This window comes from Brassica napus, chromosome A7, assembly GCF_020379485.1.
Source record: "Brassica napus cultivar Da-Ae chromosome A7, Da-Ae, whole genome shotgun sequence".
Lineage (NCBI taxonomy): Eukaryota > Viridiplantae > Streptophyta > Magnoliopsida > Brassicales > Brassicaceae > Brassica > Brassica napus.
In genome coordinates, this window is record NC_063440.1 from 6530653 (window position 1) to 6674060 (window position 143408).

A 143408-nucleotide genomic window follows, 5' to 3' on the forward strand; every position below is an offset into this window, starting at 1 on the left:
TTAACTTAGAGAATGGCTACCTATCTATTAAAAATCGCACGAGACTAAGAGAAAAGCTTTCATCATCCAAACATTTCAAACCACCTTCTTAAGAATCCCTCGAAATTTGTTATAATTTCATCTCTAATGAAACACGAAAGTTACATATTCCCACCAATTTGATGTAGGGGAATTTACCAAATATGACTCAAAACTTGATTTTAAATGCAAATTATACCCAAACTTGAATCAAATGCAAAACTAACCTAAAAGCTTTGTGAAATTATAGTCAGTCCCTTGTGACCAAACAAAAAAAACTCATTTTTACGAATATAGCCCCATAAAGTCTTCTGGGTGTTCTTAGATAATGTAAGCTATCTAGACAACGTCCAAGGAAGTTTTCTGGTATAGTTGATCTTAAATTTTTTATAAATTTAGTAAAAAATATTTTGATAAGTGAAATATTAAAATTATGTAATTATAAACAGTTTTAAATGATATAAATTAAGATATAATAAAATTGAATTGTTTTCAACATAGATGAGTGAAAGTAGTGAATCATGATATTCTTTGGCTTAGGGTTTGGCAACGTATGTTGTAGTATTGTATGTATTCTTAGGATTAGATTTTGGAAAGCTTAAATGTTTTTTTGAAAAATTATATTTTTACCTATATGTGTTTATTTCTGTGTATAGTAAACACTTTTTAATTTTAATTTTAATTTATGAAGTGTTTAGTTAGTTAATTTAATTTAGGGGTTATGTTTGGGGTCTAGACGACTTATAAGAAAGTCGTCTGTTTATTAGTATTATCGGTTTGAAGACTTCTTTGAAAGTCTTCTAACTCCCGCTAAAAATATTTAGTTTTCCGCTAAAACGTTTTTAGTTTCCCGCTAAAATATTGACGTCTTCTGGGCGATTTACAAGTAAGTCTTTTAGGAAGTTTTCTATTCAGATTTGTGTCTCTTCTATTAGAAAACTTACTTAAAAGTCTTCTGAATCGAAAATATTTAATCTTATTCAGATTTTTGTCTCTTCATATAAAGAAAAATTTACACATTCTCTCTCCTCCTCTCAAATGGCTGCAACAAATATGTATTGTTCCTCATTCTAACTTTCCAACCTCTCTCTAATCTCTTTGAACTTATAAACACTTAATTTTATATCAATTTATTGTTTTTGTCTCATGTTTTTCTTACTAATTTATCTTGTTTTTGTAGGTTTTTCATCACATGGTTCTCATCTTCCACTCCTTTAAAGGTAGATTTATTAATTATAGATATGTATTTTTGTGTGTTCTATAAAGGTAGATCTATCTAATCTTTCACTCATTTTCTCTGTTTTTAAGTCATTTGAATGTTTTTGGATATGCAGGTTTTTCAGATCTGGATTTGGATATGCAGGTTTTTTTAGATCTGGATCAGACTTTGGAAGACTTCTGGAAAGTTTTCTAAAATATAATGCGCTAGAAGTCTTCTGACGGAGTCTTCTACTATGTCTCCTTTTCATAACAGATCTGAGTGCTTTGGTTTTATGTCTGATTTTCTTTATTTGGTAACCTCCTGTTGCATAAAATTCTTACATTTTTTCCAAATTAAAACTTTCCAAACCCACTCTAATCTCTTTGACTTAAAAAACACCAGACTTTATATGATTTTCTCTCATTCTTGTCTCATGTATTTCTCACTAATCTAACTTTTTTTGTTGCAGGTTTTTAATCAGATGGTTCTCATCTTCTACTTGGATATGTATTTGGTGTGTTATGTAAAAGTATACCTATCTAATTTTCCACTAATTTTCTCTGTTTCTAAGCTATTTGAACGTTTTTTTGATATGCATGTTTTTCAGACCTGAGTTTAATATACATGTTTTTCAGATCTGGATCACACTTTGAAAATCTTATGGGAAGTCTTCTCGGAAGTCTTCTAAAATATAATGCTAAAAGTCTTCTGATGGAGTCTTCTTCTATACCAAGTGGAGTCCAAGCTTGTCGTAGAGGAATGATCTATGATAGTTTTGTTTGTGGTTTATTTTGTGATTTGCATGTGTACTCTTTTAGTTGTGATTTATTTTGTAAATTTAAAGAGATATTAATGAAAAAAATTGTTAAATATGTTCATTGTCCACAATATTATCTTGCCAAAATTACTTGACATAATTGAAGTTATTGATGCAACTTCAACAGCGAAACACAATAGCACAAAAATTAATCAAATTTATTACAACTAAGGGAGAAGAATTCTCAAAAAAAACTTAGTCATTCACAAAAGATAAAACATTACATAAGTTCAAAGATAGAAAACTTTCATTAGAAGTCTTCTCGGAAGACTTAAATTTAAAGCGGAAAATTGAAATATAAGCGGCAAATTTAAGCAGAAAAATAAAATTTAAGCGGGAAACTAAAAATTTTAAGTGAAAATTGAAATTTCAAATTTCTTGAAAGTTAAAAAGCATATCTTATGATCTAAGAAGATACATTAAACCATATTACTTGATATTCTTGAAGTTACTTAACACTTTTGAAAATTAAATAAACAGATCTTGAAGTTACTTAAAAAAATTACAAAAAACTAACGTAGAAGACTTCCATGAAAGTCTTCTCGAATTAGCTGGAAATAGTAATACACATGAATGTTGGTAAAATCATAATTAAAACCAATTAAGTTATGAATTTCATTCATGAGCCTAAATATCGACTAATATACATGAATTAACAAGAAACTGTTAAAAAATCTTTATAGTTTTAGAGAAAATGAAAGTTTATAAACATTAACGTAGAAGACTTACACGGAAGTCTTCTGGTAGTCTTCTAGGAAAGTCATCCATTAAGGTCATTTTTGCAATTGACCGAATTGTGTGAGAAATTTGACTTTTCCTAGACGACTTCGCGGTAAGTCGTCTAGAAATTTGACTTTTCCTAGACGACTTTCCGGTAAGTTGTCTAGGATAAACAAGTTAGTTTTTCAGTTGACCGGATTGTGTCATAAATTTGACTTTTCTAAGATGACTTACTTGTAAGTCGTCTAAAAGAAAAATAAGACTTTAATATTTTATTATAATTAGACGACTTCCATGTAAGTTGTTTCAGGTTACTTTTGCAATTGAAAAATAAAACTTAAATATTTAATTTTATCTGGACGACTTACATGGAAGTCTTCCGGTAAACGACTTACACGAAAGTCTTATGTAATAACCAAGATTTGACCAGAATCTCAGAATAAATCCTAGAAGATAATGGCATTTTCCTGAATAATCTGAACTTGTGGGGTGAATAGGGCACATGAAATTTTCAAAAAATCATAGGTTAGGTTTGTGTTTGACTTTGAGTTTTGAATCAATTTTGCAAATAGCCCTTTGATGTTTTGGTGTACCATTATTCATCTTACCAAATATTAAAATAATATATTATATTATCTTAATTTAATTATATGTTGATTAATATTAGTGATATTTGAGTTACAGTTAAAATAGATATTATTTTTATTTTCAGTTTTATTTCACATAACTTATATTATTTTTATTATAAAATTATCGAATTTTAACAAATAAACATAAAATATAACTAGTCAACTACAAATAATAAGTGTATCAAATTATTAAAACTTAAATATTAATAATATACAATATATTTTTGGTGGAAAATTTAGTGTTGTAGTTGGAAATCCCCCTATACATTAAAAGAGAAGTCACTTTAGTGATTTCTGCTGAGGTGGCACTCATATAGAGCTTCTCAGGAAAAACGTTATAATTTCATTGGCTGGTTTTTTTGAATATTTCTTTTTCATTTATTTTAATCAATCGCTTATGTAAACAAGCCCAAAACTATTGTCGATTTTGTTAAGCCCATATATAGCTAGGGGATAATAATTATCGATTTAGTTTAGCCTTGGGTACCCGTTCGGATTCGGGTCGGGTATTTCGGATTTTCGGGTATTTCGGTATAGAGGTGTAGAACCCGTTCGGGTATTTCTGTACTTAGGGTCGGATTCGGGTATTTTTAGTTCGGATTCGGTTATTTCGGATCTGGTTCGGATATTTAGATTTTGAAAAAAAAAATTAAAATTTTCATTTCTCAAGTTTCTTATATTTAAAAATATAATTTTCAGTTAACCAATTTTTTATTTTTAATAGATTTAATAGTTAATAGATTTGGACATAACATTTTAAAACTAAAAGGCATTAATTTAGTTTTTTTTTTTAATTTCGGATGTAACTTTTTGTTGATTTATTAAATAAAAAACTTGACATGCATTTTAAGTGAGTAGCAAATCATTTTTTTCGTAATTGTATGTATATCATATGAACTTAAAGTATGTGTAGTATTAATATAAATATTTTATATAAAATGAGAGATGTAAACTAAAAATATAAGGTTAATTATACATATGTTCGGTTATCTTCGGATATCCATTCGGGTTCGGGTATTATCCATTCGGGTTCGGGTATCCAATCTCTCCTTATCCAATATCTGTTCGGGTATTTTGCTACTTCGGTTCGGATTTCAGTTCGGATTTTTCGGATCGGATTCGGGTGCCACTTCGGATATCGGGTAAAGTGTCCACCCCTACTAATTAGGTTGTTTGTTTTTAATAACTTACCTTTCTAATATGGATTACTTGCGCAAGTTGAAATCATTAAATATGCAAATAACTTATTGACAAAATTTGTTTTTAATAACTTACCTTTCAAATATAGATTACTTGCGCAAGTTGAAATCATTAAATATGCAAATCACTTATTCACAATATGGATTACTTGCACAAGTTGAAATCATTCAATTTTATCGATTTAGTTTATCATTGGGAAACATTTAGAATTAAGACAAATATTAAAAACTTTCCTTATTATTCAAACGGTAAACTTGCACATGTTGATATCATATTTATTATATTGCTTACAAAATATTTTAATGTTTCTAATTAGGTTGTTTGTTTTTAATAACTTGCCTTTCTAATATGGATTACTTGCGCAAGTTAAAATCATATCATATGCAAATCATTTTTTGACAATACACATTTAATATCGATTAAGTTGAAATCATTAAATATGCAAATAACTTATTGACAAAATTTGTTTTTAATAACTTACCTTTCTAATATAGATTACTTGCGTAAGTTGAAATCATTAAATATGCAAATTACTTATTCACAACATGGATTACTTGCACAAGTTGAAATCATTAAATTTTATCGATTTAGTTTACCATTGGGCAAGATTTAGAATTAAGACAAATATTAAAAACTTTTCTTATTATTCAAACGGTAAACTTGCGCATGTTGATATCATATTTATTATATTGCTTACAAAATATTTTAATTTTTCTAATTAGGTTGTTTGTTTTTAATAACTTACCTTTCCAATATGGATTACTTGCGCAAGTTAAAATCATATCATATGCAAATCATTTTTTGACAATACACATTTAATATCGATTAAATTGAAATCATTAAATATGCAAATAACTTATTGACAAAATTTGTTTTTAATAACTTACCTTTCTAATATAGATTACTTGCACAAGTTGAAATCATTAAATATGCAAATCACTTATTCACAATATGGATTACTTGCGCAAGTTGAAATCATTAAATTTTATCGATTTAGTTTACTCTTGGGCAAGATTTAGAATTACGACAAATATTAAAAACTTTCCTTGTTATTCAAACGGTAAACTTGCGCATGTTGATATCATAATTATTATATTGCTTACAAAATATTTTAATGTTTCTAATTAGGTTGTTTATTTTTAATAACTTACCTTTCTAATATGGATTATTTGCGCAAGTTAAAATCATATCATATGCAAATCATTTTTTGACAATACACATTTAATATATTTCTTTAAACGATTTTATTATTTATTGTGCAAAATATTAAAATCATTAATATGAGAATAAATCGACTGTATATATATAGGAGACACCCAAATTCTTAAAATACAAACATTCTCTTTTCATTCTTTAAAGTATTATTCACAAATCTCTCCTCTCATACTATTAAGGTATTACGACAATGTTGTTTGTGTGCTAAGAAAAATGTGTTTAGACGCAAAAGCTCCTCATCTTTAGAACCCTGAACTCAACTCTTTGTGTCTTGTCTCCAAAAAGCATATATGTTCTATCTTTTCCATGTGTTGAGTACTGGTAACGACAATATGGTCTTCCTTTTTTATATGTAGACCAGGTCGTGAGAGTGATAGTGATACAGAAAACCTTGATTGAACATGCTGTGAATCTTCGCCAAGTTAAAGCAGTTCTAGAAGAGGTTCTTTAGTACTTTCTCTCTCTTTGTTGAATATTGTCCGGGAAAGTATTACATAGTATCATTTAGTAATACTATCTTATATCATTTTTTTGTTGAATATACTATCTTATAAGTAAGCTAGCATTATACCTTTTTTATTTAATTCATGAGATCATTTTCTCACAGCAGAGAACCTTTTGGAATGGCGCAGGGAGGAAATTTCTCAGGGATATACAGGAAGGTTCAACTGAAGCCGCTGAAGTGGGATGATGAAGGCGAAGAATAAAGACCTGTAGAGGCCCTTATGATTCTTAAATACAGCGGTGTTCTAACTCACGCTGGTAGAAAACAGGTGTTTACATACTCTACCGAATCCTCCTCTATGTCGCATGGCTGGCGAAGCGTGTTAGCAGGTAGAAACCTCCTGTTAGAGAACCTGGGCTGGGTTGTGGGAAACGGAACCTCGATAAATATTTGGAATGATCCCTGGCTGAGCCTTGCTTACCAAGAGAGACCAATGGGCCCCCCGAACAAGCCACATTCACAGGTTACTGTCTCGGACCTCATCAACCCTGCAACAAGGGACTGGGATGTTTCGAAGATTAAGCTCATTTTACCCTTCTACGAGGAGAAAATTCTGTGCTTTAAACCAAGCTTGACTGGGGCTCCGGATAAACAAGTTTGGTTAGCCACAAAGTCGGGGGACTATACAACGAAATCTGGTTACTATACTGCAGTCACTAGAGTTGAAACCAGGCAGGACATCCCCACAGATAATGGTTTCAAGTGGAGAAGTAATGTATGGAACATGCAGTGTGCGCCAAAGGTTAAGCTATTCTCGTGGAAACTTCTCAAGGGAGCTATACCGGTAGGAGAAAGACTCGTTCAAAGGCGCGTCCCGGCGGATCCGCGTTGCAAACGGTGCGGCTGTTCAGAATCTATCCTTCATCTCTTTTTCCAATGTGGTTTCGCTCAACGAGTCTGGCATCTTGCCCCTCTCAATACCGACATGGATTTCAGAGGAATAATAGATTTAATGTCTAGCTGGGAAACTCTTTGCTCTCTTAAATGCCTGCCCCCTGCAGGAATCATCTCAGGATCTCTGACCCCTTGGCTGTTTTGGTCGATCTGGAAAGCGCGTAACAAATTTGTGTTTGAAGGCCACTCGGCTTCACCAGAAGAAACGCTTTCAGGCGCCATAGTACTAGCTAGGGAATGGAACACAGAAGTCAAGAAGGAACCCCTTACCGGAATACGACAGCTCTCAGCGCCGGTCCTAACTCACCCTGAGGCGACGGTGATTCGGTCGGATGCTGCTTGGGCACCTGGTTCAAATATTGCAGGATTAGGTTGGGTTCTTCTATCCCACTCAGGTAATCAATCCTTCAAAGTGCCCCTGAAAAGCGTTGCTTCGCCTCTGTTGGCGGAGGGTCTCGCTCTCCGGGAGGCTGTGCGGTCTTGCGCAACTTTGGGTTTGAATTATGTGGCTTTTGAGTCGGATTCTCTGAACTTGATCAAGGCAGTGAAGCTTGAAGTAACCATAGCGGAACTCTATAGTGTGATAGCTGATATCACATCTTTTGCATCAGTGTTTGAGTTTGTCTCTTTTTCTTGGATCTCTCGGGAAAAGAACGTTCTAGCTGATTGTTTAGCCAAAGAGGCTTTGAATGTATCTGATACTTTGGTGGTTGGGGATGCTTTCATTGCTCCTAACTAACCTTTACTAGTTTTAATCGAATTGTGTTTCAAAAAAAAAACATACTCTACCATTTAATTTGCTATTGTTATATATATATATATATATGTTTTCCAAATATGGAAGAATTGTTTAACTTATTGACGTTTAACATCACTTGACTTATAATCTAACGAATATTACAAATAACAATTTATGGAAACTATTCTCGAAATTATTGAAAAACTAATAATGTTTTATTTATTACTTTTAATATTTATAACCTATAAAATAAAATGAATGAAATTTTAGATAAGATAATTATAATAGTTTTATCCTCTACTTGATGAACTGTGTTCGAATATAATTATATAATAACTATTTTAAATATTACAAAATCCAAAAATGTTTATTAATATTATTTTTAAATTATTTATCGTTGTTTAAAGAATAAATTTATCATAATTTTAAAATAATTTATAAAATGCTTACAAAATGCAAGGCAAAGTTGCACTTTCAAGAGTTAAGTCGAGATCTGGATTAAAAATCCTAATAACTGGTAAAGAAGGGAAGCCGAAGACAAAAACATTGAATGTTGTCTACAAACAAAATTTTCAGAATATTCCGTATTCACGGTACATAATTTTAATCTACTTTTTTCAAATACAAATTTTAAAATATATAAACTGTTACAATTATTTATTTTTTGTATTTGCCAGATGGGTTGTGATGAGTTAGAAGACCGATGACGGTATGTCAATTTAATATTATTTCATGTTCAATAAAATTTAGAAATTTATAAATTTATCAAATAATGTTAACCCGTCAAATTGCTTACAAAATTTATTTAATTTTTTGCACGTTTCTAATTGAATTTTCTTTCTTTATCGAGAAATGTACTTCATAATTTATGTTATTTATGGATAATATTTTGATTTTTATTATATTTTCTTTTAATATTTCTACATAAATGTTTGTTTATTATTTATGGAAAAATAATATTATTCACCTAAAATAAAGAATTACGAAACATATACAATACAATTCTAATTAATGATAATATAAAATCTGTTACTTCTAAAACTATACACTATTTATTCTATTTTTTGAATGAAAGTATCTTCGTAAACACACAAAATATTGTGTGACGTTGCAATTATATATACACACAATATCTGCTTCTTCATACTGACGTTACTGTGTTCCCTCTCATGAGGTACGGACCGAGAGAGAACACAGGATGCGGACCGATCATTTTCTTATGCCCGAACAGGGTGCGGACCGGTCACCTAGTGGAAATTAAAGCTCAGCATTAAAACACCAAATTTGTTGTAATTTTAACCCTCAATTTGGTGTCATGGTTGAAGTTACCATTAATTAGTATATTTATAAAGAATAAGGTTCAAGAAAATTGAATGGCTAAATTTCTTTCTAATTAATGACAGATTTGGTTTGCAATAAGCAAATAAAAAAGCACATACTTATTTTTCTTAATCCTTAGATAATTTACTTAGTGAGATATACTATTAACAAGAATGTTTCCTTAGATAATCACATGTTGTTCTTGATTTTTTTGCAACATGTTTGTTGTGTTTTACGAACAGTTTTAGGCCAGCAAAATAATTCTAACACTGAAATGAAATGGCATCACTAGATTACAAAGGTAATATTATTCATTATTGGTCTATATAAGGGAAAAGAACTCTTAATAAAGTAGAAAAGTGAGAGAATCTCCATTAGTAACCAAATAAGAAACAATGTTAACATAAATGAAAACATAATCAAATGAAGAGTGAGGTGCTTCCAGAAGACTTAGAAGAAGGCCATTCATCAAGAAATTTATAAAATCTCTTACTCCGTTGCTCTTCTTCTTCATAATCTTTATCATCTCTTTGTTTTTGCTTCGCCACAAGCATTAATGGCCTCTCAAGCGTCCCTAACTCAGTGCCAACGATAAAGCAACTTCGATCAGTCTGCTTCTCCCTTTGTTTCAGAGACTCATACTTAGAAGAGCCACCGTCCCCTTCCATTGCTAAGCCAGAGCAGCTTTTGATTGACCCGGAAGGCTCTATGGAGAAGAAATCATTCATGTATCCAGTTCTTTTACTTTTTTCCCTTCACATTAAGCGAAAGCAGGGTCAAGTTTTATGTTGCCATTAGAATGAAAAACAACTAAAACAGAGGAGTGTAAGTGTCCAAACCTGGAGGAAGAGAGAGAAAAGTCTAGAAAGATACTTGGTGTAGAGGGAACATAAAATTGAGGAGGAGGAGGCAGAGGCTTTCTTGATGAACGGTTCTTGCCTCTATGCATATGTCTTTCACAGTACTTAGAATCTGGAGAAGCGTCTTTAGAGCATCTCCATTTCTTTCCATCAGTTCTTCGGCACCTTCCTGGCTCTGCGTCTATCTTTCTTTCCTTTCCCATCTCGTACACATTCCACCCAACTACACAAACACGTTATATCTTTTACATTATGACCAAATCAACCCTAAAGATACAGCCTTTATAAAAAAATATAGAGGTCAAAGCAAAGAAGAGAAAGTTTGCTTACAGTGTGGAGAAAAGAAGTTGGGAGATGAGGAGTAAGCAGAAGAAGAGAAGAGAAAGGGTCTTCTGATGAGGAATAGGAGATGAGGTGGAACTGGAATGTTTGCCGCTATATACTTGAAGACAAGAGCTTGATTTTCAAGCTCTTCCCATTGTGACTCAGTGAAATGGATCCTAGTCGTCATGAAGAGATAGAGAAAACTGATGATGAAGGAGGTCTGATGAAGAGAAGAGAGAGAGAGAGAGAGAGAGAGAGAGAGAGAGAGAGAGAGAGAGAGAGAGAGAGAGAGAGAGAGAGAGAGAGAGAGAGAGAGAGAGAGAGGGTTGTATTGCAAAATTGAAAGTGTAGAGAGAGTAGTAGGTATGTTTTTATTAATAATGTTGTTCACACCTGCAGTCTGCAGAATCTCTGTGCTTCATGTCGTCTTCTTGTTAATTATTCCTTTTTCTTCTTTTATTTTCTTTTTACCCTGTTTGGGTTTCATCTTAAGCAAGTACCATTTATTAAAGCTAGATTTGCAAAAATACAAATGACATACAAGTTTGGACACAAATATCAAAAAGACCAAAATGGATTTTTTTTTTTTAACGACAAACGGCTATTTTATTACTCAAAATGGATTAAATAAGTAAATGACAATTGTATACTTTATATATATATATATATACTTTATGCAAACAATTAAACACTAAAATGATATGCTAAGAAGCAAGGAAGAGGTAACCAAATTTCAGGAGTCTTGAGCTCTGATACCAATGATACAGCCTGAAATTCAGACCATACTGATGGCTTGACTGAGGTTTGGATTGGTTTGATCCGGTATGGTTGGCCGGGCGGTAGCGATAGGCGATGGATGGTGCTGTTTGTACCTGAAACAAAAGTAAATATTTTTATGATTTTTTATGGTTTTAATACGATGAAACAGAGAATAAACTATATGATGAATGATGAACAAGAACAAGATATGGTTCAGATGAAACATGAACTAGATGGGTGATTGATGATGAGATGATGTGCAATATGAAATAAAAGAGAAACAAAGAGATAGAACGATGGCAGATGGGATCTATTGTTGGATGTGTATCTCTCTCAACAGATCAGTGGATGAAAGATGAATGAAGATAGGATTTGGCTTGCTGGATGTGTATCTCTCTCAAGCTAAAGTTGTGGGTGGAATGGAGTGAAGAATCGCCACAAGCTTGGTGATAAAAAGATTGATAAGAACCGAGATTTGCTTCCTGGCCGTTTCACACAAACTAAAAAGACTTAGGGTTTCTTGTTGGGGCAAACTAACTCATATATTTCATGAACTAAAAAAATACACGGTTGCCTATAGTGGGGATTAAATACCCGATAATTTTGCCCTTCTAAGGGAATGGAAGCAAAACAACATAGACTCACTTGGACTTATAAATCGACAAGGCCTAAACATAATGGGATGACTCTACTTCGACAACTAAAGCAAAGGCTAGCAAGAGACCTTGAATTATTGGACTCAAAAATAAAAGAACTTGACAATTTGCCCATGAGTTCATAAATTAAAAGAAAACCAACACATACCAAAAATAATAAACCGGTTAGAAATCAAATTGAAATCTTACCTACTTACCTTATTTCGAACAGACGGATCACTCAGCAGAACCGGACTGGATTGGAGTTGAGTTTGAACTGGGATTGCTTGGGAGATGATTAGGCCGGTTCGGTTCTGGGATAGTGATCTGAATTGGATCGGGTCGGCTTGGTCTTGAACCTCTATTGGACCGGCTTGATCTTGAATATTTAATTGGACCATCTCTTCGATCAGTAGCTGGTTCTGGCCGGTTTCTTTATCTTGATCTAGGATTTCTTGGACAGCTTTGAAGAAACCTTCTCTTATGACCTTGGCTCCGTTCCGGGTTGTCGGACCACACCTAATTATAGGAACCTCTACTTGGATGGCTTCATCACAGATGATTTTTTTAACATCTGCATGAGCGATGTTGCTTACTCTGAGCCACCAGATATTACGTTGATTACCCATTCCTATCGAGTTGTGAGGCAGGAGCAGTACCGACTAGTTGGTTATTCCCCTGATAATATTACCTCAACCAGCTCTCTCAAATAAGACGTTTGTGTAGTACTTGACGTATCCACGAAGACTCAATGTTTAACACATTAGACTTTGATTCAGATTAAGCTATTTCAAATCGTAGAAAGCGATAAACAACAGAAAGTAAATAGAAGAGTTATAGATTTATGGATATCAAACAGGTATGCAAAACTTCAATATATAGTTGCTCAAGATTTTATTAAAATCAATACTACAACTCGAATTCAAAAGTAAAATATTCAGCTCTTGATGCGAGTCTAGTCAAGTTTTTAGTTAGCTATTCTAGAAACAAGCATTGAGAAACAAGCATTGAGATCAATCATGGTGAAGGATTCAATGTAAATACCCTAGAAGTTCTATAAATCACAAGTTCTTCATGACCCTAGATAATCCATGAATCTAACATGGTGATTACTCACACATGATAGGTGCAATCATAATCATAGAATGAATAAACATAATAAATAAATCCACTGGAGTTCCAAGAAAATTGTGAAGGAGTTCTTCTCTTCTCTCCAAAACTAAAGAAAATAATTAAAGAAAGTCCAGCCGTCAACAATGGATTAGAAATATTATATAGGGTTTAAAACACGTTATGGGCTATTTTATAAATAAGAAAAACTTCAGGTGCCAAACTACAGTTCTTGAAACTTGACTAAATCCTTCGGTATGAGTGTCGATCATCACCCTTTGAGTGTCTTTCGACACCACTTTTCATCTTCGACATCTTCCTCTCACATTTCCGATAGACCACTCTTTAGTGCAATGAACATAACTTTTGAACCGTCTGACGGACCTTAAACTGTGGAACTGGAAAGCTAACTCAATTCTTTATATTGTGTCAAAATCTGAGCTTTACCTGATCTTCAGAAGGCCTCCATATGTTGATAAACTTCTGATGCATCTGTGCAGTTCTGCGCCTCAAATAGCTCCAGAATCTCCAACGTTGTCCAAAACGTACATAAACCTGTAAAAACACTACATTCACACATGAGCTTGCAAAATCATTCAGAAACTCGTGGTTCAGATTAGAGTCATATCAGAGAGACTTTGCATACCATGGATTCAACGAAGAAATACTTAGAAAAGGGTAAAAAAGTAATGACTTCACTGCAGCAAATTTGATAGATTTTTATTAAATTTGTTTTCTTGTGTTACTCAAAGCAGTGTGATTGTGATGGATGATCTTGTCACTTTGTTGATGATGGTTGAATATGCTAAATAAACATGAAGATGAACATATTTAAAATTAATTTAAAATATATGGAGTATATTTTAACAAGTAATGATGCAATCTCATGTGTTGACCCTGCTTTAGGTTCCATGCATTTTCGAGCTGATTGAAATCATTTATATTTTTATAAAATTAAGACTGTTTAAACCATTTATTTGGTTTATTTTGAACTATTCGTTAAGTGATTGATATAGTTGGTAAAGGTTTACATTTTTGCTTTCCAGATGTTTATTGCCTAAGAATCTAGATTCTCATTAAAGATAGGAAAGCAAAATTTGTTAAAAATGGTTCATGCGTTGTTTTTTAAAATATAATTCTTATGTTTCTGATATTTTCTTGGGATTCATTTTCATTTCCTCCATATTCTTATACTTTTATATTCAGTTGAATGCCATTTTGTAAGTAAATTCATTTAGGGATTGCCTTTGAATATCACCTTATTCGTTTGGTTAAGTTATAATCTTGTATGTTTAATTCAAAATTTCATGATACAGGATCTTTGATTTTGAATGAATCAGAACTCTATTCTTTTTGTTTATGATTGTAGTTGATGAATAAACCAATGAATATACAAAGAAATTGCTAATGCTCATTGTTTTCTTAAGAAAATTGGTTAACTCGGCTATTTAATTATTGAATATTCGTACAACGGGCAGTCTATGTTTTGATTCATCGTATTCGCTAAAAAAATTGGATGTATGAAAATTTTGTTTTTGTCTTAGTATATGTCGAAAACAAGCTTAGCTTTATATAGATATGTGAGATTTTGATAAACAAAATAAGAAAAAACGAAAAGAAAATGAATTAAGTGAAAAAATGGAAGTATTAAGATAGAAACAGAAAAATCTTACGTTAAAAAAGAAAGAAATGATAAAAGAGATTATAGTATTACTTTTCAATTAAAGAAACAAAATTTAACATAACATAACATTGGAACTTGATCGAACTCATGAGTATAATGCTAAAATAACTATTTTGCTATATGATCAAACACATGTGTTTGTATTTTGTATGCTCAAGTAATAATTTTTTTATAACATCTTAACTTTATTGATATAAAATCAAGTAACATATTACATGAAACATAAACTTCAACAAACCTGTTAAAAAAAATATTTAGTAGAGACAACAGTAATACGATGGTTCCTAACGCATTCGTAGGATATGATGATTCACTAGCTTTGTCCACTTCGTTCTTGGTCTTTTCAGATCTTTTTTGTGGCTCTCAATTCTTATGAGAAAGTATTTTTTTTCTCTAAAAAGATCATTGGATACGATGGATCCATCCCAAACATTCCCGCTGCCAGAAATAACATGTCTTGTTGAAACTGTCCATGGCATTGAAAACCTTTTGTTTTGAAAATAATACAGCCATACTTTCAACATATCTTCATCACATAAGCGCTTCAGAAATTCTTCACTCTTCTTGAAACGATAATTCTTCATCCTGTTCTGACTCTTTAGAAGTATTAAGAATCTTGAACAACCCGCTTTGTTATTATCTTTCACGACCTTCCATTCAAAAGTCCTCCGCTTTATATCTTCGCTATGAAACCCACCGTAGAGAATCTTCATCTAATTATGGAATTACCGAGGTCTTTCCAAAAATCCATCCCATAATGCATAAGACCAAAATCAGTTATTCCTAGATCCCAAATCCTTTGATGAAAACCCAATCTCAATTGAAACCAAAAAGTTTCAAGAGTCAAATAATGGAAGCCGCATACAGATATTGATAGCCCAAAATGCACAAACACAATAATTCAAGGTTTGGTGTTGAATCAAAGTCAAACAAAAACTCTCATATAAAGAGACAAGAAGAATGATAATTGGAATATGAATCAACATATTTGACGCTTAATATTTCTGGAAAAACTAAACTTATAACAAAGAAAAACAAACTAGGAAAGAGTACAGCCGATGTCTGAGTCGACGGCCGAAAAACACAAAGATTTTGAAAGTTTGTGTTTATCGCACTATAGATTGCTAGAAAAGACTGTTGGTTACTCATTGAACAAAAAAATAACTCTTAAGTAATAATTATATATATATATATATATATATAATATATATATATATATATATATATATATATATATATTATATCTAAAAACATTAAAACTAAATTCTTATTAATCATCGATTTATTTCTGATTTTTGGTTAATTGGTTAGAAGCCATGTTCGAAAACGCGGCTCGATTATGCGGCGCTGCAACGCTCCACGGTGGGCAAGCGTAGCGATTTAGCCATAATCGGCCAAAAATCAGGTTTCTCAATTTTTTATTTTATTTTGCATGGTTAAGATCGAACGTTAAATGATAGATCTATCATTTTAACTCAAAAACAACAAGAAAACGTGCTTGATTGATGAATTATGGCAAAAATAGCAATTGTCAGCTATGAAAGAGTTGTAGAGAAAAGTAAATACCCTAAAAGAAGATGATGAAGAAACTGTTGGTGTCAGCTTGAAGATAGCTTGAAGAAGAAGCTATCCTAATCCCATCAAGATTTGAATATCTATTAGGATTAGGAAATATTGTTTTGTGTTTATCCTATTGAGATTAGAAACAATATAGTCATATATATACTGATGCATATTGAGATGCATATGTGTGACTTTTGATATTGTGATTTGTGAGTTGTGAGTTTCATTAATAAGAGAAGGACTTCTTATTAAAGCTTTGATTGTGTGATTCTATATTTCGTATCAGAGCCTTATATAAAAACCATCCGATTGAATCATCTGACTGCATTACTAAGACAGCGACAACCATGGAAGACGTGAAGGACATACCCGGAGAGAACAACAAAGATACCGGCCCTGCCGCCATCAAATTCCCAATGCTAACCTCCTCTAACTACACAGTATGGGCCATGAGGATGAAGGTAGCTCTTAAAGTTAGTGAGGTCTGGGAAACAATAGATCCTGGAACTAAGGATGAAAAGAAAAATAATAAAGCAATCGCATACTTGTTCCAGTCTATACCGGAAGCTTTAATCTTGCAAGTTGGGGAGATTGATACAGCAAAAGAAGTATGGGATGCAATAAAATCAAGACACGTTGGAGCTGAACGAGTAAGAGAGGCTAGACTACAAACTCTTATGGCTGAATTTGATAGATTAAAGATGAAAGATGAAGATACAATTGACATGTTTGCTGGAAAGTTATCTGAGATATCGTCGAAATCTGCATCATTGGGAGAGATACTAGAAGAGCCTAAGCTTGTGAAAAAATTCCTTAAAAGCTTGCCAAGAAATAAGTATATTCAAATTGTTGCTTCTCTCGAGCAAGTTCTTGACTTGAATACAACAAGTTTCAAAGACATAGTGGGCAGATTAAAGGCATACGAAGAAAGAGTGAGCGCAGAGGAAGAAGAAAAATCTGATGATCAAGAAAAGTTAATGTATGCTGCTAACTCGGGATCAAACCAAGAAGGTTACAGCAACAACTATGGTAATAATCGCGGTAGAGGACGTGGAGGAAGATCATCGTGGAGAGGACGAGGTCGTGGCCGCTCCAGTAACTTTGAGCGCCAGAGAGAGGCGTATAGACAAGGACAGGGACAGAACAGAGATATCTCTCACATTACATGTTTTAAGTGCGATAAGCTTGGTCATTATGCATCTGATTGTCCGGACAAGGAATTGAAACTCCAAGAAACCTGTGAGAAGAAGGAAGATGATACACATGAGGCTGATGAACTGATGATGAATGAAGTAGTATATCTAAATGAAAGGAAGGTAAATCCAAAGAATTTTGAGACTAACTTGGAGAATACATGGTATCTCGACAATGGCGCAAGTAATCACATGAGCGGGAACAGGCTATTCTTCCAAGATCTTGATGAAAGCATTACTGGTCAAGTGAGATTTGGAGATGACTCGCGCATCGACATAGTAGGAAGAGGGTCCATACGTTTTACTTTCAAAGGAGGAGAGAAGAAAGTGCTTAACAACGTATATTACATACCGAACCTTAGGAGTAATATCGTGAGTTTGGGACAAGCGACTGAGGCTGGCTGTGAAGTTCGTATGCATGATAATACTCTTCTGTTGTTCGATCGATCAGGAGAACTAATGGTAAAAACCACTAGATCAAGCAACCGTCTCTATAAAGTAACCCTACAAGCTGATCAAATCCGTTGCCTGCAAGTAATGTCTAGTGACTCGTCTAAGTGGCACGCACGCCTTGGACACATCAACACAGAGTCGATGAAGCTAATGATCAACAAAGAACTGGTCTTAGGCATTCCCAAGCTTAACATTGACAAGGAGACATGTACGCCATGTCTACGCGGGAAGCATGCTCGAGCATCTTTTCCACAATCAACGACATATCGAGCTTCAAAACCACTTGAACTCGTCCATGGTGACTTATGTGGACCTATCACACCGTCTACTCCGGCTAAGAAACATTATGTGTTTGTCCTTATCGATGATTACTCTCGCTATATGTGGACAGTGTTACTAAAGGAGAAAAGTGAATCGTTTGAAAAATTTAAAAGTTTCAGGATGATTGCTACGCAAGAAACTCAGACAGAGATCAAAACTTTCAGAACGGATAGAGGTGGAGAGTTCACATCACATGAGTTTCAAACTTACTGTGACAAACACGGCATCAACAGACACTTAACAGCACCCTACTCACCTCAACAGAATGGAGTGGTTGAAAGGCGAAACCGAACTCTTTTGGAGATGACGAGAAGTATCTTGAAACACATGAATCTACCAAACTATCTATGGGGAGAAGCTGTAAGACATGCCACCTTCTTAATTAACCGAGTAGCAACGAGATCTTTGGACGGAAAAACACCATACGAAGTTCTAAGAATGCGAAAGCCAAACCTCAGCCATCTCAGAGTGTTCGGATGCGTGTGCTACGCGAAAACTGATTCTGCAGGGAGGAAGAAGCTTGATGATAGGTCAAGAGCGCTAGTACACCTCGGAACCGAGCCTGGAACAAAGGCTTATCGCCTCCTTGATACCACAAGCAAACGTATAGTAGTGAGTCAGGACGTATGTTTCTTGGAAGAGAAAGAATGGAGCTGGGATAAGAAAGAAAACGACGAGACAGAAGGGTTCTCTGTGATGATAAAGGAATCGAATGATGACCCGATCGCAGCTAGTGAAACTACGAATGAGACCTCGACTGCTAGTGATGAAGCTCGTGCTGATATAAGTGATGAAGAGAACGATGATGGAGATGTACAACCACAGTTGCGAAGATCAACACGAGAAACTTCACAGCCAGCATACCTTGACGATTATATACTACTTGCTGAAGCAGAGTGTGAGCAACTGCTAATGGTAATCAATGAGGAGCCTTGGGATTTTACAGAAGCTAAGGAACTAGATGTCTGGATCAATGCTTGTAAGGAAGAAATAGTTTCTATCGAGAAGAACCATACATGGGACCTGGTTGAATTGCCTACTGGTGTAAAACCTATAGGTCTTAAGTGGGTTTTTAAGATAAAATGTAATGCTGATGGGAGTGTTATCAAATACAAAGCACGATTGGTCGCTAAAGGGTATGTTCAGAGGCATGGCATAGACTATGACGAAGTGTTCGCACCAGTAGCACGAATTGAGACTATACGATTAGTCATTGCACTTGCGGCTTCAAAGAATTGGGAAGTTCATCACCTTGATGTAAAAACGGCCTTCCTTCATGGAGAGTTAAAAGAAGAAGTATTTGTCACACAACCCGAAGGATTTATTGTCGCAGGGAAGGAGAAGATGGTGTATAAGTTAAAGAAAGCACTTTATGGTCTAAAGCAAGCACCAAGAGCTTGGAATGCTAAACTAAATCAGATTCTCTGTGGTTTGAGCTTCCTTAAGTGCTCAAAGGAGCCTTCTCTGTACAGGAAAGAAGCAAAGCGAGGTTTGTTGATAGTTGTGGTGTATGTTGACGATTTGTTGGTCACTGGATCATCACTTGCTATGATATTAGAGTTTAAGAAAGAGATGTCGAAGAACTTTGAGATGAGTGACCTTGGAAGATTGACATACTACTTGGGAATAGAAGTACAGCAACATGAAGGATACATTGTGTTGAGTCAAGAGAAGTATGCGATGAAAATTCTCGAGGAAACAAACATGAGTTCATGTAATATGACTCACATACCGATGGATATAAATGTGAACTTGTCCAAGTCATCTAAAGAGAAGACCGTCGATGAGAAGAGTTATAGAAGGAACATTGGATGCTTGCGATATCTGCTTCATACGCGTCCTGACTTGTCTTATTCAGTAGGAGTTCTCAGCAGGTACATGGCGGAACCCAAGGAGTCTCATGCCGCGGCTCTGAAACAGGTTTTAAGGTACTTACGTGGAACCTGCTCCCTAGGACTCCGGTTTAAACGTAGCACGAACTTGAATGTGATAGGCTATAGTGATGCCTCACACAACGTCGATGCCGATGATGGGAAGAGCACCACTGGTCATGTGTTCTATCTTGGTGAAAGCCCTATAACCTGGTGCTCGCAGAAACAAGAAATCGTTGCATTATCTTCATGTGAAGCTGAATTTATGGCTGCTACGGAAGCTGCGAAGCAAGCAATTTGGCTTCAAGAGTTGTTTAGTGAAGTTGTCGGAGAAGACTGCAAACGGGTGACAATAAGAGTTGATAATAAATCTGCAATTGCCTTGACAAGAAACCCGGTGTTTCATGGGCGAAGCAAACATATACACAGAAGATTCCACTTCATAAGATAATGCGTTGAGAATGATCAAGTAGAAGTCGAACATGTTCCAGGAACTGAGCAACGAGCTGATATACTTACCAAGTCTCTTGGTAGAACTAAGTTTGACGAAATGAGGATTCTTGTTGGTGTTCATGACGTGTGCAAGAATGAGTTCAAGCTTAGGAGGGAGAATGTTGGTGTCAGCTTGAAGATAGCTTGAAGAAGAAGTTATCCTAATCCCATCAAGATTTGAATATCTATTAGGATTAGGAAATATTGTTTTGTGTTTATCCTATTGAGATTAGAAACAATATAGTCATATATATACTGATGCATATTGAGATGCATATGTGTGACTTTTGATATTGTGATTTGTGAGTTGTGAGTTTGATTAATAAGAGAAGGACTTCTTATTAAAGCTTTGATTGTGTGATTCTATAGAAACTACGATTTTGCCACTTTATTGAAAAACAAAAAAAAACATTAAATCGCGCAGTTCAAGTAGGATAGGGTAAAAAATCCAAATCCGAAAAACTGAACTGAATCCGATTCGAATAAATTAATACAGAGTCCGAACCGAAACTGATTAAATATACGAACGGGTTCAAAATTTTGGGTATCTAGAGAACCGAAATCGAAACCAACCCGAACGGAAGTATTTCAGATATTTGAATGTATCTAAAATATATTTATATACCTAGATATATTAATTATTTTTAGATTTAATGCATATTAAAAACATCCAACTTATATAAGATAGTTTTAAGTCATCCAAAATACTTAAAAATATATACAAATAGTCAAAAATAAATATTAAAATAGCTAAAATATACATAAAACATCTATTGATTCTTTATCTAAATATTCAAACCAAACCAATTTATATGTTAATTTAAAATATATACAAATGCATTTGAAATTAAGAAAACTATTCAAAACTAATCTCTGTTTAATTCCCAATTAATCTCCGGAATTTTAGTTAACTCGCGCGGAGCCCCTCTACTCAATCGGGTAAGAAAAGCGGAAAAGGGCATTGCATCGGTTGGCGCGAAAATAGAGAAGAAAGAAACCCTAATTTATGGAAGGAACCGGTTGCTCTTTCCTAAATTAAACCCATTTTTCCTTTTCCATTCTCTTCTCGATACCCCCAACCATGACGATACTCCGATCTCGCGAAATACCATCGGTCTCCGGCAAGCCACGCCCCAAACGACAATCCTCCGACATCATCCAGCCGTCGACTCCCGCTCGGAAACAAGAGCCCAGTGCTCCCTCACTCGACCGATCGAGTCCACCCACTAACACTTTCCGGAGGCGAAGAAGTCCTCGTCTTGAGTCTCTGAATGGGTTTACTGAGAAAGAGGTTAGCACCTTAGTTTGTAGCAAGAGAAAATCGAATGTTGGTGAAAGGTTGCGGTCGGGGAAGAAAGTTGCTAATGGAATCGAAACCAGTGGGAGTGAAATTGATTCTCGAAAGATGGAGGATATAGGAAGAAGTGTGGATTTGGTTGAAGAAACTAATATCGTGAGTAAGGAATTGGACAACAGTGGAGATGATGCACTTGTTAGAAGTGAGGAAAAGGGAAAGACAGTGATGGCTGAAGTGAATGATGTGGAGATGAAATGCGATGAGAAGCCAAGAAAATATACAAGAGAGGAGAAGGCTAAGGGTATTCAGGCCGAGAATCTCTCTCCTCCTATCACCACAGTTGGTGTTGAAGAAATGGATATCATCGACAACTCGATACCTGAAGAAGCCTCTCTAACAGAATCGTCAGTTAATGCACAGAATCAAAATGGAAACGCGTCAAGAAATCAGCAATTTCGTGACTTTGCGGAAAGAAATGCTTCCAGGTTTGCTCGTTTTGATGTTGAAATGGAGGAAGAAGAGGAATCGTCTGACAAAGAGGAGGTTGGGCAACAAGTCGAGGATTGGCCTGGCCCTTTCTCTACCGCCATGAAAATTATGAAGGACCGAGAAGAGAACACGATTGGTGTTCCTTTCTCCTCCGACATAGAAAGATCTTCTTCGCCAATTGTTTGGGCTCCCAGAAGAAGCGACAGTTTCACCTCTCCTCCTCCTCCACGAGCTCCATCTCTGCAAGAACTATCCATGCGAGTTCTTGTCAAGAACGCTGATGCCATCACTTCGCTTGACTATGTTCCAGACTCCCTGAGGGTTCAGCTTTGTCAATTGCTTTGTGATTCGAGGAGGATGGACGTCCACTTTCTTGATCTTCTTGTCCGTGGATCTCCGACAGGGATTTGTGTTCCCGACTGCTCATGGCTGACCGAGGAACAGTTCACCGAATGCTTTAAGAACTGTGACACCAGCAACTTGATGGTACCTCGCTCTCTTACTTGCTAAATGTCTTTTTTCCTATCCAAGACAACATTCTTCTAACTAGTTAATTGGCCTGGCCTCCGTAATAAGGAATTGATTGTAGGTTTTGCCATTGTAACTAAAGTCCAGATTCGCCTCCTTTATTTTTTTTGAAACAGGTTCTTCAACTCGACCAGTGTGGGCGTTGTATGCCAGATTATGTACTACCCTCCACCTTGGCAAGGTCACCAAAAAGCTTGCCGATGCTGTCTTCTCTATCTTTAAGTGGTGCATGCCGGCTTTCCGATGTGGGGCTGCGGGCACTTGTTTCCGTTGCCCCTGCGATTACATCTATCAATCTCAGTCAATGCTCTCTTCTAACATCATCTACCATTGACATGTTATCTGATTCATTGGGGTCAGTTTTAAGGGAACTATATCTCAATGAGTGCCAAAGCATCGACCTGAAGCTTATTCTGACTGCATTAAAAAAGTTCGAGAAGCTGGAGGTATTGTCTCTTGTGGATCTTCCTTCAGTCAGGGGTCGGTTGCTGAGGGAATTTATTACTGCTAGAGGACAAGCCCTGAAACAGCTAACTCTGTCCAACTCTGTGTGCGTTATTGAATTCTCGTTTGATTCGGTCATTCTGAATTCAGCTATTTTACATAATTTTGCTTTGTGAATATGGTGCAGGAAATTAACTGACTCTTCTATAAAAGACATCTCTGAAAACTGTCCTAATTTAAGAGTGCTTGACCTGGCTAACGTATGCAAGCTGACGGATTGTGCTCTCGGTTACCTTGCAAATGGTTGTCAATTTCTGGAAAAATTGATTTTTTGTCGCAACTCTTTCAGGCAAGTCTCATTCGAACGTTTATCTTATACATGATCCTGTGGTTTCTAAGGCTTTGAGAAACTTGGGATGTTACTCCGTTAAAGTACTCAGGCAATATGTTATTCTAGGAGACGTTACCAGTTTTCTCAATTTTCAAACAATACACATATTGTTATGGTCTTTGTGCTGTATGTCAAACTTGACCAGATGCTTCTCTCTTTGTAGCGATGAAGCTGTAGCTGCGTTTGTAGAAACCTCAGGCGGTTCACTGGTGGAACTATCACTAAACAACGTCAAGAAGGTATCTGTCTCTCTCTCTCCCATCATGCCCAACAATCCATAGAGTCATCATGCTTAAGTCGCAATAACACATCTGTGTTATGTTTTCAGGTTGGTCACAACACGGCCTTAGCCCTTGCTAAATTTTCAGAAAAGCTGCAGATTTTGGATGTTTCCTGGTGCAGAGATATGTCCGACAATGCACTAGGCTACATTGTGGATAGCTGTTCATCTCTGAAAGTGTTGAAAGTGTTTGGATGCACTCAGGTAAATAAATATAAAAACATCAAAAGATCCCACCGTCTTCTTCGTAAATGAAAGGAACAGACCTTGACTAGAAAACCGTTTTGTCTTTCTCTTTTGCAGGTTACGAACGCATTCGTTCTAGGTCACTCGAACCCTAATGTTGAGATCTTAGGTTTGAAGATGGATCCCTTCTTGAACCACCTTACAAAGAACCATGCAGATAGCTGAAAAAGCCATAATCTTATCTCTCTGCGTTGTTTGTTTTTGGAGGAGAATAGCAGAGACGGTTTTACTATTGTGTGTCTGAACATGCACCTTTTGGTCTTTATCTAGTATTTAATAAATAGCATCTGTAAGTTTTTGGTTTCGTGATATTTAATCAAATATGCAAACTCCTTTCATAATTCATTAGGTTCAAAGGAGTATGGGTTTTAACTTTCTAAAAGTTATTTTTCGATCAGTCATTTCGGTTTGTTTCGAATTAATAGTACTACGTAAAAGTATAAAGCATTTCTAGATGTTTGTGGTTTCAATCCAAAGCTTAATGTAAATTTATCTACAACAATCGTACATGAAACTTTGAGTTATCACACACATTCCACATTAGACATTACATGATATAGAACCGTATTAACAATCACTTTTCTGCGTTTTGGTTCTATTCTCCCATTCTCAAAACAAAAAGTAAAGAAAGGGAAGAGAGACAACACACATCGTTTCTTCTGAGTTATCTTGTGTACTGGAGCAAGAATGTATCATCTGATGATTCAGACTCTCCCATTTCAACGACCTGGTTCCATAACACAACATTTTTTTTTGGTGTCAAGTCCCCTACATATCAATTTTCAGAGTAATGAATTTGATGTTTTGTTTTACCTCGAAACCAGTCTTCTGGTATAGTTCCTGAGCAACTAAATTGTTTCTATGTACATGAACATATACTTGCTCAACTCCTGCATAACCAAATACATCCTCACATGGTTAAGATAATTCTCTCCAAAACGTTCTAATGGCTTAAGATACCAAATCATGACGCCGTTTTCTTATCTTTTCGGTTTTAACATTGTTATTACCATTCGATCTGGCTGATTCGACAGCGAAACGCAACATGTTGCAAGCAATACCCTGGCGGCGTGCTGATTTGGCAACACATAGATTAGCAATATAACCATACCTATTTGATCCTTCTCGGTTTATGGTGCAGAACAATTGAGACTTCACCTTTTCCTACACGTAATTGTTAACTTATTAGGAGGCGTAAAGGACGAAAAACTGAATACTAAAACGAAAGATATATATATATATACCCCAGGAAAGGTCTCTCCTTGCAAGAAAAAACGAATGTTCAAATCAAGCGTCCCAACCACACTTTTGATAACAGAACGTTTAATGTGCTTCTCTTCCTTCTTTACCTGAAGAATACAAACAACAATAGCTGCTGATAAATTAAAAGAAGTCTTGACAAAGAAAAGAAGTGGAACAATTCTTTGTAAAATGTGCGGATGAATACAAGCATAGTGTATGAGTAAAACAGAGTTATACCGCAACGATACAGGAACATTTCTGGCCTTGGAGCCCTTTACATCTTCTTTTTATTGCATTGAACTCCTGAAAAAGTAATCGATTGAAGAAACGCTCCTCCCAGTTAAGGAAAAAGAGAGAGAAAGAAAAAAAAATCAATAACCTGCTCTGCAAATTTCCTTTTGAAGTTGTCAACATACCTGAACATTTTTTAATCAGACATCAACGCAAAATCTTGTAAACTATTACTACAGTCAATAATGAGATCATATCTTGGCTTGACCTTTCATTGGCACGATCTTCCCAGTGACTCTCTGCACGTAGCCACGCTGCTGTCTAATCACAAACTGGAACCAAGTCAATCTCGAGAAGAAGATGGGTTCGGAATCAAGAATTGTGTTACTCACCCAGTATTCTTCATCAAGAATGGCTTCTCGTGCTACGAATTTACCAAAATCCAATCGATCTTGCTGGAAAAGCTCATGCTCGGGAGGCTGCAAACGGTCGAATCTCAAACCCTCAGACCTTAATTGATCAACTTGAGGAATCTTAACAGAGAGTTCATCCTTCTTAGTCGTATCAGAAGATCTCGAATTGATCATCCTGAGTTGATCAAAATTAATCGAATCACAACCTCTCAAGGAAAAATAAAAAAAAGAACAAGTGGTGGACTCACATTCGCCATGGAGGAATAGTTCTCCTATATCGCTGCCGAGAAATTCGCGAGCGATTGTGCGTGATTCTAAGCAGCTCTGTCCGATGGATTGAAATCGTCGACATCGCAGCCGCCGAGAAAAATATTCTCCGTGTCGCAAGCAATTTGACCTTAGAATTTGGAAAAAAGAAAAGAAAAATTCTCCGAGAGAAATGTTGGATGAAAGGATAAACACGATAAGGACAAAATCGTCAATTGAGACTCGCCACATTTTACCTCAAGAAGAGGGTGTAGTGCTGGGAATATGAATCATTATCCGCGGGTCCTGCTCCATTTGACTCGCTGTAGGACGGGTGCGGATCGAGTGATTTGAAAATTTTGGTTTGCAGTTGCGGATGCGGGTTGAGTGATTTTTATGCGGAGCGGGTGTGGATCAGCCAAAATTCAGTGCGGGTATCCGCCAACCCGCAAAAACTAAAAAAAAAAGATTTTTTTTTTTAAATATTATTTTTTAATGGAAAATTTTTAAAAAATAATTTAATTTTAATTATAAATAGATTAATATTTATTATTTTTAATAAAAATTATTTAAAATATTAAATTTTATTGTTATTTTTAATAAAAAAAATATTTAAATATTAAATTTTATTGTTATTTTTAATAAAAAATATTTAAATTAATAATTTTTAATATTATTAATATTATCCGCGGGTCTAGCGGATCACCCGCGGATTTAAGCGGGGCGGGTGCGGATTTCATATTTTCTTCTTGCGGGTCAAGCGGGTCAAATTTTTTGAGTAAAAAAATCAGTTTACTCGCGGGTTGGCGGGTCAGCGGGGCGGGTTTGACCCGCAACCCAGCTCTGGGTGGCGCCTAAAATCAGAACTGGTGAATCCAACGGTCAATATTGTGGAACGTGGCGAACTGGGAAGAACACATTAATTGGACTGTGCGGTTAAGAGCTTACTTATCTATCTTATTTCTGTTTTAACGTCTAAACAGTTTTTTTTTGGATAGAATGTAAAATTAATTCAAACCCAAAAAAAAAGCTTGTTATAATCATCATATATAATTTCATTCGTGTTTCGTATATATTTATTATTCAATTATCAATACAATACTAAAATGGGGATAATCTCAACTCTCAGCTATGCCACATCATCAAAAATATTCAACCAATCAATTTTTATATTTTTTGCCACATGAGTAATAGAACCTAAGTTTCTTCTTTACGAATGAATCGGTGGAGCTCTTTTAATTCCGTTGAAACTAATCGTCTGTTCACCTTTCTCTTTGTCTCATTGTCACCCCTTAATTACAAGTCTGTATATCTTCCTCTTCACTTCGGTTCACAGATTCACTAACCGAAGATAAAGCTTTGAGACTTTCTCTCACACTCTTATAATTGGATCATACATGATGGTCTGTGGAAGGGATGCTTCGAAGAAGACGGTACGCCTTGCCGGAAACACATGGCAGCACGGTGAGTTCTTGATTTCATCTTAGGTTTTAATCGAATCTTTGCAGTTTGCACTCATGTTTATATATCATTAAAAGGTTTATTCTTTGGAACTTTGACTGATCTCTCTTAGAATCGATCTTTAGTTTTGATCAGTGAGAAGTGCACCGAGTTTTTCTGATGCTGCTATGGGAAGCATTTCACATCGTACTAAGGTCCTTGCAGAAGGAGGATGCAACAAGATTTCCCGACAAGCGTTTAAGAATGTTCTCGAAGAACATCTTTAAAACTCTTTTCAATGTTACATGTCAACCTCTGTGAGTGATTAGCTATTTTCTGAACATGTTTCAGGTTTCCGTACGACGCCAGAAGTTTACCGGAGAGATTTGTCATGGCGAGACCTTTAATGACTAGATTCACAATCACCAGGGAGAGAATTGCTGGTGAAACAAAAAAAAATCAAGCTTTAACAAGTGTCTGATTTCGTTAGGGATCAAACCTGTGAGTTTCACAGATGTTAAGAGTGAAGTAATAGACTTTAGCTTCTGGGGATGAATTTTCAGTAACAGAGCTTGATATATATTCCATGACATGTAGTTGTATCTCCGAGAATTGACATGTAACATTGCATCATTGTTAAGGATTTGTCTCTACAATGTTCCTGAAAGGTAAAGCCTCTCCGGAGATGTTTACCTGAGTTTTCTGTGAGTGGAGAGCCTGACCTTCTTTATCTATATGTAGAAACATGGGATGAAGGAGTTTAGGAAAAGAAAGAAGAAAAAACAAAAATTTGTTATGTGGGTATCTTCATATGAGTCATGAGTCTCTTACACATGTTTTTTAAATGAAATTGTGAATTGGTTTACGTTTCTCTCTCAGGTTGAACATTTGGCGAGGGAAGAGAATACAATGGGTGGTTATGAGCTCTCTGGTCTATTCCTTACTTATGGTTTTACGGAGGTGCAGCTTATATATCGACAGTCATATTCAGTCCTATCATTGTTGTTAAGGTATATGTTTCAGGTTCTGCAATTCCTGTTATCTAATATATGATGAAAATGGTATTGTAACTGCAATTCCTGTTATCTAATATATGATGAAAATGGTATTGTAACTGCAATTCCTGTTAATTTTTACATGTAATTTGTTTAACCACACATGTGTTAATGCACCTTCAAGTGTATGGGCTCAAGTCGCAGCTTCTAGCTGTTAGTTCAACTTCAAGTGTTGCATTTTCTTATCCACTAGCAACGTTCTTTGGTACTGGTGAGACTTGCGAAGAGGTAATGCACCGTGTTTGGGAATATATATAAAACTCAACAATTTAGATGTGTATATTGAGATACTCTGGTTTTACTTTATTTTCTGGGATTGGATTTGACATTTTTTTTATGTTTAGAGGTTTTTGAATGGCTCTACACAAAATAACTAAACACCCTTTTTTCTACTTCTCAATATGATTACAGGACCCGGAATATCCAATGGCTATTCAGTGTGATGAGAAGCTCTGTCATCCTCTTGGATGTGAAAGCATTCAGCTGTGGGGATAAATGAGATGCTAATGCGCCAAATTTACAAGCAGTCATGTGATCAATAATGATTTTAAACTTCTTTATCCAACTGTCTCAGACTATGATGTTCGATATTATTATATCTTAACTTCTAAAGGTGAGCGACCAATTTCTTTTTGAATCCTAGACTGAGCATTCTTCAGGTTAGTAGTACTCCTTCAAATATTATATTTTATTACTATGATAGGTCTCTAAACATGATTGTACATGTTACTGATTTAGTGAAAATTCGCACTGATTCCTTTACATCCCACGTTTTCTCTTTCTGTGTGATTGCAGAGCTCGACAAAGCTTCACTAAAGTGGAAAGAGATTGAACGGTCTGAAGTAAAAAAGTACTCTCCCATTTTGGACAGTATTTAACGGCTCCACAGATCCCATGTTCTCTAACTGTGAGTGACAATGGACGCTTGGAGAAGACGACGAGCATTTGGACGGATGGACGAGTGAAATTGACGTCACCTCTGTTGTAGTCATAATTATCATCGCCATAGCCACTACTGGAGTGTAAATACAGTGGTTGGAGGAGGATAAGAAAAGGGGTTTAGGGTGTTGGAAGAGTGGCGCTGAAGATGGGTGCGATGGAGAGATATAGGGAGCGACAGAATCTGAAATTGCGGGAGAGAAGAGATGACTCTGTTGTTTTCCTGGACATAAATCTAGATATGGATAAGCTTCACAAGATTTTATGACTCCTTTGATTCGGCTCACTTCTAGAAATGGTTTTAGGGTTTGTTCCACGAAGAACCAACGTAGCAAATTTGCTTAAAACAAAAGAAATGATAAAATATGTTACATGTAAATACAACATGAGTCAGAAAAGTATCATGTAGAAAACCTATATCCTTTTCTAGATTAAGTAACAGATCCAAAACTCCACGAGTATGACCATGTTCATTGGCTTTCACCACTGTGGAGGTTTCCATATCCCCGTTTCCTACGCTGAAGATAAAAAAGAAACCATTTTAGTCAATGAAAAAGAACGCCAGATGCATAATCATAAATGTACCAGTCCATAACCAATGGTTTCTTTCAAATGTTACAAGCAAGCCCGCACCAGAAAGATCTAAACCAGAATATAGAAAGGATATTAAATATTTATTTTGTCAGTCACTCAATCAGGAGAAAAGTTACGAAGAAAAACAATAAGCAAAAAATAGACAAAAAATACAATAAATAGGGATGATGACTACAATGTGTGTATATATATGTTTGTGTAAAATTCTTTGTTGAAATAAATTTGAGATTATTTAGCAATTGCATGGGTGGTTGACATGATAAGTAACAACTAAATTTAGTTTGGTCTTCCAAACCAGCTGAATACTAATTTATGAAGTTATTTAGTTACATAACAACTGAATATGAATGTTTCTAAGGCTTCAATTGGTGACCGTCTAATTGAATAAAAATAAAAAATAAAATAATGAACAAAAATTCGGTTGAAGAAATGAGAAAATTAGAAATATAGGAATTTATGTTCAATTTATTTGTCATCGAAATTTGAAGAGGATTTTTTTCTTAATTTTTTCATCATTGAGGAATGAGAGGAATAGAGTGGAACCCATACGTGTAATTTGACAAAAAAATTTAACATGATTGGTATAGAAATTGAGAAATAAGAATTTCACTATTATTTTGTTTATAAAATGTGGTCACAAATTGAAGCCTAAGTTTATGAAAAGATTTACACAAAAAATTCTAGATTGTATACTATGATATCAAAAAACTATTTTATAAATGCATTTACAACCAAAAAGAAAAAAAAAATAAGACAATAGTAAAGAAAGAAAAGAACATTTATTTAACCAGCGATGATGAGGAGGACGATGCCAAGAAAGAAGAGCATAGGTTCCTCACTTAGTAAGCATGAGTGAGAGATCTTATTTTCTGGCAAAGAAACTTAGCTTATTTCTGAAGAAAAAAAAGTCAGGTTTTTGAGAGAAGCCTAATTTTTTCTTTGGTTTGGTTTTGTTTATGTTTTATTTTCATTTGTATTGTGTTCTAATGAACTACGCCCGGTTTGGAAGACAATACTCTTTTGTACTTTTGGTCATATTTTGACTTAAACTTATTCTCAATCATTAGATGGTTCGATTTGGTATAAAAAAATAACAGATTTAAATCATGAGTTATTTTACTCAGCCATTTCTTGGTCACTTATAAAACATTTTCAATATGTAACCAATGAACTTAATTTCTCAATTGAAATAAACCAAGTAAGAAGCCAATTAATATGTTGGTTTGTACTTCCTTTTGTGGACAGAAGACCTATAAACGTGAACTCAATAATTCTAAAACCATAACAATGGTTAAATCATCTGTAAATTTATCAATCATTTTACATAAAAATAATCGAAATAAAATAGATTTCTGAATATAAGTAAAGTTTAATAATTGTCAGTCCATTTTCCTGACCATACTATATACAACTTCCAATGTAAAGAAAAAACACAATTGTGAGTTTTAACCATTTTGAATTCATTGAAAAACAATGAATACAAAAAATAATTAAGATCTTTCTATTATTTTGTAATTTATGATAAATTCTAATATACATTTACAAATACAAATACAAATATTAAGTTATAAATTTTAAAACCATAGAAGAAAACCCGGGCGTAGCCCGGAACAGTCCCTAGTATTCAATAATGTTACGTAAATAATAGAAAGTAAAAAAAGAAAAATTGCGCTTAAACGAAAGAAGAAAAAGTATACCAGTAAGAGAGGAAGATATTATAAATGTTTAGAAGGGGGCGAAGTAAAATGATCGTATTACAATTTCTTTTATAGGCAGAAAATTCGACTAATAATATTGTAAGTATTAATGGCATGAGCTCCATCTCCATTTCCTTACAAAACCCTCTTGACTTTGAATTAAACGCTCAGGTGCTCCTGCCCGAAAAAAAAATGATCTGAGATACTCCTGCCCGAAACTGACCGGATTTTGAATTTAATATATCTTTAATTAAATCAGAAAATTTATTAAAAGACCACAGAGCCAACATAAACTTACATAATTACAATCCAACCAGGGCCATTTCGCGGACCATCCAGACCCGATCCATAAATTCGGATCTATTTCACCTTAACTTCCGAAACCTTTATATGACTTAGTGTAATTGTAAACTTTGGTATAACTGTGTAGCGTAATAAAACCTGAACAAATAAATATTATCCCAGTTACAAAGTTATGCTAAATTGAACTAAATCGCACATTGAGTACTCCACATTTAGATTGCAATTTATTATTACGTTATTGTTCGGCCACATGTGTTGTTATTGATATATTTAGTGAAGTTCAAATAAAAAGATTAGTTTATAGATATAACTAGAGTAATTACATAATGTTTATAGATAGAACTAGAGAAATAACAGAGCATAACAGCTCATCAACTTAACAACTTAGTAAAACTAGATAAAACTTCTACTAATCTTCAATTGGCCATGTGCGAGCAGTCAAGTGTATTTGGAAGCAGAAGTCAAACGCTGCACAATTCCAGAAACAACGATCGCATTTCCACCATTATCGTGATCCATCTAGGGAGACTTTAAACTCTGGAGGGTCTATGTGGGAACACCAGCAATCACGTGGCACATTAGGATCTATCCTTTCAGCCATAGATAGAAACATGCCAGGTTTATCGTAATCCCAATGGCCTGAGAGTTGCCAACTACAGATGATTTGAAACATCTTATCAACATGTTGACGAGTAAAGGCAGGGTAGTTGTGAACAATTCCCCTCCGATCAACGCTAAAGGCTAAGTTCATCATTCCATCAACATACTGGGCCAACTCGCATCCTCTCTCACCAGCAAAATGGATTTTTTCTCATCCTTCATCAACTAAATGGAGGACGAAGAACTCATACATACCTCTCAAGTATATGGCCTCTGGATTACCCGAACGGTAGCATTTAAGCCTGAATGTTCGAACAGCACTGACCTCGTCTACCCAGTCATTCAGGTAAATGAGATTGGCCGATCTGTAGAAGTGATCTTCTCTTCCAACTTCGTTGAACCCGGGAAAAGCAATCCTTGCAGAACCAAAATCCCGGATATTCATCGTTGCTACCGTAGAGAGAATCTTATGAAGCATTGAAGGAGGGAGAGAATCCATGTCTAAATCTGATAAAAGAAAAAATGTTATTGTGTGAGAGAGATGAGGGAAATTGTAGAGATTCGAAATTGTATGTAATTGTAGAGTGTAATTGTAGAAGTGATAAACCATTTATAGGTGATTTGATGGACTCCTCGAGAAGACATGACTTCTGTGACACGCCTTTTCAATAACAGTCGCGTCTGTTGGAATTGAAACTTTGTAAGACTATAATTTATTAAGATATATCTAACTATATTTAATGAAGTTGAACAGTGGCGTGTCCATTTAAGGTTGATTTGATGAGTATTATTACTTGATTGACTCAGGTTGATTTGATGAGTATTATTACTTGATTGACTCGAGACTCCCCCGAGATTAAACCATTTCTCTCCTCGAGAAAGCATAACTACTTCAACTTATCTAACACGCTTTCTGACTGCAATAGTCGCCTCTCCTGAATTTTAACATACATAAATATGTATAAGTAAGTGAAACTCGTGGAGATCACGTTATGAAACTAAGCAAAACGTAACAATTTAGATTGTATGAAAATTTGAAACTATAAAAAACTTAACGAAATTTAGATATTATATCGTTTTATTTTTTAAAATATGGTCAGTTTCCAGGTTAATTTGATGAGTATTATTACTTGATTGACTCGAGACTCCCCCGAGATTAAACCATTTCTCTCCCCGAGAAAGCATAACTACTTCAACTTATCTAACACGCTTTCTGACTGCAACAGTCGCCTCTCCTGAATTTTAGCATACATAAATATGTATAAGTAAGTGAAACTCGTGGAGATCACGGGCTAAATTTATAAAACTAAGCAAAACGTAACAATTTAGATTGTATGAAAATTTGAAACTATACAAAACTTAACGAAATTTAGATATTATATCGTTTTATTTTTTAAAATATGGTCAGTTTCCAAAATGTATAAGTTAGTGAATATATTTAGAGTTCATATATTTAATGATAGCAACTACCAGTGTAGGAGATAATCAATGAAAAGGATAATATTAATTTTGAGAAAAAACCTGTAATTTAATGAACTATTAGAATCTACTACTCCCATTTTTGCCCGAGGTTGATAGACTCGTGGAACGAACACGACATTTGATAGACTCGTCGAAAGGAAAACACGTCCCCACGACTTCTCTTGTGAAAAAGTCTCTTTTAATAATCATTACACTTCCGAGTATCATTTATACGCTACATCTCTTGCATTTAAGAGAATTCTGCATTTAAACACTCACTGTTACTCCATCTCCTCTCTCATCTCTTCTCTCATCTCTGCGAATACTCCATCTCTTCTCTCATCTCTCAAAAAACACAAGATGGCAGAGTACGATAAGCTTTCCGAGGTTACTTATAACCCGGCGGTCAGGGCTTGGCGTTTCAGAGTGAAACTACACAGGATCTACCCTTTCTATTCCTGTGTTACCAACAGTGGGCCTTACTATAACTATATCCTCGCAGATGAAGATGTAAGTGTATATCATCATCTCTCAATTGTGTAATAAACATGTAACCGTCAGAAATAAAAACTTGATCCTTGTAACATGTAATAAACATGATCTTTGTACTTTATTTTTGTAGGGATACAAGATGGAGATGAACACTTATGGGAATTATAAAAAATTTAGAGGCCTTGAGAAGGAAGAGGAAAGATGGGTGGAAATCTTTGTGGTAGATGGTGAACGGGCCTACCCATGTTTCAAGACAACTAGGTCTCCGTTCAGACTAATTGCTTCGCGCCATACGCAAGTCCGCATCATCGAACCTCTGAACAATCGTCTTTTCTTTGATTTCAAAAGCATCCATGCAATCCCTCGCATGCACTGGCGTGACCTCAAATATCTCATAGGTAAGTGAAACGAACAGATTTAGGAATGGTAATCACAACTGATTTAGGAATGGTTTAGGAATGGTAATCACAACTGATTTAGGAATGGTAATCTCAACAGTCGCATGGCTTGGTTTCAGAACTTTGTATAACTCTGTAGATGTAAGTGAAACTAAGTGAAACGAACTAATTTAGTTGAGTAACACTTATATGGTAGATACAATGGGAGTGGTCTTCAACACGGAAGCCCATCTCGATGCCCCTTCAGGACCAAGGATGGAGTTTTACATAAGGGACAACATGTGAGTATAAAGTAACATATGATCCAAGCAAAATTTATATATATATATATATATATATATATATATATATTGTAACTGACGCACTTTTTCTTTATTCTGAATAGTGACCATCAGATAAGATGTGTGGTGACCGGCACTCAGACAGTTGTCTTCCGGGATGGTCTTGATGACATGAGTGGTGGGGGTCGTAGACAGGTGATTGTGGTCCTTAAGATGTGGAGAGTCTGTGAATCTACGAGTAAGTGTTGTTTCTGTGTCTAGTTTTAAATGTGATAGTTGAGTAGAACTTTTGCTAAAATCAAGACCATGCAGATTATTTTGGTCCTGATGATATATGGCTTCAGACCGAAGGTGGATTTGCAGACTTCAGGTTCAATCCGCGTTTGCCAGAAGTCGAGGAATTCAGGCAGTCTGTACTAAACAGCGACCCTTATGTTCAGAAATATAGGGTTGAAGGTCTCGTGTAAATGTTTAATGTCGGTGAAACTTTGTTTAAATATTGGTACAACTATGTGTTAATGTTGGTGAAACTATCTGTATTGTCGGTACAACTTTGTTCACTCTATTGTTCAATTTTCCAACTTTATAGTTTCACTTAGTCAATTTTCCAACTTTTCGTGACACTTAATCTCACCTGTTTCAACTTTTGGTTTCACTTAATCTCACTTGTTTCAACTTTTGGTTTCACTTAATCCTTGTTCCAACTTCTGGCTTAACTTAATCCTCTGTTCGACTTTTTCGTATAAATATGTCAGATATTGTGTTAGTTTCACTTTCTTAATTGTCTAACATACTAAAAATAATAGAAACTTTTTCGATATATCAAACTACATGGTTGTTCAATTTCGCATAACTTAGAAAAACATAGCTTAGCAATAACAGTTAGTTATAGGAATTGGAATTCTCTTAGGAATTTCAATTACTTTTTGTACATCATAATTCCTACAACTAAAACGATGGTAAGAAGAACACAACCTCCTGAAATCTTTATCATCGGCATCTTTTTGGGACCTTCGCGGATATCTCCTTCATTCATTATTGTTGCTTTGAGACTCTGAACTTCTCCTTCGAGCATTCGAACTTGGTAGTTCAGCTGTTGTATCTCATCGGTGAAGGCTTCGTCAACCCATTTGAAGACATGATTGTCGTTCTCGAGCTACAACATGATTTTTTTTCAAAACGAGTAAGCGTGATTCATAAGCGTTCGATATATAAACAACAAACGGATGTACCCTTTGTGAAGCCGCAAAGAGACACCGATAATACCGGCGATATGGGTTTGGATTGCTTCTGGAGATGATCTCGGTGACGCCCACCCCGCACCAACACCTACTAGGTATCCCCGGAGTTCGTATCCGTCTCCGACCACCGGTCGTGGAAGATGAAGCGGCGGACATCTCGGTTTTTGGGAGGGGAGGGAGTGACGAGGAGAGAGAGGAGAAAGATTAGGGAAGAGAGAGAAAATGAAGATAGCAAATGGGGAAAACCTAAAAAAAGGGTCTTTAATACTTCGATTGAACGATTGGGAAAAGCTGGGAAATTAGAAATTCGAAAAGCTGGGCGGAAAAATTAAGAATCCCACGGTTTTTTCTGTTGTAAGTTTCACCAAGTACTCAGTTTTACAGAAAGCGTCAAAGTTTCACTTTTTAATTATTTCTATTTATCTTAGTTATACTCGACTTGAATTAATGATTTTGTGGTTATACCAATGCAATTATGTTTCCTGAGTTCATTTCTCATACGATCATGTACATATAAACTTGATTTCGTGCCATAAAGAGTTATCAAATCTAACGAGGTCAGTTTCAGCGATAAAGCTATGACAACACATTGTAATTCCTATATGATTGCTACCAAGCAATGAGATAGAATTTTAAGAATTTTAACAATTCTGATTAAATCATAATTAACATAGCACTAATAATAAACTACAATCGTATTACTTCCATGACTTATAAAATTAAATTACAAAGTTTAGAATTTACAATCATATTATTCAATTTACATAACGTAGATATACCAGTTTCACTTAGTTATACAACACACAAATAAAATTTATTTTACCTCACAACGTTCTCATACGATAAAAACACCAAAACCGAAAGTGAAAGGCAAACACCAAAACCAAAAGTGAAAGGCAAACACCAAAACCGAAAGTGAAAGGCTTACAACCTAATCCACATCAAAACTGAAACCGAAAGGTTTACAACCTACTCTTCTTATGTTTCTTGTGGGGATGTTCATCGTGCTCCAAACCTCTGCCCACATTATCTTCTTCTCCATATCCACTCTCACGCTCACAATAGTTCCTACTACAAGAGCTCTCTCCAACTCTCGACAGTTGCTCGGTTATTTGAACTATTTGCAATTCTTCGATGTCCTCCACATGCAAAATACTTCTTCTTTGCTCTCTATCAACTGATGTTAGATAAACAAACACATCTTCATCATCCAAAATATACGATTGCTTCTTAGGTTCCACTACCAATGGAATGTAACCCAAATTGAGCCTCTTCGTAAACGGATATATTCCCATCTTCCTGCATATCCTCTCTTTCAACAACGAATAAGTGATCTCCTCCAACGATGATGTCTTAAAGGATATAGCATACAAACGAGCATCGGTTGGAATCCATTCGTAATCATCTCCATCCTTAGAATAATGTCCATCATAATCAAAGTGTATGTTCGTCGAAAATGGATACATTGTCTGCAATAAAAATATTTAACCACTTAAAGTTATACTTGTTTATTTAGTTATACCATTCACGTTATACTTGGTTACACAGTTAAACCATTAAAGTTATACTTCGTTATACTTCGTTATACCATGTCACGGAGTTGTGTCAGTAACCAACCAATTAGTGATAAGCCAGAACGTCTAATCTTCGATTGAATCGTCATAATTCCCGACATTCAATCATTCCTTTCCGATCCTCGATTAGTTCATGAAACCCAAATGAATAAGAATTTTTCAATTAAAACTATAAATTTGGAGTCGAGTCTTCAATTCAAAACCAAATTGTTATCAGCTTTGATTCCCGACATTCAATTATACAGTTGTTGATTATCGAATTCCCTAACAAACAGACCATTCAAACTTTCCGATCGTCGATTAGTTCATACAAATACGAAATCTTCTATCTAATCGGAATCCCGTGAATAATGAGTTCGTCTATGGTGGATTCTATACATCGGTCTTAACGACGATTTGAGATACATACCCTGTATAACGGAGTTAATAGCTCGATGATCCAGTATCCAAGCGAAGAGATCGTATTCCAAACGAATTCACGAGAAGATGAGTACGAGGGAAGTATCGAGTGGGCTTCGAGTGAATCTTGTCGGGGGGGGGGGGGGGGAGGGAGGGAGGAGATAGGAGGAGAGGAGAGAGAGAGTGGATACTCGATTAATTTATTCATTAAATCGGTCAGGGGTATTTTAGATATTAATCACATCCTCTAAGAGTATGAAAACAGATAAGAGTATGGCAGATCACATGAGAGTATAGTAGATCACTTTTTCCCTCATTAAGAGTACCTGAGCACTTGACTCATACAGACTTTTGTAACACTCCTTGGAGACCATCGTCGTTAATATATTTCTTGTACTGCATTTTAGTTGTCTCGTTAAAAACATTTTTTTATGGAAAACTCAGTGGAAAAAACCGTAGCAAGGTAAAAAGAATACAACTCAGAATGTACATCGATCGATCATAATCTTCAATCGTCGAGGCTTCTCTTCTGTATCGATCGACATCACTGGATGTGCATTGATCGATTGTTTCTTACCTCTTATGGTCAGCTCGGATAAAATCTCTTTTAAGCTCTTAAATGCTCCATAATCATCACTTTACTCCAAGATACTTCTGAACCTGAAAACATACCTAATATGATATAATATATAGTATATAGATAGTAAAATACTTATATGCCATGGGTAAAAATGGGTCAAATCCATGGTATATCAACTCTCCCATACTTACCATTTTGTTTGTACTCAAGCAAAACAAATAGACAGTCTCTCTGAAAGAGATTTGAAAACAGCAGGGACTTAAAGATACAAAACATAGAAATCATCACCTCTACAATTTCCCAAACCACATCTAAAAAATCCTAATCACAAAAGCACATTATGCAATATCCTAACTTAGCAACCAAATTCAACTAGTCTACAACTTAGCAAATCCTGTCTGACATTCCCCTAACAAATATAACAAAAAGATATTATAATCCAAAATATTTCCCAAAGATCTTATATCCTAGAAAGATTGAAAGTTGAGAATATCGATCGTCTTGTGAGATATAAAATTGAAAGTTAAGAAAATACATTATATATTATTAAAACAAATTCTGTACAAAATTAAAATTCACTTGTGAAATATAGATTTTGTTTATATAAAATTGTAAAAATTTATAGCATATTATTATTTAATAAACAATAAACATTAACTTCAATATGATAGATAGATTATGAAAAATATATGATATATCAGTAATTTAAATTTATAAAAAAATATGGAACACTTAAAATCAAAAACATATATATATATATATATATATAAATTAATACCGCCGTAAAATTGCATTACGAAATGGAGACACATCTAAAATATATAATGTTCACACTAAGTACAAATTAGGTTTGTTTGGAAACATGGATATCATTTTTTTTTTAAAAGTTTGTTTGGAAACATGGATTGTAATTTAAAAAAAAAAAATTGTTTGGAAATATGGATTGGAGTTTAAAAAATAGGTTTGTTTGGAAACATAGATTGCAGTTTTAAAAAATATGTTTGTTTGGAAACATGGATAACAATATATCAAGAAAAAAAAAGAAATGGGCTTATATTTTTTAGAAAAATTGAAAGTCCATTATATTATGAGAAACTATCTATTTGGTACCTAATCGGATTCAGTTCAGGTCTGTTTGGGTTTTGGGTTTTCGGGGTCAAACATTTCATCCTAATTCAAATATTTCTAAATTTCAGTTTGGGGTCGCTGCGGATTTGTGGGTTCAGTTCGAGTTCGGATAACCCGTTTAAATTACTTTTAAAATTTTAAAATTCATTATATACTTTAAATTTTTCAAAAACTGTAAACAAAATAATATATTAAATATAAATTTGAATAACATATGTGAGGCTACCTAAACTTAACATATAAATTAGTTTAGTTCAAATATTTGGATAGAGAACCAATAGTTATTTTAAATATTGTTGGTGTTTTAAGTATACTTTTACTATTTTAGATATTTACTATTGACTATCTGTGTATATTTTAAAGTATTTAAACCAGCTTAAAAGTATCATATATATTCTAGGTGTTTTTATATACATTAAATCTAAAAATAATTAATATATAAGTACATAAATCTATTTCAGATACATTTGGGTACCCGAAATACTTCGGTTCAGATCGATTCGTATTCGGTTCTCCAAAAACCAAAATTTTGAATAATTCGGATATTTAATCAATTTGCTTCGGGTTTGGTACTACTTTTTCGGATGGGGATCAGTTCGATTCTTCAGATTCGGGTATTTTGCCCATCCCTAATATTATTGATATTAAAAACAAATAGAAACATATTTTTGAAAAAATACATCCGCGCGTCCGCGCGGATCAAAATCTTGTTAATATTATAAGAAAAGTTACCAAATGTTTGTAATGAGTTGGTATAATTCAACATGTGGAATATGAACAAAAAAAGTGGGGATCATTTACGTCACATATTATTTTTAAAAGATTTTGACATTTTCATATCATTGTATTCATTTATAATAAATTATTTCATTATATATAAATAAATTATTTTTATTTATATACGAAATTTAATTGTTTTTATTCTCTACAAAAAGAAATTATGCATATTTAATTTGAATAAATATTAAAATAATTGTTAGTTCGTAAAATTAGGTGGTGAATTTTATTAAACAAAATCATTGTAACAGATAAAACTGAATGTTTGTTAAATTATTAGGTAGAAGAAAAAAAAATGATGTGGAGTTTTCAAAGGTGGAAATAAGATGTTGAATCTTGAAATCATTGTGGATAGTATTAGTCTTAATTTAGTTGCCTGTATTAAAATTTAAAATTATTGTATAAAACTATTAATGATAGAGATGTTAAATAAAAAATTGAACAGTTGAATCAGTAAAATGAGCATGTCAAACAATGAAAAATGATGACGTAGATTATTAGTTGTTGAAAACATTGAGTATGTTAAATAATGATGAAGTAGAGACCACCAAAGCCACATGTAACTATCTAAAAAAAAAAATTGACATTCGTACATCATCTATTATTTACAATCAATTATATGAGTAAAAATCAAACCATTTATTTTTATTTCTTATATGAAATTTATTATTTATTATTTTCTATAATTAGAGATTAAGTTTATTTCAATTTGAACAGGGAAAATATAATTAATAATTAGTAAAATAGGTTGTTGATTTTTAATAAACAAAATTATTATAGTGCTTAAAATTTGAATGTGTGTTAAATTATTAATGGAAAAAAAAACCTTGTGGAAGGTGTAAAAGTAAAAATAGGGTGTTGAACCTTCAAACAATTGTAAAAAAATTAAAACACTACAAAAATATCAATTTACTATTGTGTAGTTAGTGGGTAAATCAAACTAACACTATCAGCTTTTGATAGAGTAAGTTATAGTCATGTTACTCTACTATAACATTTTTTGTTCTTTAAGAGATTACCCTCTTGGCCATGCTTGTTGGAATAACAAAAGTCGTTGTTTCACGGATAATTCGATACTCCATTTATGGAATTCAAAGTTTTGAAGTTTCGTTTGCTCGAGACAAATATGTTTTTTTGCTTGATAAACTAAAACAAAAATAGGTAAACTTATAGAAAATGAAACAAAAGATAATGAAATAAGAATATGGTACTACTTGCTCTGATGCCTTCTTCATTCTCTTCCAGCACCAACACAACATAGCAAATGCTAGAATAAAAATAAAATACTTAAAAGTTGTATTTCATATATTACGTTAGAACTATCAACACTAGACATGTCAGACCATACTTTCTCATCAATAAGACCATGTAAAATTGTGAATATTATTCAACACCCTATTTTACAATTTTTAACACTCCACATCACTTCCTCTTTTTTCCACATATTAATTCAATATACATTCAACTATTATATCTACATTTGTTTTCTTTAATAAAACTCAACACAATGTCTCACTATTTTATTTCATATCTCTATTTTTTACATTTGTTTATAAAGCAATAATCAATAAAAAAAATTTTAAAATCAAGATAACAAAACTTAAACAATTTAAAATAATTTGATATAGTTTGGTTGGTTTGAAAATTGTTGAGATTTGGTAGTTAAAAGAAGAAACATAAGAATTTTAGGTATTAAAGTGATTATTGTAAAGATTGTTTTTAACAAAAAGAAAATCTTTTTCTTATATCTAAATGAAATGAGAGTAATCTTTATTTAAAAAAATTATATATGAAATAACCGAGTTTAAATAAATTAGCAAAGATTAAAGTATAAAATATTAATAGCCATTAGAAATACAATACTGTATATGACAATGTTGGGTCCATTTATTGTTCTTCCAACGTTGAAAACTTTCAACCCCAAATAATTCACGTGGATTTTCACATTATTCAACTACTTTATTGTTTTGATAAAACTGTTGAATTAAAAGATTCAACATGCTCATTGCTCATGGTCTAAGAGTAGCTCAAGACCAATGAGCATCCTTGGTTTTGCATGATTTTGGAATTTTCAAAAGTAACTTGAAAATCATGTTCGTCTCTTTCATTACGGAACAAAATCATGGGAAAAAACGGCCAGAGAGATTGCGGTAGGGAATTTAGATGAATTTTAAACCATTGGTGTGGAGGAAATAAGGGTGATGGAGAGATAAATATGATGATTTGGAGGATATATATGATATAGATTATTTAGTAAATATTTCAATAAAAGTCTTTTTTGTTTACAAATTTAAGGACTTATGCCTATATAATTTTCAATAAAAAATTAAAAGGTGTAATTAAGCCAATATTTTACTTGGTTATGCCCAGGACCGGTAATGATCAGAATTAAACTATATATATAAATGCAAGAGTATGTGAGGATTTGGTTGCCATCTCGTTGTTACAGTTGTGTGGACAAAACAATTATGGATGTAGATAGTGATGAAGAAGAGAAGCGTGGGAGATTAAAAATAGATAGACATTGAAAATTGATTTAACGACAAAGGAAGATAACTGAGACGTCACACACAATAACTTAGGTGATAGGTGGGATATCAAACTTGGAGCCTAAAAATATTATTCTTTGTGTTTTATTGGGCCAAAATTATTGTTTTATTAAAAAATTCTAAAATGTAATGGACACTGACGTCAAATATTTTTTATAGGATGTGATATATTGATGTGTCGACATTTCATTGGTGAATTTTTTTCTGAGTTATAAAGATCTCAAATTTTCTCTTTTACAGTATATTTATCGACTAAAAGAAAGAAAAAATATACTATTAGTAACCAAGTACTATATTTTTTGCCAAAATATTTACACTACATGTGTATTTTTAAGTTTTAATACAATACAAAATATAAATTTTATTTTAATGAAAAGGTATATTATATATAATTAGTTTGGTATTCAGTTTATTAACTTTTTGATCGCATAATCAAAGTTGAATTGATAATGCATATATTGATAAATAGTTGTAAAATGAATATGCTCGTATGTGAATAAAACATCTAGTTATAAAATATTCATACACTTTTTCATATTTATTAATTATTATTTTATATTTTGTAAATTATTATATGATTATTTTGTTTATTAAATTTTGAAAACTTCTGTGAAATTCTACACGTGCTCTTGAATGATTTAAAAGATGCTGAATATCTTATTTTAATTCGAAACATTAACAAACGAAAACTACTTAAAACTATTTAAAAAAATAAAGTTCGATACTTCGTAAAATAATCTTGCATAATCAATGGAATCTTAGTCTCCCATAGAAACCATAATTATATATAACCGAGATATTAAGTCAAAGTCCCCTTAAACAGACACAACGATAAAACAACACAGGGATAATACATGCAAATACATTTGCATATTTTCACCCAATTATCACCTGGCTTGCAATTCGTGATAGACTGTCGACAGGCCACCGTACAAGCCAGTGGGGTCAACCGCAAAGATGTCTTTACTGTGGTGAGCCAGATGAGACGAGAGACCATCTCTTCTTTGCTTGCCCATTTACATTTACTCTCTGGCTGAAGGTTGTTGGAAATTTGTTTGGCATCGACCCCGACCCGGACTGGGACACCACGCTTGAGCGTCTGCAGAATGGAACGTATGACCGGCTCACGTTCATACTCCTGCGACTTGTCTTTCAGGTTTCCGTTTACTTCATCTGGATAGAGCGAAATGATAGGAAGCATAGTAACCGAGCAAAGTCTGTGGAGCAACTAGCAAAGCTGATTGATAAGGCAGTCCGGAACAGGTTATCATCTACCCATTATTTCCTCAAGCCGAAGCTGAAAGGAATTATGTGCAGATGGTTTGAAGCTCATCCCCACCGCGAGTGACCTACGGACTTGGAGCTCTTGCAAAGGAGTGATCTATACTTTTTTCATACGTTTTCCAAATTTGTTGATTCTTTAATAAGGTTTCAGTTAGTAAAAGCCTTATAGATGTACATAATATCTTTTTAAAAGTTGATCAATAAATTTAACATTTCATCAAAAAAAAAATTATTCGCATAATAAAACTCCAAACAAACCTTGAAAATATATTGAACTCACCGCCTAGAGGCAAGAGCTGTCACGGTTAAAGAGCTCACGGTTAGGCTCAAGTATCTTGCAAAGACCCATATACGTGAAGTAGAGCACACGATCTTTAGCTCCGGTCCTGGGACTCTTGGAGTGTTTACAGAAATTCCTGAGGTGCTCCAACGTACAGTAACCCAACGTTTTTCCCAAAAGCAAAAACAACCAATTGATCTGACTCTTCCGGTCAGCAATAACCGGCTTAGCCGCCTTATCACGGCCACAAAGCTCGCATCGAACCGGTTTTGGGTTAGTCCAAACCGGATGAGCACGTTCTCTCAAACCTTTCTTCGGCGTGACGAAAACGTTCTCGACTTCAAAGAATCTCTCTCTCACATGGTAGCTCACTTGATACACTTTCTTGCAGTGTCTGCAATGTACGTCTCCGGTGATGGTAGTGATCTGTTTCGATTCAAGGTTCTCTAGGCTTTGTATCGTACCTCATTTGTTCGTCGCCCATGGAAACGGCGGCAGTGCTAGTCGAAGCAGTGCCGTCGTCGTCGGGGAGGGATTCGATGTTTGGCCCAAGCTCAGGGAAAGAGGAAGGTGATGTTAGAAGTTTTCAAGGCTCCTAAGACAAATGTTGTAGTATAGAAGATTGTCGAACCAGTTCTGAGGGATATCAAACCACTGAGAATGCAAGTACTCACTTAATCTAAGTGGAACCAATGATTTAGATGGGTTTTAAACTACTACTAATACTAGAAAGCAATAACAGAATGATACTTTCTTGACTAAAGGAAAAGAGAACTCATGGGCATAGGAATTAGACCTTGGGTGATCAAGTATCGAACTAAAGATGGCAAATGATCAATCAAACTATCAACCTTAAGCGTAGACACAATTCTAAGCAAGCTCTATGTCTAGATGAATGCTCATTTACTAACATATCTCAAACATCAAATGTCTTTGGTTGAATAATATGAAAGCAATCATTACTAACAAGTCTATTAGTTATCTTAGCACCTTTAACAACAAATGTCTTTGGCAAAGTATACTAAAAGCCTAGGAGAGTTGTCTCGGGCATTTCATCGAACACCTTTCGGGTGAGAAATGCCTAAGGATCAACAACTGGGTGGCCAACTCAGAAGATGCATTATGATTACTCTACTAGCAAGGAAATATGAATGATCTACACTAAAACATCCTAGCTCTAACCTAATCACCCTTAATCTCCCTAACCCATGAATTCAAAAGGTGATTACTCACTAATCTCCATGATTCCTCTTAAACCCATATTGGATTTCAGATTAATCATGTAGAGAAATAGATAAGAAATCAACACAAGAACATAACAATCAAAATCCAAGAGATGAACTTCTCAAGAGAGTTTTTGTGTATTTCTCAAAATCCAAAGATAATCTGCCTGGTGGCTACCAAAGATGTTTAAAACATAGGTTTTAGAAATGTAAAACGTGCATAATAAATTGCAAAAAGGTCCTTAAAAAATCGTGATTTTCGGCAGCAAAATAACGCGGAGCGACTTGCAGGTGTCGCTCCGGGAAGTCGCTCCAGGGCCGATTTTTGGTGTCTCCGGACGAGAGGTCGCGAGCGACTTTGGTGTGTCGCTCCAACGGGTCGCTCTGGATCGGGAGCGACCTTGGTAGGTCGCTCTGAGAGGTCGCTCCAGGGTCATCTAAGACTGTTCGGAGTAATGAGAACGCGAGCGACTTCATGGCGTCGCTTTAGGAAGGTCGCTCTGAGAAGTGGGACACAGCGACTTTGTGATGTCGCTCCGGGAGGTCGCTTTCATGCTCGGTTTGTCCAATGGTCACCTTTTCACCTCTTTTGAGCTCCAAATAACCTCATGTGGTACTCCAGTACCTAATAGAGACTCATGTATGCAAAATGCAACCTAAACATGTCTAAATCCTAATCTATATGATGAAAATGCTCATGGATGAATGGATAAAACAATGTAAATATGCAAGATATCAACTCTCCCAAACTTGTTCTTTTACTTGTCCACAAGTGAACTTTCTAGAACTCATAGGGAGAGAGGTTGAAGGAGGGAGCACATAGCCAAAAGAAACACAACTAGCACACTCTCTTATTACACTCTAGCTTCTCTAGGCCTATCTTAACTCTTTTTGTTCTTACACTCATCATCAAGCATCCACACATTCAAATCAACCAACTCTCACATTCATTAAGCACAAAACATCAGGTGAATTCTTGCAAATGGTCAGTTGGTCCAAGTCATTTGGTTGGGTAAGGGAAGGCTTTTATTCAAGTGATTCAAGAGGTTCAAAACATATGATCTTTAAGGTGGTTTACTCTCAAAACAAGTAGCCTTGACATTGCACATAATATATCTAAGAAAGGGACCAACTCATGCATACAATGCTCAATCTCCATTGTTCTACCCTTTTCCCAAACATACAAATCACACAATCATTTCCCAATGTCAAACCCAACTCACATCTCTCACCAAAAGGTCCTAAGAACATCAACTCTTTCTCTTTGAAATCTACAAGGGATTTTTCACAACCTCAAAACATTTCTTAGCTCTTAACAACTTTGCTAGCCCCCTTTTTTCTTTTCTCTTTTTTTCTTTTCTTTTCTTTTTTCTTTTTTTCGTTTTTCTTTTTCCTTTATTTTATTTTTTTTTTTTTTTTTTTTAGGCTGGGGGCCAAGACTTTTCAAAACTTGAGTTAGAGGCTTCTCTACTGATCCCAATAAAACAATTCACTTAAGCACAAAGAGTCTATTCTATTCTTTTTTCATTTCTCCCAAATCATAATCACAACACTCACCCCCCCCCCCCCACCTATAGCTAGACAATAGAGTGCCCAATCTAGCAAGAATGAAGATCAAGCATTATCGTTCCCGATAGTCTCAACATTATGCACATGTAAGACTTTCCGAAAAATGCCTCACTCATCAAACAATGAAAGCTTAAAAGGAGGAAAAGGTTTTGGGAGTGGTCTACCACTAGAGTTTGTCAAAAAAAAAATTGGTATAAAAGATGTGACAACTCAAGTGTGTATAGCCATGACTCAGTACACAAGGGACCATGAGCAAGAAGCATTAAGTTCGTTCAGTTCAAATAAGGTCGTAGTTGGCTTCAAAGACTGAGTTTCAGCAATCAACAAGTTTCAGGAAGAGTTTTCAAGGCTCGAAACATACAAGTCTTTTTGAGAGGTGCAAAAGCTACTCAAGTGCAACGTAGTGTTCTTTACAAGGCATTCAAAATCATTGCTCCCAATGCAAGTGAATGCAAACTATATGCTCTAGACTCTCCTAAAAATGCAAATGATGCAAACTAAATGATTGATTTTTTTTTTTATCTATGCAAATAGGTATGCCATGCATGACTCAATGAAACAACATCAAAGCAAACATGATCAAATACTTGGTACCTCCCCCAAACTTGAGTTACACAGTCTCTGTGTTGTCAAGTAGAGAGAGAGATACCTAAAAGAAGACTAATATGCAAAAATAAAATGGTATATACAGGGGAGTGTGGTGGGTTACCTTCTATGGGGAATGAGTAGAGGGAGATGCTCCCTCCTCGTCGTCTTCAGGTGGTAACTCTTCAAGGTGCTCATCAGCAGGAGTGGCCATCTCTTCAATGTAGAAGGCTTGCCCGAACACAGTTGGTTTCCTCATTTTCCCTTTGATGTCAAAGTGGAGGATGTTCTCTTTACCCAAATGGAGATCAATCGTGCCTTTCTTCACATTAACAATAGCTCCTGCTGTAGCTAAGAATGGCCTTCCTAGAATCAATGGGTCTTGAGCCTCCTCACCCATCACAAGCACCACAAAATCTGTAGGTATCTCATACCTTCCAATCTTCACAGGGAGGTCCTCTAAGATGCCCACAGGATACTTCACTGAACGATCAGCTATCACCAGAGAGAGTCTACACTTCTTGTACTGAGTGAATCCAAGCTTCTTTGCAACAGACAAAGGCATCAAGCTGACACTAGCTCCCAAATCGCAGAGACTTTTCTCAAATACCATAGGTCCAAGAGCACAAGGTAGTGTGAAGCTTCCTGGATCCTCTAACTTCTCTGGAACATCAAGCCTCTGGATGATGGCATTGCACTCATGGGTAAGAATCATCATGCCTTCCATCTCCTTCTTCTTTGCAGGTACAGCATCTTTCAAGAACTTGCTGTATTGAGGAATCAACATAAAAGCATCGATGATGGGCATTGCAACCTGAGCTTCACTCATTTGCTTCTCAAACAGAGCCTTGTACTTCTCTAGCAGCTGCTTCTTGAATCTACCAGGGAATGGAAGTTTGGGTTCATAGGGGGGAGGAACAAAAGAACTCTCACTTGCTGGAGTACCAACTTCACCATCTTTTACTGTCTTCTTCTCTTCTCCAACCTTTCCTTTACCTTTGGCTTCCACTATCTTCTCCAAGATCTCGTCATTGATCTTCTCATCAACAATCACCACTTCATCATCTATGTTGATGGCAACCCCCTCACTTAGTTTCTCAGCATCCTTGGTGAGGGTTCTAGGAGGTAACTGCTTACTACTCCTAAGGGTGATAGCCCTTGGCCTCCTTGGGGTTTTGGTCAGACTTTCCAGGTAGAGATCCTTGCTGGCGATTCTGGTGAGTGTTTATGGAAGCAAACTGATTCTCTAAATTCCTGACTGTAGAAGCAAGGTGTGAGAATTTGTTGTTGAGCTCATTGTAGCTCCCATCAATCTTGGTATGAAGGTTCTTCAACTCATAACCAACATGCTTCTCACTTCTAGTCTGAGACTCCAAGATTTGTTTCAGTAAGGTATCAGTGCTGCTCTCTTGAGGAGCAGAGGAACCAGACGAGGGGTTTTGCTGAGGCTGATAGCTGCCTTGCTGGTTGTTTCTAGGCGGATAACCACTCTGTTGGTTGTTGAGATAGGATTTCTGTTGGTAGTTGTTGTACTGAAAGTTGGGCTCTTTTTTGTACCAGCTACCATTGTTGTTGATGAAACACAGCTCCTCCTGACCTTCCAAACCCTCAACTTCATGAACAACAGGTGGTGTCTCTTGGCTTGGGTTACCCACAAAGTGCAGCTGCTCTTGGGTGGCTTTATCAGCAATGAGGAGGTCTATCTTATCCTGTAGAGCCTTCAACTCCTTCCTCGTCTGCTTATCATCTGTTCTACTGCCTCTGTCGTGGTCTCCACTGTATACTGCGTCACTCTTTACCATGTTGTCAACCAGCTCCTCAGCATCCTTCTCAGTCCTCCCCAAGAAAAATCCATTGCTAGCTGTATCCAGTCTGGCTCTGTACTTAGGAAGAGCACCACGGTAGAATGTGCTCAGCAAGCTCTCCTTAGAGAAGCCATGGTGTGGGCATTGAGCTTGGTAGCCCTTGAATCTCTCCCAGGCTTCACTGAAACCTTCCAAGTTATTCTGTTGAAAGCTGGAAATCTCGCTTCTCAGCTTAGCAGTTCTTGAAGTAGAGAAGAACTTCTCCAAGAATGCTTTCTTGCAGTCATCCCAAGTGGTGATGGAGTCGCTGGGTAGAGACTTCTCCCACTGACGTGCCTTATCCCCCAAAGAGAAAGGGAATAGCTTGAGCTTTAAGGCATCTTCGGACACACCATTGGTTTTTGACAACCCACAGTAGCTGTCGAACCTGTCCAAGTGATCAAATGGATCCTCTAGAGCCAAGCCATGATACTTGTTGTTCTCGATCACGTTGAGGAGTCCTGATTTGATCTCAAAGTTGTTGGCTGCTACAGCTGGTGCTCGGATTCCCAATCTATGACCATGAATGTTGGGGCGGTCGTAAGTGCCAATGGGTCGAGCTGCTCGCTGTTGGTTTTGTGGAACGTTGTTAGCTCCATTGACACCCGCATCATTTTGAGGTATGTCTTCCATATCAGTGTCCAATCTCTGCAAGTGAGCCTGTTGCTCTTCTTCTCTTCTCTTTCTAGCACACTCTCTCTAAAGCTCTGATGTCTGCAGCTCTTGGAACTAGGTTTGATGGACCCCTGCTCCTCAAGTTCATAAACCTGTAGATTAAAGGGAGGTGAAGAAAGAGAATCAGTAACAAAAGAAAATAAAAATGACTTAGTCTCAAGCAAGTGACTAAATCTCAATGTTTAAATCTACTCAGAATTTGGCAACGGCGCCAATTTGATGTTAGGAGTTTTCAAGGCTCCTAAGAAAAATGTTGTAGTATAGAAGATTGTCGAACCAGTTCTGAGGGATATCAAAGCACTGAGAATGCAAGTACTCACTTAATCTAAGTGCAACCAATGATTTAGATGGGTTTTAAACTACTACTAATACTAGAAAGCAATAACAGAATGATACTTTCTTGACTAAAGGAAAAGAGAACTCATGGGCATAGGGATTAGACCTTGGGTGATCAAGTATCGAACTAAAGATGGCAAATGATCAATCAAACTATCAACCTTAAGCCTAGACACAATTCTAAGCAAGCTCTATGTCTAGATGAATGCTCATTTGCTAACATATCTCAAACATCAAATGTCTTTGGTTGAATAATATGAAAGCAATCATTACTAACAAGTCTATTAGCTATCTTAGCACCTTTAACAACAAATGTCTTTGGCAAAGTATACTAAAAGCCTAGGAGAGTTGTCTCGGGCATTTCATCGAACACCTTTCGGGTGAGAAATGCCTAAGGATCAACAACTGGGTGGCCAACTCAGAAGATGCATTATGATTACTCTACTAGCAAGGAAATATGAATGATCTACACTAAAACATCCTAGCTCTAACCTAATCACCCTAACCCATGAATTCAAAAGGTGATTACTCACTAATCTCCATGATTCCTCTTAAACCCATATTGGATTTCAGATTAATCATGTAGAGAAATAGATAAGAAATCAACACAAGAACATAACAATCAAAATCCAAGAGATGAACTTCTCAAGAGAGTTTTTGTGTATTTCTCAAAATCCAAAGATAATCTGCCTGGTGGCTACCAAAGATGTTTAAAACATAGGTTTTAGAAATGTAAAACGTGCATAATAAATTTCAAAAAGGTCCTTAAGAAATCGTGATTTTCGGCAGCAAAATAACGCGGAGCGACTTGCAGGTGTCGCTCCGGGAAGTCGCTCCAGGGCCGATTTTTGGTGTCTCCGGACGAGAGGTCGCGAGCGACTTTGGTGTGTCGCTCCAACGGGTCGCTCTGGATCGGGAGCGACCTTGGTAGGTCGCTCTGAGAGGTCGCTCCAGGGTCATCTAAGACTGTTCGGAGTAATGAGAACGCGAGCGACTTCATGGCGTCGCTTTAGGAAGGTCGCTCTGAGAAGTGGGACACAGCGACTTTGTGATGTCGCTCCGGGAGGTCGCTCTCATGCTCGGTTCGTCCAATGGTCACCTTTTCACCTCTTTTGAGCTCCAAATAACCTCATGTGGTACTCCAGTACCTAATAGAGACTCATGTATGCAAAATGCAACCTAAACATGTCTAAATCCTAATCTATATGATGAAAATGCTCATGGATGAATGGATAAAACAATGTAAATATGCAAGATATCAGAAGGCGTGCGTCATCGTCATCATCACCAGCCTGTTCGCCGTCATTTTGAGGATCGTTAGTCACCGCTTGGTTTGTTTGATCGTCTTCCCAGTCGCTTTGGTTACCTCTTTCGCTCTCGTTGTCCATGGTTAGTATCAGCAAGAAGACGAGAAAGTAGGAGAGAAAATGTTGAGGAAGGAGATAGAGAGAAGGAGAATCTTTCTGTTACGCAATCATCTTAATTTTCTCTCCATAATAGCCGTTTGGATAGTAGTAACAGAGATTCAAATATTTTTTACTTATAACTTTTGTTTAATTTCAAACTAGATTTTGACCCGCGTTGAAACGCGGTTATGTTTCTTTTTCATTTTAGTTATAAAATTGATAATCAAAATTATTGTGAATTTAAAATATTAGAATTAGATATTTGGTTGTTTGGATTTGTGTCACTATTGCGGGAACATTTATGGCTAGAAATTTTAAACGAAACCGACGGATCCTGTCCTGTTTGACTTGCGGATCTATTGATTTGAAAAATATGAGTTGCGAGTGCGGTTAAAATTATTTTAGGCAGGACATGTGCCAACCCGCAAATTTCTAAAAATATTTTCTTAGAAATATATAAAATATTACAAATAGTTATATTATTTTGATTATAAATATATTAGTTAAATAATTTTAAGCTAAATAAATAAAATAATTAAAATATATATTTTATATTTAATAATACTTGTAGATCCTGCTGGTTACCAACAATTGTTTTTGCGGGTCATGCGGTTATAAATTTGTTTCTTTGTGAATTACACGGATCGGTTTTGATCCTCAATCCAGTCCTAGCATCAGTCTTGTCCGATTTTGTAACAATTATTCTATATGTTGATAATTAAGATTTAATGTAACAAATATATAATATATTCTATTAATTTAGGTTTCATAACCTTTATAAATATCCATAAATGAATAGGCTTCACATGATTTTTTTTAATTTGAACGCTTGAGGTGTTGTTGTGAACTTGTGATTAGGAAAATGCAATCGAGCTTTGTCTATATATAGTGTTTATGGTTAGGTTTGTTGTAGCTTCCTTATTATGTGGGATAATATTTCGTAATCTTCGAGGCTATCATCGAATTCTAACTGTTTTTTAATAGATTGTTATTAATTATTAGTAAATAGATTGTTATCTTCGAGGCTATCTCTAAGTCTAACAAAGAATCAATCAACTTAGAGCCATTAACATATGGCACAAAAATGAGGTGTAAAAAGAGTTATGTATCTAATCTGTTATAGAAGCAAAGAGGAACCAAACATATACATGTTCTTTGTGTGATGATATGATGTCGATAAGAGAAAAATATAAATCACCTTAGAGCAAAGTTTCATCTATAGTATAAGAGGTCCAAGTGAGAGTTATTGTATATATAATTGTATATACTATCGGTCTACTTTAATTTTAATAGAACACTAGATGATAACTCGTGCGCATGCGCGAGGTGAATTCTTATAATAATATTTGTTTATGAAATGATTTTAACATTTTGCAACACTACAATCTCTATCGATTATAAAATGATGAATACAAATGTTGGTCTCTTAAATATATCATCGTTGTTGAAGAGTTAACGTATTATATCTCATTTAAATTATTTTTAAGACTTCATATGCATAAAAAGAAATTAAGTTTTGCGGCTGACACAAATCACAAAAACCAAATAAGCAACATCGATTGTATAATGACGAAAGAGGATTAGGTTTTCTGCTCTCGATTTGTTTACCATTGACTCTCCATAAGTGATTTCATTTTCTATCTCTATAGAATTGTACTTTCGTTCTCGTTTTTGTTTCATTGATATGAGTTAAGTTTCTTTTTTTAACTTCTTATATGAATTCAGTGAATTACATAAGTGTCAATTAAAAGATATAGACATCTGTCAAAATTAGCTTCACTCCATATACATATCTAAGAATCAAAATTTTGAAAAAAAATCACCGCAAACTATATTAACAGGTTAGTGTTCAAATCAAATATATCAAACTGTTATAGAATATAAGTGCATACTAGAAATATAAATGTTTGTCTAGTATATATTCACCAACTCGGTCTAAAAATCATCTAAATAAAACAACAAAACAAATTAATTATTTCACCAGTTCGGATAATATTTGAATCCGAACGGGTAATATCCGAACCCGAATGGATATCTAAAGATAACCAAACCTAAGTATACTTAACTCTATATTTCTAGTTTATATCTCTCATTTTATTCAAAATATTTATATTAATGATTCTTATTGCTTAAAATTAGATAATATACATATAATTATGGATAAAATCATTTGCTACTCACTTAAAATACATATCAAGTCTTGTTTCTTGCATTAACAAAAGTTGCATCTAAAATTTCCAAACAACAACTAAATTAGTGTCTTTCTATTTCTAAAGTTTTATCTCCAAACCTATTAATAGTTTAATCTTTTAATTTTTTTTTAAAAACAGTTAAGTTAAAATATATTTTAAATACAAAAAACTTAAACAATGAATAATTTATTTATTTTTTCTTCAAAATTTAAATATCCGAACCTGACCCAAAATATCCGAACCCAAACATAAAATACCCAAACCCGGCTCGAAGTGTAGAAAACCCGAACAGGTTCTATACCTTTATACTAAAATATCCGATACAAACCCGAACGTGTATCCGAACGCCCACCCCTATGATATATGATCATGTGTATCTTGCTTGAACAAAAAAAAAGTTAAACCATTGATCACAAAATTTTTAATGTGGGACTTTTACCATATTTAGTAATTTATAGTCGATTTTAAAAATTCAAAATATAATATATAAGAAAAAATCTAATTTTGTATTATATTCTTAATGTGATTGTTTTTTTAATAGTATAAAATTAAACAAAAAAAGAGAGGGTAGAAATTTTGTTTTATCAAATATGTATTATTCATAATCATTAATTGTCATATATATGTTAACCATATTAGGTAATTCCGTAGCTTTTCTTTAAGTAAATAAAAAATATTCTTTTGTACATTATTAATTAATTTGATAGTTAGTTTAATAAAAAACATAATATATGTTTATATAGACCAACTTATTTTTTTAACAATTCTAAGAATCATTCTCGTGATGACACGTGACTACGAAAACATGTTGTAATGCTCCATGATTATTGTATAGGGGATAATTCGCTTGGTTTACTTATAATACAGTAGATTGTTGGTTTAATTTAAGTTGTCTGGTTTTAATATAATAGCAGTGTCTAACATAATTACATTATAACTAACTAGATATGGTCCGAAAATTAAGTAATATACTAACAAACTTGAAACAGTCCAAAACTTAAATGACAACTTCAATGGTAAATAAATTTAGGACTTTAGTTTAATAGAGTAGATGATTCCCAATACTTTTATACAATACTAGTATTCTACCCCGTATTGCATATGGGGAAAAAATGATGAATTAATTATGTTAAAATAGGGGAACATTATGTTTTGTAGCCAAACTTATTGACGGATTCATGGTAAATATTCAGTGAATTGCAATACTTGTCGACAACGAATATATATACCTGAGATCTATTAGTATAAAAAATCAAACATCATATAATTTTCCAAGTTTAAAAATAGTTCTCATGACCAAATATACAATTTTGAAGATAAATATTTCCAACTCAAATGATAATATTCCAAATTTTACAAAAGATAAAATGATAGATGGAATTTAATTTTAGAAGATTAGATTTAAAATATAGATTTAATTATGTTTATATATAGATATATTAGTTTTGAAGTTAGTGTTTGTGATATATAAAATGTTGGAAGTACGAGGTTTAAGGTTTTGTAAAATATTTGAGACGAAATTTTGAAAATATTAAATTTGTAAAGTGTATCTTTAAGATTTGGTGTTTAACATTGAAAATATTAGATTTAGTATTTAGATTTATGATTTGGGGGATAGGGTTTATGTATAGATATTAGGGTTTGGAGTATAGTGTTTGAGGTTTAGATTCAAAACTAGTATTACTCCAGTGCTATGCACTGGTCAATTAAACGTTTAAAAATATTTAATCATTGTCATAACTTTCAATCAAATATATATTCAAAAAATCCTTTAATCTGCTTTTCATTAAAAAAGAAACTCTTTTTCTTGAATTTTTCTGTTAATTCTTTCATAAAACTTATTTGTTTTAAGTTTTAACTAAACATATTATTCTACATATTTTTAGATAATTGTACAACTATCAAATTTTTTTAAAAAACTTTTGAATTACCAAAAAATGTTTAGAATTTTTCTTTAGAGTTAACACACGATTTTACTAACACACTTTTTTCACAACTTAAATGATCACAAAATATGTTGCAGCATTAAAGATTAGTGCCCTAATTTTTTTGTAAAGACTATAAAGTAAATATTTTTTCACTTTAACTTCTAAAATATCAAGTGTTTTGTAACTTACTTAATACACGTCTTCAACCTTCGCCATGTTTACTCTAGAACAGATATATCCAAAAATTGTTGATCCCTCATAAGTTCTTCTTCAACCAACTTTGCTTTCTCATTCATGACTGTATCAAACAAAATAATTTCAAAACTAAGCAACACAAATATTTATGCTATATTTTCTTACTCCGATTTTGCAGAAAAGTTTCATATGAACTCATTACTCACCACTATGAATACCTGCAAATTCTGGAACCCCTGAAACAAAATCCTCTCTCTTCAAACTCACTGTATCAATATCAATCTCTTATGAAGCGATTCAAACTCGATCACCAAAATCCAATTAATGCATTGAAAGAGGTTCAAGGACGACTGTATTTCACGGTCTTCATCTAAAACTTGTCAATAATGAAATTTTAAGTATTAATCTTGGCCATGAATAAAAAAAGTTTTAAATTGATGCAGACAAAAAAAGAAAGAAGATACGAAGAAAATCTTTGAGATCAATTGAAAATTTAGAAGATGAAAGGATGAAATTGAGAATGAAGAAAATATTAAAAAATGAAAAAAAAAACAGAGCGTAAATTAGTAGTTAAAAATTATATAACAAAAAAAAACAGTTTGGAAACGTGAACGGTTAATTTTGTACATGGATAGAATAGTTTGAGAAAATTCAGGATGTAGCTACTGAAAATTAGAGAGATCAAACAGATTTTTTTTCAATAAATAGTTTTTTCTTTTGCAAAACATTTTCCATTTGTCAAAATTTGATTGATCTAGTGACTTGTGATTTAGTATATAAGGGATTTGAGATAAGATTTTTAAAATGATTAAATTTTGAATTTAGGTTTAAGATTTGAGCCTATAGTATGAAAATATTAGAGTTCTAATATGTATATCTAATCTATTAAAAGTGAAGTATAATTAATACTTAACCCTTAGTTTTTCCTAATATTTACTATGGAATGCCATTGGGTTTAAACTTTAAACACTATCATTTTATAACTTGGATTGCTAATCCTGCCTAATAAATTTACGTGTACTTAAACTTAAATAACAAAACTGAGTGAACCTAAAATCGTGTGATTTGTTAACGATAATGCTTCAGTTTAATTGGGTCTGCAAAAATAAAAACAAAGGCTCCTTGGTTAAATGTTGGTCTGGCACTCCTATATTAACTATAAAATCATTTTAATTATTTTAAAATCAAAATACAATACATTCGTATTATAAGGAGGTTTGTTAGATATTTCATTACGGTTTCTTTAGTCATTTACAATTAGACTAACAAATGTGGGTCATATAAAATATTATCTAAATTAGTCCCATTAAAACATTACTGAACGAATTTAAATCCTTTTATTCTAACATATTCATTTAAGGGCAAATCTCCAAAATAGCACATTTCTAAGTTTATATCACAAAAATAGCACTCAAAAACTAAAATGACCAAAATAGCATTATATCTTTTGAAAATTTTAAATTTTTTTATTTTTCAAAATTTGAAATCTTATCCCCAAAACCTCACTTCTCAACTCTAAACCCTAAAACCTAAACTCTAAACACTCTAAACCCTAAAACCTAAACTCTAAACCCTAAACCCTAAATTCTAAACCCTAAACCCCACCCCTTGAGTGCTATTTTGTGACTTTTGGTCTTGACTGCTAGTTTGGGAACAAAAACTTGATTTAATGCTATTTTGGTCTTTTTCTCTTCATTTAAAGTATGTCATTAAAATACTGAACAAGCAATTAGAAAAATATCTTACGTATGGATTTATGATACTGAACAGTATTAATTTAGATTTTTTTTTATTTTATGTATTGAAGAGTATTAGTAAGGTTTTTGCATTTGATGAAATATCTCAATACATAGTTATATTTTTTTTACATATGACTATATTAAAATAATTTTATATACTACTATGTTATAATATATACATTTGGAAAAATTTCAAAATAGTCAATGCTCCATTATGAACATTATCCTTACTCTATAAATCAATAATATAATTATTATAGAGTACTGTATACATTATAAAGAAATGTATTTTTATATATATATAACCATAAGTATAGATAAATAAACTTTTGGTTTATAAAGTTTATTTATATCTTTTAAAAAAATTAAAATAAATAGGACTAAATCTAATGTTTTGAAGATAAAATATGTCGAAATTTTTAAGAATATATTTCCAGTCCTCATTAATATTAAAATTTGAATAGATTTTAAGAGAAATTATTAAAATTGACAAATATGTCAAAATTTTAAGAATATATTTCCAGTCCTTACTATTTACTAAATATTTCAAATACCAAAATATATTTTACATCAAAATATATTAATTTATATATTATCAAAAATATCTAATAAAAATTCATAGTTATAGACATTGGAATACTCAAAATACTCTATATATATTAAGTTGGTATTTGCAACAATTTTAATATGATAGCAGTCTTAATATCGGGAATTTATAAAATATATCCTGAAAATAAATTTAAATCAGCTATTTATCAAATACAAGAGATATTGTTTAAATGGAATTTGATAAGTCGAGAACCGAGAGTCGAACCGAAACACAAATAAAAAAATAAAAACTAAAACCGAATCATTGTTCACAAATACCTGAACGGTTCCTATATCCAAACTATATTTTGGTTTTTAAACTTAAACCAAACACAAGCTATTTATAATTCGGTTCCATTTTGGATTTTATAGAAATAGAAACCCAATCTATACCAGACATTATCCGAACCGATCCAATCTTAATGAAACCATTAAATTGCTGTGTATTGAAATCTTTATGTAATTATGGAAAACAAAAACATCCACGCGGGCGCGCTGGTCAGAATCTAGTTGTTCGTTACAAATTGTATATTTGTGACATTTGCCCATTTCAGTAAACCAAATCTAGTCCATATATCTACCTAACTTGTAACATAGATCCAAAGAGATTAAAATAACTTAATATCCATTGCATAGTGATTACCAAATCCCACAACTAACACACAACTGTCTGTATTCAACACATGTTTTAAGCAAATATCTTGTGAATATGTAATATATATACGTTTGCCTTCTGATATTGTCAAGATCTTCTGAATATGTAACATAATATATTTCAGGTATACCTAACACGAAGACGATCTCAATATAAAAACCAAGAAAAAAAGAGAGTTATACTAACAGTTTATCAGATGATAGAGACTAGTTTGAAAGAAACCACACAAGTAACGGATTGGTTATAGATATTCGGAATGTGTTAAAATGGCTTCTACTCTATCCAGTGATGCCTCTAAACGCCCCGAGCTCATGTTGAATAACGGTTCTTCAGTACCAAGAGCTCTGTTCCATTCATCAAGAACACCATTAGCTAAAGCGTAGTGAAATCACATATTTTGGAAACTGATGGATATATAAAAAGATGTCAGAACTGGTGAGACTTACCCAGTAACTTCAGGGAGTACAAAATCAGCTCTCCAACCAAACCGCAGATCGACACCAGGAGTCAAACCAAGAGTGGTTTTGTTTCGGATCCGAGACACACCATCTCCACCCAAACAAGAGGTAAGCTTCCATTTCCAACCCATTGCGTTCATTTGAAAGTTATGCCCAACACCAACCTACAGATTCAGATTTACAAAATATGTAAAAGAGACCAGAGAGGGCACAATAATAAACTCAACAACAACAGAAAGAAAGAGAACCTGGAGATTGAGAAATCTGGTGAGAGGAATCTTCTTTGAAAGAACACGAACTTCTTGGTGTAAAGGCTCATAAATAAACTTCCACTTCCGTTCTGGTGATAATGGCTTCAGAACAAGCTTTGCGTGGTAATCATTCGTGGGTTCGTTATACAACTGGAACAATCAATATAAAAACAATGATGAACATGTCATGGCTCAGACAAGAACAGAGCAGGTCTCTTTCGATGCCTTAAAAACGGAATACTTATCCATAATAAATCTTTAAGAACTCTCTAACAAAGCGACTACTTAGTTTCACTTTCAGTTCAGCGAGTTGGAGAGAGAGAGAGAGAGAAAATGACCTCGAGATTGACGCCGACGCGAAGGCCTTGGAGCTCTTTTCGGAACTTGAGAAACAGCTCCGATGGCATTAGATTGATTTTGTAAAGCTCGTCCCATGACGGAGGTTCCTCCGCTCGCGAACTCGGTGGTGGCTCCATGCTTCCAAAACACACGACCCTTTTTCAAGTTTATCCCAGCATCAATCCCAAAAAGGGCATATGTGTCTTTTTCTTAAACGATTAAACCGGTTCCGGTACAACTTGATTGTTTTCAGCTCTATAAAACCATACGGCCTGAAGCCCATAAACATAAACCGAAGACAACTCTGCCACACATCATTTTAGACCATCTCCAACCCACCTCTATTTTTATCTCGAATTTGCTCTAATATATGCCTCTATAATAGAGTTCCTCTATTTATAAGAGAAAATATAGAGATTTGCTATGTTCATCTCTAAATATAAAGGTAAAAAGTAGGATTTCTCTATATTTTCCTCTAAAATAGATGAACTCTATTATAGATGCATACATTGGAGCAAATCCATCTCTATAATAGAAATCTATATTTTAGAGAAAAATATAAAGATAGATGCTTAGAACAAATCATTTCCTACAAAAAGCATGGACTCTCTCGGATTTACCTTTTTTTTTTTTTTTTCAATTTGTACCAATAGCTTCATTTTCAACAGCAAACACAAAGCTGTCGTAATTTACAAGGAAGTAAAAGATAGAAAGCATTAATACAGCTATGATTCCATGAAAAAAAACACCAACTTCTGAGACTTCCATCATCTTTAGTTACAAAAACCAACCTAGACAGAAGCTAAGCTTTGTTTGTCATTTTTTACAATGGAGGTTGCTCACATGTCTCAACCATCTGCTGCTTTCTACGCCCACCTGCCACTTCCTTCTGTAGTTCCGAGTTCGACATACGCTCCACTTCCAAAGCTCTCTCAAGCTTTAAACATTATTAAAACAAACGATTCAGTGTTTTATTACAAAAGATCAGAAAATGATGTTTCTCAAAACCAAATTACATTTGCTGCCCGCATGCTCCATTCACTCAGAATTGCCCTCAGCCTTTCGTTTTCTTCAATATACTGCACCAACCACCACAAACATCTCTCCAAGATTACTTTGAATCTAGAATAAAAATCTAAATATTTTCCTACAATACCTGACTGTTGGTATTGTTGACACGCTGCACCTCTGCATCCCTCTCTGCTATCAAAGAACGAGCAAGCCGTAGCTCAGTCTGAAGTTGATTCATCTGCAAGAGAGAGAGAGAGAGAGAGAGAGGTTGTTCACAAGAACATTCAATTCACATTTGTATAGAGTTTTGGGTTCTGCATAGAGATGGAGCTTCAGAAATAAAGTATTACCTCAGCTGAAAGTGTCCTCAACTCCTGGTCTCGAGAAGCTAAAAGATGTGCCAGATCAACCTACCAAGCATTTAACATTGAGTATTATTAAGCTATGTGATATTGGTAAAGAAAAGGAAAGCTTGCCAGAGAATATCTTCAACCTGAGGGGCGCTTCCATCATCAGATTGTTCATATTTGCTTAGTTTCTCTTGCAAAGACAGAATCTATGAGAACACACAGAAAATCAAGAAACGTTAGATGAAAAATGGGGAGCATTTTGTATCTGCTATAGGGGTAGGTACCTCCTCGCTTAGAAAATGGAGGTTTTCGCGCTGATATTGTAACAAAGCCGTTTGTTGATCAGAAAGTCGGCCTTCATAATACCTCAAGCCGTCCATAGAACTTGACGGTTGAAGAGGAGAGTATAACGACTTCAAGACGTCTGGCCTTGAATTAACGGAATTGTATTGATGCACATAACCTGAAGGAAGTTTTATAGAACTACTACATTAACATATACTTATTTATTAATTGAAGGAAGGGCCCTCTCACCTATATATAAACTCATGAAGAAGCCAGCACACACTGATTCAGCAATCATGATGATCCTGTAAGATCATATCCCAAAAAAAAAAAAAAGAGTATACGATGCAAATTACGGATTTACATTTTTAAGAGTATACGATGCAAATTACGGATAACGAGCAACGAACCGTTGCAAAGAAGAAGTAGAAAGAATGCTGATTTGGGGATCCCATACTATCACAAGAAGCATCGCAGCGGTCCCTGGACATATATGGAAGGTACTTCTTAATTCATCACGAATACAATGAATGACATGTAGTCTCAAATAAAGACACACGAGGACAAGAAGCAAGTGTGGTTAACAGGTTCAGTCATCATGTCTGCAAGTTTATTAACATGTTAAACAATCTTGTAAAACTTTCCCCACTCATTTATTAAATATATATTTTGATATGTTTCAATCCACAGGCTAGACCCAAATGATTTTCTGCATATGTTTATTTCCTGAATCAAATATAACTTATACTTTCATAACCAGTAAAATCAAGAGAAACCGACATGGTTGGACAGATACCATATGAAGCAATTGCAAATGGAAGACGAACAACATGCTTCAACTTCTGACTGAAACTGTAATAACCCTGCAGACCATTTTCATATTAATCAGCCAGTCTATTACTAAATAAAAGCCACCCTGTGCAAGAAAGTAAATGACACAAGTAAAAGAAGCATACTCTTCCTACCTAAATCTAATTCTTAAAACCAAAAAAAGAAGTAGCAAACCATGTGTAATCACTAAAGCTATCAAGTTTTTCTGTACCTGAAGACGTATTTTCTGGACTTGAAAAACAAAGTACTGTTGAAAGATACCTGAGACCGTACAAATGGGAATATTAACTTAAGGAAAGTGAACAACAAAACTGATCAATATCATATTATGGGTGAGCAAATACAAATAGACAACAGTCACTTTGAGAGAGGACAATCACTCAAGTGATATCCGTCAACAACAAAACCAAGAAAGATATTACAATAATCTAAAAGTAGGCCTAAGAAGAATGCGAGTTAAAGATTTTAATGAGATGTCTTCAACAAATGGTTGGCTTTGGAAAACATAACAAGGTAAGAAAATTAAAAGCGAGGAGAAAATGAGTGGGAAACCTGTGAGAATCAAAAGCGCAACATCGCAGCAGCAGAGCAAAGAAGGTGTCAAATGGTGGAGATGATGAAATATCCAAGGAGCTCCTGCAGCTAAAACGGCATAGCCTGCCAATAGAATCAGATAGAGGTAACTTCCAACTAGGCTTCTCGATTTCCTGTGACCGAATAAAGGTGCTTCTTGTAATATGTCAAGGAACCTGCAACAAGGCAATTCGGATCCATCCACAAGAAAAAAATTAAAACATTACTGTTCAAAAAGAATGATCCTGTCCCACAGTGACTAAAAGGTGTTCTGATTCGGACATTGGCAAAAGCAATGCATGTTTTGTCCATCAAAAGATTTTATGACAGGACAATTTTTATTAGTATTAAAAGGAAACAAGTCGATCGAGTCTGGGAATCAGGAGCCCAAAACGAAAAAAATCCATGTTAAAGAATTAACAAAAGAAAGCGTGAAGACATACATAGCGTTCTCTTCGTTGGTCATTGGACGTCTCTCCGTTGACATCTTCGACCTGAACCTCCGATCAAAGTTTCTGCCTTTCTCGGGTGTTAGATTAATTGGCTCGATGCAAAAAAAATAATAATAACAATTTGGAGACTGTTTGGTTTATATATTTTTATTGATTTAGAAATTCATATAATATTTAGAATAAATTTCTAAAATAGCACCTTTCTAAGTTTATATCATAAAAATAGCACTCAAAAATTAAAATGACCAAAATAGCATTTTATCTTTTGAAAAATTTAAATTTTTTTATTTTTTAAAATTTGAAATTTTATCCCCAAAACTTCATTTCTCAACTCTAAACCCTAAAACTTAAACTCTAAACCCTAAACCCTAAATTTTAAACCCTAAACCCCACCCCTTGAGTGCTATTTTTGTGACTTTTGGCCTTGGATGCTAGTTTGGGAACAAAAACTTGATTTAGTGTTATTTTGGTCTTTTTCTCTAATATTTAAGTCTTTGTATTTTTAACTAAAAAATCTAAACAAATACATTCAAATTCATTATAAAATCAAATATATTAGTAAATCCGTACGATTGAATAACACTTGATTTAATATATAATTTATTAATCATTAAACTAATAACACATGATTTTAATACAAATTTTAAAATCACAGAACTAATAACATTAAATTAAAAAAAAACACTAAATTAAGTTCAGATTTTCAAATCTATTAAAATACAACAAGCAACGAAGCCGACAAACAAAATATTCCGGTTTTCTATAATTTTAATTAATTAAACCAGAAAGCCGTAGGAAGCTAAGCGTGTTGGAACCCTCTACGTAAGGTAGAAGGGTTGTGTTCCAATGTTTCAGTTTCTTACACAGATGAGGGGTTTGACCAGAACAAGCCCTATTAGCTCCTCCCAAATCGCAGTCGCCGCTTCATTCACGCCGTTATGATCCGATCGTCCTTTGCCACCACCGTTGGCCTCTTCCACACACACACTCATCAAGCTCGTCCTCTAAAGACCAATACCCGAGAAGTGACCCATTGCCCCGAAGCTTGGTTAGTCAAAATCCTCTCTACTCTCTTCGTCTACAGGGTCCCCGATTCCGATCTCTGTTTCTGCTACCTCAGCAAGAACGTAAATCCCTTCATCGCATTCGAGGTCGTGAAGAAGCTTGACAATCCTCACATCGGGTTTCGGTTTTGGGAGTTTAGTAGATTCAAGCTCAACATTCGCCACTCTTTCTGGACTTATAACTTGCTCACCAGATCGCTTTGCAAAGCAGGGTTGCACGATTTGGCTGGGAAGGTGTTTGAGTGCATGAAGAGCGATGGCGTTTCCCCCAACAGTCGGTTATTAGGGTTTTTGGTGTCTTCTTTCGCTGAAAAGGGTAACCTTCGTTTCGCCACTGCTTTGCTTCTTCAGTCTTACGAGGTTCAAGGAGTTTCTACGGTGGTTAACAGTTTGTTGCACACGTTGGTGAGGCTTGGTCGTGTGGAGGATGCCATCAATCTATTCGAAAAGCATCTCAAGTTTCAGTCTTGTAATGATACCTGGACGTTTAACATTCTGATTCGAGGTTTGTGCTGTGTAGGGAGAGCTGAGAAAGCATTAGAGCTTTTTGCTGAGATGACTAGTTTTGCTTGTTCCCCTGATATCGTTACCTACAATACTCTCATTAAGGGGTTTTGCAAGAGTAATGAGCTGGACAAAGCCTACGATATGTTCAGCGAGGTTAAGTCGAGAGTGGGTTGTTCTCTGGATGTTGTTACTTATACTTCGATGATGTCAGGGTACTGCAAAGCTGGCAAGGTGAAGGAAGCGTCTCTTCTGTTAGATGAAATGGTTGATTTGGGGATTTTTCCTAATAACATAACTTTTAATGTTCTGGTCGATGGTTATGCCAAAGTGGGTGACATGTCTTGTGCGGAAGTTATTCGCGGGAAGATGGAATCTTTTGGCTGTTTCGCAGATGTTGTGACCTACACTTCTTTGATTCATGGGTACTGCAGAGTAGGACAAGTTAACAAAGGGTTTAGTCTTTGGGAAGAAATGAATGCCAAAGGAATGTTTCCTAACGCATTTACCTACTCCATTCTTATCAACGCGCTCTGTAAAGAGAATAGGCTGCTCAGGGCTCGTGATCTTTTGAGGCAGTTAGCTTGTGAAGGCGTTGTCTCTAAACCGTTTCTGTACAACCCTGTCATTGATGGGTTTTGTAAAGCTGGAAAGGTCAACGAGGCAAATGTTATTGTGGCAGAGATGGAGAAGACGAAATGCAAACCAGATAAGATCACTTTTACCATTCTTATAATTGGACATTGCATGAAAGGAAGGATGGGTGAAGCAGTCAGCATTTTCCACAAAATGGTGGCGATTGGTTGCTCACCTGATAAGATCACAGTGAGCTCTTTGTTGTCGTGTCTTCTTAAGGCTGGGATGGCAAAGGAGGCCTATCAACTAAACCAGATTGCAGTGAAATGCCAAAGTAATGATGTAGCACCTCAAGAGACGAAAGCTGTGAACGTAACTGTGGCTGCCTGCTAAGCTTTCTGTTCAATATCCCTGTACATTGGCCTTCTTCTACCATCATGCATTCTGTACACGTGTTAGGCGTAACTGGACGCCAAAACAAGAAAAGCAGAGGAAAACTCACTGTAAGCATCTGTTCACATTCCTTTTAATTCTCTGGTAGACTCACTAGATGCTTAATTCCCTTTTGAAGACTGAAGTAGAGTGCCATTGCTCTTAGTTAACCAGTTTACATTCTGTGTGTTCAAATGCTTAATGTGTCAGTTGAATATCTTTTTCAGGCTATTCTACTGCCAGAGATCACACTTTAGTGTAAACTGCTGAGAATGTACCCAACACAATTCGTCTGCAAGATTCGTGATATTCAATTCCTTGATAGATTTTAGATATCCGCATATTTGCTCCTAGGAGTTTCTTTTCCAGTTGCGTCTTCTGGATCAGGCTGTGTTGAAGTATCGAAGTAAAGGATGATCGAACTTGTGAAAAAGAATAATTTTTGGATAAATGAGAAGTTACTTGAGAACTTTGAAGTTCACATGAGTGAGATAGAAGATAGTTGCTTCATCTGATCCCACGTCGTTTTTCTTTAAATAAAGAAGTATTGATTCCTCTTCTTTAAGATTTGCAGGGTTAAGAATTTAAAAGTTGTTCAGCATTATGGCAGCCCAATGTGCTTAGACAATGGGTTAACCAGCAAAGATCCAATGTTTTTCACAGTTCCAAGTTAAAATTGTATGAGCGATTAACCTCTAATAACTTCAACGTACACAAATTAGCAGAAAGAAAGTTTTGTCTTCAGCTGTTTTCACTGAGGTCGAGAGGAACTGGGTTATCTGAGATTTTTGTGGGAGGGGGAGAACCGTTTGTTATCATGATTCTTTGACACTGGATTGTATTACTTACATGATTCTTGTAATAGGTTTGAGTAGGTGGATACAAATATATCTCTTTGCTTTTGGTTCATCTTATCACAAATCTATACTATTAATTATTAAGACACATCTTTTTAGAAAAGTCGCAGAAAAAAAAATTCTGAGCAGTGAAATGCTCAAACCAAAAACTCCTGTTGTGATCATCATCTCCAGTTTGGCTTCTTTGGCTCTTCACTCTGCCCAGACAAGACTCCTCCGCCACTATTCAGACTTCTCTTCCCTATGTTGTTGTCGTTGTTCCATGAAAACCCTTCTGTGTTTCTTCTTGTTGTTGCCAAAGGTGGAAAGTTTATGTTCTGCTTTAAGAGAACATCCACCGGTCTTGCGCTCAATCGGTTTGTTGCTGTTGTCGAGTGAAGGTGTTTCCTTGAGGAGAAGCTACTGCTGCAGGGTAAGTCCAGTCTCTGTGTGTTCATGGGAAAATGTACTGAAACTGTTGCTGCTACTGCTTCACTCCTTAGTCTTCCGGTCGGTGACAACAATGAAGAACTTGAACAGCCTGCCAACATCCTCTAAAATAATCTACCCACCCAAATGTCTAAGTGTGTGCGTGTGTTTGCACAAACAACAATTGATGAAAAATGGAATCCGATGAGAAAGGAAATATAATCAAATGGTTTTTTTTCTGCTCCTCTGTTTTCTTTATGAAATCAAAAAGAGTCCTAAATGAAGATAAATAATAAATTTTGTTAAATCAAAATGAAAAGAATTTTTCTCTGTGACTTAAAAATGCAGTGTTGAGAGAAAGAAATAGTAAAAGAGGTTTTATTATTGAGTTTAGAAATTATATATCTATATATAAGAAGATATCAACTTGTGATATCTTATGTGGGTTTTAGAAATTGTGTTTTGGGTGCTTGAGTTTTGAGTGATTTTTTCAAGTTAATAAAGAGAGATATTCTTTATTGTGATCATACAATCTTTAAAAGCTTATATTTAGTATCAGAACAAAACCTAAAATTATTTTTGTAGAGCCATGAAAGATATTACGACATTGGCAACAACAAGTAAGACATGTGGGAGCGGAATGTGTTAGAGAAGCAAGGTTATAAACCTTAATGTTTCGACTGAAGATCAAGGATACATAAACTATTGATGACTTCGTTCGCGAACGCTTTCTGAAATCCCATCCAAGACATCGACATTAGGAGAAAACATCGAAGAAGCCAAGCTTGTAAAAAATTCTTAAAGAATTTCCTGAGAAAAAAGTACATTCATAAAGTGGCATCTTTGGAACAAATCTTGGATCTCAAGATCACAAGTTTTGAAGATATAATTGGACGTCTAAAAACATATGAAGAGCGTATATGCGAAGAAGAAGAAACTCAAGAGAATCAAAACAACAAGATGATGTATGCAAATATGGAAACTTCTCAAGCTCCCCAAGGTCGTGGATACAATGGGTTCAACGGAGAAAGCAGATGTCGGGGTCGTCGAGGACAATATTACAATCGTGGTAGAAGACGTGGTAGAAACTCTTACTGGAACGAAGACTTGTCTCGAATAACCTGTTTTCGTTGCGATAAGAATGGCTACTTCGCCTTTACGTGTTCTGACAGACTACTAAAACTCCAAGAAGCTAGTGAGAACAAGGACGAGGTAACACAAACAGCGGACGCCTTAATGATGCATGAGATTGTATACTTGAACGAGAAGAACGTTAAGCCAAAATAATTCGAATCTGGTGTGGATGCAGATCGAATATGGTATTTCGATAACGGCGCGAGTAACCATATGACCAGAAACAAAGATTATTTCCGGAGTATTGATGAAACAATTACTGATAAGGTGAGGTTCGGAGATGATTCGAGAATAGATATAAAAGGGAATTTTTTGTCTTGTTCATCAGTCAACATGGTGTGTAAAAACTCTTGGCGGACGTCTACTTCATACCTTAATTGAGAAGCAACATCATAAGTTTAGGATAGGCAACCGAGTCCGTATGCGACATCAGAATGAAAGAAGATGTTCGTACCTTACACAACAAGGATGGGAACTTGATCGTGAAGGCAAAAAGATCTAAAAATTGTCTTTATAAGGTACGAATGGAGATCGTTGATTCAAAACATTTGTGAAGATAATGATTATATGACAAAACATTTGACGACAAGATCCAAACAAGAGATTCTAAGCATGAATGTAACCAAACTAAAATACTTTTGTTTATGTGTTCATAATCATTTTTTTATGTCAAAGATAGCATCAGATACTAGAATATATAACATAGATATGTAAAGTGGAAAAAACAAACAATTATGAAGTCAACAATGTAAAAGCAGGAACTTTTTTTTGTGTGTGTTTAATTTACACTCTTTAAGTTTCAAGTTTCAAAATTTATCAAGAAAGCCTAAAATGAAGCTGGAATGTTGTCTTCAGTCTAGTGTTTAATGCCATAATGGTCAATGAGACACAACACATTTGAAAAATAAAAAGAACTATACAAGAACCTTCATGTCCTGGTTACTGAGTTTTCACATCTTTAAAATTTGGCCGTTCACAAAAACAGATTTATTTTTAATGTTTATTTTTATTTCCGTCTGCAACTACTTAAAAGTTAAAAGAGTATTTATTATTACTATCCAATAACAGAAATGTGTAAGGACTTGCCTCTCCACTCTATTTAAGGACCATCATATGGTTTAGTTGACAAAACATGCCAATTAGCTTCTCTTCTTTCTCCTTTTTTTTCTACACGTTTTCATTTTTTGTCAACTTACACAAACTGACAACACATAAGAAAACCAAAAGAAAATGTAATTTCTAAAAACAAGACCCTCTTGTGTTCAATCCATCTAGATGGGAGGTAAGTTCATCATGCATATATATAATCTTCTCCATAACGTGTACTACTCCAAGTTACATGTGAACACAACTAATCGACCTAGTGAAACATTGAGATCAGAATAGACTAATGCATCCAAGAATTTCTTGTTATTTGGAGGGGGTATGAGATTCTGTGTTGGAATTGACTTCACCAAAGTTCAAATGGCAGTTTTCCTTCATAGTTAGACTCAATAAAAAAGTGATCTATGAAGTTAAGAGAAGTTCTGATAAATACAATTTTTTCTGTCTAATCACTTGGAGGAGATTACTAAAAGATTGTATGTGCGTAAAGGTAAGAACTTACTGAAGACAAACTGCTGCTCAAGGCGGATACAAATGAAGATCAAACTCAACATATTGGTAAGAAGATGAATGATATGGGCGTGTAGCCACATACAAGTAACGAGTCTCCATCCTTGATTTGTTGATCTTCATACAACATCAAAGCATGAAGAACAAGTGAAGAAGACGAACTATATTTATATCGTCTTTCTCCTTTAATCTTCCCAACTGCAAACCTTCTGAACCAAACCAAGGCTCCCCTGACTCTTCCTCATTAAACACGTCAGCCTCCTCCCTGCCACGTCAGACTCGAGCTAATAGAAGTCTATCAGTCTCCATCCTTGATGCTCATGTACTACTTTTCCTCCATTCCAATGCTCCCATTTTATCCAGTCTGAAACAAGAATCTGAGTAAAACCGAATCATGCACACAGTGTTTGAGCTAAACCAAATCAAATCCATCAGACAACGATTGCCAATGAAATTTTCAAATCCTAATACCAAAGCAGAGAAGTCATAACACAACCCTAGCAAGCTTTATTTCAGCTTCGAAAAGGTCAAAATCAATTGCAAATTAGGGAACAAAAAGATTGAAATGCTTATCAAGGATGATTAAAAATAGCATTCAAAAAAAGAAAGTTCATGAATTCAAGGCATCTAAATCAGGGCCACCCATCTCTCATCTGTTCTTGCAGATGACGCTTCAATCTTCTGCAAAGTAACAAAAGGAGAAACCCACCAACTACTATCCATCTTACAAACATATCTGGAGGCATCAGGTCAATAAATCAATTACAATAAATCCGTGATCACTTTTGCCAAAGCTACGCCTGATACTGTCCATAATCAAATCCTTAGTCAAACCGGAATAACTAAAATAGGTGGTTCTCGGAAGTACCTAGGATTACTAGAACACATTGTTAGGAAAAGAAAAGAAGTCTTTGATTATACAGCAGATAATTCAAATCAAGATGGATAGTTGGTATACTAAGTTTCTGTCTCCAGCTAGAAAAGAGAATTCTATTGAAGTCTGCTATAACTGCTTTGCCTACCAATACAATGTCTTCTTTTATGCTTCCTAAAGGAATCCTTCAGAATATAACTAAGGCAATGCGTAACTTCTGGTGGTCTGCCTCAAAAGAACGCCACAAGATCCTTTGAATAGCATGGAACAAGATCACATAACCAAAGAGTGAAGGAAAACTAGGCATTAGATGAAAGAGGATAACAACCATCAGTTATATCTTAGATAAGATAGAATATTGTGTATAAGAATATTCTGTAAAGTCAAGCATAATATCCCTGATATCTTGTAACTGAACAAGTTATATATACGTGAATAATACGATGAACATTTCAAGGGAAAATCATTTGCTTTCATGGTATCAGAGGGTTTTCATTCCTAAAACCTTCCTCTCTTCTTCTTCTTCTTCTCCTCTACGCTCTCCTCTTCCTATTATCTCCTCTCCTATTCACTCACGATGGCTAATGCCGCACTCCCTCCTCATGATCGTGCCTATGGGGTTACTAACATTAAAAACCACATCCCTCTCATCCTGGACATCGAAGATCACAACTACGATGCATGGCGTGAGCTCTTTCTCACACACTGCCAAAGCTTTGACGCCTCTGGTCATCTTGACGGCACTCTCTTACCCGCAGATGACAACGACACGGCTTGGACAAAGAAAGATGGATTAGTCATGCTATAGATCTATGGAACCCTTTCAAAGAAGCAATTCCAATACACCTTCAAAACTGGCGGTACGTCCAGAGAGATATGGCTTCGCATAGAGAATTTCTTCAGAAACAACAAGGAAGCTCGCGCAATCCAGTTAGATCACAATCTCAGAACAAAAGAGATAGGAGACTCCTCTATTCATAACTACTGTCAGGACCTAAAGACCACGGCTGATCTTCTTGCCAACGTCGAGGCTCCGGTCTCTGAACGAACCTTGGTGACTTACATGCTCAATGGCCTTAACGCTCGTTATGAAAACATCATCAACGTCATCATGCACCATCAACCATTTCCAACGTTTGAAGAAGCACGCTCTATGCTGATCCTTGAAGAGGAGAGACTCACCAAAACAAAGAAGACATCTCTGGTTAACAATGATTCTTCATCCTCTGAGAAGATCCTCATGGCTGCAGTGACAAAACCAGATCGCAAAGACCAGGATCAGCCTCAACAAACTCATCAGCGCAACAACTATAGAGGCAGAGGGAGAGGCAACAACAGAGGTCGTGGATGCAACTATAACGGTCAATGTCAACAGTATCAGCAATGGAACACTCCCATGTGGACAAACAACTATCCAATGTGGCAGCAACAATACGTCCCATGGAACCCGTACCAACAACCTTCACTCAATCAAGCTGGACTCCTCAGATCACGTCCTCTCATGGCGCAGCAACAACAACCGCAAGCTCAGATGCCACCACAACAAAAATTTGTACCAACGGTGGACTTTTCTCAAGCTTTCAACACCATGACTCTCGTTGACCCCTCCGACAATCAGTGGTACATGGACTCAGGACCACTTCTCATCTGTCCAACAGCGCAGGTAATCTTACCACCACTTTTAATTTACGCACCAACAAAGCGGTCACCGTTGGTAACGGTAGTAGGATTCCAGTGAGTAAATCCGGTTCTTTCTCATTCCAAACCAACACTCGCCCTTTATCTCTTAATTCCATACTTGTCACTCCTTCCATTATTAAAAATCTTGTTTCTGTTTGCCGTTTTACAAAAGACAACTCATGTTCAATAGAATTTGATCCTCTTGGTTTTACTGTGAATGATCTTCACACGAAGAAGCCAATGCTCCGCAGTGACAGTTCTGGAGATCTTTACCCTCTCTTCCCTTACCAGAAAACTCCGCTGCAACATCACTATGCTTTTCTTCCTTCTTCGTCTGATACATGGCATCGCCGGTTGGCTCACCCAAGCGATGAAACCTTGCATCATCTTTTTTCTTCTTCGGCTTTGATTTGTAATAAGAGAGATCCCTCTCATTTGTGTTCAGCTTGTCAATTTGGCAAATCAATAAAACACTCTTTCTCTCCTTCAAAGTCTAATGTCTCGTCTCCTTTTGAGCTTATTCATTCTGATCTCTGGGCTTCTCCAGTTCAAAGCATCAGCGGTATAAAGTATTATGTCCTCTTCTTGGATGAATACTCCCACTTTCTTTGGGTTTACCCTCTCAGACACAAAAGCGAAACATACACCAAATTCCTTCACTTCTCAAATTATATCCAAAACCATTTTCACAAAACAATTAAATCGTTGCAATGTGACAATGAAGGTGAATATAACAATACTCGCTTTCATGAACTCTTCGCGTCGAGAGGTATCACTTTTCGGTTTTCATGCCCATATACCTCTCAACAGAACGGAAAATCCGAAGGATGATTCGAACTGTCAATAACGCTGTTCGAACGCTTTTTTTCAAGCTAAACTACCTCCAACCTTCTGGGTAGAAGCTCTTCACACTGCAGTTCACATTATCAATCTCTTTTCTTCAAAAGCCATTCAAACTAAAGTGCCTTTCACTACCTTGTTCGGCAAGCCAATTTCTTACTCACACTTGAGAGTATTTGGCTGTCTCTGCTTTCCAAATATAAACACCTCTCACACTCCTAAAATATCTCCGATGGCAGCTAAATGCATCTTCTTAGGCTACCCTCCCAATCAAAGAGGTTACAGATGCTACGATATTTCAATTAAAAAGATCATAATATCACGGCACGTTAACTTCGACGAAACAGTTTTCCCTTACAAAACTTCTGATGATCAACAAACAGATCCATATACCTTTCTTGATACAGAACCATCTCCTCTGTTTCGTCAAATCCTGCAGCAACCCACCTTCGGAACTGCAGCGCCAACACCTATCCCAAATATAGCAGAGCCGCCAACTCAACCTGCACCTCCAGCGGTTGAGGCTCCAAGGCACTCCATGACTACTAGATCCAGACATGGAATATCAAAACCTAAACAGATTCTCTCTCTCACAGCTCAAACACTCACACCTTCGCCTTTGCCAAAAAGCCATCTTCAAGCCTTAAAGGACAAAAATTGGAATCCTTCTATGACTACTGAGTATGATGTTATAATTAAAAGTGGTACGTTTGATTTGGTCCCTAGACCACCTGATGCTAACATTATTCGCTCTATGTGGTTACACAAGCATAAATATGACGCAAATGGAGTGTTTCGCAGACACAAGTCGAGACTTGTTGCCAACAGCAAGTCACAACAACATGGAGTTGACTTCGATGAGACGTTTAGTCCTGTAGTGAAGCCTGCTACAATCCGGACAGTGCTGCATGTTGCTCTGGCTAACGAGTGGCCCATACATCAGCTAGACGTTCAAAATGCTTTCCTCCATGGCACTCTAGACGAAACGGTCTACATGTTCCAACCTCCGGGCTTTGTGGATGCATCAAAACCAAACCATGTATGCAAGCTCAATCGCTCTATTTACGGATTAAAGCAGGCCCCTAGAGCATGGAATGGGAGGTTTGTTTCGTTCATTACGAAACAGGGCTTTGAGCAAAGCAAATCAGACAATAGCCTGTTTGTCTACAACAACAATGGACGACTTGCTTATGTAATCTTCTATGTTGATGACATAATAGTATTGTCAAAGTCCTAAGCTTTGAATTCCCGATGTCAGACTGCGGCGTCATCAGCTCCTTCTTGGGAATCTCGGCAAAGTTCAACGCCAAGGGACTTTTTCTAAATCAAACACATTACGCTCAAGAGATCATTGAGAAAGCTGGAATGAAAGAATGTAAACCGTGCGCTACACCCGTCGATTTAAAATCAAAACTAGCAGAAGAAGCGGGTGATCCAGTCAAGAATCCAACAGAATACAAAAGTTTGGCTGGTGCTTTACAGTATTTAACATTCACAAGACCGGATATTTCTTACGCAGTACAGCAAGTGTGTCTATTTATGCATGATCCAAGGCAACAACAAAGACACAAGGCTTACAACTACTAAAGAAGCAAAAGACAAACATGACAGTGTACACCAATGCTGATTGGGGTGGATGTCCAAGCACAAGACGGTCTACTTCAGGCTTCTGCGTATTCCTTGGTGATAATCTTGTCTCCTGGAGCGCAAAGAGACAACCCACATTATCGAGGTCCAGCGCGGAGGCTGAATACAAGGGAAAAGCAAATGCGGTATCAGATGCTTGTTGGATACGCAACCTTCTTCTCGAAACGGGCAGCCCACTGGATCGCGCTACAATTGTGTATTGCGACAACATAAGTGCTGTCTACCTCTCCACCAATCCTGTTCAACATCAAAGAACAAAACATATAGAGATAGACATACACTTTGTTAGAGAGAAAGTGAAGATGGGCATAGTTCGGGTGTTACACATACCAGCGTCATTTCAGTATGCAGATATCTTCACCAAAGGTCTTCCCTCTGTCCTCTTCAACAGCTTCAAGTCCAGTTTTGGCGTGTCAGAACCCACGCTGCAACTGCGGAAGGGTGAAAGAGGATAACAACCATCAGATATCTTGTAACTGAACAAGTTATATATACGTGAATAATACAATGAACATTTCAAGGGAAAATCATTTGCTTTCATTAGAGACCCAATAGACTTCAATCTTAGTATGATTGCAAAACAGGCATGGAGACATTAAGGATCCTACTTCTCCCCTGGCTAGAGTTTACAAGAGTAAATATTTTAGAAAAACAGAAGCCTTTGAGATTGGGATTGTGATTTTGACGATGTGAAGATGCGCTGCATCATTTTATATACAGAAAAATCGTAACAATTTGAAAGTTGTATGTGGAAACGAAAAATAATCTTCATTCGTGTAAAGGGGAATAAAGATCAATTTAGAGATTGATTTGAAGATGAACTTATTTAAAGATCGAATTAACAGCATATCATGAAACATTAAAAAAAAGAATGTCGAAGAAGGATTGATTTTGAAAGAAAATTGACGAGTATAATGACATGGCATTGTACTTGTGTTGATTGGTATAATTAAATTACAAATGTGGATAGGTTCAGAAGCATCAAAAGTAATCTCTTTTATATAAATGAGATCGCTAATTATGATGTCCAACAATCATGCCTGGATTCATAATTGGCAGGAAATGCATGAGGAGGGAAACAAAAGAGTAACTCGAAGCAGAAATTGAAGATGTAAGATGTCCGCCCTGAAGTATTCGCTGACGTAGTTGCTGAAGCAGACGTCGTAGTGAGTGGTGAAGACCATGTGGAGTCAAGGTACTGAGCTGTAGTCGTGTAGACTTGGAGAGCAAGAAAGTATCTTGGAGATATGGAAAGAAGAATAAACTTGAGGAGCAAGTTTATGACTTAAAGAAAGAGGAATAAGTGCATTCCAAGAAAACGAAAGTTGCACTTATTGTTATGGAAGATGTCCATACATGTTGCCTTGGAGACTAGGGTTTCAGGAACGTGGAGAATAATATAAGATAGCTATGGGGTCGTCTGTATAGAGATAGAGACACAGAGGCTGATCTTATAGAAAGAGAGAGAAGCTCTTGGAAGTGTTCTAGGTTGTGCTGAAGCAGTGGCTGAAGTACTCGACGGAAGAGAGACACAAGCGGGTAGCTTAGGATCTTTCAGTAACGTGTGTTAGGATGTTAACACTGACGTGTAAAAGCTGAATTAAGAAGATCTTGTAATAGATTGTTTAAGGAGATTCTAATAAAGCTTTGGTGTACTTGTGTGATTTGTCTCTTGGTTTATCTTCTGCATTACTCAATTGTGTTGTCATCTTTGCACTAACAAGTGGTATCAGAGCGGGGCACCTAAGTTATCGGTGTTATCCTGAAGGTGAAGATGGACACGATTATTTATGTGCAGAAGGCGATCGTGTTGAATGCGGATCAGTATGGTCATTGGAAGGCTCGCATGAAGCAGATGATTCGAGGAATCAATGAAGATGCGTGGACAGCTGTGGAGATTGGTTGGGAGGAGCCTACCATAGTCACATGAGGTGAGAAGAAGCCTAAACCAAAATAGGATTGGTCAGAGGCAAAACGCAATGCATCAAAATTTAATGCAAAGGCGTTGTCGGTGATTTTTGGAGCTGTTGAAGCAGAGCAGTTTCAGCTGATTCAGGGGAGTACTTCAGCTAAAGAGGCGTGGGAGATCCTGCTGAATTTGTTTGAAGGAGATGAGAGTGTCAAGAGGACACGTCTAGATCATCTTGGGTTGCAGTTTGAGAATCTCAGGTGGTCTGATAATGATTCTGTAGCGAGCTTCAGTGCCAAACTCAATGCTATGGCGCATGAAGCATTTGTCCTTGGGAAGAAGTACAAGGAGAAGAAGATGGTAAAGAAGTTACTACGCTGTCTTCCAACAAAATTTGGAGCTCACAAGGCGGTCTTACAGATGACTACAAACACGGATGAGCTCAAGTTTGACAAGCTTGTGGGTATGATGAAGGCACAAGAGATGGAGACAGACAGTAGTTCAGTCTCTACATCAAGCAGTGCGCCAAGGAGTGTGGCGCTTGTAGCTGACAAAGATATTGATAGGTTTCAAAAGATTGAAGATGACATTGGTATGCTGGTCAGGAATTTTGGTAAGATGAATTCTTCAGGTGGGAGGAATCAGTATGGTCGCCGGGAGGTGATCGTGACAATGGCAGAAGGAGAGAAAATCTCAAGTGCTATGAGTGTGGAGGCGTTGGTCATATAAGGGATGACTGTCCTGTAGCCCAGCAAAGAGAACTTAAGTGTTCTGAGTGCAGAGGTGTTGGACACACACATCGTGAATGTCCAAACTCAAAGAAGGGAAAAGGAGTTCCATTGCAGTCGTCTGATGATTCAGAGTCTGAAGAAGATGGAAAGGTGATGAAGAATATGGTTGCATTTGGTGCACGTAGGGAGAAATCCTGTGAATCCTCAGATTCAGATGTCAATACAGACTCTGAGGATTATCAAGTGATGCACAACAAGTGGTTGAATCTCAAGAATGAGAATCTGAGGTTGCAACACGATCTGGTGCAGAGTCGTGAGCAGTATGAAGATCTTGCTGAAGAACTTGCTGCTGTAAGTGAAAAAAATGAATCTCTGGAGAAGGAGGTTAGCAAACTAAGGGAGGTTGCTATTGATGAACGTGAGAGAGCAATGATGCTGGACCGTGATTTAGCTGAGAATCGCAAACAGATCAGGATGCTCAACAGTGGATCCAAAGAGTTGGATAAGATACTCTCGATGGGTCAACCAGCCAAGGCGAATTGGGGACTGGGATATCGAGGAGCTGAGAGTACTAAGGAAGTACAACATAAGGGGCTATCACATTTCGTGCATGGGAGCACATCAAAAATTGGAGCCAAAGAAGCTTGTCAGGAAGTACGTCGGGATGTACGACAGGGTGTAAGGCAGGAAGTTCTACAGCGCGCAGCTGTGAGTAACAAACCGAAAGTAGTACATCAGTGCAACAACATGAAGGTCGGACAGGAGGTTTTGAACCATGGTTGTGCAGCTGGTACAAGGAAGAAGACTGATCGGTGCATCAACAACTGTGTCAGGCCAAACAAGAAGCAGCATCGGATGTGCTATTGGTTATGTGGGAAGGTTGGACACAAGAAGGTGGATTGTTTTGCTCGTGAGAAGAGCAGAAACATGGCCAAGAAGGTGAACAAGACATTCATTAAGCCTAGGAGGGTTGAAAAGGTGTCCTTAGCCAAGAGTGGCTTACTTGATGAGATCAAGGATGAGACATCAGAAGATGGATGCAGCTCTGTTAGGAGTGATCTTGAGGTGGATCAAGAAGCATCAAGTCTAGAGCCAGGACACGAGGTTGTTTGTGGCACAAAGGGGAAGGAGATCGAAGTGCATCAGGAAGTGGTGCGAGATGATCTTCAGGGGTGTGAAATCACTCCAAGACAATAGCAACGAGTGCAGATGGCACTCGGTGCGGATGGAGAAGGGCTCATGGTCAAGAAGAAGACACATGACGGAAGCCTGGTCCTCAACAAAAGCTGGTCGAAGGGTAGTTCGACAGGTGCGTCAGATCGTGATGCAGTACTTGTTATTCCGCTGCAGCAGGGGCTGTGTCATGATTATACATGAAGAAACAGACGGTGGGTCTGTAAGGCTTGACATCTAAGCATTTGTTTTAGCTTAAGATGCAATCAAGCAGGGGGAGAATGGTGATGTTCTGGTCCTTAGTATGCATATCTCATGGGGGAGAAAAATATGGTGTGGTGCACATCTCGTGGGGGAGAAAAGCACATTTGGTATGAAAGTTTCCAGGTGAGGAACGTGGTTGCAATATGGTTGCTGAACCAGAAGAGTGTTGTGCTTGATCGGTACACAAAGCTAAAAGGGGGAGATTGAAGATGTAAGATGTCCGCCCTGAAGTAGTTGCTGACGTAGTTGCTGAAGCAGACGTCGTAGTGAGTGGTGAAGACCATGTGGAGTCAAGGTGCTAAGCTGGAGTCGCGTAGACTTGGAGAGCAAGAGAGTATCTTGGAGATATAGAAAGAAGAATAAACTTGAGGAGCAAGTTTATGACTTAAAGAAAGAGGAATAAGTTCATTCTCAGAAAAGGAAAGTTGCACTTATTGTTATGGAAGATGTCCATACATGTTGCCTTGGAGACTAGGGTTTCAGGAACGTGGAGAATAATATAAGATAACTATGGGGTCGTCTGTATAGAGATAGAGACACAGAGGCTGATCTTATAGAAAGAGAGAGAGGCTCTTGGAAGTGTTCTGGGTCGTGTTGAAGCAGTGGCTGAAGTACTCGACGGAAGAGAGACACAAGCGGGTAGCTTAGGATCTTTCAGTAACGTGTGTTAGAGTGTTAACACTGACGTGTAAAAGCTGAATTAAGCAGATCTTGTAATAGATTGTTTAAGGAGATTCTAATAACGCTTTGGTGTGCTTGTGTGATTTGTCTCTTGGTTTATCTTCTGCATTTCTCAATTGTGGTGCCATCTTTGCACTAACAGAAATAGCAGCGAGGTAAATTTTTTTTGATGTCTCCAAAAGAGGTTTGCTAACCTGAAATCTTAAGTGCTATCATCAGGATAATACACTTCTTGTAAACAGTATTAAGATAATTATGATCTCTTTTATATAAATGAGATCGCTAATTATGATGTCCAACAATCTTAATTTTTCTCTTTCCATTCAAAATTATTGCTATAAAATCAAGGTTCAAGAACTTGTTAAGTACTAGTCGAGCAGTGAGGCTGGGTCTAACGCTTAACTAGTAAATCAGAAATTAAACGGAGATTAATCTGAGACTAGTTTTTGGATTATTTAATATTTCTTAATTTAATTTACATTTATAAATATAATATTACTGTATAACTTTGATTTTTATATTTTTGGACTTATTCTTAGAAAAAAATTAACTAATTTGTACAATTTTCATTATTATAATATATTTTTATTAGATTTTATAGATGAATTTTAGTGAAAAGTCTAATAGGATAAGTTAAATAGTAAAATGTTTGAAAAGTTCGGACATGGTAGGAAACTTATTGGATAACCACGACCTAGCGCATACATAAGAGTGTAATCGGTATAGGCGGGAGTTTTAGAACAATGATAAAATGATCAAGATTTTTGATAAGATTTCATTTTTCTTACAACAAATCCAATTTAAAAAATCACACATATATTATATATTATATATGGGTTTTGACTGGAATTGATTCTGATTGTTTTAAATATTTTATTTTGTTCGAGAAAACAGAGTAGTTTGAAAAACAGCATCCACTCAGTCGAAAAAATGCAACAAAAGAAAAAGTGAGTTTCTACAGTTACTTAAAAGGCTCTATTTGAGGTCTTTGAAAACTGGACTGTCGATGGCAACACCCATTGAATTCAAGCCATTGTCAACATAGATGGTTGCACCAGTTATGGCAGAGGCCAATGGAGATACCAAGAAGGCTGCTGCATTCCCAACTTCATCTGCATCGTTTCCATTTTCCATAAACCGTAGGATTCCAAGAAAACACAAACAAATCTTTAAAGCACACTACATTGATTTGTAGCAAGGAAAACGAACCTGCGGTCAATGTTTTCTGAACAGGCGCATTATTGTATGAATACTCAATCATGGTGTCTATGAAGCCAATTGCTTTCGCTGCTCGGCTTCCCAAAGGACCTAAAAACAAAAACAGTAGTACTCTTTTATCATCAGATAACTTTTGATAGAAGGGTCGTAAGAGTGATAGATGAAATAACCTGCAGAGATGGTGTTGACCCTAATGTTTTGTTTCCTTCCAGCTTCAAATGCAAGCACCCGTGTATCACTCTCTAGTGCGGCTTTGGCAGAACTCATACCTCCACCATACCTGCACAGAAAAAAAGAGATGCATATAAATCTATCGAGGAATAAAACTGTGTACACGAGATAGCCATGTGCATAAGGAGCGAAGCCAGTATGACACTTACCCAGGAATGATTCTTTCAGAAGCAATGTAAGTAAGAGATATAGAAGCACCTCCTGAATTATTATTATTATTATTATTATTATTATAGAGAAACAAATCAGGATTTATAATTGATAAGACACATGTGAAGTTTTGTTACATGCCTGGATTCATAATTGGCAGGAAATGCCTGAGAAGGGAAACAAAAGAGTAACTCGAAGCAGAAATAGCAGCGAGGTAGCCTTTTCTTGATGTCTCCAGAAGAGGTTTGCTAACCTGAAATCTCAAGTGCAATCATCAGGACAATACACTTCTTGTAAACAGTATTAAGATAAGAACACTATGAGTTCTCTACCTCGGGCCCATTTGCAAGTGAGTGGACAAGAATGTCAATGGTTCCAAAATCTTTTTTAACACATTCAGCAGCTTCCTGATTTAATCAATACCAAAGAGAAAAAAAAAGATGAGTTAAGAAAGTCGCAAGCATCAAGCAAAAACACACACATTTCTCTAGCTTTAGATGTTACCACACATTTCAAAATATAAAACATCTCTTTCATCTATAAGACTATACCTGTACTGTCCAGTTTGATGATCCAGCATATCGCTTATTCGCTTTCACCTGAAAAATGTATCATACAGTTGAGATAGCAATTTGGATATGATGATAAAGCTATACAATTAAAATTTCCTTACATCTTCAGGCACATCTTCAGGACTGTCAAACACAGCATCCAAAGGATAAACCTTTTTAATCTCCATCAATGACCCGTCAGGCAGCCTGAATATAGATAGATGGATGAAAAATTAACGTCCCATAATAAGAGACATACATGATCAGATAAAGAAACGAGACTTTACAAGTCCTTACACGCGTGACTGGTCAAATTTTCCACGTCTCAGGCTCGTCTCGAAAATGTTAAGTGCCTAGTAGACCACTCAAAGGTCAGTACATAATGAGCAATGACAAAAAAACTAGAAGAAGATAAAAGACTTTACTTACAGGAACCCATGTCCCAACCAATATTTCAGCACCAGCAGCAGCAAGAGATTTGGCTATGGCCCAACCATATCCATTATCATCAGCTATACCAGCAATGAAAGCCCTTTTCCCTGTAACCATTGAACACAGTTGATTTAACTCAAACAGCTCACGTCCCTCTAACAGCAATCTTGGTAAAGGAAGATAAAGCCAACCTCTCAAATCAATAGGAAGTCCAGAAGAAGCCTTGTTCTCGCTGGATTCAGACATGGCCTTTGTTGAAAAGGAAAAACTCTTTTTAGAAGTTGGAAGAGAACTGTTGTTTCTCAAACATCCGAGTTTCGATAGATGGCGAGTGAAGGCAAGTTTGTCCCATGATGATGCGTTCCTGGGATTGGCACCGACAATGTAGGTCCCTGCTTTAACAACTTTGCTAGAGATGTTTGGCCTTATTGTAGCAAATTGCAAGCTTGAAGCTGCTGTCGCCGCCATTCTCACGACCTTTTTAATGTTTTCAGTGCTAAAAAAATGTGCAAAAATGAGCATTATTTCTAATGTTTTTTGTTTTCGAATTCAACACAGTTTAAGAGAAACGAACATTCGATAAATCTCAATCTACAAAACGGAAAAGCGCATCTGCATTTTTCAAATGATTTGATTTATTATACACAAAACAAAATCTCACATTTTTTTTTCACATAGTTAAAAGAATCAAATGAATCCTGAGAAGACATACACGAACCAGCCATACCAAAAAAAAACCCAACAAGTTCAGATTTTTTCCCAGCCTAACGACAGAGATGACCCAATCGATAGACAGAGAACCAAAGAGAGAGAGAGAGAAAGGAAGAGATACCTGAGAGAGCCTAGAGAGAGAGAGGAAAGAGGGGAGTAGGTTTATTTGGTGTGAGCTGTGAAGTGATAGAGGAGATTCGATGAGATCGAGGTGTGTCTGCCCAAGTTCAGTGACAACTTTTCGTCCTATTTAGAAAAACCGATTCAAAACCGCATGGTTAACCGTTACCGGTTTGCAATCTTTTCAATTTTGTCAATTGCACATGGGACTTCTGGTGATTTTTTTCTTTTTTTTTCACACTAAAGAACCATTTTATTCATACTTTTGGAGAGAATTGCTGTTTCCATATCCGGTCGGTGATGTAATATTTATAAATGATGTAAAGGGGTGGAGATTTTCGTATTAATAATCAAGAATAAACAAGTTCGGTCAATTACAAGAACTAAAGGTGCTCGTCTAAACAATTCGTCTAACACAAGTATCTTTCTATTTTATGGTCTAAGGTCGTCTGGGCCGAGCTCGCCAAGTGATCGAGGTCGTCTAAGACTTTGTTTGTGATGAAGAAGCGATGCTCTCCTTTTCTGTACTTTCTGTACTTTTCTGACCGTCTTTCAATGAGTCTGGCGTCTTTTATTTATAGTGACGTACGTTTTGTCTTCTAGCTGCTTAACGGGCCGGGCCTGATTTTGGGCTTAGTTTTTAATGGGCCTGTGCTAAGCCCATCTCCAACAATTGTCCCCCCCCCCCCACAGTTCGCCATCTTGGTGAATTCGTCTGGAATCTTCTATCTGAGAAAATCAGGTCGGACTCGGGAATTGTCAGGAAATAGGGCAACACATTTTTCCTTTCCTATATATGTAATGGTTGGGTCTCTTATTTTTTTTTAGTTCTTGTCCCCCATTTGGAAGCAAAGTAAAATTTTTGCTCCTTCTTTTATTATTTTCGTGTAGTCCTTTCCCTCTTTATTTATTATTATTTTCTTTCTTGGCTCCTCCTTCCCCACATTGCTTCTCGTCTCTCTTCTTCCCTTTTTCTTTTTTCTTAACAAATCTGGTTTTGTTTGTCTTGAGCTTGGTGTTTGTCGTGAGCTTGAGCTTGTTTTGAAAAAAGGGTTGTGCTCGTCTTATTACTCTTCTCCTCTCTCTCTTTTTTATTTTTTTACGGTAGAGGAAGTGTGGGGGTCTGTGATGTGGGAGAAGAGATGCTAAGTTCGTTTTGAAAAAAGATTGAGCTCGTGTTCTGAGGTGTGGGAGGAGAGATTGAGCTCGTTTTGGAAAGGGGTTGCCCGTAGAAGGTTTGAGAAGAGTTCGTCGATGGTGGTGCCGAGCTTGCCGCCTGATGTTCCGAGCCTGTTAATGGCAGCTCCGAGCTCGTCGACGGTGGTTCCGACCTCGTCTCCTGTTGCTTTGAACCTGTTAATGGCGGCTCCAAGCATCCTCTTGATGTCCCGAGCTCGTCGAAGGCGGATCCAAGCTCGCCCCCTGATGTCCCGAGCTTGCCAACGGCGGCTCCGAGCTCGCCTCTTGATGTCCCGAGCTTGCCAACGGCGGCTCCGGGCTTGTCAACGGTGGTTCTGAGTTCGTCTCATGTCGCTCCGAACTCGTTCATGGTGGTTCCAAGCTCATCTCATGTTGTTGCTTCGGGTTCTTTGTTGGTGAAAGAGTGTGGTCCAGATGTGGAGGGCACGAGCTTACCATTGGTGGGGTCGAGCTCGGCTTTTGTTTGAAGTTTGTCAGTTCCCAGCTCGTTCCTAGGTTCGAGCTTGTCGCTTGCTGTCCCGAGCTTGCCGTTGTCGATGGAGCCGTGTCGCGGTGAGGTGGGGCTGACCTCGTCGTCTTCTGGTTCGAGATCGTCTCTCGTTCCGAACTTATCTTCTGTTGTGCCAAGCATGCCGTCAGTGATGAAAATGTCGGAGCTGAGTTCGCTGATTGGTATGCCGTCGGATGGGAAGGTTGCTTGTGAGCAGCTGTCTTTGTTAGTTCGTAAGATGGAGCTTGACGATGGCCGCTAGTCGTGGTCGGATATTGCCGAATCTGTCATTGTTGTTGGGTTAGGTATTCTTATTGGAAGTGAAGCAGAAGACAGGGTAAGCGCAAGTTTGATCGAGGAAGGGACACACTACAAGAAAAAATTGTATTTAGCTACAAATTAGCCACTAATTTTTTTTTGTGGCTATTTCAAAACCACAAATAGCTACAAAATAGCCACCATTTCTAAAAACTTATAATTTGTAGTTATTTGCTGATTTTCGTAGCTAAATAGCTACAAATTTAATGTTGTGGCTATTTGAAGAAAATTAGTTACAATTAGCCACAAACTAAATTGTAGAAAATGATGTCCACAATTAGCCACAAAATAAAATGTAGATATATATAGCAGCGACATAATTTGTGGCTATTCAAAGAAAATTTAACCCCTAGACATACTCTAACCCCTAAATATATAATTTTCAATCATAAAATATAAATTTTAAATTCGGAATTTAATAAAAACAATAAATAAATTTCAGAAAAAAATCCAACACTTGTAATAACTCAATATAATATTTTTCTTTTATCGAACTCTAAACCTTAACATATTTCAAACTCTATGTATATTCTAAAACCGAAACCTTCAATCTTTAATAACAAAACTTAAAAATTTAAATCATACAATTCATCAAAAATCAATGTCTTGAACAAAATCAAACATTTATAACAAACTTTAAAAAATTTCAAACATAGTCATTATATACCTTAAACTATTAACCCTAAATAAATATATAAATATCTATATATATATATATGTATCTAATATCAAATACTTACGTTACTTTTATAAATAAATATGATATTTAGTAAATCATAAATATTTAAGCTTATAACTTAAATCTAAACGCTAAATTATAAATTATAATATTGTTTTAACCCTGATTTCTGACCTTATACATGTCCCCCTAAACTTTATCTCCAAACCAAATCAAAACTCCAAAACATAATTCATAAAATCGATCTTTTTATTTGAAACAGTTTTAATTACTAAATAAAACTATAGATCTTTTTTTGTGTCGGTAAGAACTAAGAACTGTAGACAAAAGTAAGATATAAGCAATTATCATATATATTCAAAAGAAAATGGTTAAAATATCATCTTATTTCTGATTGGGTGGTGCATCAAAGGCGGAGATTACAGTCTGGACCGTTGATTAAATTCAATCTAATGGTCCAGATTGTTTCATCTCTTACCTCTTCTTTTTGTTCTTTCTAGATGTGTTCTCATTTTCTAATTTTTCGTTCTTTCTTACTCCTTCCTCTTGTATCAATATGGTCTTCTTCCTCCATACAAACATCATCATACTAGACACGAGTTGATGATGGTGTGCTTAATCTCTTATCTCTATTTTTACCATCATTAGTCTTCTACTTGCCCGTTAATCACTTTCTTCCTCCCCCTTTCTCATACGTCTCTCAGTTCGTACCTCCATAAACGGATTCACTGCATTAGTCACCAGTCCGGTCCGTCGAACCCACGTCTCCTCACCTCATCTCCAGATCTCCCTTGCTCAAGCCCCAAAATCTCGCCGCTCTCAGCTTCAGTCTCAAGTTGCATCTTTTTCATACCGGTCAACTCGTCACCGCAATCTCAGCTTCAGTCTCAATTAAAACCTCCTTCAACAGCTTCACTCAGTCACCGGAGTTGGTTTCGTTGGAGGAACTCACGTGCCCCTGCCTCCACCGGAATGTCTAGATCTCCTCCACTCAAGCCTCAAAATCTCGCCGCTCTTCAATCTGAAGTGGCTTCGTCATCGCCGGTTAAGCTTCAGCTCCAACCATACGTTCGGTCATGACGGCGCAAGACTATCCAAGACATAAGTCTAGGTTAATTTCATTAGGTTATATGTGTAAACCAAATGTGTAAACCAATTTTAATTTCCAAACCAGGTTATTATTTGTAAACCATAATAAAAATATTGTTTTAAATAAAAAAATTTGTTGCAATTGTATATCAACCCCATCCATATCTAATCTGTAACTAAAACACAAATTTAATTATAATTTATTTAACTATTTTATTTTATTAAATTTTATAAACTTTTTTAAAATAAATGTATAAGTTAGCCACCGTTTGAATTGTGGTTTGTTGTGGCTATTATAGCTACAAATGCAATCTCTTGCTTTTCGTGGAAACTAGCTACAAAATCATGTTGTGATTATGTCGTAGAAGAGCAGCTACAAATAACCACAACTATATGATAGCCACAAGCTCATAGTCAACGAATTTTTTGTGTGGCCATTTGTAGCTATCGGTTAAATAGCCACAAATTTTTAGTATTAGCCACAACTAATTTCGTAGCTATAATTTAAAGTAGTCAAGAACACGTTCTTAATAAAACTGTTGCTTTGTTTTATTAATCTTTAACTTTCTTATTCTTTTCTTATTAGATCCTCTTACATCATGGTCTCTTTATATAAGCAATAGAAATCCTAACTTATCCTATTACATAGTAATCTAGGAAACTTAACTTTATCCTAGACCTTTTAGTATTAGTTATCCAAGTTTCCTTTTTGAATAACTTGTTTACTAAGTAAACTCTTGAAGCTTATCCAACATTCTCGGATTCTCCCTCTTAAGCTTCAAGCCATTTTCTCTTAGATCTTGAACTCCAATCTTCTTCTTCATGTCGTTGAACTTTATCTTTGCCAACGCCTTTGTTAAGATATCTGCACATTGATCTTCTCCTCGCACAAACTCAACTTCAATTTGATTCTTTTCAACACATTCTCTGATAAAATGAAATCTCTTCTGGATGTGCTTACTTCGCCTATGAAAGACTGGATTCTTGGCAAGTGATATAGCCGATTTGTTGTCAACCAAGATCTTGGTTCTTTCTTGTTCTTTCCCCGTGACTTCACTTAGAAGATCTTGAAGCCAGATGGCTTGCTTTGCAGCCTCCGTGGCTGCCATGAACTCGGCTTCGCAAGAAGATAGAGCCACCGTTTGTTGTTTCTGAGAGCACCAGGTTATCGGCGTGTCCCCAAAGAAAAACATGTGTCCTGAAGTGCTTTTACCATCATCAGGATCAGTATTGTGACTGCTATCACTGAAACCAACAAGTTTATGTGTTCCATCTTTCTTGAACACCAAGCCATTGCCGAGAGTTCCCTTTAGATATCTTAGGACTTGCTTTAAGGCATTACCATGTGACTCTCTTGGTGACTGCATATATCTGCTCAAGATTCCGACAGAGAAGGCAAGATCTGGTCTTGTATGCATGAGATACCTTAGACAGCCTATTCTTCTTCGGTACAAAGTTGCGTCGATCTCAGCTTCATCAAGTGCCTTTGATAACTTTAAGCCGAACTCCATAGGGATTTGTGTTGAGTTGCAATCTTCCATTCTTGCTTCTTTGAGTATTCGACTAGCATAGGCTTCTTGCTTGTTTTCTATACCGTTCGAGCTCTGTTTGACTTCAATGCCTAGGTAGTAAGTGAGCTTCCCGAGATCAGACATATCAAACTTCTTAGCCATCCCTTCTTTAAACTTCATTATCAACTTCAGTGAGTTCCCTGTTACAAAAAGATCGTCAACATAGATGGCGACGATGAGAAGTTTATCTCCTTCCTTCTTTCGATACACTGAACTTTCCTTAGAACACTTGGTGAACTTCATGTCGATCAGAATTCTGTTGAGCTTTGTATTCCAAGCTCTTGGTAGAGCTTTGGAAAGTTTGAAAACGTTATGTTCTTCTCCCTTCTTTTCAAACCCTTCAGGCTCCGAGACATAAACTGCTTCGGTTAACTCACCGTGTAAGAATGCCGTCTTGACATCGAGATGGTGTATTTCCCATCCGTTCATTGCAGCCATTCCTATCAAAAACCTTATAGTTTTTAATCTCGCAACTGGAGCAAAAACTTCATCATAATCCACTCCATGTTCTTGTACGTAGCCCTTTGCGACTAATCGAGCTTTGAACTTATTGATCGAGCCGTCTGCATTTCTCTTAATCTTAAACACCCATTTGAGACCTATGATTTTAACTCCCGCTGGTCTATCAACTAGGTCCCATGTTCTGTTCTTGTTGATTGAATCAATCTCATCCTCGCATGCATATTTGTCCATGGAACGATGTCCTTTGCTTCTTGATAGTTCAGAGGTTCGTCGTCAAGAGATAGAAGAAGAATCTCACTTTCTAAATCTGCAAGAAGAATGTACTCATCGAGATGACTCGGGCTTTTTCTTTGTCGAGTTGATCTCCTAAGTTGATGATGTTCGCTTTGATCAGTACCAGACTCCGTGTTGTGATTGTGTTTCAACATATTCAGTTGACTCTTCTTCTTGTTGCGTGCTGATCAAGTAAGGACCATTCCCATTGTCCATAGCATCTCCCCATGTCATTCTAAACATGCCTGATTCTATTGTCTCCTCTGTTTCATCTCCCTTCCAGTTCCAGCATTCTCCTTCATTAAAGATTACGTCACGGCTTATAACAATCTTATTTGAAGTTGGATTGTAAAGCCGATAAGCCTTTGTCCCTGGTTCTATTCCAAGATGCACTAGCTTCACTGATCGATCATCAAGCTTTCTTAACTTCCCGGAGTCGATCTTTGCATGAGCAACGCATCCGAAGATCCTGAGATGACCAATGCTAGGTTTCCTGTTCTTTAGACACTCGTAAGGTGTCTGGTTCTTAAGTGCTCTTGTAGGAACTCGATTGATAAGATATGTGGCGTGTCGTACTGCTTCTCCCCACATATAATTTGGAACATTCATAGCTTTCAATATGCTTCTCGTCATCTTCATAAGTGTACGGTTTCTTCGTTCTACTACGCCGTTTTGCTGCGGAGTTTAAGGTGCTGTTTAAGTGACGTCTGATTCCTTTTTCTTCGCAATACTCTTGAAAGTCTCTTGAAGTAAACTCTCCACCCCTATCCGTTCTGAGAGTTACTATCTTCTTGTTGACATCCTTTTCAACGAGTGTTTTGAATATTTTGAATCTTTCGAAGACATCACTTTTTTCTTTCAAGAGTATTGACCACATATACCTTGTGTGATCATCTATTATGACGAAGATGTATCTATTTAGAGACAATGTTGCAGGTGAGATTGGTCCACAAAGATCTGCATGCAAGAGCTCTAACTCCCGAGAGGCTCTGTAACTTGTTGCTTTAAGAAAGGCTTGTCGAGTTTGTTTTTCAACTAGACATGAGTCACACATCTTCTTCTCTCCTTCGATATTTGGTAGTCCTAAAACCATATCATGCGATGACATAGATTTTATGGTTTTAAAACTCACATGCCCAAGTCTAGCATGCCACTTCCATGTGTCTTCATCATGCTTCGCAAGTAAGCAAGCTGGTTTTCCAATCTTTAGACTGATCTTGTACAGTCTATTCGTTGATCTTGGTACCTTCACAAGCAATTTCCCATTAGGATCTTGTAAAGTTAAGTAATCATCCTTCATCCTTACTTCAAAGCCCTGTTCCGTAGCTTGTCTGAGACTTAAGATATTGCTTCTTAGGTCAGGAATGAAATAGATATCAGTTAGGAGCTTTTGTTCCCCTGTTTTTGCTTCAAACAAAATTGATCCCTTTCCATTGATGCTGACACAAGATCCATCACCAAACTTCATTTTACCTTTAACCTTTTCATTCAACTCCGAGAAGTATGACCTCTCACCGGTCATATGATTACTTGTGCCGTTATCTAGGTACCAAATTCCTTCCTCCTTCTTACTTGCTTCATACGTTTTTGGTATGACCTTTTCTTCGTTTAAGAACACGACTTCGTGCATATAGAGAGCTGCATCTGCGACTTCAGTTTCAGCTTGATTGAGCTCTTGATCATCTTTCTTATCAGGGCATACAGAGGCAAAGTGACCTTTCTTATGACAGTTGAAGCATTCAATCTGTGAGTAGTCTTTCTTTTCTTTGGTTCTCTCGTTTGAGCTGCTTCTACCACGTCCTCTTCCTCTGTTGCCTCGACCACGACCGCGATTACTGCCTCTGCCTCTTCCTCTATTACTCTGATCGGAGTTTGAGTAGAGGAGAGTCCCTTGTTGTTCATGTGTGTCATCACCGAGTATGCGTTCCTCAAAAGCTTTAAGTCTCCCAACAATGTCTTCATAACTTGTTTTATTTAGGTCAAGTACTTGCTCAAGTGCCGCCGTGATGTGAATGTACTTGCTCCGAGGTAAGCTGTTCAGAAACTTTTTCACAAGCTTAGGTTCATCGAGTGTTTGACCTAGGGATGCAGTTTTGCAGCTAGTTCTGATATCTTGCCAGAGAAGGTATCAATTGTGTCTGAATCCAACATCCTTAAACGCTCAAATTCGTTCATCAGGGTTTGTAGACGAGCTTCTTTGACACGTTCGGCACCAAGGTTTCTGGATTTAATGGCTACCCATATCTCTTTAGGGGAGTCATCTTCTCCAACTTGCATAATCTGATTCTCAGGAATAGATTGAAACAAGAGTGCTGTTGCGATGTCATTCGTTTCTTCGTCAGTTGTACCAGGATCGATTGCTTCCCAAACCTTGTGAACTCTCAATAAGACCTTCATCCTTTTCGTCCATACAGTGTAATTTGTCGTGCTGAGCATAGGGCATCGCACTGAGCTGGGAACGCCTTCTTTTTTCCCTAACTCTTTCATATCCGTTAATGCTTTCGTATCAGCCATTGTTCTTGACTGTGTAATCACAAAACCTCAGGCTCTGATACCAAATAAAGTAGTCAAGAACACGTTCTTAATAAAACTGTTGCTTTGTCTTATTAATCTTTCTTATTCTTTTCTTTAGATCCTCTTACATCATGATCTCTTTATATAAGCAATAGAAATCCTAACTTATCCTATTACATAGTAATCTAGGAAACTTAACTTTATCCTAGACCTTTTAGTATTAGTTATCCAAGTTTCCTTTTTGAATAACTTGTTTACTAAGTAAACTCTTGAAGCTTATCCAACATAATCAACTTTTTTTTGTAGTGACTGGGTTTCTTTTTGATGAGCATGGGACTAATTTGGCGGTGGAGCCTGGCGTTGGGGGGTCGAGTTTGTATTTAACAACGCCTCCTATTATCCCGAGTTCGTCATCTTTGGTGAAGAAGACTATGTTAGAAACTGTCCGGGAGCATGAGCAGATGCGGCTGGCGGAATCTTCTCAAGCTAGAGAGTCGTCGTCGGAAACTACAAGTTCCTCTGATGGTAGTTCGTACTCGAGTTCTCATAGTGAGGAGTCTGTGGATGGTGCTGATGTTGCTGGTGAATATGATAACATTTCTGAAGATGATAAACGAGATGATAACGTTGAAAACGTTGATGTTGAGGATGATGGTGCTCTCGGGAGCACCGATGATAAGCGGAATGGGACCTGTGACATTAATGTTTGCGAGGAAAGTGATAAAGACGAGTTTGCTAGTGACGGTGATCATGCTGTTGTTGGAGATGATGAGATGGGTGACCGAGATGGTGTAGATGGACGTAGTGATTTTAGTGGTGAGCAGGATGACTTTAGTGATGAGCAGGATAGTTTTAGTGGTGAGCAAAGCGGTGTTAGTGGTAGTCCAGGAGTCATTGTTGTAGATGATGGGAGGGATGATGCCGATGGAGGCAGTGATCGTCGAGCCGACGTTACCGATATTTTGAGAAAAATAAAACAAGAAAGTGTGACTGCCTCCCTTGCTGGATCTCTTGATGCCTTTGGTAATCCTTGTGGCCATGTGAAGAAGAAGAAAAAGAGGGTCAGGAAGGCGAGGGAAAGGCCTAGGAGTTTCATAGGTCCTCTTGTTAATCATCCGGATCCATCGGAGTCATTTAATTCTATTGTTGATGAGGATACAATTAAGTGGATCTCAGCCAACTGTTGCCGTAATGGTGTCATAGAAGCACGTATCCCTGGCGAGGATGAACGTCCGTGGATGGTTCCGGATGGGTGGCTTTGTGTTTATGATTTTTCTTTTATATAATATCCGGTTTGAACTTAAACTGAACTAGAAGTTTATCGAGGACTAGAAGTACAATGATTTGATGTGTAATGAATGCATAGCTTTGGTGGTTGGTTGCTGTGATTTCGTTGCTTTGATGTCTTTGCTGTGATGTAGTAGCTGTGATGTAGTAGATTCATTAATTCTTTCATTAACTATAATGAATGTTTGGTAGTTAGATTTAGTTTAATTGTTCTCTGCTAAACGTAGTTTAAAACCATAGGACCTCCTCTAGAGAAAACACAGACGAACTAAAAAAGAACCAAGTAAAACTAATCTGAAAAAGAAAATGGATCCTCTCTTCGTTAACTCTTCCGGGTTTGTTAACCTCTCAGCTTCACAGAACACTCAAACAATAGACGTAGAGTCTTCTGAGTTCCCTAACTTTAGTAGTCAGAGCTCTGTAGGTCCTAAGCCACCGGAAAGGCGCAAGTGGACACCAAAAGAAGACTTGGTGCTGATCAGTGCTTGGTTGAACACCAGCAAGGATCCGATAGTCGGTAATGAGCAGAAGGCAGGGGCATTTTGGAAGAGAATAGAGGACTACGTTAACGCAAGCCCTCAGCTCAATGGCTTTCCTCCTAGAGAGTCTAGTCAGTGTAAGCAGAGGTGGAGAAGAGTGAACGACTCGGTGGGGAAGTTTGTGGGATCCTTTGAGGCCGCTTTGAAGAACCAAACTAGTGGCCAAAACGAGAATGATGTAATGAAGGTTGTGCATGACATCTTCACTAATGACCATGAGTACAAGTTCACTCTTGAACATTGTTGGAGGGAACTCAGGTTCGATCAAAAATGGAGATCACACTACCTGTCCAAAGATGGTGCAAAGGACAAAGGGAAGGAATCTGCGGACAAGAGGAAGGAACAAGCGGAGGTGGTGGTTGACGATGAAGAGGCTCGGCCTCCTGGTGTTAAGGCTAGCAAAGCAGCCAAACGGAGGAAGCACGGGAATGAAGCAGCTTTTGATCAAATAAACAACATCCTAGCTGTGAAAAATGACATATCGAAAAAGAAAATCCTTAGCCGTCTCCTAGCCAAAACAGAAAAGACACTATCTGATATTGAAGTGTCTCTTAAGAACAAACTCATATCTGAAATGCTTTTATTTGGTCAGTGGCTTTAACTATCTGATATTGAAATCTTTCGTTTATTGTTTTTACATCTATTGTGCTCTGAAATGCATTGTTTTAACTTGATTGTGGCTTTAACTGGTTTATTCATTTGTTCAGTGGCTTTAACTTGTTCTATTTGCTTGGCTAACTTGATTGTGTCCTTGTTTTTTTTTGTTTTGCAGGTCACGGGTTGCAAGTCACAAGTTGCAGGTCACGGGTTGCAAGTCACAAGTTGCAGGTCACGGGTTGCATTATGTTCTGTCTGTTTTATGTCTAGTTGCTCAGTTTGTTTCACGGGAAAGTGTAGCATTTTCCTTCTGACTACACTTCTTTTTCACTTGTTTCACGGATGTAATGTAGACACCCACGGGTGTATGTACTGTCAACTTGTTTCACGGATTTGTAAACACCCACAGGTGTATTTCTATGGATGCTCTATATATACTATGTCTTTCATTATCTGAAAAACTTCACAGAAGAAGGAAAAAAAAACTATCTTTCTATTTTCTCTATCTTTCTCTATCTTTGGAAACCAAAACAACATCAGCTCACATCAAAACATCAAAACTCTTTCTCTATTTTTCTTTATCTTTCACTATCTTTGCAAACCAAAACAATTTCTTTCTCGCTGCAAACAATTGTCTATCTTTCTCTCTGCAAACAGAAAGTGCATATCTTTCCAAAACAATTGTCTATCTTTCCAAAACACTTGACCAAATTTACAAAAAACAGAAAACAATGTCTTCCTCGTCAAGTGATGAAGTAGATGAAATTCTAAATGAAGCTTATGAAGAAATTGTGGATCAACATGTTGATAATTTCATCGACTCAATTATTAATGTTCAAGCCAAGAACCGGACAAGACAAGCTTATATCGAAAGAGATCGAGAACAAGGACATAATCAGCTTTGGGACGACTATTTTAGTGATCATCTTACATATTCAGCAGACATGTTTAGGCGGCGTTTTCGAATGAACAAGCCATTGTTCCTTCGCATTGTCGATCGCCTAAGTAATGAAGTTCCATACTTTCAGCAAAGAAGAAATGCTAACGGAAGGTACGGGCTATCTGCACTTCAAAAATGTACAGCAGCTATACGTATACTGGCATATGGTCAATCGGGAGATACGTATGACGAATATCTCCGACTTGGTGAGAGTACATCACGTTTATGTTTGGAAAATTTCACTAATGGAATAATACAATTGTTTGGAGATGAGTATCTAAGAAGACCTACACCGGAGGATCTTCAACGATTACTCGATCTTGGAGAGGCACGCGGGTTTCCAGGTATGATAGGCTCGATCGACTGTATGCATTGGGAGTGGAAAAACTGCCCAACGGCTTGGAAAGGCCAGTACACACGTGGTTCAGGGAAGCCGACAATTGTCTTAGAAGCTGTGGCATCACATGATCTTTGGATATGGCACGCATTTTTTGGATTACCAGGTACCCTCAACGATATCAATGTTCTTGATCGGTCACCAGTTTTCGATGACATTTTACAAGGTCGAGCACCAAAAGTTAAGTTCAAGGTCAACAACCACACATATCGTATGGCATACTACCTTACTGACGGAGTCTATCCAAACTGGGCAACATTTATCCAATCCATCCGACTTCCTCAAGGTCCTAAAGCAGAGCTATTTGCCGAACGTCAAGAATCCACCAGAAAAGATGTCGAACAGGCTTTTGGAGTATTGCAATCAAGGTTTGCAATAGTTAAAAACCCGGCTCTACTATGGGATAAGGAAAAAATAGGAAGGATTATGAGAACTTGTGTCATATTGCACAATATGATAGTAGAAAACGAACGAGGCAGATACACTCTAACTGATACATCTGACTTCGAGTCAGGAGAGTCAAGCAGATGTTCCAAGGTGAAAAGGAGAACAAGTTTTAATATCGGTAATATGCTAGGCATTCACAATGAAGTTCGGGATTCAGAGAAACATGATTGTTTGAAAGCTGATTTAGTTGAAAATGTATGGCAAAAGTTTGGTAACGTAGATGAATAATCTTTGTATGTTCATGAATCGTCAATGTATTGAATAAAAACTTTTTAATTTTTTTTTCATGTTATATTCAAAACTTAAAAAAAATTAATTTTTTTTTTGTTCCTATGAACTCCTTCTTCAGGTTCACTAATGCAGAATAACAATAGATAGAAGTTCATCACTATTCATGGTCCCACCATAAAATTATTAAAAATATCTTATGAACCCCAAGAAGGGGTTCACTTATGCAGATGCTCTTATATGTGTAAACCAAATGTGTAAACCAATTTTAATTTCCAAACCAGGTTATTATTTGTAAACCATAATAAAAATACTGTTTTAAATAAAATAATTTGTTGCAATTGTATATCAACCCCATCCATATCTAATCTGTAACTAAAATACAAATTTAATTATAATTTATTTAACTAATTTATTTTATTAAATTTTATAAACTTTTTTAAAATAAATGTATAAGTTAGCCACCGTTTGAATTGTGGTTTGTTGTGGCTATTATAGCTACAAATGCAATCTCTTGCTTTTCGTGGAAACTAGCTACAAAATCATGTTGTGGCTATGTCGTAGAAGAGCAGCTACAAATAACCACAACTAAATGATAGCCACAAGCTCATAGTCAACGAATTTTTTTGTGTGGCCATTTGTAGCTATCGGTTAAATAGCCACAAATTTTTAGTATTAGCCACAACTAATTTCGTAGCTATAATCAATTTTTTTTTGTAGTGACTGGGTTTCTTTTTGATGAGCATGGGACTAATTTGGCGGTAGAGCCTGGCGTTGGGGGGGGGGGGGGGGGGGGGGGTCGAGTTTGTATTTAACAACGCCTCCTATTATCCCGAGTTCGTCATCTTTGGTGAAGAAGACTATGTTAGAAACTGTCCGGGAGCATGAGCAGATGCGGCTGGCGGAATCTTCTCAAGCTAGAGAGTCGTCGTCGGAAACTACAAGTTCCTCTGATGGTAGTTCGTACTCGAGTTCTCATAGTGAGGAGTCTGTGGATGGTGATGATGTTGCTGGTGAATATGATAACATTTCTGAAGATGATAAACGAGATGATGACGTTGAAAACGTTGATGTCGAGGATGATGGTGCTCTCGAGAGCACCGATGATAAGCGGAATGGGACTTGTGACGTTAATGTTGGCGAGGAAAGTGATAAAGACGAGTTTGCTAGTGACGCTGATCATGCTGCTGTTGGAGATGAGGAGATGGGTGACCGAGATGGTGTAGATGGACGTAGTGATTTTAGTGGTGAGCGTGATGACTTTAGTGATGAGCAGGATAGTTTTAGTGGTGAGCAAAGCGGTGTTAGTGGTAGTCTAGGAGTCATTGTTGTAGATGATGGGAGGGATGATGCCGATGGAGGCAGTGATCGTCGAGCCGACGTTACCGATATTTTGAGAAAAATAAAAACAGAAAGCGTAGCTGCCTCCCTTGCTGGATCGCTTGATGCCTTTGGTAATCCTTGTGGCTATGTGAAGAAGGAGAAAAAGAGGGTCAGGAAGGCGAGGGAAAGGCCTAGGAGTTTCATAGGTCCTCTTGTTAATCATCCGGATCCATCGGAGTCATTTCCTTCTATTGTTGATGAGGATACAATTAAGTGGATCTCAGCCAACTGTTGCCGTAATGGTGTCATAGAAGCGCGTATCCTTGACGAGGATGAACGTCCGTGGATGGTTCCGGATGGGTGGCTTTGTGTTTATGACTTCTGGTTCACCGAGTATCATTTGTGGTTACCCCTCCCGAGGTTGCTGCTGGCGTATTGTGATGAACATCTTATTGCACTGGCTCAACTTACTCATGCTGCTATTCGAAACATAGTTGCAGCTTTGTTCACAGCCGCGGATATTGGTGTTCACATGAGCCTATGTTTGTTTGAACGTATTGCGCATATTACTTGGTGTGATAAGACGGACGGGGCTTTTTATGTGTCTATGAAGACTGGTTGTGGTGTTGTTGGGGAGAGGAAGAGAAAAACGTTATGTTGGATTAAGAAGTTTTTTTATGTTCGAATTGTGCCTTCGTCGGTCCCTGATGTTTCTGATATGAGTGTCCCTTTTAGGAGTAGTTGGAATCTTTACAATGGTAGTTTAACTCTTATTGGTGTGTTCTTTTTTGACATTCTTATTGATTGTTGTTTGTTTTGTTTTGCAGGTCGTCATTTAGTTGGTGTTCCTCTTGCTCCTGGTGATAGTGAGTGCGTGGAATAATTCAAGGAGACGAAGGCTCGGGATTGGACTGTGGTGAGGCGATCGAAGGTTTGGCGGTGCATCCCGTTTATTGACTCAGGTTGAAAATATGCATTTTTTTCTGCTCGGTTAAATGCTTGTTGGTTTAGATAAGTTACTGATTTTGTATGGTTTTGCTGGCTATTTTTTTTTTTTGTAGCTTGTTGAAGAAAGACGGATTTGAGCGAGATTTCGAGTTTAGTTGACTGTTTTGCTGGAGGTATTGATGATGCTTCTGTTGTTGAGTCTGGTCAGTGTACCACCGGTGTGGAGCCTTCGGCATCTGCTCGTAGTATTGTTATGGGTCTTATGAGTATGACAGTTCCTGTACCGTCCGTTGGTGTTTCTGGAAAGGAAGTAGTTGTCGCGGGCAGTGGGAGTGTTGTGGCGAAAAGGGCTGCCGCTGGTCATTCACCAAAAGATGTGCCTCCTTCGAAATCTCGCAAAATTGTGAGCTCTGATGCTGAGCTGCCTTTGGTGGTTGAGTCTCCTGCTGCGGAGAAGGCATCTATTGAGCCGTTTGAGCATTCGTTTAATGGTCGGGATGTGGTGATCTTTTCAAGTTGTTTCAATCACCTGGTGGCGTTGATGGTTTACCTTTTGATCAAGTTAGGCGCGGTGAGTGGTATCAGGAGTTCGCTCCGTCACTTGGCCATTGTAAGATAATTATTTCTCTCTTCAAAGTTTGTTTGTTTTCTCTCTTTTTTTAAGAAAAATGAGTTTGTGGTTTTGAACTAAAGGAAATTTTTGTGCTGTTCTGTGCAGGCTACAAAGTTTGCGAACAAATTGGTGGTTAATCAAGATGAAGAGCTTGAAGAGGAGAAGGCCTAGCTTGAAAAAACGAAGGCTAAGCTTGCTTCTATTAAGGATAAGGTTGACAGTTCCGAGGAAATAGCAGCTCTGCGTGGCAAGTATGAAGCTGAGAAGAAAGTGTCCTCAGATGTGTTGGAAGAAGTAGAAAAACTCACAGCAAAGATAGCTTTGGAAGCTGGGCGGGTGAAGAAACGTCAAGCGGCCGACTTGGAGCATTTTAAGAAGGAAAAGGAAGTGGCGGGAAGGAGGTATTGGAGGGCAGTAACGAGACATGATGATGTGCTTGCTACTTTCAATTCTCGTATGGAAAAGGTGCGGAGGTATGTGGAAAATCAGAAGGTTGTTCGCACAGCTATGCATGGAGTGAATCAGATCATGGGAGTGCTTGATGCTGCCAAGACTTGGAAGAAAGAGGCAATAATTATTCCTGATGGTAAGGTTAAGCATCTTGAGAATGAATTGGTCCGGAGGAAGGAGAAGGCAAACTTGGTTGTTCGTGTTGAGTTTGAACCCAAGGAACTGGCTGATATCCCTTCCTTTGATTTTACTCGTCCACTCTCTCCTGTTCTTCTATCTCTGACTGCGGGGGTTGAAGATGCTTCTAAGGCAAGAGGGAAGGAGGAAAATCGTCGTCATGAGTAAGCAAGTCGTCGTCGTGTGGCTGATCGTGCTGGTGCTGCGTCTTCGGCTGTGAGGCGTGAGGGTCAGGTTCCTTCACGCCCGTAGTTTGGTTCGTGTGATCGCCGAGGCCCTGCCTGGCTGCTGCTATCTTTTATTTTGCTGCTTTGTTTTTTTTTTTAGACTTTGGTTGTTATGATTTGATCATGTTGATCTCTTTCGGATATGGATGGTGGTCTTCTTGTTGGTTTTGTTGTTATGATCGATCATGTTGGACTTATTTTATATGATGCTTGAATTCTTCATGTTTGTTTTTATTCTTCTCTCCACGCCTTTGATCGTTGAGATGTTGTAGGGCTAGCGTTTGAGAATGGATCTCTGTATATTTTTTATTTGGCAAATTTGACTAAGTGTGAGCGCGGAGCTGCAACACTGAGAATGGATCTCGTAGTTTTATTTTGCAAATTTGATTAAGTGTGAGCGCGGAGCTGCAGCACTGAGAATGGATCTCGTATTTTTATTTTGCAAATTTGAGTAAGTGTGAGCGCGGAGCTGCAGCACTGAGAACGGATCTCGTATTTTTATTTTGCTAATTTGATTAAGTGTGAGCGTGGAGCTGCAGCACTTGAGAACAGATCTCGTAATTTTATTTTGCAAATTTGATTAAGTGTGAGCGCGGAGCTGCAGCACTGAGAACGGACCTCGTATGTTTTTTTTGTGAATGATGGTCGTATCCTGATATTTGTTTGAAAAATATATAATTTTTTTATAGAACTAGCTGAGCCTCGTGAGAGGTTGCCTACGTACCCCACAGGCGGGGATCAAGCCGACCGTAGTTCACCTTTACAAGAAAAGTAAATGCTTGAATTAAAAAGGGTGGATCCTCCTAGAGTCTTATTTTTGGTACATCAGGGGCACACCGGTCTTCTTGCTTGCGCCTTCTTAGATAGACTATATATTTTTTTTAGAACTAGCTGAGCCTCGTAAGAGGTTGCCTACGTACCCCACAGGCGGGGATCAAGCCGACCGTAGTTCACCTTTACAAGGAAAGTAAATGCTTGGGTTAAAAAAAGAAAGGGCGGATCCTCCTGGGGTCTTATTTTTAGTACATCAGGGATTCAAGGGTGCGCCGGTCTTCGTAGATTTTTTTAGTAGTAAAATCGCTTGAGATTCAAGGAGTTCCATGATCTCGGAACCTTCTCTACGCTCATTTCGGTGAGTTCATAGACACCTGGTTTGATGATTTTCGAAATCAGGTATGGGTCTTCCCAGTTTGTACCGAGTTTTCTTGCTTTCCACTCGCGAGTGTTTTCGAAGACTTTGCGAAGGACGAGGTCATTCATTTGAAAGAACCTTCCTTTGACTCTCTTGTTATAATATCGAGCGGCCAGGTTTTGATAATTTTGAACGCAGAGGAGAGCTTGGTCCCGTTTTTCTTCAACTTGGTCTAAATGGTCGATGATCATTGATTGTTGAGCTCTTCATTTTCAGTGAGTGTGAGCTGACGGAGGCGTGGAATGCTGACTTCGACTGGTGACATTGCCTCCATTCCATGGGATAGGGAAAACGGTGTCATACCCGTGGAACGACGTGGTGTTGTGCGGTGTGACCAGAGAACACCGTCGAGTTCGTCGGCCCAAACACCTTTCTTGTTTGTGGCTTCAGCTTGTCTGTTTCCCTGAGGGTTCCTTGGTGTAGATTTACTTAATCTGATTTTCCACAAAGCGCAGAAATTTTTGAAGGTCGCTGAGATGAATTGAGAGCCATTATCGGTGACAATTTCGTATGGGAGACCGTGGCGGCAGATGATGTTTTTCCAGATAAATTTCTAAACTTCGGGGGCGCGTATAGTTGCGTATGATTCAGCCTCGACCCATTTGGTAAAGTAATCCGTCATGATCAGGAGATATCGCTTCTGTTTGGATGGTGGAATTTGGCCAACAATGTCCATTGCCCATCTCATGAATGGATATGGTGACGTAGTGGTTGAGAGGAGCTCCGTTGGTAGATGAATCATAGGGGCATGGCGCTGGCACTTTTCGCACTTGGATACAAATTTTAAGCAATCTGCGACCATTGTCGGCCAGAAATGACTGTGTCGCTTGATTTTAATGGCTAAGGCTCTTCGAGGACCCATCTAACTTATTGACCATGTATGCACCGCAGTAATGCTTTGGTCGAGCCATCTGAAGAGGGCGTTGTCAGACATGACATAGTGTGCGCATCGAGCTTTTAAGCGTCGTGCGGCCCAGCGGTTGTCTGGTGTTGTTACATCGGTAAAGTAGAGTTTGATTTTGTCGCGCCAATCGATTGAATCCGCAACTTCTTCTTCGGGTGTAGGTTCGTTCATCTCATTGGTGTCATCCATCTCTTCGTCGAGGTCATCTATGATGTTGACTCCCATAGCTAATTCGATACTCGGTTTATCGATGCTTTCCACTGGAATCATTCTTCTGAGCGAAGGATCAGAGGTTGATGCTAAAGCGGAGAGAGCGTTGGCGGAGGAATTGTCGCTTCGGGGAATCTTAGTGAGGGTGAAGTTGGTGAAATCCTGGGAAATTTTTTGAACGACCTGTAAGTAAGCATTCATTCGGTCATTTCTCGTCTCGTAATCACCGCCGAATTGATTGGCGACGAGTTTAAAGTCGCAAAAAGTTTCTATCTTGTTCACACCAACCGCTTTTGCAAGACGGAGACCAGCGATGAGAGCTTCGTATTCAGCTTCGTTATTGGAAGCAGAGAAAGCGAGGTGAAAAGACTGCTCGATGATCTTATTGGTAGGAGATGTGAGTCGTATTCCAACACCTGATCTGTTTCGTGAAGATGAGCCGTCGACGTAGAGACACCAATTCTTGGTGTTGAGATCATCGTCGTATTGGGATGGAGGTAGCTCGGTCAGAAAATCTGCTAACACCTGAGATTTTGCGCATGTTCTGCTTTTGAACTCAATGTTGTATTCGCTGAGCTCGATTGCCCATTTGGCCATTCGTCCTGATTGACTTGGGCTGTGGAGGATCAATCGAAGCGGATGGTTAGTCAAAACGTGGATGGTGTGGGATTGAAAGTACGACCTGAGTTTGCGAGCTTAAACAACTACGGCATAGGCGAGTTTTTCGAGTGGTGAGTATCTTGTTTCAGCGTTGTCGAGAACCTTTCTGGTGTAGAAGATTGGACGCTTCTCCCCACAGTCTTCGCGAATCAGAACGCTGCTCACAGCGCATGCGGAGACTGATATGTATAAGTATAAAACTTCCCCGTCTTCGGGTTTGGCCAGAATCGGTGGTGTGGATAAATATTGCTTCAGCTGTTGAAAGGCTTCTTCGCATTTTGCGTCCCACTCGAAACGTTTGTTGTGTTGTAGAAGTTGGTAGAATGGGAGGCATTTGTCTGTCGAGCGCGAGATGAATCGGTTGAGTGCGGCGATGCGTCCTTTCAATCGTTGGACTTCTCTTGTGTTTTTGGAGATGGGAGTTCTGCAATGGCCGTGATTTTTCGTAGGTTTGCTTCGATTCCTCTCTTGGTGACAATATATCCGAGAAATTCTCCGGATGTGACGGCGAAAGTGCATTTGGTCGGATTGAGCTTCATATTGTACTTGTTGAGGCTTTCGAAACAAGTCGTTAAATGTTTGATGTGGTCGTTGGCAGTGAGGAATTTTACGAGCATGTCGTCGATGTAAACTTCCATGGTGTCGCCGAGCTATTCGGCAAACATTCGGTTCACTAAGCGTTGATAGGTTGCGCCAGCATTCTTGAGTCCAAAGGGCATGACTTTGTAACAATATGTTCCTTGATCGGTGATGAACGCGGTTTTTTCCCTGTCATCTGGATGCATCATAATTTGGTTGTATCCTGAAAAGGCATCCATGAAAGATAGGAGCTCGTTCCCTGCAGTTGCTTCGACTATCTGGTCAATGTGAGGGAGTGGGAAGCTATCTTTGGGACATGCTTTGTTGAGGTCGGTGAAGTCGACGCACACGCACCATTTTCCATTTTTCTTTTTGACGACAATAGGGTTAGCGAGCCACTCTGGGTACCTGACCTCTGTGATGGATCCTGCGTTTGCAGCTTTGGCGCGATCTAGGCCGAGCTTGCGCCTTTTTTGCCTGACTGGTTTGAATATGGGGTCTACGTTTAACTCATGGCAAGTGACAGATGGGTCGATCCCGGGCATGTCCTCGGTTGTCCATGCGAACGTTGAGGCGTTGGATTGAAGGAAGCTAATAAGTTGGTCTTTGAGATCGTCTTTTAGGTTTGCTCCGATTCCGACGCATTGTTCAGAGTCGCTTATGTCGATGTTGACTTGTATCACAAGTTCCCGGGTGTGGTCGTCTGCAATTTCCTGCTCGTCCTCTTGCCTAGCTATTCAACATGTCCTTGACGATTTTCTTCATTTATGCTCGGTGACAAAACATGTGCATGAAAGACGTTTATTTCCTTTGAGGGTGTAGGTTCCTGATGTAGTGGGAAACTTGATGCACTGATGGTACGTAGACGGAACTACTTTCATTGAATGTATCCATGGGGTGCCGAGTATGGCGTTGTAAATGGCAGGGCTCTCGATAACCACAAATTTGACGATTCTGGTGATTCCTGCTACGTAGACTGGGAGCTAGACTGTTCCGATTGTCATTCTTGTATCTTCGGCGAAACTTGTGAGTGGTCTTTTACAAGGCTTCAACTCGTAATCTTTGACATCCATCCGCTGAAGGGTTTTTGAAAATATTAAATCAACTGAACTTCTAGTGTCGACCAGTACGCGTGTGACTTCGCAGTCACCTATCCTAAGTTCAACGACGAGGGGGTCGTTGTGTGGCGTGTCTAGTCCCTTGGTGTCTTCTTCTGTGAAACTGATTTCATAGCCATCTTTTGGTTTATCGTCGATGTGATTGATGCTTCCCCAATTTTGCAACGTGAATGTTTCACGCTCGTATTCTTTCATTGATCGGACTGGATCTTTGCAAGTCTGGAGACCTCCCATGATCACGTTAATTACACATTGAGGAGGGGGAGTTCTTTCGCGTTTTTTCTCATTGCTTCGGTCGTCGCGTGCGCGCTTGTGAGCCTCTGTGTCTGCGTTGTTTTGCTCGTTAGGACGTTTCTGTCCGTGTTGGCGATCGCGTTCTTTCTTGATTTGTCGAAAACGTTCACCTTCATTTTTTGGTACCTTGTCGTTTTGCTGGTCTTTAGATGATGAATCCCGATCGTTGCGGTACTTGTTCAATAACCACTCCTGTAGATGGCGACATTCTTCTGTATTATGGGTCTTAGATTTATGGTAGCTGCAATATGCATGGGCATCTACTGATCCTTGACTGTTGCGAGCCTGCTTTCCTGTGGAGCGACTGGATGGTTGGTCGCTGATTTGATAATTGGATGCTTTTCTGCTCTTTCCATCTCTGTATGCTTTGTCATAATGTTGTCTAGGTTCGTTGTATTCGTCCGGCTCTTTATTCTTTAAGATGATTTTTGGCGGCTTCGTGTTTTTTGCTGAATGCAGCTTTATCTTCTTCAATTTGGATGAAAGTGATAGCCCGATGGAGTGCATCGTCCAGAGTCTGTGGTTTATACTTCATGAGCTCTTCTCGGAATGGTGATTCGTGCCAAAGACCGTTTTGGAGTGCGAGGACTGCTGCTTCGTCGAGTACGGGGATGCGAGAAACTATGGCTCTGAATTTTTCGATGTACGAGTGTAGTGTTTCCATAGGTTCTTGAGCTAGAGTCCATAAGTCGGCATTAGTTGCACTCTGTTGGATAAACAGCGAGTAGTGTTTGAGGAAAGCCGTCGAGAGTTGATTGTAGTCGTCGATAGAATGAGCTTCAAGGCGTTAGAACCAAACGAGGGCGAGTCCGCTTAAATTTTCCACAAACTATTAACACGGACCGGCATCGCGTTCTTCTGGTGAGAAATTGGCTCTCCCCGTTGCGATACTGAAAGCGGTGAGATACTCTCTTGGATCATATGTTCCATTGTAAGTCGGGAGTTTGATTTTGTTCTTTTGATGTCGGACAGGAATACTGAGGAGAATAGTTGTAAACTGTGTATTATGGGTCTCGCGGAGTACACAATCGATCTCTGGTGCTGCGCTGGTTGCCTGATGGACTTTGGAGTTCATGTTTTGCAGCTGAGGATTCGTTCACATGAGTCTGATGTTGTTGTCCAGAACTTGCGATTGGTGTATATAGATCGTTGGCTTGGATTGATTGATGCTGTCCTGAAACGGTCGCTCATGATGGTAAATCGTTGAAAAGAACACGCTAGAGTCGTGGAGTGATATCAACTTGTTTTGGTCTTGGTGCGCCAATTTCAACAGACTGGAGTTTGTTGATGCGGTTGTTGCAAATAATCTGAGAATGCGCGAGGTCGTCCAAACGAGAAGTCGTTCCTCGAGCGAGCTCGTCGATCCTATCGAGAAGGGTTTGAAAGATCAGGGAGATGTCCGGCTGAGTGGAGTACATCGTTCTTGTGTTAGACATGGTGCCGGCTGGATGATGTGAGATCGTAGCTGCTATTGGTAGGGCCGATGTCGCAACCATAGATGGTTGGGTTGAGGTGTTGGCTTGATGGTCCGAGGTTGCCACCATTGATGGTTCCTCTGAAGTCGTCACCACTAGTGTCGAGGTGTTTGCTGGATGGTCCGAGATTGTCATTGCAGCTAGTTGTGCGCTAGTCGCTCCAGGATGGTCAGTGGTTGATGAGATAGGGACGTCTGGTTGCGATGTGGGTTCTGTGACTGTCGAGATGTCTTGAGGTGAAGAAGAATCTACGGCCCCACGGTGGGCGCCAATTGTTGTTTCCATATCCGGTCGGTGATGTAATATTTATAAATGATGTAAAGGGGTGGAGATTTTCGTATTAATAGTCAAGAATAAACAAGTTCGCTCATTTACAAGAACTAAAGATGCTCGTCTAAACAGTTCGTCTAAACAAGTGTCAACTGCAAAACTTTCATGGAAACAACTGTCTGCCCAACTGCCTATGGAATAATCATCATGTCATCTCTTGCTTGGAGGTTGGAAGGCAAAATGTTGGTAACAATGATTAGCTGAAGCGAAATGGTCAACTGGGTGCATTACGTCGAGTGACATGTTGTTGCGGTCATCGGTCACCGTTGACACATTGGAATCGATCGATGAAAATGTTGGGGTGTCGATCGATTCCGAGTACTCTGTTTTGTACTCTGATTCATACTCTGCTCCACAATGGCATGCGCCAATGAAGCCGAGTTCTTTCCCATAATCCATAGAATTAATGACCTTTCTCTTAGGTCGGATGGGGTCGTAGTGGATGTTTGGGTCTATGAGCGTTAGACACAATTTGTTTTTGTTCATGTCACATACGGCTCCTACTGTAGCTAGGAAAGATCTTCCAAGCAGAAGTGAAGAGTTCCAGTTAAGCTCAATGTCTAGGACATGAAAATCTACAGGGACAAGGGCATTACCAATCTGTACCTCCAGATCTCTTATGATACCTCATGATTGTTTCTCTGAAAGATCCACGAAAGTGAAGGATTCCGTTGAGGGTTCGATGGTCAAACCAAGCTGGTCTGCCATGATCCTAGGGAGGATACTAACTGATGCTCCTGTGTCACACATTGAATGGGGAAATTCAACACCCTTGACTACGCATGGTATTGAAATCTTCCCAGGATCACTCTTCTTCGTCAATGTGATCCTGTGTTTCATCTTCTCTCTGACTTGATGAAACATTCTCCTAATGTCCTCCTCGGTTACCTTTGTTTCTCTGAAGAACATCCACAACCGGTGTGTGAAGTAAGCTTCATCAAAAGGTTTTTCTCAAAAGGTTTTTCGATTGGGATTCTGAAGACTCGTTTAGTGAAACCATCCATCTCCTTATCGTTAGCTTCCCTCTTAAGGTTTTTAGGAATCTTCTCCTTTCTTTTCCTTAACCTTCTCCCTTCAAATTCTTGTTCTTCTTGAACAGATTCTGGTGAACTATTTAAAAGGTTGGATTTTGGTTCAGGTGGGTTTGCTAATGGTTTAGGTGGTGGCTGAGTGCCTTGATGTAATCATTATCGATTGAGGGTAACCGCACTCGGTATGTCAGAGGTGCCTGTCGATCGATGGGAGGTATGTTGTGACGATCGACGTCGGACTCACTCTGTCGATCGATGGTTGGCTCAACCGATCGATCGATTTTATCATAGAAAGGGGAGGGTGGGTGAGGATGCTTAGCTGCGAATTCTTCATGAGTTAGAATTCGAACCGCATTGCATTCAGTCGATTTGGCAGACGACGTCGATCGATGACTAGAGTAATCCGTCCATCGATCTTCGTCATGGTATGTCGATCGATGCAAATTCATCGACATCGGTCGACACCATTGGGATCCGCCGAGACTCATGGAGCTTTCGATTTTGAAATCTCCTTCTTCAAGCTTTTCATTTCTCACCACTTGCCAGAAATCATCATCTATGATGGCATTTACGTGGTGTTTCCCTTTGTCGGCTCATGCCTCTCTAGCGAAAATTTCTTACCTTTTTATAGTCTCGCCCATCTGAATTACTTAGGTTTCAAATTTTCTCACCTGAGTCCCTAAGGTCTCGATTTTGGTGTTCAGATTGTTGTAGGCGGAGTCTATCTTACCGTTGAAATCCACGGTGATTTGTTGTCGCAACAGTACTCGATCAAGCATCTCTTCGATCTTGCTTTTCTGAGTCTGGGGTGGTGGATTTTGGTAGTAAGAGTTCGAGTAGCTCTTGCTGTTGTTGAAGGGTTTTTGAAATTGTGAATTTTGGTTACTTCTTTGGCCATTTCCAAAGAAGTTTATGTTTCCGCCCTTGTTTCCAAATTTCTGGAATCCAGTACCTCCGATGTAGTTCACATTTTCTTCTCCTTCCGTATCTGCTAATTCTCCTTCAGCTGAACAGACTTGCTTCCTAAGAAGCTCGTGCACCACATCTAACTTAGCTCTTACTTCGTCCATCTGTTCCTTCCCGATAGAGGCTACAGACTTCTTCCGTTTAGAGTCAGTGTTTTTGGTGTTGCTGCTGTTAGCAAGGTTTTCGATAAGTCTCACAGCTTCCAACGGATTCTGAGTAGTGAAGTTTTCTTCACTCGCCGTATCAAGGGCCATTTGATACTGTAAGGCGAGACCTCAGAAGAAAGTGCTTAGCAGCTGCACTTCGTTAAATCCGTGGTGTGGACAGTCTCGCTGGAAGAACCTAAATCTAATCCACGCATCTTTGAAGGACTCTCCAGTCTTCTGCGAGAATGTGGAAATTTTGTTCCGAAGTTCTTCAGCGCGCGCCTCATCGAAGAAGTTTCATAAGAAAGCATTCTTGATGTCGCTCCAGGATGTTAAAGATCATGTGGGTTGCTGCCTAAGCCAGTGCATCGCTTCTCCATTCAGCGTGTATCTGAAGAGTTTGCACAGCAACTAATCTTCGGGGACTCCTTCTATCCGAATAGCAGCGATTAGATCCTCGAACCGTTCTAAATGGTCCATAGGATGTTTGTGCGGTAACCCAGAATTGGGTATCTGCGACACGAGAGTGTAGTATTGAGGCTTCAGCTCAAAATTCTGCTTCTGGATCTCCGGAAGTCGAATGGCTGATCTGTTGGAATAGTACTCATCTGAGCGATTGTAGTCGGCCAGTGATTTCGATCGAGCGTCCTCATCTACATGTTGAGCAGCTCCTGTAGCATCAGCATCAGGGATTACAGTTCCCTGAGCATCTATTTTCTGACCTGTTGCATTACGCAGATGACCGGCCTGGTCATACAGGTTTCCGTTCTCGTCCTGAGTTAGAATAATAATGTTTACCATTTTTGACGACACGGTATCGATCGACGTACGCGGTGTAGTATCGATCGTTGTCGAACGATTGGGATCGATCGACGATGATGGTCTGGTGTCGGTCGACAGTTGGTTGTGCGTATCGATCGACGACGAAGTGGTTGCGTCGAGCGATGTGGAACGTTGACCTCTACGGATGATGCGTTCCAAATGAGCAGGATCGTCTGAGAACAGCAAGTCTTTCTCCTTATTGCTTCTGGTACCGTTGGGCATGCACCTGAAAAGACAAGAAAAAGATTATTAGAAAGGGGGTAAAGAAAAGAATAAGAATTAATAAAACTAAATCTAATGGCGATCAAAGCTCACCGGCAACAGCGCCAAATTTGATACCATTCAAATTACCCTAAGGAGTGTTACTCTCATCAAAAGAGGTTCAGATGTAGTACTTAGGGATCGAATCCACAAGGAGCTAGGGAACAATTAAATCTAGTGTTGTTAATTCTAAAGGTCGTAAATGTTTAAATGAAATAGCAATAATAACAAGCGAGTAAATAATAAATGTAACTTGGTTGGAAATGATATTAGATGCAGGGCCACTATTCAGGTGTTGGAGATTATAATACCTATAGATGCCTAACTGTTGCATGCATGATATATTAGATCTCATTCGCTTAACTCAGGGATCAGCTGTCGCATGTACCACTGGTTAACAGACTAGATCTCGTGTCTCAACGGTTAGTACGCAGACAACGAGAGAGTGTCGATCGATAGTCTATTAAGACGTCGACCGATACACCTTTGCCAACGTCGATCGATTGTCAGTTGAGGACATCGATCGACGGGTTCTAGCCAGGCCTATGCGCGAGTATGAAATGCCCTACTAAGATTCTAAATTGGCGGTTAGCCCTCTCTAGCAATCCTAATATGATAGATATATGTCAGGATGGGATAACAAGGGTGCTTGAGTATGCAATCCTATGATCAAGTTCTAGTTAGCAAGGCTAAAACAAGCAATGAATACAAATCTATCATGAATATCACAATAAGGCAGATCTATAGTTTGGGGCTAATCCCACAAACCTATCTGAACCCTGGATCTAACAGTTGAACTACTCAAACATAGCAAAGCAATTCATATCAATAGAGAAATATAAACTCATAGAATAGATGAAAAGAAATAGAAACAAGGAGTTCCAATCACAAGTGATCTTCTCTCCCAAATGAAACTTGTAACAAAACTAGGTCTAGAAAAAGCTCTCCTTTCTGCCGTCAAAACACTAGGCAGTATATATTCTACTAGGTTAAAAACTCGTCAGGGTATTTTGGTAATTTGGATTGGCTTTGGTTTTTAAGTCTGCTGAATCCAAAATGTCGCGTCTGGTGTCTCGACATCGATCGATGGTACTTGTGTACATCGATCGATATTAATCTTCATCTGTCGAGGTATTTTCTGATATCGATCGTCAGCATTGATGCGCATCGATCGATTATTCTTCCTCTCGTCGACCTCTAAGTGGTCAGCTTGGGTGAAATGTCCTTTAAGCTCCAAAATGCTCCAAAGTCATAGCTTTATTCCGAAATGCATCTGAACCTGAAAACATACCTAGAAGAGTAGAAAACACAGATATATATATAGTAAAATACTTATATACCATGGATAAAAATGGGTCAAATTCAAAGTATATCAACGTACACAGACCAAGCTACTCACACTAACAAAAGGTTGTTTTGGCTTAGATAATATAGGTTTTTCCTTAACATATTTCTCTGGCATTGCATAACTATATGCATACATCATTAATCTTATTATATTAGATTGTTCTTTGTAGAATAATGAAATTTACTGTCATTTTAATTCAGTCCAAAAATATTTAGAAATAACAACATGATCTCCAAATTCTATTTATTTATTTTTGTTTATAATATCGTCTTCAGTCTACAATTTCTTTTAAAAATGCTTCATAACATTAATGTAAATTTATATAAAATATTTTTTTTCTAACTTCCCGCCCGTAGGGCGGACCGACCCTAGTGATAGAATAAAGAAATGAAGAGGCAAATTGTGTGAGAATTTTAGGTAATATTAAGAAATGAAGAACATAAAAATGTACATCAGATGTTTGGAAGTTTTACATCCGAGTAGTTAAGAAGGGATCCCGATTCATTACATAGAAAATATTGAGAAGATGAACTTTCCATGAGAAGATAGATTTGATAATTTAAACATAATATTAAACTAAATTTCAAATATATTAAAAGAAAATTTGTGTCTGGCATTCCTTAAAGAAATATATTTCTTTTGTATTCTATTTTCGAAAAAGCTTTACTCATGTGATTAAATAGCAACCTATACGGTAATTTGGTCTTCAAATCTATAGATTAAACTCTAAATAAACCCTAAATTCCTGAAAATATAAACCATAAACCATAAAGCATAAAACATGTCTCTTTTTCAATGGAATCACATATTACTGGAAACAATCAAATTTTGTGTATCCGAACGACATATGTTACTTAAACCATACCATATGATTAATCATATATAAAGTATATACTGTATGATATATTAATTTGGTCTTAAAACCTATACCTAAACCCCAAACCATACCCTAAATGTCTGCAAACATAAATCATAAATCATAGAACATCTTATTTATTAAAACAGAAGTCATAACTTTTTTTATGTGTGATATTTTATTTTGGACCATCTCTTAGAAAAATTATCACATTTAATTATTCGATCATTTAGTTTTATAATAGATATAATCACAAATATATCTTATTAATATCTTAATAAAATCAACAATATACTATTTTGAGGAGAATCTCAAATTTGTTTACTCTTAATATATGCTAAATTTAGAAAACTGTATTCAAAACTAATAAAATAAATATAATTAAATATACCAACTGATTTAATAAAAAAAATTATAACCTATTAATCTAATAACTATTAACAGCATATATAATTATTTTGTAGGCCATTAACTATTTTGTAGGTCACATCATTAACAAAAAAAATCATATGTTATGCAATCATAATATATGATTATATACATATGACCGTGTATATTATTTTTAATATTATGTGATGCAACCATAACATATAATTAATGTTATTATTTTGATGATGTCAAAAAGTATCACAACATGTGATTGTTCTTTAATATTATTAACAATTTTTATCAAATTAATACCATTCTAAAAACATATAATAGAATTCTTTCATAATCATATAACTAAATTTAAATATATTTAATACCATTATCTAGAATGATGTTCAAACGTTAAATCTAAATTGAAAAATAATTTGACATATAAAATAAATTGTAATATATATAATATAAAAATGTAGCATATTTTGTCTGTGAAACAAATGTATTTACAAATATAGATGTACTAATATATATAATCAACTAAATGACACTATTTCCATTTTTCTTACTTTGAAAATTAGTTTTGTTCACACAAATTAAAGAAAAAAATTAGTTTTCTATTTTATCTAACCAAAAACATCATTAACTATTCACATAATCATAATTCAATATTAAAGCGCTAACTGGAGAATATAAAAAGTTATATCGAAGGAAAAATGAATAAACTTGCATTGAAAATTGAAAATATCCTCTAATTTGAAGTGAAAAGAATTCTCTAAAACGTCATATATAAAAATCAAAGTGAATATGTTCTACAAACAAAAACACTAGAAAGTTTTACATTTTGTATAAAATTATCAAATTACAAGTTACTTATCAAACATATCAATTTGATTGTTTTACCATGCAAAACCGAAATATTCAACCGACAAAGCTTACAATTTCCTCAATTTAATTTGAAAAAACACATGCGCGGTTGCGCGGATCAAAATCTAGTGTCATTTTTACAATGGAATCACATATTAGTGGCACAAGATAAATAAATTTTTTTGTGTCCGAACGACATATGTTACTTAAGCCATACCATATGTTTGGAATCATAGAATATGTCACTTTTGTATATACAATAATATGATTCAACACCATACCATATGATTTTAAAAAAAGAGTTAGGGAACCAAACCATAATTAAAGGGTGACAGTCTAGCGAATTTTGATTAGGATAACGAGGATAGATTAACACAAACCGAGATTGAGAAAACGCTAATTAATAACGATTTAGGGAAGATAATCCCCGCATTAGCTACGTCACCAAGTTTAGAAAGGCTTATCCTAGGTGTCATTATGTCACATATGACTCATCAATACATGTCATATTGCCAAGTGAAATTTAAAAATTGGTTAAGAAACTAATGGTAAAGGAACTCCAGTGGTAATGGAACTCTAGTTGATCAAGTGGTAAAGTAAATATGACACAGATAGTTGGTCAAGGTTAGTCGAATCCAGGACGGAAGCTCCAACTCGAGTTCATTTATCACTAGGCCAAAACAACTTAGTTTAATCAAGTTATTATGTTTTTATTTAAGCGTGTTCTCTTACACTTCCTTTTAACAAATGAAAGAAATTTATGTAATTTCTTTTTTTGAGAAAGGAATTTTTTGTAAAATTATCAATTGTTGATGTATTAAATTGGTTATAGATGTGGTTTGTTATTGAATTGTGTCGTTCCGATCACCATTAAACAAAAATAAAATATAGAAATCTCCTAAAGAAAGAAAAATTGGTCGGGAAGAATCTAACAAAAAAAGGAGGTTGTATATATGTTTGTCTTCTTGTCGATGGCGAATACACAGAAGAATCGTTGCTTCGAAATAAACTGAAAATGATATAACATTAAAAAATTAAATCGAGTAATTCAAAGATGATTAGGCGGGACCCACTCTATGGGACCATGTAAATGTCAACTCAAACAGAAACAAAGCGAATCTCTCAAAATATATAATTTTAGTTCATTGACGAATAAGTCGCCGTCTTCAGACAACGCGGTTCAGATCTTCTTCAGCTTGTTCTCATTAATTTTTCTTCATCTGATTATTATTGGAATCTAAATACGATGTGTTCTAGAAGCTTGACGCATTTGTATTAACCTCTATTATCTATAATATATTGCATTTCTACCAAACTCTCTTTATCATCGTTCCTTTTTTTGATAACCAACTCTTTTTAATCTTTGTTTTTGAGTGTTTGTTGAAATGTAGTTTCTACATTTCTCATTTGTTTTGGTAATTTTGACCAAACGATTTGTTGACTATGTTGCTAATGCTTGGAAAAGAAGGACAAGAGAGTGTTATCCTTGTAGAATCGTTTTAAATTACCAAACCATTTGGTAATTTTGACCAAATCATTAGTCTTATTGATACAAATGTCATCCTACTTGTGTCACGAAGATTGTAGTTTTTAGATTTTATTTGTTTCACAAAGATAATAATTTTGAGGTTTCAACGTAACTTTATAGTTTTTGTCCATTTTGTCCACATTAATTAAGACAACTACTACATGTAATATTTTTATTATAAATTACTATGTACTCTCTCTCTGTTCCTTAATATTACATATTTTAGAAAAAAAATTGATTTAAAAAAATCTATTTTTTACATTTTTAAGACATGTTTTATTAACTAATTGCAAATTTCAAAAACTTAATTGCACTTACTGAATTTTTATTGGCTTAAAATTATGAAACAAAGATAAACATACAAAATTATGCAAATTTAATATGTTTTATTAAAATGTGTGAAAAAGTTAGGATATGTAACCTTAAAAAACAAAAGGAGTATTAAACTAGGATTATCGCCATGCTAGAGCTTTGGAACAGAGTGCAAGGAGCTGATTGCAATGGTAAAGAAATCCCAGAAGTGGCCAAGCTTCACGACAGAATTGGAGAAGATAGAGACGCTACAAACTTGTTTCCCGGACTTCAAGATCTCCATGTCACACGAGTGCGCAATCAGTTTTCTGACTTTTTAGCTAAGACTGCTAGGACTTTTCGTAGGGAGTTATTTTTCATTGGTTGTTCTATTTTTATCTGGTTATCTAGACCATTTCAAGTTTGAGTAATAAAATGGCCGTTCGATGTTAAAAAAAAAAAAAAAACTAGAATTATCGTTGATATTGCAACTTTATTTTTAAAGTGCGTGAAATCTCTAAAACTACAATTTTAGTGGAATGGAGGAAGTGATTTTTCTCTAAAATGTTGAATTTGCTCATAAGTTCATAAATGATCGCATCTTTCTAGAAATTATTTCTTTTATCGCAACATCTATTTACTAAATAAGGCTAGTTCTGGTAAAATTTTAAATTAATTTATCATAAAAATAAAAGTCAAATTGAATATTATTCATAAAGATGGGATCAGTTGGCATGACCTCATAGAATAGAGATGGGCAAATGTTTTGTTATTTGTTTGTAACTCAACTTTCGAGTGATTTGATGAAATTGTATTTAACCACTGATTATGACTTCATTAAAAATTAAAGCCATATATGAGAACACTATAGTCATGCCTACTTTAAAAACTGAGAAAAAAAACACTAAAACAAACAAACAAATCTAATCTATTAATTTAAAATCCTATTTTTTATCTACTTATAAATAGTCTAAGTTGAACCATTACATTTAACTCGCTTTCATATTATTTCTACTTATACCTAACTTAGTTATTATTAAATATATACCCTAACTTAAAATTAAGAAACTAAATAACTAATCTTTTATTTTAAATTATGAGTTCAATTTATATTTAAACTAATTTTACGTAAATAATCAATTATATTTTATTTATTAAGATAAAAAAATATATACCTACTAATTCATATATACAACTGAACTTTAGTTCAAATGTAAGAAACAAATTCTTTAAGATCTTCACCAATTACATAATAATATATCTTATGGATAAAGTATTAAAACTATAGATACATATATATGATAAAATAAATAATAATGGTCATTAATATTTAATGATATGCTTGAACATGTTATTATTATTGATATTTTTAATGAATATAGGTTATTCCAACACATATAAAATATTTATCAAATATAAATCTCATTGAACAAAACATAAAATATATTTTAAGTTAGGCTTGAGCATTACGTATCCGTTGCGATACAAGTTGCGTATTTGGAATTTCAGTTCTAATTTATATCACATCATAGGTCTCATTCTGGTAAATTTGTAAGTACGGATCAGGTTCAGATATAACACTTCGGTTTTGTTTCTAATTTATATCACATCTAAAATCTATAAAGTAACAATATATTGTTCCGGTTCAGGTTATATGGATTCGGCTCAGACATATCCAAAATTAAATCCAAAATTGAAAAGAAAAACATAAGAAATAAACTTATTTGTATAGGATTGGATATTTAAAGTACTTATTGAAGATTTAAATACTTATTTTAATATATAGTTTCAAAATAAATATAGATCTGAATATTTTAAGTACATATTTATGTTTCAAATAATTTGTATTTGCGATTAGTTTGGATTTTCGGATCGGTTTTTTGGATTTCTTGGGGATTTTTTTTTGGTTTTTCTGGTAGCACGTTCGGGTTCGGCTAATAACACTTCGAGTTCGGATATGTGGTGTACCACACTACGAGACCTATTTTTAAATTTCTTATATTTCGGAATGGACACAGGTCAGGTTCTTTGGTTTGAGTTAGGTATGGACTTTGAGTTACGAATTTCATGCACATGTCTACTTTAAATGAAGAGAAAACACGATTATATAAAAAAGTTACCAAAACATTATTATGTGCTTTAGCACGGGTGAAAATTTAGTAGTATCTTAAATCAAACGGCTATTTTAAAGGTTAATTTAGAAAGAAAGTTTATAACTAAACATGAATATTAAAAAAGAGTAAAAATAAAATGGATTTTTCAGAAAGTACTATTAAATAACTTTCGTACTTCGAAAAATGATTATAAAGTGAAACCAGAAAATTTTGAGAAACTATATGTAATTCTAATAACAGTTTGATAGAAGAGTATAACTTTCAGTCACTCCTTCTATACTCGAAATTTTCTTTTGTAAAATTATTTAAAAATTTATATAATTCTTCCTTATAATCATTTACTTTAAACGATCAAAGACTAATAACTAAAAGATGTATAGTTTTTTTGACAAATATATTAAATTTTGAGACATTTGGTAAAAATTTAAAAATTGATAATTCAATTGTTCTTCTAAACCTTTGTTTATTAACATGGGGAATTAAGATTTGCATTTATGTAAATTCATTTTTTTCCAAATAATCGATTATTTGAAGTTGTTCTTTCAATAAAGGTTTTTGTTATAGGCAAAGTTACAGTAAAACATATAATTCTTTAGAATCTCCTCTTCTCTCATTCATTCAACGCTTTTGATCGTTCATATTTTTATTCGCTGGAATCAACAAAAATTTCATATCTAAGTTTTCAACTGTAAGATTTTTTATTAGATTGATGATGTTTTTTTAACTTGGCTGGTTCTTGATATTCAAAGACCGCATAATTAAGTTGATTAATTTGAGTAAGCGATTTAATTTTTTTATAAAAATAATTGGATTGATTTCAGTTTTGAACCGTTAAACTTAAGGCTGTTTCAAGATTTTCTAAACAAGTTTTTAGAAGTTTAATACCATATTTTGATAGCTCTCATCAAAATACTGTATTTTATATTTTTTTTTTATAAATACTATCGGCTGATCCGGTCTGTCTCGGGAGGAATGCACTCAGTGCTATAGAGTGGACTGGCTACCACACTGCCTGACCCGAGTTTGAATTAACTTATAACTAATTCTAGGGGATGAACCGATCATCTGTTACGATACACCATGTAAACCATTTGGGTCCAAGCCCAAGTCTAGACTGGCTAAGTGATGATATTTGTATTTGGTATATTGATTGTAATTTCAATTGATTTTAGGTATATACACTAAAATAATAGTGTAAAGAAGAGAAAAAAAAAGAAAGAAACAAAGAAAGAGAAAATGAAATATAATAGATTGAAATTAGATTCGAGAATATTCATCTATGTTATGATTGTAACTCTTAGATTTTCAGATTTTTTTTTGGAAAATAATAACTGAAAACACAGGCAAACATACATTTTGAAAATCGGTAGAAAAATATAAATAAGTGAAAACATCAATGTAAACTAGATATATCATATATGAACGGTTAGAACAATGCAAAACACATACGCTTACCAAAGTAGATGATATAGCAAAAGTTAGGATAGAAGCAAGTGTAAAAACTATAGTAAATTTGAATTATTATATTTTCAGATTTATTATATTTTGATTTCTTTTACATTTGAATGCTTTTCTTTGTTGAGATTTAGATAAAATAACTTAGTTAAATTGTAATAAGTGTCTATAAATGTCTATTGGAACAATTAAATTTTCAATATTTCTCATTTACACAATTTTTTTCTTAAAACTTTACTGAAACGATATTGGTTATTACCAAACTAGTAATTAAATTTGACCCGAGTAGACCACTCTTTTCAGCTTGTAGCTACTAGAAATGATGAGAAAGAAATAATTTTTTTTTTTCATACTTGGTGGGATACATAGGAGAGATACAACTTTAGAATACAGACCCGGCAGTACACAATTTTGTGGTGAAAAACTCCCGTAACATTGTTAAGCGATAACAGAAACAAGTTATAGTAGCTTTATTTTGGTGTTTTGAATTTATACTCAATCTTCCAAAATATCTACAATATTCCGAATTATCATTGCTTCTGGCTTTTTTTTTGCCGTCGTATTTTGTGAAGCACATGTTTTAAAGCTGTCGGGGTCCAATGGAAGAAGTTATGATAACACGTATCTGTAATTTAGTTAGAGAAAAGGGCAAAACCTATCATCATCTAGAAGACTAGAATTGGAAGCACCCACTACTGACTGATCAACTTGTTGCTGAATTATTTAGAAAACATAAATTAAAACTAAACAAAGTAAGTACACACGCGGTGAACGCGTGCATGTGTAATTAACATTTACAATGTCAAAGTTGGGTTAGAAATATACAGCAACCTTTGCTCAAAGAAAAAAAAAATACATCAACCTCCGAAAACTGAAAGTTAAAAAGCAGTAGCATTTTCAAACACTTTTGTGACATCCCGGTTATAATATATGGAAATTTTTTTAAAAAAATTGATTTGACTATGTATATCGCTAAAGTATACTTATTTTTTTATCACGCATTCATTTATAACTTAAGTTATGTATCCTTGAACTAAAATAGTGGAAGGATGTGTGATCTACCGGAAAGTCATTCGCGATATCATATAAGTGAGGCCAAAACATAGAAAATGTCATATGGTGATTACAGCGTCAGTAAACAAGACTTCTGAGCCTCCAAAAAATTAATGCCATGCCCGTTGCACGAAATGGAGCTCATGGGCCGAGTGAGTGGGCGTGGAAGGTCCATTAACCGCTAGTGGTTGGGCGTTATCTTTTTGGTCACACATTCGTTTAAAACTTCAGGATTAAGCGTGCTTGAGAAGGGGTAGTGGAAAGATGGGTGAACTACCGAGAAATCATTGGCAGTTTCGTGTGAGTGAGGCCAAAACAAGGGAAAATTCATGTGGTGGTTGCATGGTCACTAAAAAAGACTTTCGAGCCTCCAAAAAAATTAACACACCATCCGTCACACAGAATGGAAGCCACATACCAGGAGTGAGAGTCCATTAGCCATGGCCAGTCGGAACGTTATAACTTTATTTATATACCTTGACAGATGATTTATGGGTAAGTTAAGGGTAACATCAGGTTCTCCTACAAGCTGGGAAACAGCATGTTGGAACACATGTCTACTTTCGAAGGTAAACTATTATGACTTTCATTAGTTCGAGGAATTTTGGACGTGTGTATTTTTTAAATTTACCAACTCAACAGTATAGTCAAGTAAAAAAAAATAGAAAAGAGGAGGTAAGTAATTGAATTATCAAATGAGATATTTTTAAACTATATTCTTACATGAGCCACTATACGACTCAATGCAGAATGATACCTAACGATCTACATACAATAGTTAAATAATGAATCATCCATCCGTGACATCCTCATTTCATTACACATTATCAACAAACATGTGTATAACTACGTCTCTCTAAACATTTTGCTAATAGCCCTACGGCCCTACTGCCCAACCAACACTGACCACCATTTAGTTTCCTACATGACCACCTGCTCGTGGCCATTTCGCTCATCTGGCACTACCCTACTGTCAATAGTCACATATGTCCTGATTCTGCATCTCATATTAATCTTCGGACCTCACCAATCAGATACAACACATAGTTTCATGCTTAACAACATTCATTATCGTTATTAAGTTTATACCATTCATTTATCAATCCTAGTTTGTTCATAATCACAATTCAGTATCATAAAAAATCAATCACATTAACACAATAACTCATTTTATTGTTTTAACAATACAAGTGTTCTTATGCACCACTCAACATTGATCTAACTACCTAACATCAATCAACAAAGCTAACCAGTCGTATAATCCAACATAAAAAATATAGAAAATCAAGAGAAGAAAACATCCCCACCTGTATCAAAGATGAACGAGATGTAGATCAGCAGGACATGAATATCTATAGAACACATATGAAGAACGAGACGACAAGCGACGGACAACGAACAACGACCAGTCGGTATCAGCGTCGGCAAACTACGAAAATGAACGAGACGAAAGGAGCAACAGTTGCTGGTTGGTGAGAAACAACAACAGCGGAAGCAAGGCGTCGGTGGCGGATATGGAACAGGGGCGATCAGTGGTTATGGCTCGGGCTCGGGTGCTTGACACCTCAAGATATCTATAAGGTTTCGTTAGATTTTTTCTGATAAGAAAATAGTGAAGAGAAGATCTTTTTCATACAAAAGGACAACTCTATGTTTAATCCTAACGGGTCTTTTACCTAGAAAAATTCTCTTTAAAATAAAAGGAGAGTTTGGATTTGGATTTTGAGATGTTACATCAAATGATATATGTTTTCCGCCAGAATATCTTAGAAAATTAGAGTATAAATTCAAATGGAATATATAATATACCTAGTTTGTGCTGATAATATATGTGGAAGGGGTTACAAAATCGATTTGGCTAACTAATACATAAAGTGAACATAGATTTTTAATAATCCGAAGAAAATTAAAAACTTAAGCATAATTGGTTATTTAAATTAAATGATGAGTAATCTATCAATAAGTTGGTCATTTTCGGTATCGTGTGAGTGAGGACAAACACAAAAAACGGTAACATAGTGTTTATACATGGTCAATAACAATTCTTCCGAGCATTTCTAAGCAAAGTACTAGACGTGGAACGAGATGGACTGTAACGACCCGCTGTCGGAGTATTTTAATTTCTAAGAAAATAGATCATGAGAGATTTTTCTACAAATGAAATTATTGCTCTAAGTGTTGAATATTTTTCGTAAAATTGTTGAAGTAACAATGATGAATTTTGACTAAATTTTGATTATTACTTAAGAACTTGAAACAAAATTGCCTCAGGATGAGTAAACATAAAATAATCATGGAACGATGTGGATTTCATGTAAGGTAAGTTTGACTAGTTATCATTGCAAGATTATACAAAAGAAAGGTCGAGTTTACAGGGATCAATTAAGTAAATTATTATAGAGAATGGATCATGTCACTGGTGATATTTGACCAAGCCAAATTAGAAATCAAACATTAAGTGCCCGACTGTGTGATCAAGTCCAAGAATCCAATAAAAATGGGTCTCGGGTTCCATTTCTAGAAGAACTTTAAAAGGATTTGTACAGAGAAGTTAGAAAAATAATGGAGTTCTAGAGAGACAAGTTTGAGAAGAAGGATCAAACGAGGAGGAGAAAAAGTGTTATTTGTGAGAAAATGCTACGAAGTTCAGAGTCTTTGAATACTTGAGATTCATCTAAGGTGAAGACGTGATTCGCGGAAACCCATTAGTTTATGTTTTAGCGACTTTGATTCATATATTAAAGATTATGCGAATGAGTAAATTGTTTTATGGAAAATTGGTTTTTCGTTATTTGAAGTGTTCTTCAAGGATCGAAGAACTTTCTTTTCGATTTTTAGTTTTTTGCATGTTACATTGTGTGTGATGATGTTATATTTAATTTGTATGTTTATGTGAAAAACTTAGAACTCATATTGAAATGAATTGGCATATTAAGTGCACAATGTTAAGAAAATATATTAAGAATAAGATTAATCAAAGAAAGTAAAAGATTAGTTGAAATAAATTAAATAAGAAAATTATGTTTCAGTTTGGGGCAGTATGTTGGCTTCAGTTGTGAACGACTTTAGGGTATATGTTGGCTTCCACTGTGATGAACCTTTGAGGTTATATATTGGATTTGGCCGTGATGGACCTTTGGACTTCGTAGATTGTCAGGTTGCGTACCTTCAATCATAAGAACTGTTGAGTTATTGGGCCGTCACTAGGATTGACATTTGGTCATGTGGATTAGGTGAACCTTCTATCGTAAGAACCATTGAGTATAACCTTTGGTAGGATGTACCTTTGGATCGCGTAGATCATTGAATCGGTGGACTTTATATTGAAGGGGTTTTGGATCAGTGAATCTTTGGCTGTAAGTGTGTAAAGGATTTTAGTAATAAGAAAACAATTAAATAGTAAAAAAATGAGTGAAAAAGAAAATGATGTAAATATAATGTGTAAATTCAAATGTATTGGTTGTCAGGTTGCATGTGGAGGGTTTTAAGCATCCACACTAAGATTTTTTTTGTATGATCATGCCTCATGTTGTGATGCATGTAAGGTTTTATTGTGCGAACCGGAGCGCCATGGAATAAAAACCATAGGGAACGAATGTTCTAAAGTTGAAAAACGGTGGGGAGTATAAAGAAATTATCATTGTAACCTACAAATTTTCAGTAATAGTCTTTAATTGTATTAATTTTATTAATAAAAATAATTTGATTTTTATTTAGAATTTTCAACGTGGTCTTTAAATATTTTTCAAATATCATAATTATACAGTATTGAAAAAATGATTTGTATGTAATTTTTTTCTTAGATGGCAAAATATTGTGGCTTTGTGGGGTTTGAAAGCAAGTATTCAAGGTTATTAGAAGATCATTAACCCTTGCACGGGTTCTTAGTCGAATTTTTATTTTATTTTTTTCCTGAAAAAAATAAACCAATCGCAGACCATCATGTGTCAATAGAATCCGCGAACAAACCCCTTATAGAAGAACATTAAGAGGTAATTTTTATTAAAACTGTGGACCCACCTCTTAAGAACCATATTAAAAGGTGGGTTAATGCTGCTTTTAAACTCAGACATCAACCATCAGAAAAGAAAATTGTTTTTCATTGATTTACAAAACAGAAAATTATAAAAGGAACACTTGCGCGTAAGCAATGAAGTTTTGTTTTTGACAGCGTATGTAAACATTTACAATGTCAAACCGCGGTTAGTAAAATATAAAGCGACCCCTAAAAATTGAAAAAGAGTAGTAGTAGTTGTTGATGGATTTGAATTGAACATTTTTAATCTAATAATTAACCTAAAGTCTTTCTTTTTCTCTCTCCTCGTGACCTTTAAAAACCTCCTCCAATATTCCACACCAAAAACAAGACAGACAGACAGCACGAAAAGAAAAACAAAACAATCAACAATGGCGGTGAAGAAGAAAATCTCATGGAGATCACTAGTCGCTAGCTGTTTAGGAGATCCAGATATCATAATGGCTCCTCCTCAGAAACCCAAGAGAAAAGATGACGTCATCAAGAAACAGAGCTCGTTTCAGAGACTATCGGTTCTTGATTTGAGCAACCCGAGTTCCAACACTTTATCAGAAGACCTATCGATTTCTCTCGCTGGATCAGATCTTCACAAATTCACGCTCGGCGAGCTTAAAGTCATTACACAATGTTTTTCCTCAACCAACTTCCTCGGTGAAGGAGGGTTTGGTCCTGTTCATAAAGGATTCGTCGATGATAAGCTTCGTCCTGGTCTTAAAGCTCAGCCTGTCGCTGTTAAATTGCTCGACCTTGAAGGTCTTCAAGGTCACCGTGAATGGCTGGTTCGTAATTTCATTCCATTTCAGTTTCCCCTATTAATTAATTCTGGCTCTTAATCTTCTTTTTTTTTTTTATGGTTTTCAGACAGAAGTCATGTTTCTCGGACAACTAAAACACAAAAATCTTGTGAAACTGATTGGCTATTGCTGCGAGGAAGAACATAGGACTCTTGTTTACGAGTTTATGCCTCGTGGAAGCTTAGAGAATCAACTTTTCAGAAGTGAGTTTCTTTCTCTATGCTTCTTGTTTATTGACGACCAAATTCAGACAAGAAAGTTTCTAAATTGAGATGATTTTTTTTAAATCCAAATTTACAGGATATTCAGCGTCGCTTCCATGGTCAACGAGGATGAAGATCGCTCATGGAGCTGCAACGGGTCTTCAGTTTCTTCACGAAGCAGAAAATCCTGTAATATATCGGGATTTCAAAGCTTCCAATATTTTGTTAGATTCGGTAAGCAACAAGTTTCATTTTATAACTTCTGAGTTTCAATCTCTCTTTATAAGTTCTAATCTCAAATTGTTTTTTTTTTTTTTGATCAAAAATCTCAAATTGTTTTATTTTCAGGATTACACAGCTAAGCTCTCTGACTTTGGGTTAGCCAAAGACGGACCAGAAGGAGACGACACGCACGTTTCAACGCGCGTGATGGGCACGCAAGGCTACGCAGCACCTGAATACATCATGACCGGTCATCTAACAGCGAGGAGTGACGTGTACAGCTTCGGAGTTGTGCTACTCGAGCTTTTGACCGGTAGGAGATCAGTAGACAAGAAAAGATCTTCAAGGGAACAAAATCTCGTGGATTGGGCTCGTCCAATGCTCAAGGACGCTCGTAAACTTGATAGGATCATGGACCCGAGGCTTGAAGGTCAATACTCAGAGACAGGAGCAAAGAAAGCAGCAGCTTTGGCTTACCTATGCTTAAGCCATCGGCCCAAGAACCGGCCTTGTATGAGCACAGTCGTCTCTATCCTCAACGATCTTAAGGACTATAATGATATCCCCATGGGGACTTTCACTTACACGGTGCCGAACACTCCCGAGAAGTCAGTTTCCGATAATAGAGAAGACGAAGGTCGTGTTAGGGAAAGTAATAAGGCTCGTAAGAGTCATCATCATCGATCATCGCCAACGGCTAACTCTCCGAGGACTAAGTCTCCAACAGCTAAGTCGCCCGGCGGAGGAAACCACCGGACAACTTTGCGAAATGGATTGAACTCGCCTATGAGAAATGAGGCTGGTGGCGAACGGTACTAAGTTTTCTGGTCTCACCTACTCTTCAAATTATTATTATAAAAAATCTAATGTAAATAATTAAATAGTTTGTTGTTTTTTCATCTCTGAAAAATATATATATCTTTTGTGAAAAATGTTAGATGGTCTTTTCGTTGGGGATCAATTTGATTTATATATTTTTGTCGTTTCTTTTGTTTGATCAAATCAAAGTAAGCAGAGCGGTCCAACGTGATGATATTCTTTATATCTCGTCTATAGAGAATACGCGTTATTCATCGTTTTGCTTCTTCTTTTCTTTCGTCTTTCGCCACCTTTTATGCACTTCCTCCTTAAAAGGACAATATTCTGATTTTAAGGAAAACTAGAGCTTGATCTGTGCATTCACACTCGTGTTTGTCTTAATAAAATAGGAATATTAAACTTTTCTCAGTACAAAAATATATAGATCGTACAAATATGCATTTATATGGACAATGGTTGGATTTATAATATATAATATTTATGATAAATTGACAATTTTTAATTGTGTGTAATTTGTTGATTTCTCATATTGCGGTTAGATACAAAACCAATCGAAATAATATTTTATATAATAGATTTGTCAATTAATATTTTTTTAACTATAGTAACTATTTTTGATGTATTTATTTATAAATTTAAACACTAATTATTATGTTTATGTATATTAATAAATCTATACTTTAAAAATTAAATATATAATTTTGTTTTAATATAATAGATATATATGTTTCTAAATTTTTTATATGCCAACTGAATTCTTTTTATTTTTGAGAAAATATTAAATTATAATTTTTGTGTATTCTTATAATTCAAACATATATGTGTGAATTATATAGTCACATTTTAAATCAATGGTCGGACTGATCCAACCGGTTCAATCGGGTTTTAAATTGTAATTTAATTTTAGATTAAGTAACTATATATATATATATATATATATATATATGTATAATTATAAAATTATGTTTTATGAAATTTTATATCATTGTTAGAATCTACAAATAATATGAAAATAAAATGGAAATGTTAAAAATAATATAAATGTAATGGAAATAATTTATATAGATAGATATTTTTTAAAATATGATTTTTTATGAAATCTTTTTAAATTTTTTTTTTTGCAGTTTTTAATGTTTTTAACTTGAATTTGAGAAAACTTGATCCTCGGGTTTAGCGGTTTTTGACCGGATTTACCGGTTTAACTCAAATCTGATTTTTTTACAACTGAAACCGATTAGAAGGCCTAAGTCACGATCCGATTGAGCGGTCTGGTTTTCAAAACCGATTAGATTAGAGAATTATTGTATATTTGGTATGTTTGTTAGAGAGGAATCTAACAAATAATGATTTGTTAATTAATTAAATTTGATATGTATGGATAGAGAATAATCTAACAATTTATTCCTGGTTAAATTATTAATAGTGATTAATCTAGTAGTATAAATTGTAATTATTAGAATGAAAGTAATAGTATTTTTAAAAGGTATTTTAGTTTTAATTTGGTTAGATAATAATACGATTAGAGAATAATCATATATTTGGAACAAAATAAATGGTTTGTTAATTAATTAAATCTGATATGTATGGATAAAGAATAATTTAAAAATTTATTTTGGTAAATTAATTAATAGTTATTAGCTCAGTGGAATACATTGTAATTATTAGGATGAAAGAAGAGTTGTTTCCAGAAATATTTTAATTTTAGTAATATCTCATTGCAAATAGTTAAATGAACTAAGAGAAAATAGTAAAAAAAAAACTAAGAAAAAATAGTAAAAAATCAATGACAGTGTTAGTATAAAAACAAGGGAAATTGCCACAAATAGCACATTCATAGTACCACTTTTCATGTTTACACTAACTACTTTTACTCACCCTTAGGGTTAACTAATCTAGACTTAGGGTTTAGAGATGAGGGGTGGATAGGGTTTTTGGAATGTGAAATTTATGATTCTAATAAATATATAAATAAATAATTAAAAAATATATATATATTTTTTAAAATAGTTTCAAACATAATTTTCGTTTTTCAAAAAGAAATTTGAAAACAAAATTCAAAAAAAAAAATTCAAAAAATTATTTTTATAGAAAAGTTCGAATTTGAAAAAGTATAATTCGAAAACATAAAAAAAAAATTAATTTTTTTATTTATTTTTTTATTGTTTTTTATTTATTTATTTTTATTTAAATAATGATTTATTATATATATAAATAACAAGGACATAAGAGTCTTTTGCCACTTAATAAAGAAGATGTTTTTGAAAATATCTCTTTAGTGGTGGTAAAAATAAAAAGTGGTACCATGAAAGTGGTAAACATGTAATTTCCCCTAAAAACAAGGGAAAATTGTTTTTTATGCCAAAAAATGATAACATTGTTCTTGTAGACTAATTTCTATTTTGTACCATTTTTGCTTTTAATGTTCTTTAATATTTTTGAAAAATAAATTAAATAAATAGTTTTACAAACAATTTTTTTTTTGAAAAATAGTAACTACTAAGAAATACCTATATCAACTTAGTGATATTATTAAATAACAATTTCAGATTTAGTTATACAGAAAGTAGAATTGACATTCTACGAAGTAGAAAATGAAATCTGTGTTTTTATTGAATCTACTATGTTCATAAAACGTAATCTACAAAAATAATAGTACTCTAAAAATATTTAGAATACAGATTCCGCGCTTAACCTATAGCTCTAAAATATTTTTTTTTGTCAACAACATTACAGACTCATATTGACCCTGTAAACCACACTGGGAGATGTTGATCCATGTGAACGACAAAAGACATTTGTGTCCTGACACTGCGTGCTAGGTTATCCGCCTTTGTATTTTGCGTTCTTGGTACATGAATTATCTCTGATCTTGTGAAACTCTCTTTCAGATTCTTAATATCTTCCAAATAACTTGTAAATGCTGGTCATTCTTCTGGTTCCGAAACCATCTTCACCAATTGAGAACAATCCGTTGCAAACCTGTATGTTATTATAAATCTAAAACCTGTAAAAATCGGAATCTACATGTTACTATAAATCTAAAACCTGTATAAATCGAAATATACACATTACTATAAATCTAAACATCCATAGAAACCGAGTTCTACAGATTTACTAAATTCTACGGATAAGGATGACCAGTTCCGAATATATGGGAAGAGAATATTTGGAAATACATTATAATGATTGGGAACTTTTTTTTGTTTTATGTTTTTTAAATTATTATAATATTAAATATATATAAATACATTATGATGATTTATTAACTGTAATTACGAATTTAAAATTAAAATTTTGATTTGTCAATTTTTAATTATGAATTAAAAATTAAAAATTTAAGAACATTATTGCTATTTTAGAAATAATTAGTCTAATGGGACATAAACTATATAAAATTAGCCTAAAAGAACAATGTTATCATTTTTTTTGGCCTAAAAGATAATTTTCCCTAAAAACAAGGCATCGTTTTATTCTCTGTTTTGTTTTCGTTCTGGTTTACCATTTTATTGGTTGACAACAACAGGAATGATAAAACTTCACCGCAACGACAAAGATTACCAACAAAAACCTCATTTTATAGTATTTAAGCAATTTAATAGCTTTTGGTACATTTTCTTTGAAAAACTATCATAATTATACCCAAAAAGCCTAGGGAAAATTGCCAAAACGGAAAAAAATTAGGATGGTTGTCCCCTAAATATAATACCATCACTAAGTTGTCCTTTTAGTATAATATTTTTATAATCCCAAAACTAACCCTTCATTAATCAATTTAAACACAAATTAAAATTAATTAATTTTTAGAAGTTTAATGAAAAAGGTAAAAATAAAAGGTTTTAGAATGGCAAAAGAAATGTAATAAATTAAAAAAATTAAAAAAATTAAAATAAGAGAACAAAAAAAAAACAAATATCCTGTAACCCTAATTTCTTTTGGTTTCTCCACCTCTCTCTCTTTGTCGAGAGGAACAAGGGATTTTGTGTCTTTTCCGGTGAAATAGAGCTTCCCTTTTGGTGTAACCTCTTCGTCCGTCCCCTTGCACCAAATTTTCAAAACCACATGTTGTATAGATAGATATGCGTCATAGAAAAAAAGTTTGTAAAAATCACAAGACAAACTATAGAGAAATTATAGATTGATGAAGAAGAAAAGACAAAAAAAGTTTTTTTTTGATATTTTGACAAAGCAAATCGATCAAAACACGTTTTTGGAAGTTGAAATATTTTCTTAACTGAAACTTCCTTATTTTCGAAGAAACATGTTTTATTATCCATAAAATGCACATTATATACTGTGTAGAACCATGACAAAAATCTTGAATGCAATTTATATCTCATGTAGACGTTCGTGTTGTGTTTAGATTTCGCGTTCCCGAATTTTTAGAATACTTCATAAAAGTAAAAACTGCATTCGAGAGAAAAGTATTTATCTTTACATTTAGTAGAATTCGCATTCTCCATATTTAGAATCTATTTTATTAATTTAGAATCCTAATTTTATCTACTATTGAGAAGTCATAATAGGACCATTATATTAGTAGTATAACAAAATAAATTTATAGTAGATATCAATCAATTACTATGATATTAACGTTTATATAATTTTGACAAAATAAAACTATTAATTATTTTAGTTCTTAAAAATCAGTACCAAACAGCAAAATTACAATCTCCTAAAAAGATTTACGTATATTACATAAATATTGTTTCTGACATATATAATTTACACCAACATTGATATCAACACTATTTATATAATTCCCTCACGTCATAAATACTATAGTATACAATTTTATTATCGTTATTAATAACTATTTTTGTAGCTCCATAATGTTTATAAGTACCAAAATAAATTAAACTATTTTGCGTTTGCAATATGTAACACAACATCATACTTCTTTTCATCTCAATATAAAATATAGCTCTAACAAAAAATAATCCGCGCAAGTACGCAGGTAAAAACTCTAGTTTTAATTAAAAGTAAATTGTTCGTTCTAAAAAAAGTAGATTGACTTGTTTATTCTGAAATTCGTTTTCCAACTAACTCATTTTTCGTAGAAGACGAATTCTACGTTTAGTAGAACATAATAAAAAAATTATTTATCAAGTTTTTCAACCAAAAAAAATATGTGTTATTGTATATGGGTGTTTTATTAATTTTTTATATTTTTAATCATTTTTTTTATTTATAAAACCATTTATTTCTTTAATTTTTAGAAATATAAAAGGTAAAATGGAAATAAAATGGATAAAAATAGTTTTATACCAAAAGAACAACCATCCTAAATTTTTGTTTCGTTTTGACAATTTTCCCAAAAAACTATCATAATTATACTATTTTGTTCTTTGAAAATTTATAACTACCACGAAGACACATCATGATCACAACAAATACAATACAAATATTTTTCATTTCGTCATTTCTTAATTATAAAATGTGGATATATAATCTTTATAAAACGGTAAATGGATATGTGATTCAGTTCGACTCGTTGAAACTAATTAAGGCATCAGTGGAATCAACTGTAAACTTCCGACAGAAAAAGATCAGTGGAAGTTCTTCGTCTTTCTTAGTATTCAAAGTTTTGTTAGGGAAAAATTATTAATTTTTTGTGTCTTCTATTCTTACCACTAAGTTTGATCAATCTCATATATATATACATATATTTATATATAATATGTGTACATAACGTCTTAAATATTCGAACATTCCTGTGGTGGATATTAAGTTTTCTCCAACTTAAAAAAACAAAAGAAAAGTTTAATCCAACTTTTGCATCATAGCTGACTTGTTTTATAGATCATGAAGACGACTAATTATCTGCCGTGGACGTGAAAAAACCACAAACCATTTAGGATCAAGCTTAGTGGCATGAATTTACATGAAATTTTATATATAGGCTCCGAATGGTAACTGCGGTTTAAGCGGTGTGGAACAAGTGGTTCAACTGTGGTGCGGTTTTAACAGTTATAAAAACGTATAGATAAGGCATCGAATGGTGACTGCGGTGCGAGACAAGCGGTTCGAGACAAGCGGTTCAACTGCGGTGCGGTTCTAACAGTTATAAAAATATATAGATATATACTATATGTAAAGATTTTTGTAACTGTTAAGTGCGGTGCAGTGCAGGACGAATGTTACCATTCAAAACCATGGTATATGTAGAAATTTTTGTTATTGTTAACTGCGATGCAGGACGGGGCGGTTGTAAACATTCGAAGCCATACTCGGCCATAATATTTTGGTCTTCACAAAGCTTGTTTAATTTGCGTTTTGCTCGAATGACGTGTACGTATTTACGCAATACTAATATTGATGATTAGGGTTATATAATATAGTCACCTAGTTTGAATCATTTAGATACAGCTTGCGCGTTTGGTTTTCTTCTATCTAAATTAGGCGTGCATGTATGAGTAATTGTATATATATATATATATATATATATATATATTTATAAATTGGCCGATCGACAAATATCTGAGACCAAATTGATCTTCATTCTTTGTAAGAGTCAAATGACAGATAACCTAATGATTTTAAATGTCAAGACTCTTAACTTCCTGCAAAGCACCTACTAATCTCCCACTATATCCACTTGCTAATTTAAAATTACGATAATAATGTGCAAAATCGTAGAAATACAGCTTTTTTTGTTTCCTTTTTTTTTTGTAGAAATACAGCTAAAGTAAGAAAAAAATGTAAAAAATGTATACATGTGTACAAATGAAGAATTTTAATTAAGTAACCTGGGGATCCGAATTAGATTAGATAGTTCTTTTATTCTAAAACCCTCCCGCGTAGCTGAATATATAGACGAACAAACATTTATCAGATACTCTGATACTCACCGCGGCGAGGTGGAAGTGATCAATAGTGTTATACAGTAGAACAATTTTTGTCTGTGTTGAAAATTGAATTGCATAAGGCGGCGAGTAATATCACCGTGGCAGTTCTCTGTAAACATCTTTTTCCACTGTTTACCAGCAGCTGTTGTCGTATCTTCTACTTTTTATGATACAGCTATGCTTTTATTGAAAGCCTGTTACAAAAAAAAAAACTATGCTTTTATTACAAAAACTCGTAGATTTTTTTTCTGGAGTAAAATGTTAAATTTTATACGATTTTTTGTTTGAGAGAAATTACGTAGAAACAAATAGTATAAAATAAAAAACGATTATCACAACACCGAAAACAAAAAACCACATCGAAAATATAATTTTTTCTGCCACAGTTCCTAATGAAAAAATAATGAGTGGTTTCTAAAGGATTGTTCCCTCTCTGCGCCATCAACCACCACTACTAGAAATCTGCTCCACCCTCCACCTCCGCCGCTGGACTCTTCTGATCCATCCCGAAGCTTCATAACTTCCTTCCTTATTAATTATTGCAACTGGTTCTCCCTCTACTCGATGTACTGTTGCTCAAGATACTACTTTCTTGATGGTTAAAAAAACTTTTGATACTAAAATGGTTGATTTATTTCTCCCATGTCCCTCATGCTTGGCTAAAAATGATATACCACCTATTGAAACATACACCACTATTATTGATGGATCTGTAGTTAACCCTAAAACTAAAGATTCTACTGTTGTTGTTCCATAGCTCTTTACTTCTCATGTGAAAGGTGGGAATCTCTTTATTGTCCAACCTAACATTCGTCCCTGTTGAATACAAATACTGCTTCTTCGATTCTATAGTCAACCTTCTCTGTAGGGAAATGAGCAGCTATAGAGGCGTCTCATTATGTGTAACATCCCGAATTGTGATATATGGAAGGGATTAAGAGAATTGATTTGGCTATCTATGTCACCAAAGTTGACTTACCTTTTCCGTCACACATCCATTTAGAACTCCAGAGTTAAGCGTGCTTGAGCTGGAGTAGTGGAAAGTTTGGTGACCGATCATGAAATGATTCACAGTACCGTGTGAGTGAGACTAAAGCACATGAAAAGGTCATGTAGTGATTGCATGATCAGTAAACAAGATTTTTGAGCCTTGGAAAAATTAACACACCAACCGTTGGAACGGGATAGGGCCCACGGGCCGAGTGAGCGGGCGTGGGTGGCCATTAGCTGTGGGCAGGCGGGGCGTTATAAGTGGTATCAGAGCGAGTTTAGCCACATCGGTTCTGATCCGAGAGGCGTCTTGAGACATGTCATGGGACACAACAAGGACGTTGCATTCTTTGAGAGGGGATGAATTGTAATATCCCGAGCTGTGATATATGGAATGGCTTAAGAGAATTGATTTGACTACTTATGTCATTAAAGTTGACTTACATTTTTCGTCACACATCCGTTTAGAACTTCAGAGTTAAGCATGCTTTAGCTAGAGTAGTGAAAGGATGGGGTGACATATTGGGAAGTGATTCGCGATACCGTGTGAGTGAGACTAAAGCACAGGGAAAGGTCATGTGGTGATTGCAGGATCAGTAAAAAAGACTTTTGGACCTTGGAAAATTAACGCATCGTTCGTTGTAACGGAATGGAGCCCACGGGCTGAGTGAGTGGGCGTGGATGTCCCATTACTCGTGGGCAGGCGGGAGCTATACTGTATTTAATAATGTTGTAGTTCCTTAAGGCATTAGTGTACTAAACAGAGAAGGGAACAAGATATACTTCCGCGGGTCAAACAAGGCGGGGCTACAGATACTTACTCAAATTCTCAGCCCTACATGCAAACCAAATGAGGCAAAATCAGAAACTAAAACCAGAGTAGACAACTTGAAAATGTGCGTACAACTTAAGAATAGTAAAATTAAAGGAATGAGTGGGAATAATTGTTCAGCCTAAAAAATAATAAGGAATAAATTTGCTTTGTTATTCTCTATAAAAAAAAAGGAATGATAAGGAATAGAAAAGAAAATTAATTCCTTATAAATGGTATATTTTTATGGGAACCATACGGAATTGAATGTTCTTTCTCATTCCCTTGGTCACCAATCACACTTACTTTTTAACCGATATGAAAATTCAAAATGATTATATGGGCATGTAAGGCCCAACAATGTTCGTTAGCCAATTTACATTCTTATCGTGGAAAGTTTCTCCGCACACTTGCGCGAAATATTTTACATTTGTAATTGTAAATTTATAAGCTAATGTGTTCATCCACTTGACCTTTTCAGCAAATTTTCATCCGCAGTAGCCAGATCATCAAATTTGTCTCTCAAAGTATTAAAGTTAGCTTGCACAGTAGCAAACCGGATCTGAAGATGAACTGTTTCAAACACCTCTTTCTAGCTCTGCGATGATATGATTCCTCTTCAAATTATGTGACTGAAACGGTCAGAGAGAAACTAAGATATATTCATTAAAGAGAAAAATCATGTGCCTAAAAAAATATTTTGGATAAATAAGATTGCAAGATAAATCATGTTGTGTTATAAATCAATTAGTGGATGTCCATAACCGGCCCGGTCTTTAGCCGGCTCGATCTTTAACCGGCCTATACAACTTGGAGAGAGAGAGAGAGGCGGCTTGGAGAAAAGGAAACCGTTTTTCCTTTTCCTTGTAATTGTTATCTTTCCATTATTATGTATTAGTAGTTTTTCCAATCCTAGGGAGTTTAGGTTTTAGATACTTTCCTTTTTACTTATCTTGTAATCCCCTATATAAGAGCACCTTATGTTATGATTAAATATACAGAAACATTCAGCTCTAAAATCTATTGTTTCACAACACATTATCAGCACGAAACTCTAAAACACCCTGAGCCAAAATCAAACTCGAAAAACCCTTAAACCCTAAACCTAAACCTAAACCCGACGAACCTAACCCTAGGCGTTCCCCGTTCGCGTCCGACGTTCTCAGCCAGGTCGCGTCCGTCTCAGCTCGCGAAGCAGACAGCTTGCATCCGTTCCAGCTCGCATCCGCCCAGCTCGCGTACCGTCCAGCTCGAGGTTCATCTGTTCGTCTTGGTGGTCCGGTTTCTACAATCTGCAAAACTAAGATAATTCGAATTCTGAGAACATGAATTGAATCTGGTTGTTTTGTAAAGATTGAAACCCTAAAAACAAATCTCTAAGATGAAATCCATAGGACAAATAGATCAAACCCTAAAGAGTAAATCGGACCTCGAATAAGTCTGATCCCCTTAAACCCTAATTCGAGATTGATCCATTGATCAATTAAAATCAAAGTCTTAATGATTTTGAATCTCAAATCAAAATCCCCTTGATCAAAGATCAAAGTTTTGAAATCCCTAAAACCCTGAATTGGAAAAACGGTTTTAGTTGTTTGATTTGAAACTTGATTGTTTTTATTTGTTCACCTAGAAAGATTGTTAGGATTGTTTAAACTCGAATCTGAATTGTTTAAACTGAAACCCTAATTAGACTTGATAAGTTCTTGATTATATCACCTCGTCGCCGTGTGGCCTTATTGCTTTCATACCTGAATTTGACCACTCCTGATTGATTGCAAATTACACTTAGATCTTCATCTTAGGAATGATATTGAAATTGATCAAGTAGCCGTGTGGCTTGTTTCTTTGATTGGCCGTTCGTTTGATTGCATCATATAGAAACTGTGATTGTTAAGATTGCAATTACATGTAAAAATAAATGCATAAGATTGAACTGAATACATCCATGGCCGTGCGGCTTCTGTCTTCGCCGTGAGGCATATGTATCGGCCATTAGGCTTTACTTGAAAGTTTTAAAACTAAAACCCTATTTCTAAAGACCTATATTATTATCTATGATTTCAGATGTCGAAAATCAATAACTTGGATTTCGCTGCCCTAAATCTCTCTGGAGATAATTACCTTCATTGGGCGCTTGATGCTAAGATCATCCTGAAATCCAAGGGTCTCGGTGAATGTATCACCGAGGGCAATAATGCCAGTGAAAAAGATCGTTACGGAGCCATCTTGATCATTCGTCATCATCTAATTGAGAGTCTCAAGGATCAATACCTAACCATTGAGAATCCATTAGATCTTTGGAACGAATTGAAATCAATATATGATCACCAGAGAACGGTGATTCTACCTAAGGCTCGGTCTGATTGGAGGGATCTAAGAATCCAAGACTACAAGTCTGTGGACGAGTACAACTCGGCCATGTTTAAGATCGTTTCAAAATTGAAACTGTGTAGTGAAAGTATTACGGATGAGGATATGCTTGAGAAAACTTTTTCCACTTTTCACACAAGCAATATGCTGTTGCAAACACAGTACAGAGAGAAAGGTTTTAAGACCTATGCTGATCTTATTTCTTGTCTCTTGCTTGCTAAGCAGAATAATGAGTTCTTAATGAGAAACAGTGAGATGAGACCTGTTGGCTCAGCAGCACCACCTGAAGCACACAACACTGAGGACGATAAAGAGTCCCACCATGTCCAAGGAAACGGCTATCATGTCTGTAGTCGAGGTAGACGGAATGGACGTGGCCGCGGCTGAGTTTCTTCTAGCCGCGGGAGAGGTAATCAGAATGGACGAGATCATGGACATGATCGTGGCTCATTTGGAAGAGGCCATGGTCGTGGACGTGGGTCTTCGTTTAAGCCTTAACACTCGACCAAATCAAGTAAATCAGTGTGCCATAGATGTGGAATGGACAATCATTGGGCTAAGACTTGTAGGACTCCCAAGCATCTAGTTGACCTCTATCAAGAGAGTTTGAATGGGAAGAATCCTGAAGCCCATATGGTTTATCAAGACAATGAAAAGAACTTCGATCATGACAAGGACGATCTTATGGATTATGAAACTTCAGATTGTATTAAAGACTGAAGATAGATTTCGACATTTATAATCTAAATTATATGTTTTGGTGTTTTTAAATTCTATGTTGTCTTTATTTTGAACTTGTTTTAAAGACCTATATAATAAAATAAAAGCTTTCCTTTATATATATGAAGTCTCTAGGTTGCATACTTTTGAATCTTGTTTTAGAAATGAGCGAGAACAAGGATGTACTCGTTGTGGACAGTGGGTCAAGCCACACGATTCTAAAAGATAAGAGATACTTCATAAATCTAAAACTTAAAAACGCCACCATCTCCACCATTGCGGGTATAGCTAGCCTCATAGAGGGGAACGGCCAGGCCAGTGTCCTGTTGCCTATGGGTACACATCTTGAGATATCAGATGCCTTGTATTCACCCAACTCTTATATAAGTCTACTAAGCTTTAAAGACATTCGATTGAATGGCTATCATATTGAAACCAAGGGCGAAGGAAACAAAGAGTTCCTCCAGATTATTGATCTCGCCCAAGGCTATAAGAAAGTCTTAGAATCCATACCCGCACTATCTACTGGTCTTTACCATACTAAAGTCAGTATGATCGAGGCTAATGCCATTTTTAAAGAGGCATTGGATAATTTCACTCTATGGCACGACCGGCTTGGCCATCTCGGGTTGTCCATGATGCGTAAACTGATCATGAGCTCAAACGGTCATTCCCTTAAAGAGAAACGAGTCATTCCTAAGAACCTATCTTGTGTTGCTTGTTCCCAAGGGAAACTCATTTCTAGGCCATCACCAGTTAAAGTCACTAAAGAGACTTTAAACTTTCTGGAAAGGATTCAAGGAGACATCTGTGGACCTATTCACCCACCTTGTGGGACGTTTAGATATTTCATGGTCCTCATAGATGCGTCCACTAGATGGTCGCAAATATGTCTCCTATCATCCCGAAACAAAGCATTTGCTAGGTTACTTGCTCATATAATTCGATTACGAGCCCATTTTCCAGATTTTCCATTAAATACTATACGTCTTGATAATGCTGGTGAATTCACTTCCCAAGCATGTAATGACTACTGTATGTCCATGGGGTAAGTGTAGAACACTCCGTGGCACATGTACATACACAGAACGGCTTGGCCGAGTCATTTATTAAACGTATACAGCTCATAGCCAGATCATTACTCATGAGGTCGAGGCTTCCGGTCTCAGCATGGGGACACGCCGTCCTACATGCGGCCGAACTCATACACATCAGGCCATCAAGTGAACATAAGTATTCCCCATTACAATTACTTACGGGTCATGAGCCAGACGTATCCCATCTTAAGACATTCGGCTGTGCCGTTTATGTTCCTATAGCTTCACCACAGAGAACAAAGATGGGACCTCAACGGAGGATGGGGATATATGTCGGATTTGATTTTCCCCACGATAATAAAATATCTTGAGCCAACTACGGGTGATTTGTTTAAGGCCAGATATGCGGATTGTCATTTTAATGAATCCGAAAATCCGACCTTAGGGGGAGATACCAGCAAAATGATAAAATAAATTTCATGGAATCAAACATCCAATTATTGGCAAGATCCTCGAAATCAAGAGTGTGATCTTGAAGTTCAAAAGATTATACATTTACAAAATCTAGCTAATCAATTGACAGATTCCTTTGCTGACCCGAAAAGAGTGACTAAGTCATATATACCAGCTGCTAATGCACCAATAAGAATTGATGTTTAAGAGGGACACAATAAAGTTGCTACAGAGTCTAGCCAGCGTTTGAAACATGGTAGACCAATAGGTTCCAAAGATAAGAACCCTCAGAAAATAAAGAGAGGTGCAACCGAGGTTCATAAGACACCAGACACGGCCGCGGCCGATCAAGCCCGTGATGTGGCCGCGTCCGACCCGGCTCTAGACATGTCTGGACCTGATGCCACTAAAGTGGCCGGCCTTGATGTGCCAAATAATGTTGCTCGGGAGGCCTTGCTTCATGGTACTGATGGGATAGATAATAATGAGATCTCAATTAACTATGTCTTGTCTGGGAAACAGTGGAACAGAAAACATGTCGACATGGATGATTTATTTGCTTATGAAGTAGCACTTGAACTTATGGATAATGAGGATCATGAACCCACGTCTATATATGAATGCATGCAAAGACCAGATTGGCTTAAGTGGAAAGAAGCCATAAACGTGGAGTTAGAATCCCTGAGAAAGAGAGGTGCGTTTGGTCCAATAATCCGAACACCTCATGATATTAAACCAGTGGGATACAAATGAGTCTTTGTGAGAAAGAGAAATGAGAAAGGAGAAGTTGTGAGATATAACGCACGACTTATTGCACAAGGATTCTCACAGAGACCAGGAATAGATTATGAGGAGACATACTCCCCTGTGGTGGATGCTACGACCTTCAGATTTTTGATAAGTCTGGCCGTGAGAGAGAGTCTGAATTTGCGGTTAATGGATGTTGTAACCGCATACCTATATGGTCCACTGGATAATGAAATCTATATGAAAGTCTCAGAGGGTATAGAATTGAAGAGCAAAGAGAAATCTCGAGACCAGCAATGTATTAAGTTGGAAAAATCTCTTTATGGACTGAAACAATCCGGAGGGATGTGGTACAATAAATTCCATGTATTTTCATAAAGAAATTCGAAAATCAAGGGTTTGTGATCATAGCAGTGTATGTTGATGATCTGAACATCATTGGAACCTCTGGAGAGATTTCCCAAACAGTTGAATACCTTAAGAAGGAATCTGAGATGAAAGATCTCAGGAAAACGAAATTATGTTTGGGATTACAGCTTGAGTACATAAGTGATGGTATCCTTGTGCATCAAAAGGCTTACACAGAGAAAGTACTCAAGAGATTTAATATGGTCGATTGCCATCCTCTGTCCAGTCCCATGGTCGTGAGATCACTTGGACCGGAGACTGATCCCTTCCGTCCCAAGATGGACGATGAGGACGTTCTTGGTCCTGAAATGCCTTATTTCAGTGCCATAGGAGCTTTGATGTACATGACAACTCATACACGGCCTGATATAGCCTTTGCCATGAATCTACTGTCCAGATTCAGCTCCTGTCCGACCCTAAGGCACTGGAACGGCATCAAACATGTTCTTCGTTACTTACAAGGAACGAAAGACTTGGGTCTGTTTTATACTAACCATAATAAGGATGGTTTAGTTGGTTTTGCTGATGCTGGTTATCTATCAGATCCACATCAAGCTAGATCACATACTGGATATGTTTTTACACATGGAGGAACGGCCATATCATGGTGTTCCATGAAACAGACCATCGCGGCCACATCTTCTAATCACTCGGAGATACTGGCCATATATAAGGCCAGCCGTGAGGTCGTGTGGTTGAGGTCGATGACCCAACATATCCGATCAGATTGTGGGATGGTCGAGTGCAAAGAGCCGACCACTATCTTCAAGGACAATGCGGCTTGCATTGCTCAGCTCAAAGATGGTTATATAAAAGGAGATAGGACAAAACATATTTTGCCTAAGTTCTTCTTTACCCACGATTTGCTAAAGACCGGAGAGGTCAAAGTGATCCAAGTTCGGTCCAGTGAGAACTCGGCCGATTTATTCACTAAGGCACTTCCTACCTGCACGTTCAGGAAGCTCACGCATCAGATTGGGATGCGTAGGCTGAAAGACCTCCACTAAGGTTCATATCAGGGGGAGTAGTACGTGTTGTACTCTTTTTCCTTCATCATGGTTTTGTCCCACTGGGTTTTCCTGATAAAGTTTTAATGAGGCAACATTAAGCGTATTACAATCCATGAATTGTTATGCCATCCAAGGGGGAGTGTTATAAATCAATTAGTGGATGTCCATAACCGGCCCGGTCTTTAACTGGCCCATACACTTAGAGAGAGAGAGAGAGAGAGAGAGAGAGAGAGAGAGAGAGAGAGAGAGAGAGAGAGAGAGAGAGAGAGAGAGGCGGCTTGGAGAAAAAGAAACCGTCTTTCCTTTTCCTTGTAATTGTTATCTTTCCATTATTATGTATTAGTAGTAGTTTTCCTAATCCTAGTGAGTTTAGGTTTTGAATACTTTCCTTTTTTACCTATCTTATAATCTCCTTTGAATACTTTCCTTTTTTACCTATCTTATAATCTCCTATATAAGGACACCTTATGTTATGAATAAATATACAGAAACATTCAGTTCTAAAATCTATTGTTTCACAACATGTTGCTTTTTTTTTGTCAACTGAATCATGTTGATTTCGCTTTTGTTGTATTTTCAAGACAAATGATGTTGACAATTGAAAAAGGTTTCATGTATTGTTTTTT

At 36.2% G+C, this 143408-nt stretch overlaps 14 protein-coding genes and 2 non-coding genes across 18 annotated transcripts; 9 read left to right on the plus strand and 7 right to left on the minus strand.

Moving 5' to 3' along the window:
* The first annotated feature begins 6525 nt into the window (after positions 1 to 6525).
* Positions 6526 to 7938, plus strand: LOC106355010 (putative ribonuclease H protein At1g65750). The gene has a single exon (XM_013795036.2). The coding sequence runs from the start codon at positions 6526 to 6528 to the stop codon at positions 7936 to 7938; it is 1413 nt and encodes a 470-aa protein (XP_013650490.2).
* A 1460-nt stretch (positions 7939 to 9398) lies between these two features.
* Positions 9399 to 11013, minus strand: LOC106356182 (growth-regulating factor 6). The gene is made up of 3 exons (XM_013795986.3): positions 10449 to 11013; positions 10098 to 10341; positions 9399 to 10011 (listed from the first exon to the last, which is right to left on the minus strand). Exons 1-3 carry the CDS (start codon positions 10627 to 10629, stop codon positions 9678 to 9680), a joined length of 759 nt encoding a protein of 252 aa, XP_013651440.1. The 5' UTR covers positions 10630 to 11013; the 3' UTR covers positions 9399 to 9677.
* Positions 11014 to 21448: 10435 nt separating this feature from the next.
* Positions 21449 to 24539, plus strand: LOC106357748. The gene is made up of 6 exons (XM_013873107.3): positions 21449 to 22795; positions 22954 to 23387; positions 23469 to 23630; positions 23836 to 23911; positions 24001 to 24156; positions 24256 to 24539. Exons 1-6 carry the CDS (start codon positions 21605 to 21607, stop codon positions 24361 to 24363), a joined length of 2127 nt encoding a protein of 708 aa, XP_013728561.2. The 5' UTR covers positions 21449 to 21604; the 3' UTR covers positions 24364 to 24539.
* Positions 24540 to 24634: 95 nt separating this feature from the next.
* On the minus strand, positions 24635 to 26591 carry LOC106432267. 2 transcript variants are annotated; one of them, XM_013873111.3, is made up of 9 exons: positions 26333 to 26590; positions 26064 to 26259; positions 25940 to 25992; positions 25820 to 25856; positions 25678 to 25743; positions 25443 to 25547; positions 25209 to 25362; positions 25012 to 25088; positions 24635 to 24925 (listed from the first exon to the last, which is right to left on the minus strand). In XM_013873111.3, exons 1-9 carry the CDS (start codon positions 26434 to 26436, stop codon positions 24863 to 24865), a joined length of 855 nt encoding a protein of 284 aa, XP_013728565.2. In that variant the 5' UTR covers positions 26437 to 26590; the 3' UTR covers positions 24635 to 24862. The 2 variants fall into 2 exon arrangements, with proteins under 2 accessions (XP_013728565.2, XP_048593163.1); XM_048737206.1 differs by having other exon boundaries at positions 25678 to 25856; positions 25940 to 26003; positions 26333 to 26591.
* Positions 26592 to 36509: 9918 nt separating this feature from the next.
* Positions 36510 to 36987, minus strand: LOC106355009 (uncharacterized protein At4g04775-like). Its single transcript, XM_013795035.2, has 2 exons — positions 36823 to 36987; positions 36510 to 36746 (listed from the first exon to the last, which is right to left on the minus strand). Exons 1-2 carry the CDS (start codon positions 36985 to 36987, stop codon positions 36510 to 36512), a joined length of 402 nt encoding a protein of 133 aa, XP_013650489.2.
* An 8418-nt stretch (positions 36988 to 45405) lies between these two features.
* On the minus strand, positions 45406 to 45871 carry LOC106355008. Its single transcript, XM_013795034.1, has 2 exons — positions 45867 to 45871; positions 45406 to 45796 (listed from the first exon to the last, which is right to left on the minus strand). Exons 1-2 carry the CDS (start codon positions 45869 to 45871, stop codon positions 45406 to 45408), a joined length of 396 nt encoding a protein of 131 aa, XP_013650488.1.
* A 4840-nt stretch (positions 45872 to 50711) lies between these two features.
* LOC125576851 lies at positions 50712 to 50818 on the plus strand. Its single transcript, XR_007315274.1, has one exon. It is a non-coding gene; the product is annotated as a small nucleolar RNA R71 (small nucleolar RNA).
* A 9550-nt stretch (positions 50819 to 60368) lies between these two features.
* LOC106357747 lies at positions 60369 to 61576 on the minus strand. The gene is made up of 4 exons (XM_013797441.3): positions 61385 to 61576; positions 61044 to 61196; positions 60784 to 60959; positions 60369 to 60681 (listed from the first exon to the last, which is right to left on the minus strand). Exons 1-4 carry the CDS (start codon positions 61520 to 61522, stop codon positions 60579 to 60581), a joined length of 570 nt encoding a protein of 189 aa, XP_013652895.1. The 5' UTR covers positions 61523 to 61576; the 3' UTR covers positions 60369 to 60578.
* Positions 61577 to 62088: 512 nt separating this feature from the next.
* LOC106357746 (protein FIP1) lies at positions 62089 to 65008 on the minus strand. 2 transcript variants are annotated; one of them, XM_013797439.3, is made up of 12 exons: positions 64879 to 65008; positions 64415 to 64611; positions 64074 to 64123; positions 63828 to 63894; positions 63442 to 63514; positions 63281 to 63336; positions 63031 to 63209; positions 62890 to 62952; positions 62747 to 62806; positions 62542 to 62634; positions 62402 to 62464; positions 62089 to 62322 (listed from the first exon to the last, which is right to left on the minus strand). In XM_013797439.3, exons 1-12 carry the CDS (start codon positions 64920 to 64922, stop codon positions 62209 to 62211), a joined length of 1059 nt encoding a protein of 352 aa, XP_013652893.2. In that variant the 5' UTR covers positions 64923 to 65008; the 3' UTR covers positions 62089 to 62208. The 2 variants fall into 2 exon arrangements, with proteins under 2 accessions (XP_013652893.2, XP_013652894.2); XM_013797440.3 differs by lacking the exons at positions 63828 to 63894; positions 64074 to 64123.
* Positions 65009 to 65713: 705 nt separating this feature from the next.
* Positions 65714 to 68372, plus strand: LOC106357745 (pentatricopeptide repeat-containing protein At2g06000). Its single transcript, XM_013797438.3, has 2 exons — positions 65714 to 67534; positions 67691 to 68372. The coding sequence occupies exon 1, from the start codon at positions 65826 to 65828 to the stop codon at positions 67422 to 67424; it is 1599 nt and encodes a 532-aa protein (XP_013652892.1). The 5' UTR covers positions 65714 to 65825; the 3' UTR covers positions 67425 to 67534; positions 67691 to 68372.
* Positions 68373 to 72927: 4555 nt separating this feature from the next.
* LOC106355005 lies at positions 72928 to 74088 on the plus strand. The gene is made up of 2 exons (XM_048735459.1): positions 72928 to 73122; positions 73180 to 74088. The coding sequence occupies exons 1-2, from the start codon at positions 72928 to 72930 to the stop codon at positions 74086 to 74088; spliced, it is 1104 nt and encodes a 367-aa protein (XP_048591416.1).
* Positions 74089 to 82134: 8046 nt separating this feature from the next.
* Positions 82135 to 84341, minus strand: LOC106357744 (enoyl-[acyl-carrier-protein] reductase [NADH], chloroplastic-like; the record flags this gene model as incomplete). The annotated part of the gene is given in 11 exon segments (NM_001316267.1): positions 82135 to 82387; positions 82485 to 82583; positions 82664 to 82773; positions 82874 to 82925; positions 83016 to 83127; positions 83207 to 83281; positions 83426 to 83473; positions 83548 to 83632; positions 83723 to 83778; positions 83855 to 83964; positions 84049 to 84341. Coding segments are annotated over 11 exon segments (1161 nt in total). The 3' UTR covers positions 82135 to 82250.
* Positions 84342 to 94877: 10536 nt separating this feature from the next.
* Positions 94878 to 95711, plus strand: LOC106355004 (glutathione S-transferase T3-like). The gene has a single exon (XM_013795032.1). The coding sequence runs from the start codon at positions 94878 to 94880 to the stop codon at positions 95709 to 95711; it is 834 nt and encodes a 277-aa protein (XP_013650486.1).
* A 1546-nt stretch (positions 95712 to 97257) lies between these two features.
* LOC125576103 lies at positions 97258 to 97719 on the plus strand. Its single transcript, XM_048735461.1, has one exon. The coding sequence runs from the start codon at positions 97258 to 97260 to the stop codon at positions 97717 to 97719; it is 462 nt and encodes a 153-aa protein (XP_048591418.1).
* A 12806-nt stretch (positions 97720 to 110525) lies between these two features.
* On the plus strand, positions 110526 to 110631 carry LOC125576769. Its single transcript, XR_007315195.1, has one exon. It is a non-coding gene; the product is annotated as a small nucleolar RNA R71 (small nucleolar RNA).
* Positions 110632 to 125597: 14966 nt separating this feature from the next.
* Positions 125598 to 127559, plus strand: LOC106357743 (serine/threonine-protein kinase RIPK). Its single transcript, XM_013797435.3, has 4 exons — positions 125598 to 126132; positions 126215 to 126350; positions 126448 to 126584; positions 126699 to 127559. Exons 1-4 carry the CDS (start codon positions 125725 to 125727, stop codon positions 127389 to 127391), a joined length of 1374 nt encoding a protein of 457 aa, XP_013652889.1. The 5' UTR covers positions 125598 to 125724; the 3' UTR covers positions 127392 to 127559.
* Positions 127560 to 143408: the final 15849 nt, after the last annotated feature.

Excerpts from the sequence above, each read along its gene's own strand:
- LOC106355009 (XM_013795035.2), bottom strand. The coding sequence starts at position 36,987 with ATGTCCGCCGCTTCATCTTCCACGACCGGTGGTCGGAGACGGATACGA. Across the intron at positions 36,747-36,822 it reads TCTTTGCGGCTTCACAAAGG|CTCGAGAACGACAATCATGT; the intron begins GTACATCCGTTT and ends ATCATGTTGTAG.
- LOC125576103 (XM_048735461.1), top strand. The coding sequence starts at position 97,258 with ATGGCATACTACCTTACTGACGGAGTCTATCCAAACTGGGCAACATTT.
- LOC106357748 (XM_013873107.3), top strand. The coding sequence starts at position 21,605 with ATGACGATACTCCGATCTCGCGAAATACCATCGGTCTCCGGCAAGCCA. Across the intron at positions 22,796-22,953 it reads GTGACACCAGCAACTTGATG|GTTCTTCAACTCGACCAGTG; the intron begins GTACCTCGCTCT and ends TTTTTGAAACAG. Across the intron at positions 23,388-23,468 it reads CTAACTCTGTCCAACTCTGT|GAAATTAACTGACTCTTCTA; the intron begins GTGCGTTATTGA and ends AATATGGTGCAG.
- LOC106357746 (XM_013797439.3), bottom strand. The coding sequence starts at position 64,922 with ATGTCAACGGAGAGACGTCCAATGACCAACGAAGAGAACGCTAT. Across the intron at positions 63,895-64,073 it reads TCCAGAAAATACGTCTTCAG|GGTTATTACAGTTTCAGTCA; the intron begins GTACAGAAAAAC and ends AATGGTCTGCAG. Across the intron at positions 62,807-62,889 it reads ATGATGGAAGCGCCCCTCAG|GTTGATCTGGCACATCTTTT; the intron begins GTTGAAGATATT and ends AATGCTTGGTAG.
- LOC106355004 (XM_013795032.1), top strand. The coding sequence starts at position 94,878 with ATGGATCCTCTCTTCGTTAACTCTTCCGGGTTTGTTAACCTCTCAGCT.
- LOC106355005 (XM_048735459.1), top strand. The coding sequence starts at position 72,928 with ATGGCTAATGCCGCACTCCCTCCTCATGATCGTGCCTATGGGGTTACT. Across the intron at positions 73,123-73,179 it reads CCGCAGATGACAACGACACG|AAGCAATTCCAATACACCTT; the intron begins GCTTGGACAAAG and ends ACCCTTTCAAAG.
- LOC106432267 (XM_048737206.1), bottom strand. The coding sequence starts at position 26,436 with ATGTCGACGATTTCAATCCATCGGACAGAGCTGCTTAGAATCACGCAC. Across the intron at positions 25,363-25,442 it reads AAGGAGAGACCTTTCCTGGG|GAAAAGGTGAAGTCTCAATT; the intron begins GTATATATATAT and ends AATTACGTGTAG. Across the intron at positions 24,926-25,011 it reads ACCAGAAGACTGGTTTCGAG|GTCGTTGAAATGGGAGAGTC; the intron begins GTAAAACAAAAC and ends TTATGGAACCAG.
- LOC106357745 (XM_013797438.3), top strand. The coding sequence starts at position 65,826 with ATGATCCGATCGTCCTTTGCCACCACCGTTGGCCTCTTCCACACACAC.
- LOC106357747 (XM_013797441.3), bottom strand. The coding sequence starts at position 61,522 with ATGGAGCCACCACCGAGTTCGCGAGCGGAGGAACCTCCGTCATGGGAC. Across the intron at positions 61,197-61,384 it reads GCGTCGGCGTCAATCTCGAG|TTGTATAACGAACCCACGAA; the intron begins GTCATTTTCTCT and ends TGATTGTTCCAG. Across the intron at positions 60,682-60,783 it reads GTACTCCCTGAAGTTACTGG|AGCTCTTGGTACTGAAGAAC; the intron begins GTAAGTCTCACC and ends TGAATGGAACAG.
- LOC106355010 (XM_013795036.2), top strand. The coding sequence starts at position 6,526 with ATGATTCTTAAATACAGCGGTGTTCTAACTCACGCTGGTAGAAAACAG.
- LOC106356182 (XM_013795986.3), bottom strand. The coding sequence starts at position 10,629 with ATGACGACTAGGATCCATTTCACTGAGTCACAATGGGAAGAGCTTGAA. Across the intron at positions 10,342-10,448 it reads CAACTTCTTTTCTCCACACT|TTGGGTGGAATGTGTACGAG; the intron begins GTAAGCAAACTT and ends GTGTTTGTGTAG. Across the intron at positions 10,012-10,097 it reads TTTTCTCTCTCTTCCTCCAG|GGAAAAAAGTAAAAGAACTG; the intron begins GTTTGGACACTT and ends CTTAATGTGAAG.
- LOC106357743 (XM_013797435.3), top strand. The coding sequence starts at position 125,725 with ATGGCGGTGAAGAAGAAAATCTCATGGAGATCACTAGTCGCTAGCTGT. Across the intron at positions 126,133-126,214 it reads AAGGTCACCGTGAATGGCTG|ACAGAAGTCATGTTTCTCGG; the intron begins GTTCGTAATTTC and ends TATGGTTTTCAG. Across the intron at positions 126,585-126,698 it reads CCAATATTTTGTTAGATTCG|GATTACACAGCTAAGCTCTC; the intron begins GTAAGCAACAAG and ends TTTTATTTTCAG.